Consider the following 109,350-nt stretch of genomic DNA (forward strand, 5'->3'; position numbering starts at 1 on the left):
ACAGGCAGTGGCAAGGTGGGGTGGTGGGTAATGGGTAGATCATCATTTCCACTTAGGTTCATTGGCCAGAGCTTGCTTGGGTGGTAACACCTAGCTGCAAGGGAGGCTGTGAAATGGATCTTGCTAAAATTGAGGAAGATGGAGATATTCCATTTCTAAAAAGGGGAAAAATGGGTATCAGTGTAGGGTCCAGTCCCACTGAGTCAGTGGGTTTTTCTCCTTGTGTGTGGAGACGAGAGATTGTAGAAATAAAGACACAAGACAAAGAGATAAAATAAAAGACAGCTGGGCCTAGGGGACCACTACCATCAAGACACGGAGACTGGCAGTGGCCCCGAATGCCAGGCTGCACTGATATTTATTGGATACCAGACAAAGGGGCAGGGTAAGGAGTGAGAGCCATCTCCAATGATAGGTAAGGTCACATGGGTCACGTGTCCACTGGACAGAGGGCCCTTCCCTGCCTGGCAGCCGAGGAGGCAGAGAGAAAGATAGGAGAGAGAGGGAGACAGCTTACACTATTATTTCTGCATATCACAGACTTTTAGTACTTTCACTAATTTGCTACTGCTATCTAAAAGGCAGAGCCAGGTGTACAGGATGGAACATGAAAGCAGACTAGGAGTGTGGCCGCTGAAGCACAGCATCACAGGGAGACGGTTAGGCCTCCGGATAACTGCAGGCGGGCCTGACCTCCACAAGAGGTGAAGGAGTGGAGTCTTCTCTGAACTCCTCCAGGGAAAGGGAGACTCCCTTTCCCAGTCTGCTAAGTAGCGGGTGTTTTTCCTTGACATGACGCTACCACTAGACCACAGTCCGCTTGGCAACGGGCATCTTCCCAGACGCTGGCATTACCGCTAGACCAAGGAGCCCTCTGGTGGCCCTGCCCGGGCATAACAGAGGGCTCGCATTCTTGTCTTCTGGTCACTTCTCACTATGTCCCCTCAGCTCCCGTCTCTGTATGGCCTGGTTTTTCCTAGGTTATAATTGTAGAGCAAGGATTATTACACTATTGGAATGAAGAGTAATTGCTACAAAGTAATGATTAATGATATTCATATATAATCATGTCTATTATCTACATCTAACTATTCTTATTTTATATATTTTATTAGACTGGAACAGCTCGTGCCCTCGATCTCTTGCCTTGACACCTAGGTGGCTTGCCACCCACATATCAGGGGAAAATTATAGTATCCAACATACCACTCTAATCAGAAAAGTTCTATTTGCAGGTGTCTCTGAACACTGCCTCCCTCAAGGTCTTGAGACAGGCCCAGGAGAGCTGGACCCAGATCAATCCCCATCCTGCACCTCACAGTGAGTGGCATACAGAAGCCTTCGATAGACTTGGTGAATACCTCCTACAGGTAAAGGCCCTTCATCCACAGAGGTCCCCACTACCCACATCTGCCGACCCTATCTCACACGAGGCGCCAGCCAGCCAGAGCAAGTTCCTGCTTTCCTACTCATGTCTCACTAATTTCAAAGGGGGCCAGGTCCGATGCCCACGCCCCACCCTCCACCCCCCTGCTCTGCACTCACATAACCTCCTTCAAAAGACCCTTCAGACCTGGTTACCCCAGACAGTGACCCTATCCTTCCAACAACCTCACATACATGAAGGTATGCGGGGCAAACATCACCCAGCCATCAAACACACTCACAGAGCCCTCCTGTCCAGGGCACAGCTGGTGCTCTTGCTGCCTGGCGACCCCCATGCCTCTCCCTTCAGCTCCCACTCATGTTCTTCCCTCAGAGCATCACTCTCCTGAGACAGCTCGGTGACCTCACTGTGAGGGACAGTGCTGCCACTTCACAGGATGAGGGCTGAAGGAGGAAACAGGGTTTTAACAGCTGAGTGAGTAGTCAGCCAGCAAGTTTCTCCACACTTTTCTGAGCAGGACAGCAGGACACAACCAATACCTGGGGCAGAAGTTAGACCATGCCCACAGGGAGGCCACACCCACAGAAGACAGACCACGCCCACAGAGAGGCCACATCCACGGCGAGGCCACGCCCATAGAGACGCCCCTATCTCCATCCCCACCCCCACCCCACCCCAAGTGGGGCTATCAGTCACATCAAGGAGGGGTGCCTGGGTTCCCCCATTCCTGCTAGTGGGAGTACAGCTTAGAACAATGTTTTTGAAGGCAATTCAGTGGTACTTTCAGAAATCAATGTGCCTTCTTTATGATCCACTAATGCCACTTATAGGGGTTTATTCTATGGAAACAAAGAGGGATGTCTATAAAGATTCTGACAAATACAAAAGTAAGAAACCTGGATGAATATCCCTTAAAAAGAAAAATCAGGGATACAGAGATTAAATGCTAAACCTCTGTCCTCAAGTTGCCATCCGGTAGAGAAGACAAAAAGCAAGCCAAGTCCCCCTCCGCAGTGTGAGAATGCAATGGTAGAGGCACACAGAGAGGAGCAGTCCTTAGATGGAAGCCCCAGGCCTGCCGGAGGAGGAGGAGTTAGCTAGGCAGAAAAGGGGACCAGAGGTCCAGCCAAAGTAGCTGCCTGCTCAAAGACGGGCCCTTGAGACGACCACACACAGAAAGGCTCACGGGTCACTGGAAGGATTGGGGCCAGGCTGCAGACAGGAACAGGCAAGTGCTGGGCTTCACAGACCACAGGGGACCAGCAGCCCTGACACATCCTGGAAGAGAGGGTCCACCCAAGGGACTGGGTGACCCCTGGGCTGCCTGAGGTGGGACTGGGAGACAGGCAGTCCAGCAGGAAGACCGTCCAGAATGACCTTTCCTGGTGGAGGTGACTGCGCAATGATGTTTATGAAGGTGGAGACAGACGCTTCCTGAGAAGCTTGGGGAGAGAGAAGCAAGGTCAGAAGCGATGAGCTCCGTCTGCATTGCACACATCGAGTCTCAGTGACCAGTGACCCAAAGAGTGCTTGAGACCATGTCTGAGAATCTGTGGATATGTGTAGGCAGAAAGAGAAGAGGACCTGGAATTCTAGGACTTTCTCACCCCTGGAGGCCACAGGGATGTTAGTGTTTAGCAGGGAGTGAAAGTCCAGGCAGTTACTCTTGGCAGTAAAATTGGGAGATCCAGATCAACAACCAGAAGATATCAGAAGGGCATGCAGAGGTACAGAGACTGGGGCATGAACCAGAAGACTGAGAGACTGGATCAAGGTCATCTGAGGGAGCCCAGAGGGTTTCCCAGTTTGTCCTTGGGCCGGGTAGCATTACTTGGGGTTTCTGTGGGATGCTCTAGAACAATTAAATTAGGCACATTTTGAGGACAGAGGAGACTCCATATCAGGCTGGGTACTGTCCGAATCCAAACCCTTGTCTTCCTTTGGGGCTAAGGATGGCTCCAGGAAGTTGTTCACTGCCTTCTGTGTGATGCTGTTGGTTTTACAACTTGAGTGATCAAGCAGCAGATTCTGGGACAATTTCCCCACAGACCTAAGAATAAGGAGTTGATGCATATCGTTTTAGAGTGAATGAACTCTTCACGCCTGGCTTCGGGATTCTTGCTTTGGCTAGGACCCCAAGGCTAGAAGACATGAGTACTTCCTTAATGTTTGTATTGCCAGGGCCCAGCACAGGCCAGCACCATGGCAGAATTTGATGAATCAGAGACATTATCTTGGAGATGAACATAAACTGGGCCACCAAGAAACCATGTTGAAATAAACAAGAGGAAAAGCATGCAGTTTCTTCTCGTAGGAAATCCAGCAGGGCCTGCAACTACTTCGAACCTCTGAAATGCTTTGGGAGTGTGCAGGAGATGAATCATGCTGATGAATGGATGCTGTGTGGCTGAAAACTGACCACGCTTTTCTGCCATAAAATCACATTCTGATATATTCACCAAGTCAGTGAAAAGCTTTATGGATTGACTCTTTTTAAAACAGATCCTGAGACTCTAATCCATGCTTAGTGTAATAGTTGGAACAAAGACTGTGCTTCACGTTCTAGGTGCTTTTATTTGTATTTTGAAAAAGTGTCCCAGAGTTTTAATGCAAAGTCAGAGATAGCTGGGTAAGGTTTCCTGCCTTTTGTCTTCCACTTGGGGATGGACATGCAGGTCACACTGCAAGCTGGTTGAGGAGGGAGCCCTTTGTACCAATCTAGGGGACGCAACCAGGGTCACTTTGTAGGATGTGGGCAGATGCGAGCAATGACATCCATATGGCTCTGGAATGCAGGGAATTCATTCTGTTCTGCCTCACAGTGCCATCTGCTGAAAGAGCTACTGGAAAGTCAGTTTAGGCATGAAGCTTCCATTGAGAGTCAAGATATTACTGCATCAAAGAGGCAGAAGAGACCAGGCATGGTGGCTCACACCTGTAATCCCAGCACTTTGGGAGGCCGAGGTGAGTGGATCACCTGAGGTCAGGGGTTTGAGATCAGCCTGGACAACATGGTGAAACCCTGTCTCTACTAAAAATACAAAATTAGCCGGGCGTGGTGGTGCATGCCTATAGTCCTAGCTATTTGGGAGGCTGAGGCAGGAGAATCGCTTGAACTTGGAAGGCGGAGGTTGCAGTGGGCCAAGATCGCACCATTGCACCCCAGCCTGGGCAATAAGAATGAAACTCCATCTCAAAAAATGAAAGAGAAGAAAAGGCAGAAGAGGCCTCTTTGAGCAGGGGAAGAGTAAAGGGTAAAAAGAAGGGATGCCTTTAGATGAGAATCAGGTGATGATGAGGCATAACTACTCTGCCATTTCCTTATTTCAATCAAATATCAGTTCTTCTCCTGCCTCATCCGAAAATATATTAGAATGCATTGCAAATGCAACAGCCTGCTGGTTCAAATGTTACAGTGATGCTTTCCTATTACCCAACAGAATTATCTTAGAGAATGTTTTCTTAGGACATATGTATCAGTAACAAATGTTCAATCATAAAAGAGCCTGCCCTCATTTTTTTCTTCAACAGGGTCTCGCTCTGCTATGCCCTGGGGTGCAGCGGCATAATCACAGTTCACCACACACTCGACCTTCCAGTCTCAAGTAATCCTCCCACCTCGGCCTCCCCAGTCTCCAACTCCTGGGCTCAAACAATCTGCCCCTCTCGGCCTTCCAAAGTGCTAGGATTACAGGCGTGAGCCACTGCACCCAGTCAAGGAGTACATTTTACTGGGTCCACAACATACTTCCGTTTTGCTCCTGATGGCTCAGTTATTAGATGGGTTCTTAGAAGCCGTGATTTGAGGAAGATTTAACCCCCTACCCATTCCTATTTTCTCTCTCATTTTCTGTCCGAAAACACTCAGCTCCTTAGAGGCTCCCATGACCCCCTGGTTGTGTGAAAAGGCAGGCTATCAGGCCAGGATCTGTGGAGTCTTTTCTCTTTCTCTCTCTCTCTCCTTTTGTTTTCTTTCTCTCTTTCTTCTTTTCCTTTTCCTCCCTCCCTTCCTTCTTTTTGTGTAGATGAGGTCTCTCTGTCACCCAGGCTGGAGTGCAGTAGCACAATCATAGCCCACTGCAGCCTCAACCTCCTGGGCTCAAGTGAGTCTCCCACCTTGGCCAGTTAATTTTTTCATTTTTTGGAGAGACAGGGTTTCACCAGTTGCCTAGGCTAGTCTCAAACTCCTGGCCTCAAACAATCCTCCAGCCTCAGCCTCTCAATGTGTTGGGATTACAGGTGTGAGCCACTGTGTCTGGTAGGAGAGGGCTTTTGTTTTTTCCAATCTTGCTGCTGTGTAAAAGCCTTTCCAGCTGAAGGCTCAGATAATTTTTTTTTTTTTTTTTTTTTTTTTGTCTATACCCGACTCAACTAAGAGCTCAAAGTCCTAGCGAATCCAGTTCAAGTCTCAGCTGGAAACTCAGGCTCCACATGCAACCGCAAGCTTTCCCACCCTTTTCTCCTGCTTTTGCCTGAAGATCGTGCCAATCAAGAACTGTGGAGCAACAGATGATTAAGATAAAGAAGCAGCACCTCTCACACTTCAGTGTGGACATGAATCACCTGGGGATCTTGTTTAAGCGCAGATTCTGATTCAGTGGGTCTGGGGTGGGGTGTTGCTAACAAGTGCCAGGTGTTGCAGATTTTGGGCCTTACACCACACTCTGAGCCAGAGGCATTGACGAAATGATCTCACTGTCATCAACCCGGTCCAGAAGCCAAGTCTACGGCTACTTGAAATTCTGTAGCCTTCCAGCCTTTCCTTTAAAAGGTGTCTTCCCACTCCAAAGCCCCAAGCTTGCTGGGTGGACCCCACCCCCACCTTCATTGCCTATAATGCTGTTCATTTCTCCACATAGTCCTTTGTCCCTCCATTTCTTAAAATGTGTCAGTTGGAGTTTCTCCCTCAGGATATTACTGAGCCTCTTCTAAACACAAAACAATGTTGCCCACTGTAGTGGGCAACTTGCAGTCAGCACTGAGCCTGTGACTTTTCCCAAGTCCAAAGATTTGCATTCAGTTTAGGAAATTTCCCTTGAAAGAATGTCAGCACCTCTGTCCACAGTCTGCTCGCCAAGTGTGTGTCTCTTGGCATTTTTTCTTTGCTTGCTTATTTACTGCACACGTGCCTTGTTTTGGAACTCTGTTTACACATCCAGTCCTCTGGTCAGCCTAGCATTTCTCTAAAGGGCAGTAATTATAACTCAGTGCCTTTGTAATAGTTCTCCCTGGCACTAAGTCCCGGCATGCAACAGGGTAAAACTTAGCAAAACTAAAGGAAAATCAGATTTCTATGGAAGTAATTTGTATTAAAGGCTTTAGAGGTGTGTACTTTGTGGCCTAGTAGTTCTAATTTTAGAAGTCAATTTAAAACATCAAATAAAAGCAAATTTTAAAAACACAGTATGATATAAAAGCCAAACATTGGAAACATCTTAAATACCCAACAATAATGAAATGATTATAAATTATGCCTATATTCATATAAGCACCTTTTACAAAACATCTTCTCTAAGAACATTTAATAAAACTGTTCTGGCCAAGTGTAGTGACTCACATCTGGGAGGGAGAATTGCTTGAGGCCAGGAGTTTGAGACAAGCCTGGACAACATAGAGAGACCCCCATCTTTACAAAAACAAAAATAAAAATAAAATTAGTCTGTGTGGTGGCACAAAGCTGTGGTCCCAGCTACTCGAGGCTGAGGTGGAAGGGTTGCTTGAGCCAAGGAGTTTGAGTATGCAGTGAGCTGTGATTGTGGCATTGCACACTCCAGCATGGGTGACATAGCAAGATCCTGTTTTTAAAGGGAAACAAAGTTCATTATATAGCATAAGGCGAAAGGAGCAAGTTGTAAAACTAGATAAACAGCATAGTTACAATTTTGTAAAATATACAAATATATGTGCAGAAAAATAAGTGAAAATAAAATACACCAAAGGTTAATACAGTGGATTGCTGAGTAGCATGACTACAGGTAATTTTTACAGGTTTTTTCACTTTGCATTCTGCAGGTTTCTTTTGCAATGAAAGTACGGTGAGATTTATAATTATATAGCTTATAAATTACAACAATTAATAGTATACTTTACAATGATTTTTTAAAAACTGTCTTGTCTTCTGAACTTCATCACAAATTCCTCAAGGGCAAGGACTGTTTCTTTGGTGTCAGCAAGCCCCTGTTTCAGAGGCCTCTTGATTGGTAAGTATTCATTGATGCCACTAGTAATTGATTCTTTGTCTTAACAGGTTCTCTTTTTCCAGCTGCCTTAGAAAAAGTCTCCTTTCGGATCAGGCAGGTCTACAGGTGCTTCTGATCCTCTCCCTAGAGATAGGCTATCTGATAAAGCCCTCTAAGCCTTTATTTTTATTTTTTATTTTTTGAGACGGAGTCTCGCTCTGTCTCCCAGGCTGGAGTGCAGTGACGCGATCTCGGCTCACTACAGCCTCCGCCTCCCGAGTTCAAGCGATTCTCCTGTCTCAGCCTCCCCAGTAGCTGGGATTACAGGCACCCACCACCACACCCGGCTAATTTTGTATTTTTAGTAGAGATGGGGTTTCACAGTATTGGCCAGGCTGCTCTAAGCCTATTTGATAAAACCCTTCTCCCAGGCCATCAACAACTTGACAATTAGTAGTGACAGGTGATGCCTTCTGGGATCAGGTCTCTAGCGGTTCTCTTAGCATCCTTCTCTTGAATATCACCCAAAACAACGGCAAAAATCAGCCCCTATCCTAGGTTGCTCCGTGGAGGCCATCAAAACGAGACGCCCTGGCTGGCTGCGACGCTCCTTTCCCCAGGCTCTGGGATTGTGGAGAAGATAGCGCGCACCCACCGGCGATCCGCTGCGGAGCTGCAGCGTGGGGGCGTGGCGTGGCGTGGCCGGTCCTCCGAAGCGCGGGGCGGGGATATGGGCGGGTCCTCCGGGGCTCGGGGGCGGGGCGGGGCGCGGGCGCGGGCGCGGGGAGGTGGGGCGGCGCGCGCCGGCGTCCCCCGCGCTCCTCCCGCGCGCGGCCCCTGGAGTCCCTGAGGCGCGCGGCCAGCCCAGCTCGGGCCCGCAGCACCGGTAGCAGCCCGGCGGCCAAGCGAGCGCGGGCCGGGCCGGGGCTGGGGCCGGGGCCTGGGGGCGCCGCCCCCGGGAGTCTTTCTGCGGCCCCTGAGGAGCGAGGGCGACGGCGAGGCTGACCGGGGCCGAAACCATGAACCGGAGTTTTCACAAGTCTCAGACCCTGCGATTCTACGACTGCAGCGCGGTGGAAGTCAAGAGCAAGGTGAGCCCCCCGCCCGCCCCGGCGGCCCTGCGCCCAGTCTCCTGGCTAATGAATGGGGCGCCCCGCGGAGGGGGACTGGGGCGGCGTGGAGGCGACAGGCGCCGGCGACAACTTTCGAGTTCGGGCGCCGCGGGACGCGCACTGGGGACCCCGGCCGTCCTTCCCGCCCCCCGCGCGGACACAAAGCCCGGCAGCCGCGGCGCTCAGAGGGCCGAGGGCCATCGGACAGTCCGTGCAGACTCTGGACCCGCTCCGCGGGAGCTGCTCTTTTGTTCCACGAGCGAGAGGCGATCGGGGCGCGCCACACACTGGAGGGGAGGGCGGCCTTTCCGGGGCGAATTGAGGGCCAGGGGCTGCTCGGATTCGGGGCCGTGGAGGGGCTCTGGGGGCCCGGACCGTGGGATGGCCCTGGCCAAGGCGCCTTCCAGGCTGCAAAGGAGGCTTGTTACCGGCCAGGAGGAGACTTGCTGCCGGCTCCGAGCCGGGCGTCCCCCGCCCGCTGGGTACCGAACATCCAGGCACCAGGCGCGCTCCCCGGCGCAGACCCAGAGCACGCACCGGGCTCTCCCCCTGCCCAGACCCAGACCACGCCTCCCCGGGCGCGTCCCCGGGCCAGACACCCCACCCCGCCCCCACCCCAGACTCCCCAACCTCCGGACGTGCCCCCGCCCCAGACCCAGCCCACTCCCCCGGGCGCGCCCCCGGCTCAGACCCAGACCCCTCCCGAGCGCGCCCCCGGATCAGACCCAGACCCAGACCACCCCCACGGGCGTGCCCGGCCCCTCCCGCTGCCTGCGCCCGGGCGGAGCGTGCCTGAACTTGCGGGTCGCGGTGCGCGTCTGGGTAATTGGCTGATAGGATCTGGCGCTTCTGCCCTTTGCGGGGGCGGTTCCTTCGCCACACATGCTGTTTGTGAGGGTCTCCTTGGTGGACCCCGCGGACTGAGGAGGAGCTGCAGTGGTTCGGGGTCCTGCGGGAGGGGGTCTCTCGAGTGTTTCGCTGGCTACTCTCTGGGAGTTGAGCGGCCCTTTCGCCCTTTCTTCGCACCCCACTTTTCAGAGTTGTAGGAAAGGCTCCTAACGGCGGAGTGGGAGCCCGCACCCCCAACTCTGTGCCTATCTTGGGCGCAGGGTGGGTGTTCCCTCCCCGGTCTCTGGGGAAGCAAGTCTAACAGCCTTCTCTCCCTGTGCTGCTCTGACGTTTGGTGTAGGATTTCCAGGGTGTCTGCAGAGGATTGAGGGGGTTGTCCCAGCAACAGCGTGGCCGCCTCTCCAGCCTGCTACAGTGATTTGCAGGATCCTTCTCTACTTAGGGGTACACGGTCTTTTAACGAATCCCTCATTTATCATAAGATCCTGTCCTTACCGTTGCCCCATGACCTCGGCCCCATATCCATCTTCTCTGGAGCACAGGAGTGCCCCCAACTCCCCCAAATCAAGTGTGCCAGCTGTGGGTTAGGTGAAGGGAAGAGCCCACAAGCAGGGGTGGGAGGTTTCTTTAGCTCAGTGGGAACACGGCTGTCTGGAGCTGCACTATCTAGTACAGTAGCCAATAAGCACGTGTGGTATGTTATCTTATTTAACTTTTTATTTTGAGGTTATTGTACATTCACAAGTAACTGTGAGAGAGGTCTATATTCTCAGCCTCTCAGCCTTTGCTCAGCCTCCCTGATGGTGACATCTCGTGTGACTGGCACACTGTCCTATCCTAGACCTTATCGGGTGTCAGCAGCGTTACACACTCGTGTATGCCTAGGTCTGTGCGGTTGTGTGACCACCAACTCAATCAATGTGCAGAACAGTTTCTCCCTTTCATCCTAGGATCTTTCCTACTGCCCTTCACAGCAGCTGTTTAACTGGGGAGGACTGATTGGTTAACATGAACGTTAAAGATTCAGTTCTGTGCTCATTGGCCCTCTGCAGAGGGTGGCTGCCTCCTCACACACACAGTTCCAGAGAATCAGAGGCCTCAACAAGGCCCAGGGTAGGTCTGGAGGACAGGCCCTCACCAGGCCTCATCCTGCCGTCCTGGGCTGCTGGCACTAGAGAGGCTGCCTCTGCCTTCCCTGGGATGTCAGCCTGCCTGTCTCTGCTGGCTGCACTTGGCAAAGAAGGGGTGCTGCCTCACACCCCAAGCATGGATTCCAGTTCAGATGCAGCAGATGCTTGTCTGGAGGTGAGTGGCAGAGCTAGAGTTTTGGTTGAACTTGGAAGGGCCACACTGACCTGGGCCTTACTGGACTTGCTGTTGTGCTCTCCCCACCATGATGGGGCTGAACTTACTGCTTGTCCAGAGGGTCCCTGTGGCTCTTCCTTCTGTGCACAGCCTCCCACTTACCCACTTTATGGTTAATGTTTGTTACTATGGCATCTATCTCTATAGGGAGACGCTGTTGTCAAAATACAGCAAAGCCTTGTGACAGCCTAAATGTAGCACCATAACACCGTGGTTTGGTTTGTGGGGAAAATGGCGTCTGGGGAGCTAAGTCCAGCCTCAGTTCTGCCACCTACTGCATTTGTGAGCTTTTGGGCAAGTCATTTACCTTTTCCAAGCATCAGTTATATCATCTGTAAAATGGGCATGATACCTTTTCTGCTTACTTCTCAAGATGAAATGCATTGAATACAAGAGCACTTTGAGTTAAATACTGCAGGTCAGAATTCTTTGGCATTTTAAGATACTGGGTTGGAAAACTGCCTTAGGTTCTCTCAGAATTTTTGCCATTAACCATTTGCCACAGATGGTCAGTCCCCAGTGCTTAGGGACAGGATCCTGGTGTGTGTGTGCAAGGGGGCATATGGTCTTGATTTTGACTTGGTGGCTCTTCCCCATTCTGCAGCCCCTTATACTTCTCCAAATATTTTTTACCTTAATTCTAGAGATTCATCTGTTCCTCACCACACCAGCAGCAGTATGTACTTGCGATTGCCTAGTTCTGTTTGTGGGATCACCTTTTTTCCCACTTAGCTTTGACTTTTGCCTCTCCTTCCACAGGAGCTGCAGTGGGGAGGGAGGAACTATGCAGATGTTTAGGGTGTTTCAGGTGGGGGAAAGCAAGAGTCCTTGGCCACCTTAGAATGTAGCAGAAAAGCCAGTGCTGGGATTGGAAGCGTTTTACAGGGGGCAGCAAACGGAGATGAATTTTCATATGAGGAGAAGACAGCAAGCACCACGGTGCCACTATGAACTTAGCAACGCCTTTAACTATATTAGTATTTCGTCCATTCCCATGTTGTCTGCATAAGCTTGAAAAATCCAGAGAAACACAGCTTCTCCCCTCCCAGCAGTGTGCTCAGCCTAGAGCCCTGAGTTCCTTCGGACTCGAGCATAGATGGCCCACTGCTCATGGCCTCGGCCCATGCTTGCTTTGGCCTGTGTATCCCTAGTTTGTGGCTTCCCCTACCTGAAATGCTTTCTCTGAGAGTCTGCCCTATCCTGAGGACCTTCGTAGACAGCTCCCTCTTCTACCCTGAGGACCTTCGTAGACAGCTCCCTCTTCTACCCTGAGGACCTTCGTAGACAGCTCCCTCTTCTACAAAGTCATTCTGGATGCCTGTGCCAGACCAAGCTTTCTCTGTCCGACCCCTTATTGGTGTTTCTGGTCATCTTATTGGCACTTGTCATGATGCTGGTACCACAGTTATGTTCGGCACAGATTGTCTGTCGTGTTGATCTGAGGGAGACGGTTTTCATCCCATTTGTGCTTCCTTATTAAACGATGTTGGGGCTTTTCTGGATTCTAAGCAAACACAGTGCCATCGTGTCATCGTAGGAAATTTAGAAACCACAGCCAAGCACAAAGGAGGACAAACACCATTGGTAGCTCTCCTGTCCAAAGGTGAGCCACTGTTAAATGTTGCCTCTGGCCTTCTGGTCTTTTGTGTGCATGTATGATGCACGCAATTTGGTGTTACAGAATTTGGGTCAAATAGGCATGTGTTGGTGTAGCCAGCTTCCGCCTCCAACTTATCATGTAGTGCAAATGTTTTTCATGTCATTAATATTTTTAGAAAACAAACAAATGACTACATTGTATTCCTGCTCCTGTCTAAACCATGACTAACCAGTATCTTAAGTTAATCCCAAGTTTTTCCATAGTAAACAGTGCTGTAAATAGTATCTTTAAGTCTTTAAAGATTATATATAGAATATACACATATAAGATATGTAAAGGTTATTGATTATATTAAACCACTGCAAAATTCTTACTGATCTTTAGAACAAATTCCTAGAAGTGACATTACTTGGGAAAGGTATGTACTTTTAAAGGCTTTGAGTACGTATTTCTACTTTTCTTCGGGAAAGTTTATTTTACCGATTTATAGATGCCGTTTCATATCTGTTCATTCATCTGTCCCTCCCCATCCCTTTCTTCTTTCCTCCTCCTAGCACTGGACATTTTCTCATTCTTTCCCAATTAGATAAGTGAAATGGTATCCCATTGTTTTAATTTGTATCTCTTATTAGTGAGTTAACAATTTCATATTTATTGGCTATTTGTATATTTATTTTTAACTGCCTGGTTTTGTCCTGAATCCTTTTTCTCTGTTAGTTTTCTTGGGAGTTAATAAATATGGGAGCTTCTTGTTCACAGTGTTTCCAATCCGTGCAGATGGTGCTGAGGGTGACTGGCTCTGGGAGTTGCTGTGACCTCGCCCCCAGGCATTAAACTTGGGCCCTCCAGGATGACAAGGGTATGAGGAGCCTGCTGGTGGGCTGGCCGATGCACTGGCTGGCCAGGTTCTGCTGGGGACAGCCAGGCGGGCAGTGTTTTATGTTAGTATATCTCCTCTGGTCCCCAAGATCTTATTGCTGGCTGAGGCCGTTGGCTACCATGGTGCTGCAGGAACTTGCCCTTCCAGCTGTGTGATGTGCGACAGCCGGTGGGATGGAGCTGAGGCCAGGCCTCCCCATTGGGTGGCTGACACTTGCCTCCTGTGGGCCAGTTGAGAACTGCCTGGACATGGTTTGACTCACCTGTGTGTGTCAGCTACGCCCTTTTAAGACTTTAGTTTTGTTGTATTTGTGCATGTCTGTGCTTAAACAGGTTCGGTGACTTGATTTGGGAAGTCACATCTTGGGGAGACTTACCAGCGACCCAAGTGCGGAGTCAGCCTGGGGGACACTGATGGCGTCACTGCCCCCGGGGAGGCTGCCCATTTCTTGTAGGTCTGTGGCCTGTGAGAAGCAGAATTCTCTGATGGCCTTCCAGGGGGCACCCCAGCTAGCCCGGGAGTAGAGCCCTTTCCTAGGACCCATGGCATTTCAGATAGAAGGCCCTAATTTTAGGGAAGTGAAGCAATATCAGGGAATGGGAGATGCAGCCATTCAAGGCCTTAGAAGCTCTGGCGTTTGTGAATCATGTCCAGAACTAGTACAAAGAGGAGAGGCATCCTGATCCTTTCCTATAAAGGGGTCTCCATGACCTTTAGAAGCAGCAAGAAGGGAGCCTGGCATAACAGCAGCAGAACCTCTCAGGTGGTTAGACTTGTTCACCTGGTTGCTTACATGTCAAATCCACTTCCTCTGGGCAAATTTCTACTGCACCATGACCCTGGGGAACCATGGGAGGCACATGGTCCTGTGTAGCCCCCAGCCTCTTCCCAGCACGCACCTGCAGCCCTGCTCTGAGGCCCCCAGGCCAGACGTTGCCTGCTGTGCAGAGGTTGTGTTCCGAAGTAGTAGTATTAACATTTACTTAATGCCCCTACAATATATGCGTATATATGTGCCAGGGACTGTTCTAAATACATTGCAATTGCAGATAGTTCACTAATGCCCATCACCATCCTGTAACGTGGGTTCCTTTGTCACACCTATTATACAAATGAAGAGGAAACTGACTCACAGGGCGCTTCACTGACCTGCCCAAGGTCATAAAGCTCATAAGAGGGGTCGGAACCCAGACAGTCTAGCTCCAAAGTCTAGAATGGGAACCACAGTTGTCCATGGCTGCTGGAAGAGGGCTCATGCCCCTCTCAGAATCCAACAAGCTGTGAAATCCAAAGTAGGACACGGGTACACACATTCCCAGCTCACCATGCATAGGATGAGAGACCCCCTCAGCTACCTGAATCTGGAGCTTGCAAGAAACAGCTGGGAGGGTTAGTCTTGTGTTTTGTGGGAAGAAGTCTTATTTTTCTTGCATCACTGTAGAAGGTTCTTGCTGCATGGCCTCAAGGGAAGTCCTCTCTATTCAGTAGCTGTTCTTTCAAAGTCTGATCTCATCCATGCATTTGTTTACTCATTTACTGAGCAACTATTGTGTGTCAGGCATAGGGCTTGTGCTGGGGTAAAACTTACAACATCCCTGCCTTAAAAACACCAGTGAAGGTTCAGTCAGGTAAGTGGGCAGATTTGGGTGGAGTGTCCTTTGTCTTGATAATCAAATATCACCGAATCCACAGCTTCACATCTCCTTGAAATCAGAGGTTTCCGGTGCAGCCCAGTCATCCCAGCACCCAGCTCTGACAGTCTCTGCATCGGCCACAGCGATGCCTGTGTGAGGTGGTTTCAGATTCTAGGTCTCCGTAGCTCCCAAAAGCAGGTGGGGTCCAGTCCCCACTTGTCCTTATTTGGGGTTCTTTAATCCTCCCCACGTGTTTTTGGAGGCCAGTTCAGAACCCTAGCCACATTTCTCAGTGGCGTGCTGTGTAAGGAAGAGGGGAGCATTGGAGGTGGGAAGAGCAGTGCTTTGTTTGTGGTAGGGACACAATCAGTGTTCCTTGGGTCCAATTCAGATGAAAAATAAGTGGGTTTTCCTGACAGCTACTGGTTCAGAAATGGTCTGTTAAGCAAATTTAGAAAATAACTACTTTTTGAGGAAAGGGACAACTACTTGTACTTTTGAGTTGGTGCTGGAGCAAGTTAGGACTTTTGGGGACTATTGAGAAGGGATGATTAAATTTTGCAGTGTAATAAGGACATGAGATTTGGGGGGACAGGGAGAATGTTATAGCTTGGATATTTGACCATCCAGACCTCATGTTGAAATTAGGTCCCCAATGTTGGAGGTACAGCCTAAATGGAAATATCTGGGTCATGGTGGTGGATCCCTCATGAATGGCTTGGTGCCATCCTCGTGGTAATGAGTGAGTTCTTGCTCTGTGAGTTCTAGCAAGAGCTGGTTGTTAACAAGAGCCTGGCTCCTCCCCCGTGGCCTCCTCTCTTGCCACATGATCTCTGCACAGGCCGGCTCTTCTTCCACCTTCCACTGTGAGTAGAAGCAGCCAGACGCCCTCCCCAGAAGCAGATACTGGCACCATGCTGCTTGTACAGTCTGCAGAACTGTGAGCCAGATAAGCTTTTCTTTAGCAGTTAAAATATATTGACACATTGATTTGCCAGTTGGCTTATTGCCGGGGCATCCCTGAGAGGCGTTGGTGGCCTTGCCCTCTCCATCGCTGTGAAGGTAAGTGCCGCTAGTGCTGTAGGTGGGGGGAGAGGGTGAGGTACTTTGGAAATTAAGAGCCCCCATAGCTATTTCTGTTGCTGTTGGCACCTCCTGAGTTTCTCAGTGCTCAGAGATAGACCAGGAACCTGCTTGTTGCTCCGCAGCTCCTGGGGTGCTTGTGCCCTTTCCTTGTAGACCAAACTTGTCCAATCCATGGCCTGTGGGCCACATGTGGACCAGGATGGCTTTGCATAATGTGGCCCAACACAAATTCATAAACTTTCCTAAAACTTTATGAGTTTTTTTTTAAGCTCATCACCTGTCATTGGTGCATTTTATGTGTGGCCCAAGATGATTCTTCTGTTTCCAGTGTGGCCCCGGGTACCCCTGTTGTAGACCATCAGCCCTACACACTTCCGCTTGCAGAGCTGCCTGGGCACACTCAGGTGCTCCAAGGACCAGCCCACTGGGAATGGGGTGGCTGGACCAGGGCGCTTCTGGTACAGCTGTGTCATCAGGTACCTTTGACCCCCTCTTCTCCCTGCTGCTCCCATGTTCCTGGGGTCTGAGGACGTGCTCTTCTGCACCCTGGCCCCTGCCTAACCTCTCCCTTATTCTCCCTTCACATCAGTCACCCATCCCATGCTTCATAGACAGCGGCAGAGGAGTCTAAGAGGGTACGGCTCCACTCCCCAGCCCCAACCAAAGCAGATCTGCTTTGTTTTGAGGTACATTTACTTGGGGGGGAAAGAAGGCTTTCGCTGCTTAAAAAGTTTGAAAACCACCATAGTGCAGGATGCTTTCAGCCTGGGCACTGAGGCCCTCCCATATGGCCCATGTGAAACTACTAGTTTGTCTGTCATCTCCCACCTCCCCCTGCCCCTCCCCCCCATTCTGTGACCTCCCAGCAAACTGATCCTGTCCTACTTTTGCCAGTGGAAGTTCAACATTGCCTCCCTGCCTCAGGGCTCAAATCACTGCCTGTTCAGGAAGCTGTCGCAGACCCCCTTAGCCCAACGACAGTGTCTGCTGGGTTCGGTGAGCGTATTACAGTGAAGTACTCTCATCTTAAGTGTACGGCTTGGTGGTCCAGATGCGGAACATTCCAGCATCCAGGAAGGTTCCTTCATGCCCTCTTCTAGTGAGTACCTACCCCCGAGGTAACCACTATTAGGTCTCTATGACCAGACCAGTTTTTTATCATTAAGTTGAGCACTGTCTGTCTTCTGTAGTTCAGTGTCATATCTGCACGATCCATCCGTGTTTATGTATCAGTAGACCTTATTTTTGATGGAGATTTAGTATTCCATTGTGTGAATGAGCTTAGGTGTGTCCTGCTGATGAGGTGGGGGCTGTTCCCAGCAGATGTTCTAACCCATGTCCTCTAGTGGCCACATGCACATGCTTCTCTTGAGCACATAACATGATTGCTGTTTTGACTACTCACACGGACACTCGTGCTAATGATCTTTAGCCACTTAGGATGATGGCTTTATTTATGAGATGGGTCTTGTTCTGTTGCCCAAGCTGGAGTGCAGTGAAGCAATCATGGCTCACGGCAGCCTCGACCACCTGGGCTTCAGTGATCCTCCTGTCTCAGCCTCCTGAGTAGCTGGGACTACAGGTGCACACCACCGTGCCCCACTAATACTGGCTTTCAGTGATGCAAGTCTGCCCTATGGGGGTGATCTCGGTCATTGATCTTACCTATGACTCAGCATTGGGGTTGTCCCTGGTTCTGGTGTACACGGAGACTGTGACCCCTGTGTGGATTTGGGGTGAGGCAATTGTAGGTCCTGGAGGCCTTGAACCACAACTTATTAGCTATTTGTTGATTAATCAAAATCAGAAAAGATCCTTTATCTTACAGAATTTAAGGTCCCCACTGCTGATGTGTGAAGGGCTTTCACAGCCCTTCTTCTAATTCTGTAGTTTGATTGGCTGCTCTTATGCATTTCCTGGCTTTTCTTGAGTTCACACCAGCTGCCCAATCTCTGGGGCCCCTCTGGTGGGCAGGATGTTGTGGGAGAAGCTGGGACCTGCGATGAGAACAGGCCTGGCACTGTGTCAGAGGTCCCAGGACATCTCTGTGCTGGGGCTCTTTGTGTACAATGAAAGTTGGACAATCTTTCTTAGAAAACGTGCCTGAGCTTCACGTGTGGAATGAAGACCTCACAGCAGCTTCACTCGTGGTGAGCTGTGGACACCCGCAGGGCCAAGAGCTTCCACTCCACCTTCAGCCTGGGAGGTGTACCTGGTTTGCCTGGCAGGCAGCTCATCCCTTCTGCACTCACAGGAGGGTGTTCGTGAAGCCTTTGTGTCTCGAGGGCCGTCAGAGCACTGTGGGAATTTCTCTGCTCCTCCTAAAAGCCTGCCTGCTGAGTGGGTGCATTTGTTTTCTGTCTTATCACATCAGTACGCTTGTCAAAAGCTAGATTATAAATCAGTCAATTCTGTGGTGTCAGATCTCTCTTTTTGCCTTGGCCTTGGCTGCTGAGACAGGATGGACCGTATGCCTATGCGTGAGCCCTCAAGAAGCCTCTTTCTGGGGACCTGAGCTCAGGTGTGAGGCCCCTGAGGTTCCTGGTTAAGGCGTGAAAGAGGAGTTTGGGGCTGTTACAGCTGTCGTTTTTAGGTGGTCACCTGTTCCAGAGGATTTGGAAACAAAAGCAGTGTTAGCACCTGTGTCCCATGGCTCAGGGGCCTCCATGACTGGCTTTCCACCCACAGTCCTGACCTCATGCCTTGTTGGTGTCTGCAATAATATGGGGTGTTTCTTGGGACAAAATAAACTTCTCTGCCTTCAAAGTGGTCCCTCATGAGGGGGAGGAAGTGGCACTGACCCCCGTGGCCTGCAGTCACCTTGGGCCCATCAGCACCTATACTGGTGCAGGGATGAGAAGGAGTGCAGGCCCAGCTGTGGGGGCAGGCCTCCTGGGCCCTGTGTGAGACCCGCCTGTTCTAGTCACCGGGCTGTGCGGTGGTGCATGAGTGATTGGTGCTGAATGTTAAATCCTGTACCTCCTCAGGTGGCTTTGTTTTGTTTACGAACTTTGCATGAATGTTCTCCTTTGTCAGAGGTGGGATAGTTTGCCTGGAAGGTGACACTGTGTGTCTGCATGGACAGGAGCAGCAGACATCAGAGAGATGCAATTGAGATAAATGGTATGTTGACTAAGCCCCACTCCACTCCTCAGGATATGAGCAGCTGGGGTCCCTGCATGCATGGAGGTCTGTCCCTTGAGGGTCTCACTGTTCCCTGTGTGCATGGAGGTCTGTCCCTTGAGGGTCTCACTGTTGAGGAGGCCCCACTTCCCTACTCTGGAGATGAGCAGCCCCAGGTCCCTGTGTGCATGGAGGTCTGTCCCTCAGGAGGGTTTCAGCCCCAGGTCCCTGTGTGCATGGAGGTCTGTCCCTCAGGAGGGTTTACCTGTGAGCCAACACTCACCTGTCCTGCACGGCGAGCTGGTAGCAGTTCCCCAGGGATGTGGCCCTACACCACTCAGGGATGAGCTGCTTCCTAAATGTCCTCATGCATCCTAGACCCTCTCCTCAGCAGCCTGAGCCTCTGATCCTGCCCATGAATGCTGGTGTGGGTGTGTTTGACGCTGTGTCAGGTCTGTCTGGTGGAGACGGGGCAGGTGCAGTGATATAGTTTGGCTGTGTCCTCACCCAAATCTCATCTTGAATTGTACTCTCATAATTCCCACATGTTATGGGAGGGACCTGGTGGGAGATCATTTGAATCATGGGGGTGGTTCCCCCACACTGTACTCATGGTAGTGAATGAGCCTCAGGAGATCTGATGGTTTTATCAGGGGTTTCCACTTTCACATCTTCCTTATTTTCTCTTGCGGTCGCCATGTAAGAAGTGTCTTTCACCTCCCGCCGTGATTCTGAGGCCTCCCTAGCCATGTGGAACTGTAAGTCCAATTAAACCTCTTTTTCTTCCCAGTCTTGGGTATGTCTTTATCAGCCTTGTGAAAATGGACTAATACAGTAAATTGGTACCAACATAGTGGGGTGTTGAAAGATACCTGAAAAGATACCTGAAACTGTGGAAGCGACATTGGAACTGGGTAACAGGCAGAGACTGGAACAGTTTGGAGGGCTCAGAAGAAGACAGGAAAATGTGGGGAAGTTTGGAACTTCCTAGAGACTTGTTGAATGGCTTTGACCAAAGCCTATTAATGATGTACACAATAAGGTCCAGGCTGAGGTGGTCTCCGATGGAGATGAGGAACTTGTTGGAAACTGGAACAAAGGGTTAGGGTTAGGGTTTCGCAAAGAGACTGTGGCATTCTGCCCCCTGCGCTAGAGATTTGCGGAACTTTGAACTTGAGAGGGATGATTTAAGGAATCTGGTGGAAGAAATTTCTAAGCAGCAAAGCATTCAAGAGGTGACTTGGGTGACATTAAAGGCAGTAATTTTTTTTTTTTTTTTTTTGGACGAAGTCTCGCTCTCGTCCCCCAGGCTGGAGTGCAGTGGCGTGATCTTCGTTCACTACAACCTCCGCCTCCCGGGTTCAAGCGATTCTCCTGCCTCAACCTCCCGAGAAGCTGGGATTACAGGTGCCCACCACCACCACGCCCGGCTAATTTTTGTATTTTTAGTAGAGACGGGGTTTCACCATGTTGGCCAGGCTGGTCTTGAACTCCTGACCTCAGGTGATCTGGCCGCCTTGGCCTCCCAAAGTGCTGGGATTACAGGCATGAGCCACCGCGCCTGGCCAGGCATTCAGTTTTATAAGGGAAGCACAGCGTTAAAGTTTGGAAAATTTGCAGCTTGACAATGTTATAGAAAAGAAAACCCAATTTCTGAGGAAAAATTCTTGCCAGCTGCAGAAATTTGCGTAAGCAAGGAGGAGCCAAATGTTAATCCCCAAGACACTGGGAAAATGTCTCCAGGGCATGTCAGGGACCTTCATGGCAGCGCCTCCCATCATAGGCCCAGAGGCCTAAGGAAAATGGTGGTGTTGGCCGGGCCCAGGGTCTCTGAGCTGTGTGCAGCCTAGGGACTTGGTGCCCTGCGTCCCAGCTGCTCCAGCCATGGCTGAAAGGCGCCAATGGAGAGCTTGGGCCATGGCTTCAGACGGTGCAAACCCCAAGCCTTGGCAGTTTCCATGTGGTGTTGAGCCTGAGGGTGCAAAGAAGTCAAGAACTGGGGTTTGGGAACCTCTGCCTAGATTTCAGACGTGCGGAAATGCCTGAATGTCCAGTCAGAAGTCTGCTGCAGGGGCTGGCTGCTCATGGAGAACCTCTGCTAGGGCAGTGCTGAAGAGAAATGTGGGGTTGGAGCCCCCACACAGAGTTCCTACTGGGGCACTGCCTAGTGGAGCTGTGAGAAGACCCAAAGTCCTCCAGACCCCAGAAAGGTGGATCCACTGACAGCTTGCACTGTTCGCCTGGAAAAGCTACAGACACTCAATGCCAGCCCGTGAAAGCAGCTGGGAGGGAGGCTGTACCCTGCAAAGCCACAGGGACACGGAGCTGCCCAAGGCTATGGGAACCCACCTGTTACATCAGTGTGACTGGATGTGAGACCTGGAGTCAAAGGAGATCACTTTTAGAGCTTTAAAATTTGACTGCCCGGCTGGATTTCGGACTTGCATGGGCCCTGTAACCCCTTTGTTTTGGCCAGTTTCTCCCATTTGGAATGGCTGTATTTACCCAATACCTGTACCCCATTGTATCGAGGAAGTGACTAGCTTGCTTTTGATTTTAGAGGCTAATAAGTGGAAGGGACTTGCCTTGTCTCAGGTGAGACTTTGGACTGTGGACTTCTGGGTTAACGCTGAAATGAGTTCAGACTCTGGGGGACTGTTGGGAAGGCATGGTTGGTTTTGAAATGTGAGGACATGAGATTTGGAGGGGCCGGGGAAGAATGATATGGCTTGGCTCTGTGTCCCCACCCAAATCTTATCCTAAATTGTACTCCCATAATTTCCATGTATTGTGGGAGGGACCTGGTGGGACATAATTTGAATCATGGGGGCGGTTTCCCCCACACTGCTCTCGTGAATGAGTCTCACAAGATCTGATGGTTTTATCAGGGGTTTCTGCTTTTGCATCTTCCTATTTCTCTTGCCACCACCATGTGGGAAGTGCCTTTCAACTCCCGCCATGATTCTGAGGCCTCCCCAGCCATGTGGAACTGTGAGTCCAATTAAGCCTCTTTTTCTTCCCAGTCTTGGGTATCAGCAGCATGAAAACAAACCACTCATGCAGGGAGCACAGGCCCAGGACTGCAGCCCTGGCCACCTCATCTACTTCCGTCAGCAGCCCTGCAGTAGGCTTTCTGCAGTGGAGGTCAGAGTACTGGTGACCCATCCCCACCCACCCTGGTCCCTGGTGTGGACATCACCTAGCAGAGGCCTGTTGAATTGTGTGGCTTGCGGGGGGGGCAGAACCTACCACTGTTTATCTCCACCCAGAGCTGCAGGCTCTGGTCACACTCAGCACAGCTTTTCACTCATGGAATTATTAAAAGATTATTTCATTTTTAAAAAATGCCCTGAAAAACAGCCACCTGCCAGCAGTGAAGGGACAGGCCTAGGAGAGCAGTGGCTTCTACTCAGAGATGAGGGCTTGTGGTTCAGCTGCAGGAAGGCTGAATCTGCCAGCAGCTCAGGCCCATAGTGTGAGCCCAAAACAGGCTTACTATTCTGCACTATTATAATTCCATACATGCAAGAGGTCTCCCTTTACTGTGCTTGCAACTTTGGGTTTTTGAGAAGGGCTCAGCAGCCATCCCTCTGGATGGCTGTGAGATGCTGAACCCATCTCTAGGCCTGGGGGAGAACAAACAGCTTGGTGAGCAAGTAGAGTGCGTGAATTGCTCCCATTGGCTGGGGTCTTATTCTCTCACCAGGGCCTGTGTTGAGCACAGAACATGTATTCATATTAGATTCACACCACTACTCTGGGATGAATGTTTTTATCCATTTTACAAAGGGGGGAACAGGATCAGAGAAGTTAAATAAATTATCCAAAGTTACACAGCCAATACAGGTGAGGATTGGAACCCAGGAGTGTCCACTCAGAGCCTAGCTCTTTGCAGCTTTGCTATGTTATCTGTCTGTATTTGTACAACTCCAGTGACCCAGTCTGCATCCCCTCAGCCCCTGCCAGTGGGCAGCACAGCTCGGATGCAGAACTGCCTAATTCCTCCATGTATCATGAGCTAAAATGGGAATGGGACCCCACTTTCTTCCACAGGCTGGAGTTCCAGGCATCTGCCTAAGTGAATTTATCTTTCAGGAAAGTCTTGTGAAGGCAGGGACAGATGAGCAGCCTGTGCTCGTGCCTCACACACTTGGGCCAAGGCCAACCCCCTAGCACCCCTCCCCTGGCCCCACCTCTCAGCACTAGAGCCTCCTGAGCCCTCACTTGTTTCTGGAGTAGCCCTGGCCCGTTCATCCTGCTCCCTTGCTGATGGGCCATCCTTGTCCATTCCCTCCGTGAGGGGCATCCCCTCCCACCTGGGGTGTTCCTTCCCACCAAGGGCACCCCTTGTACCTGACCTTCCATTTGGAATTCTCTCTCCCATCATTGTAGCCCTTTAGGTCTTTTCAAAATTGCCTTCTTGAATTCAGCCTCAGCTCCTTCATTTACTAGCCTTGTGACTATGCGCAGGTTATTAAACCCCTCTAGGTTTCAGTCTCCTCATTTGTAAAGTGGGAACAATAACACCTCCCTAGAGTTGCCATCAGGATTAAAGAGAGCATGCACACAAAGCTTGGCATAGACTCTGTCTTCTCTCCTGTACGATAAATCCCTTCTGGACAGAGACCACGTTCATAGACCTCCGTGTCCTCCACTCCTACCCCTCCCCAACTTCTACATTTAGCAGGGCTGGGTGCGTCGGTGCAGAACACATGCGTGAACCAGAGTGGCAGGCCCTCTGCAGGGACTGTCTCTGCTCATAGGGGACCACAGGGTACAGTGGGTTTAGCTATCATCCTGGGCAGTCTGACACGATGCTCGTCTGGGCAGTTCTGCGAGTGCCAACGGCTGGGCCATCATCACTCTGGATCTTGGGTGGACAGCACCTGGGCAGGCGCCAGGCTCCACCTCATCTGACTCATAGGGGTGTGGCCCGATTGTAAACGGTCCCAACGTGTCAGCCCAGGAAGTCATTCCGCAGCAAACAATGCCGAGTCCCACGCTCTCACAGGTTCCTCATTACGATATCTACCTGTATTTCTTTTAAGACCCGTTGCACTCTCTTTTCCTACATGGAGTTCTTTCTGTGTTTCTTAGTTTCCTACAAGACACAGATGTGCACATGTGCTCCCTGGCCTGAGGGTCCGAGTTGGCTCATGTTTGCCATGCACACGTGCGAGCTCCTTTACAGCTGGAATGTGCCTGGGCTTGGATGGTAGGCCAGCATCGCCATCCCCTCCCAACAGACCCTGCTCTAGGCCAGGGGCTCTGACAGTCTAAGCGAGTCTCAGCCCCTGCCAGTGAGTGGTTTAGAGCTGCGCGTGTGACCCCACCCTGACAGTGAGACTTGAGGGTCTTCTTCCTCTGACGTGGTGATACTGTGACCCTGTGACCCACCTGGATGCGTGGGGGAATGTGGGAGACACCTGAAGGCCCCCAGCACGTCCTGGAGCCAACTCCCGTGTCAGCGTTTCTCTGGAGCATCTCAGACACACACAAGGTCCTGCTTGCCTGGCCGCCCACACTGCCCTCCTTGTTCCTGGGGCTGTCCAGGCTACTTTGGTTGTGCCATGGGATGAAATGCTCTCTGTCCTCACGCTTCACCCAGTTATTTCCACTCCTTGTACACGCGGTTTAAATTAGGGCCTGTGTTTTACAGTTTTTGTTTGCATATCTCAGAGTTTGCAATTACGTATTTGCATGTGTGATTATTGTCTAACTTCCGGCTCGAGCAAACCATCAGCCACATGAAGATAGGTCAGTTGTGCAACCTTTAATATGCACGTGAGCCCTGACTCTCGTGAGCGTGCAGATTTGGACTCCGGGTCTGGTGTAGAGCATCTCCAGCTGGCTCCAGGGAATGCTTCTGGTTCAAGGAGCGTCCTGGAGGAGCAGGAGATCGAACTTTCTGAAATGACCTTGCCTGGGCCCAGCCCAGAGGTGCTGATTCCTTGGCCCGAGGGGGCTCCTGGCTCAGACAGGACTCCCAGCCCAGGGGCCTTGCCCATCTGCGCTGTGTTGTGCCAAAGTAATTTCTGACCTAATTGGGACCTCACTGCAGATTTGGCGTTGTGTTCTTATGTGTGTGTTTTTAAATTTACTATATTGTAAAGGCTTCCTTGAGCCCTTAAACCCTTTTAAAATATCACTTCTGGCCAGGCATGGTGGCTCACACCTGTAATTCCAGCACTTTGGGAGGCCGAGGTGGGAAGATCACGAGGTCAGCAGTTTGAGGTCAGGAGTTCAAGACCAGCCTGGCCAACATGGTGAAATCACATCTCTGCTAAAAATACAAAAATTAGCCAGGTATGGTGGCGTGCGCCTGTAGTCCCAGCTACTCGGGAGGCTGAGGCAGGAGAATTGCTTGAACCCGGGAGGTGGAGGTTATGGTGAACAGAGATCACGCCACTGCCCTCTAGCCTGGGCGACAGAGTGAGACTCTCTTCAAATAAAATAAAAATAAACCCACTTCTGTTAGCTTCATCGTATCTCGACCTGGAAATGTGCTTTCATGTGTTGGATGCACTTACTATTTCCATTTGTCACAATTGTAAGTATTTTGATGAGCATTTTCTGTGGGAATCTCTTGTCTCTGTTTCTGATCACCTGCAGTTGTTCACTCTTCTCACCTGTAGGCCTGGAGTGGGGACCTTAGATGCCAGGCAGGCCCCGGGGGGTGTGAGGCAGGTCCTTGGCGGAGAGGGGCCTTAGATGGGAGATGCAGTCTGTGAGCAGGGGTTGGGGCCTCAGTGGGCAGGGCCTTAGGTGGGAGGCGCAGTCTGTGGATGGGGGCGGGGCTTCAGGGCTGCATCTTAGGAGGCGCAGTCTGTGGGCTTGGGGCCAAGACCCTGTGGTGTCCGGGACCTTAGATAGAGACAGTCTGCATGCCCGGGGGCAGGCCTGGGCAGGGGCGGGCCTTGTTGGGGTGGGGACCCCTTGCTGACAGTGTGAGCTGTAGGGGCACTTGGTGCCTGAGACTCACCCAGCAACGCTGGTTGAGGAGGCTGGGGGTCAATGTAGACGGGCCTGGGGTGGCCTTGTGCATGTGGCCTGTGTTTCCCAGGACTGTGTGTCCGGGAGCTCCCATCCCCTGGCCTCCCCTCTGCTCACCTCCCCTCCCCTCTGCTCACCTCCACTCACCTCCCCACGGCACCTTCCGCAGTTTTCACTTGGGGTCTCACTGCTCGCTGCCGTCTCCCCCGTGGGATGCCGCTTCCTGAGCACCAGGTAGGGCCCTTTTCCTGCTGTGCTCAGAGGCCTTGAAACCGCTCCTCGATGAACAAAGGTGGGGCCTGCCTCATGCCGGTCACCTGTCATTTAGTAAATGTTTTTAGTATCTACTGTATACTAAGCTCTCTTGGGGATAAAATGGAGACTACATTTTTCTTTTACTGTACAGCCCAGCACAGGAAAATATGGGTTCAATGAGTAAGTTTCTACCTGGCTTAAAGAAGTGAGTTCAAATAGAGACGTGGCCACTCAAGAGGACACTTCTGTGAACCTCCTGGCCTTTCTGAAGCCCTGGTGGCCTGGTGGTTCCCGGGGTTGCCCTCTCGTGAATGGGGTTTCTCAGACATTCTTCTCTTTCTAGGGTCTGTTCTGCTGAAGGGAAGGATGTGGGATGGGGAGTGGGTGGGGAGTCCTCAGACTCTCAGGAGAATCCCCCTGCCTGCAACAGACGCAGCGCCTGCCATGCAGTCACCGGTGTGGAACACCACCGGTGTGTGTCACCTGCCTGCAACAGACGCAGCGCCTGCCATGCAGTCACCGGTGTGGAACACCACCGGTGTGTGTCACCTGCCTGCAACAGACGCAGCGCCTGCCATGCAGTCATCGGTGTGGAACACCACCTAGTGTGTGTGTCACCTGCCTGCAACAGACGCAGCGCCTGCCATGCAGTCATCGGTGTGGAACACCACCGGTGTGTCTGACCCGGTGGCTCCCACCCAAGTCTGACCAGAAGAAGGGGGGAGCCGGTCAGAGCAATTCAGTGCTTTCTTCTTGAGTCATTTGGAAGCAAAGCCTTTTGCAAGAAAACACAGCCTTGCTTCTTGTCACCGTGTGCAAGTATTCTTTGAAACATTGCCTCTCTGTTTTTGTTGTTTGAAAACATCTTCACCTGCGTGCTGACATTTGGCTCCAGATGGGGAAGATTATGGCAAATGCAGTGTCCGCAGGACCAGACTGGTGGGACTCATTGCTCTATCAGGGGCATGGAACACATTTCATGACTTTGTGCTCAAACCTTGTCTTGTCTTTCTGTTTTGTGACATTGTCAGCCAATGTCAATTTAATACAATTCTAGAGTTTCATTTTAAAACTGGTCAAACCAGGCCACACCTGTCATCCCAGTAATTTGGGAGGCTGAGGCAGGAGGATCACTGCACCCTAGGAATTTGAGACCAGCCCTAGCTACAGGGTGAGACTCTGTCTCTACGAATATTTATTTATTTATCTATTTTAATTAGCTGGGTGTGGTGGTTGTGAGCTTACAGTTTTAGCTACTGGAGAGGCTGAGGTGGGAGGATTGCTGGGGCCTGGGAGGTTGAGACTGCAGGGAGCCACCGCTGCACTGCAGCCTGGGCAACAGAATAAGACCCTGCCTCAAAAAAGCAAATAAGCAAAAAAACTGGTCAACAGGTTTAATTCATTAATTCAGTAGATTCAAGTGCCTGCTGTGACTGTAGTCAGTGGTAAGCTGCAGCAGTTTCCTGCCACTTGTAACATGGCAATTAAAAATTTTAAATTTGTGGCTGCTTAGGATCTAGGAGGTGACCTGTTCCTCAGCAAATTTTGACTGGTAAATTAATGCCTGGGTCTTCAGCCTAGTTCTTTCCTAGCCAGTGTGACAAGAGTCTGTCACGTCTTTGGGGGCACATTATAATCATGAGACATAATCTTTCTCCGGTTCAGGGGCAGCTGTGAATCAGGGGTACTGCCCCAGTAGAACTATGAACATCCAGCAAAAGACTGTTTTCAAAATATACCAATTAAGTGAAAAAAGCATGAAGTAGACCAGTGTGGGTACTGTGCTACCATTGTTTAGAAAACAGGGAAGATAGAGACAATTCACATTTATTTGCCTTCACATGCATAAGATATCTCTGGAAGGGCACATTAAGAGCTGAAATCTCACGCCTGTAATCCCAGCCCTTTGGGAGGCCAAGGCGGGTGGATTACCTGAGGTCAGGAGTTCGAGACCAGCCTGACCAACATGGAGAAACCCCCATCTCTACTAAAAATGCAAAATTAGCTGGGCATGGTGTTGCATGCCTGTAATCCCAGCTACTCAGGAGGCTGAGCCAGAATTGCCTGAACCCAGGAGGCAGAGGTTGTGGTGAGCCAAGATCGTGCTATTGCACTCCAGCCTGGGCAACAAAGAGAGAAACTCCATCTCAAAAAAAAAAAAAATGCTGAAGTCATTGGTTACTTGTGGGGAGGGGGCTGGGTAGCTGGAGATTTCACTAAATAGCTTAATGTTGAGCTATGTGGTTATATAGCCCTATTCAAATCATAAAGAAAAATATAACAGTGTATGATCCTGATTTTTTAAAAACATACGTGTTAAAGAAGCCTGGAAGAATGTCTTCCTACACATTAGAGTGGTTTTCTTTCTGGTGGGGTGATGTGCACAGTTAGACGTCCTTGTGTGGGGCCCTTGTGAGCGGCCCAGAGATGACTAGGTATGCTCTGATCTTCTTGTCCTCTGGCAGCACCTTGGGTGTCACACTAGACCTGGACTTCCCTCTTTGTATGTCTTGTACATGTGGGAGGGGGCATCTACATTGAAACTTGCTGGTTTCCCCAGGATGGCTACTCTCCCCAGCTTCTCCGACTACTTCAGGCAACACTACCTTGATTTGGGTGCAAAAAAGAAGAAGAATGCTTCTAAAAAACACAAGAGTATTTTGAGGAAATGACAAAGGACAATAGAAACGCAGTGTCAGAAACATTTGCCCTTCAAGTTTAATTTTGCTTTTTTGTGAAAACCAGCCTGAAGGAGGGGGAGGTTAGCTGGGAGGGAACTGAGTCGGGCACTGTGGCAGAGAGTGAGCAGGGTAACTGTGAATGGGGCATTCAGTTGTCTGCTTCTATAAAGGGGACACTACATCTCCCAAGTGGCTTAAAGATTAAAAATAATATATGTGCATCTCATGCCCCAAGCAGCTATGAGAACTTCAACATGGCATGGGCCTTTGCATGAGTGATGGAAATGGCCAAGAGCTTCCCTCCCCTTGGTTTGTTGAAGAACAGCACATGGGTCCAGCCCCTAAGGGTCCTCCCTAGTATGAAAGGACTAGGTGAGAAGAAGACACTGTTAAAATTCTCCTCTTCATTATTTTGGACCTTTTGTAAAGGAAAAGCAGACATGAGTCCAACATGCAGGTGATGGCTGCTTCATGCGTAGACTGAGAAACGGTGCGGCGGTTCCTTGGGGATGGCTCTGAGCCAGAGCTGCACCTTGATCAGCAAAAGCGTGACATCCTAAAGTTTTTAAGTCAATAGTAGCTGACTTGAGTTTAACATGAAACCAGCAGGGGACTATGTGTTCAGTGGTAAGAAGAATGCATACACAGTTGGAGCACTGGGCCAGAGTCAGGAAATAAGAGTCTCGTTTCCAGCTGGAATCAAGTTTATCTGTGGCTTTTGGGCAAGCCTCTCACCCTCTCTGAGCCGTCAGTGCAGGGGCTTGCATGGTCACTTTCTTTTTTTTGGAGGCGGAGTCGTGCTCTGTCGCCCAGGCTGCAGTGCAGTGGCGCGATCTCGGCTCACTGCAAGTTCCACCTCCTGGGTTCACGCCATTCTCCTGCCTCAGCCTCCCAAGTAGCTGGGACTACAGGCGCCTGCCATCACCCCCGGCTTATTTTTTGTGTTTTTAGTAGAGAGGGGGTTTCATCATGTTAGCCAGGACGGTCTTGATCTCCTGACCTCGTGATCCGCCTGCCGCGGCCTCCCAAAGTGCTGGGATTACAGTCGTGAGCCATGGCGCCCAGCCTTGTATGGTCACTTTCAATTGGGAAGCTTATGATTTAATTCAGGGCGTGAAGACAGATATCCAGCTTTGAAGTACACACGAACATGAGCACTTTTTGTGCCGTCAGTGAGAGAAACTCACATGATCAGGAGGTTTGTCCAGAACATACTGAATCAGGACCCAGGCAATCCGGCAGGCCAAAAGGATTTTGGATTTTTGTTTTAGACAGAAAAAGAGTTTTATACCTTCTACAGTCATTCATGCTCTGATTTGTTAAACGTATGGTAAGTTTTGATAGACCTCTTAGGTATCAAGAAAAGTTTATGTTTGTAATATCTTTTAACCTGGAAGGTAAGACATAATCGTGTTAATGGTGATGAGTTATCCTTCAGTATAGAAGTTGAATGATGAGAATAGACGTATATTGCCAGAGCCCTGTGACTTCAGAAATATCATTCATGTACAGTTTTGGTTTCTGAATTAGAGAAGAAGGACTGAGGACTTTTGTAGTTTGGGGTCAGGGTGGAGACAGGCATGTGAGGGAAGGCAAGTTCTACCCTGTTCAGAGTGCCTGCCCTCTGTCCTCCTTACCCAGCCAACACTGTTGGGTCCATTTTAACTGGAAAAGCCAGCCCTGCCAGCTGGGTTGGACCAAACCTCATATCCTGTGCCGCCTCTGTAAGGCCCAGCAGTGATGAGGCACGAGCCTTCCCTGAGTTCTTAACTCTTCGTTTTCTAGATGGGTGGTGTGCTTACAGCAGATGCTGGTCCCTTGGAACATCCTGTTTGCCTGCAGCAAAAGCAGAGTCTCCATTGAGTGCCTGCTGGTGCCATCCTCAAGGTTTTCATGTTTCTGAACATGGCTTCTAGTTAGCCTTCAATTGCTGGGTCATACGGTAACTCAACATTTTAAAGAAATGCCCGACTGTTTACAAAATCATTTGAACCATTTTACATTCCTACCAAAAATGTGTGAGGGTTCAGATTCCTACACGTTCTTATCAGCATATTATCTTTTTTATTACAATCAGCCTGGTGATCCAAAGTAGTAACTCCTATGCTTTTGATTTGCATTTCCCTAGTGACTAAGGAGGTTGAGCATCTTTTCCTGTGTTTTTTGGTCATCTGTGTATCTTTTTTGGAGAATGTCTATTCAAATTATTTGACTATTTTTTAATGGGGTTGTCTTTTATTGTAGAGTTTTAAGAGTTTTCTTTTAATATGCCTTATCAGAGGCACAAGTCCCTTATCAGAGATCTGATTTGCAAATACTTTGTCATTCTGTAGATTACCTTTTCACTTTCTTCATGATGTTCTTTGAAGCACAAATATTTTTAAGTTTAATGAAGTCCATTTTATCTATTTTTTCTTTTGTTATTTATGCTTTTGGCATCATATTTAAGAAATTATTGCCTAACTCCAGTAATGAAAATTTCTGTGTATTTGTCTAATAGTTTTATAATTTTAGCTCACATTTAGTCTGTAATCCAATTTAGTTACTTTTTAGATATGGCATGAGGTAGGAGTCCAGCTTTATTATTTTGCATGTGGATATGCAGTTGTCCCAGCACCATTTGTTGAAAAGACTATATTTTCCTCATTGAATTGTCTTAACATTCTTGTTAAAAATTAATTGATTACCAGGTGCAGTAGCCTATGCCTGTAATCCCAGCACTTTGGGAGGCTGAGGCAGGTGGATCGCTTGAGTCCAGGAGTTCAAGACTAGCCTGGGCAATATGTGAAACACTGTGTCTACAAAAAAATACAAAAATTAGCCAGATGTGGTGGCGTGCGCCTGTAGTCCCAGCTACTCGGGAGGCTAAGGTGAGAGGATTGCTTGAGCCCAGGAGATGGACATTTTAGTGAGCCAAGATCATGCCACTGCACTCTAGCCTAGGTGACAGAGCAAAAAAAAATGAATAAATACATAAATTGATGACAAAGGTAAGGTTTTTTTCTGTACTCCCAATTCTATTCCCCTGGTCATTTGTATGTCTATATGTTAGTTCTATGTGTAACTTTTGAAATTGGGAAGTGTGAGTTCTTCAATTCTGTTTTTCATTTTCAAGATTCTTCCGGATATAGTGAGACCTTTGAATTTAGGATCAGCTTGCTGATTACTACAGAAAATGCAGCTAAGATTCTGATAGGGTTGTACTGAATCTGTAGATCGATTTGGGGAGTATTGCTGTCTTAACAATATTAAGTCTTCCAGCTGGGTGCCATGGCTCATGCCTATAGTCCCGACTCTTTGGGAGGCCAAGAAAGGAGGATCTCTTAAGCCTAGGAGTTTGAGACCAGCCTGGGTAACATAGGAATTACCCCATCTCTACAAAATTTAAAAAAAAAAAAAAATTAGCCAGGTGTGGTGGTGCATGCCTGTAGTTCCAGCTACTTGGCAGGCTGATGCAGGAAGATCACTTAAGCCCAGGAGGTTGAGGCTGCAGTGAGCTGTGATTGCACCACAGTACTCTAGCCTGGGTGACAGAGCAAGACTTCATTTAAAAAAAAAGAAAAAAGAAAAAATTAAGTCTTCTAATCCATGAGCATGAAATGTCTTTTCCATTAATTTAGATCTTCTTTATTTTTTCAACAATATTCTATAGTTTTCAATGTATAAATCTTTCACTTATTTTGTTTATTCCTATTTTATCCTTTGTAATGCTATTGTTAATGGAATTTTCTTAATTTTTAGATTGTTCATCACTACTGTTTAGAAATACAGTTTATTTTTGTGTGTGGGTATTGTATACTAAAACCATGCTGAACTCATTTATTAACTCTAATAAGGTTTTTTTTTATGGATTCCTTAGGATTTTCTATATACAAATGCATATCATCTGTGAATAGAGAGATTTTAACTTCTTTCATTCCAATCTAATGTCTTTTATTTTCTTGGCTGTCCTGGGTCGAAACTATAGTACAGTGTTAAATAGATGATGTGAAAGTAGACATTCTTGTTTTGTTGTTGATCTCAGGGGAAATCATTGTCTTTTAACCATTAAGTATGATGTTGGCTGTGAGTTTTCATGGATATTCTCTGTGTAGGATGAAGAATCTCTTTCTATTCCTAGTTTGTTGAGTGTTTTTAATCATAAAAGGGTGTTAGATTTTGTCAAATGCTCTTTTTGTATCTATTGACATGATCATATGGCTTTTGTCCTTTTAATATAGTTTATTACAATGACTGATTTTGGAATGTTAAACCAACCTTGCATTCATGTGATAATCTCACAGGTCATGGTGTGTGGTCCTTTTTATATGTTGCTAGATATGGTTTGCTAGTATTCTCTTGAGGATTTTTCTATCTCTATTCATGACAGATATTGGACTGTAGTTTTCTTTTCCTGTGATGTCTTTTTCTGGTTTTGATATCAGGTGAAAGCTGACCTCATAGCATAACTTGGCAAGTGTTCCCTCTTATTTTTTGGAAGAATTTGTGAAGGTTTGATTTTGATTTTGTGGACACTTTGTATAATTCGCCAGTGAAACCATCTGGGTCTGGACTTTTCTTAGTACAGATTCAGATAATTCAGTCAAACAAGAGATGATTTAATATCTTGTTACAAATTTATTCAGATTTTCTGCTTCTTTTTGACTCAGTTTTGGTAGTTTGTGTATTTTTCTAGGAATCAGTCCATTTCATCAAGGTTATCTGATTTGTTGGCATGCAGTTACTCATAGTATTCCTCTATGATCCCTTTTTACAATAAAATTTTATTTTCGAAAAGTTTTAGGAAGCTGAGACAGGCAGATCACTGAAGGTCAGGAGTTCAAGACTAGCCTGGACAACATGGTGAAATCCCATCTCTAATAAAAGTACAAAAATTAGCTGGACATGGTGGTGCACACCTGTAATCCCAGCTATTTGGGAGGTTGAGACAGGAGAATCACTGGAACCCAGGAGGTGGAGGTTGCAATGAGCCAAGATTATACCACTACACTCCAGCCTGGGGACAAGAGCAAGACTTCATCTCAAACAAACAAACAAAAAGACCCTATTTTCTGGGGAGAAATTCAAGCCTCCTGCAGAAATTTGCATAAGCAACAAGGAGCTGAATATTATCACCAAGACAATGGGGAAAATGTTTCCAGGGCATGTCAGAAGTCTTCACGGCAGCCCCCTCTCATCACAGGCCTGGAGGCCTAGGAGAGAAAAGTGGTTTCCTAGGCCAGGTCCAGGGCCACCCTGCTGTGTGCAGCCTTGGCACTTGGTGCCCTGTGTCTCAGCCACTCCAGCCGTGGCTAAAGGGGGCCAATGTACAGCTCAGGTGGTTGCTTCAGATGGTGCAGTACCCAAGCCTTGGCAGCTTCCATGTGGTGTTGGGCCTGCGGGTGTGCAGAAATCAATAATTGAGGTTTGGGAGCCTCCGCCTAGATTTCAGGGGATGTGTGAAAAGGCTTGGATGTTCAGGCACAAGTCTGCTACAGGGGCAGAGGCCTCATGGAGAACCTCTGCTACAGCAGTGCGGAAGGGAAATATGGGGTCACAGCCCCCATATAGAATCCCCACAGGGGCACTGCCTAGTGGAGCTGTGATAAGACGGCCACTAACCTCCAGACCCCAGAATGGTAGATTCACCAACAGCTTGCACTGTGTGCCTGGAAAAACCACAGACATTCAATGCCAGCCCATAAAAGCAACCAGGAGGGGAGCTGTACCCGGCAGAGCTGCCCAAGGCCATGGGAGCCTACCTCTTACATCAGTGTGACCTGAATGTGAGACATGGAGTCAAAGGAGATCATTTTGGAACTTTGAGTGTAGTGACTGCCCTGTCATATTTCAGACTTGCATGGAGCCTGTAGCCCTTTTGTTTTGGCCAATTTCTCCCATTTGGAATGGGTGTATTTACCCAATTCCTATACCTCCATTGTATCTAGGATGTAATTAATTTGCTTTTGATTTTACAGGCTCATAGGCAGAAGGGACTTGGCTTGTCTCAGATGAGAATTTGGGCTTGGACTTTTGAGTTAATGCTGGAATGAGTTGACTTTGGGGGACTGTTGGAAGGGTATGATTGTGTTTAGAAATGTGAGGACGTGAGATTTTGGAGGGACCAGGGTAGAATGATATGGTTTGGCTGTGTCCCCACCCAAATCTCATCTTGAATTGTAGTTCCTGTAATCCCCATGTGTCATGGGAGGGATCTGGTGGGAGGTAATTGAATCGTGGGAGCAGTTACCTCCATGCTGTTCTTGTGTTAGTGAGTGAATTCTCATGAGATTTGATGGTTTTGTAAGGGGCTCTCCCCTGCTTTACTCTGCACTTCTCCTTGCTACCACCATTTGAAGAAGGATGTGTTTGCTTCCCCTTCCGCCATGATTGTAAGTTTCCTGAGGCCTCCCAGCCCTGCAGAACTGTGAGTCAATTAAACCTCTTTCCTTTTATAAATTACCCAGTCTCAGGTATGTCCTTATAGCAGCATGAGAACGGACTAATACAACTCCTTAGGTGCCTTTTAACTGTGATAATTTCTCAGACTTTTCTTGTTTTTGGTGATCTTGATAGTTTTGAGGAGTACTCTTCAGACATTTTGTAGAACGTGCCTCAATTGAGATTTGTCTGTTATGTTTCTCATTATTATACTGGGATTATGGGTTTTGGGGAAGAAGACAACAGTGGTAAAGTGGTATCTTGATTACATCGTATCAAGATACATGCTAGCAACATTACTTATTACTATGGATGTTGATCTTGGTTACCTTGCTGAGAGTGTTTGCCAGGTTTCTCCACTGTAGAGTTACTCTTTCTTCCCCCTTTTTATACTGTAGGTTTTGGAATGAACACATTCTATGTGCCTTACACTTAAGAAGTGGGAAGTTATGCTCTACATCCTTGAGGGTGTTGTATCTACATAAATTGTTTGGTATTCTTCTGTATGGTAGACCAGTCTACTCTCCCCCATTTATTTGCTCAGTCATTTACCTCATTGTGGAGTCATGGATTTTATTTATACTTTGAATTATAATCTAATACTACTTGCTCAAATTGTTCCAGCTTTGGTCTTTGGGAGCTTTTTCTGTTGGTTTCTATTTCCCTTTGACATACCCCGATGATTATGGGTTTTGTTTTGTTTTTTGGCACTTCTTTTCTTTCCAGTATTATAAAATACCAAAGGCACTTCATGTATATTTCCTGTACCAGCCCTTCAATCAGTCACTTCTCCAAGGAGTCTTGGTTCCTTGCATGCTAGGTGTGATCATTGCTACTAGAATGCTTATAATCCTTCTTGATTCCTTAAGGCCCATGGTAATGTCCCCTTCACCATTACTGATTTTAGTAGTTTGAATTGTCTCTCATTATTTTCTTGGTTAGTCTACCTAAAGATTTGTCAATATTAATATTTTCAAATAACCAACTTTTCATTTTGTCACTTTGTCTGTTTTTTGAGTCTTCCATTTATTTCCACCCTAATTGCTATTATTTTCTACTTTCTGCTTGCTTTAGATTAAGTTTGCATTTCCTTTTTCATTTCTAATGGTGAAAGTTTACATTATTGAATTGAAATCTTTCTTTTTTAAATATAGGTGTTTACAGCTGTACTTTTCATTTTCAGCACTGCCTTAGCTGCATCCCATAAATTTTGGTATGGTGTATTTTCATTTTCATTAATCTCTACATATTTTCTAATTTCCCCTGTGATTTCTTTTTAATTCCATAGGTTATTTAGGGGTATGTTTAATTAGCACTTATTAGTGAATTTCTCACATTTTCTTCTTTTATTGATTTCTAATTTCATTTTATTGTGGTTGAAAGACATACTTTGTATGATTTCAGTCCTTTTAAACTTATTGAGACTTGTTTTAGGGCCTAAATATGGTCTGTCCTACAGAATGTTTCGTGTGTACTTGAAGAATATATATTGTGCAGTTGTTGGGTACAGTATTATACAGATGTCTGCCAGGTCTAGTTGGTTCCATAGTGTTGTTTAAGTCTTCTATTTCTTGTTGATCTTCTGCCTAGTTCTATTCATGATTGAAAATGGGATTTAAAGTCTCCAACATTTATTGTTGAACTGTTTATTTATTGTCAAACTATTTCTCTTTTTAAGTTAGTTTTTGCTTCATTTATTTTGGAGCTCTGTTGTCACATGTATATATGTTTATAATTGTTATGTCTTCCTGATAGATTACCCTTGTATTATAAAATATCTTTGTCTCTAATAATTATTGCATTAAAGTCTATTTTGTCTGCTGTTTATATAGCCACTTCAGCTGTCTTTTAGGTACTGTTTGCATGGTATATTTATTTCCATCCCCTTTCTTTCAACCTATTTGTTTCCCTGAATGTGAAGCATGTCTCCTCATATAATTGGAGAATGGTTGTTGTTTCTATTTGTGTTTTGTGTTTTAATCCATTTTGCCAATCACTGCCTTTTTTATTAGAATGTTTAATTCATTTACATTTAATTACTGATATGGTAGGATTTGTGCCTGTCATTTTGCTGTTTATTTTCTGTCTCATTTTGCTCTCCATTGCTTTCTTTTCTGTTAAATAAATATTTTTATGTGCCATTTTATTTATTTGTTGTTTCTTTTACTCTGTTTTCTTAGTGATTGCTTTTCAAATAACATTTAATTTCAGTTAACATCTTAATTTAAAACAATCTAGCTCAGATTAATACCAACTTAATTTCAATTATATACAAAAACTTTGCTCCAATATAGCTCTATTCCCATCACTCTTATTTGTGGTATTATCATCATGCAAATTACATTTTCATATAACATCATCAAAACATTTTTATAGTCATTGTTTTCTGCAGTTGTCCTTTTAAATCGAAGAATGAGTTACAAGCAAACAACAATACATTTATACTATCATTTTTATATACCTAGGTAGTTACTTTTAACAGGGCTCTTTATTTCTTCTTGTAGATTCAAGTTATGTGTAATGTTCTTTCATTTCAGCCTGAAAAAGGAGGCCCATTATTATTTCTTATAAGGCAGATTTACTAATAACAGATTATCTCAGTGTTAATTTGTTTATTATTAATTTGGGAATATCTCATTTTTCCTTTACTTTTTTTTTTTTCTTCTTCATTTTTGGAAGGATAGCTTAGCTGGATATGGAATTATCCCCACTGCCTTCCCCAAACTTGAAGTGTGTCATTCCACAGCATTTTGGTCTCCATGGGACTTTCTTTTGTTTGTTTTTTGTTTTTTTTAACAAGAAGCCAGCTGTTAATCTTACTGGTGATCTCTTGTATAAGATGAATGGTTTTCCTCTTGCTGCTTTCAGGATTCTCTCTCTTTTTTTGGTAGTTTGAGTATGATATGTCTAGGTATGGACCTCTTTAACAAACTACAAGTAGGATACACTTAAACTTTAAAAAATATATAGATTAATTTTTCATCAAATGAAAAATTTAATGGAAAATTTTGGCTATGATTTCTCCAAATAGCCTTTCTGCCTTTTTTTTTCCTCTTTCTCTCCTCTGGGACCTCTGGATTTGTTTGATGGTATCCCACAGACCTCTAAAGCTCTGTTCATTTGTCCTTACTCTTTTTTTTTTCTGCTCCTCTGATTGGATAATCTCAATGCACCTATCATCAAGTTTGCTGATTCTTTCTTTTGCCATCTCTAATCTGCTGTTGAGTGCCTTTAGTGGATTTTGTATTTCAGTTTTGTAATTTTAAACTCTAGCATTTCTACTTGGTTCTACGTTTATCATTGTTATCTCTTCATTGGTATTCTCTATTTAGTGAGATATCTTTTTTTTTTTTTTTAAACATAGCCTCGCTCTGTCGCTGAGTCTGGAGTACAGTGGCCGGATGTCGGCTCACTGCAAGCTTCGCCTCCCGGGTTCACGCCATTCTCCCGCCTCAGCCTCCTGAGTAGCTAGGACTACAGGTGCCCACCACCCACCCAGCTAATTTTTTGTTTTTATATTTTTAGTAGAGAGGAGGTTTCACCACGTTGGCCAGGCTGGTCATGAACTCCTGACCCCTCGTGATCCACCGCCTCGGCCTCCCAAAGTGCTGGGATTACAGGCCTGAGCCACCGCCCCTGTCCGGTATCATTCTTACACATTCCTTTAGTTCGTTAGAAATGGTTTCCTTTAATTCTTTGAACATGTTTATGATAGTTGATTTGAAATCTTTGCCTAGGAAGTACAACATCTGGGCCCCCTCATGGACGGTTTCTACTGACTGCTTTATTTTCCTCTGCATGGGCTTTTTATTTCTGTTTCTTTGTATCTCTTAGTTTTGCTCAAAACTGAACTTTAAAAAAAATTTTTACTTATTTATTTTTTGAGACGGAGTCTCGCTCTGCCGCCCAGGCTGGAGTGCAGTGGCGCGATCTCGACTCACTGCAAACTCTGCCTCCCGGATTCAAGCCATTCTCCTGCCTCAGCCTCCCGAGTAGCTGGGACTACAGGCGCTGCCACCACGGGGTAATTTTTTTGTGTTTTTAGTGGAGACGGGGTTTCACTGTGTTAGCCAGGATAGTCTTAATCTCCTGACCTCGTCATCTGCCCGCCGGGGCCTCCCAAAGTGCTGGGATTACCGGTGTGAGCCACCGCGCCCAGCCAAAACCGAATCTTTTAAAGAATAGGACCCTTCCTTCTCAAGGGTTTTGTTGTTGTTGCTGTTGGATTTTTTAGTGACTTTCTTGGATTAATTCTATGAAGTCTGTATTCTTTGTCATGTGTGACTTTCAGTCTTTGCTTTGTGGTCAGCTAATGATTACACAGAGATTTCCTTAAATGCCTTGAACCTGTAAGTCTTCCATCCTTTTAGAGCGACTCTGTATGTGTGGGGACACAGCTTCAACACTCTGGCAGTCCAGGTCTGCCTTAGCCTTCACTTTCTGATTGCACAGAACCCCAGTCAGATGTAAAAGATCACAGCTGCCTCAGGTTTTTCATGGCCGTGCAGAAAGCCCTGCCCCTGTGTAGCTGTCTACATCTCTGCAATACATCAGAGCTTTTAAAAGCTTTCTTTGAACATCTCACTCCCCAGGATTTCTTTTTTTCATTTTCAAAAATTGTAAAATACACATAAAATTCATCATCTTAACCATTTTTATGTGTACAGTTCAGTAGTATTAAGTCCAGTAAGTCCTCACTTATCATCAATAGGTTCTTGAAAACTGTGACTTTAAGCAAAACCACTGGTAATAAAACCAGTTTACCATTGGCTGATTGATACAAACAAGAGTTAAGTTCCTACAACGTATTTCTTGATCACAAAAACATTACCAAACTTCTAAATAAAGACCCTAAATATTTCTTATATTAAATATTTGAAATAAATGTGAGCTATACATTTAAGATTGATAGAAACAAGATATATATATATCTTGATATATACAAGATATATATATACACACACACATATATATGTGTATATATTTTTTTTTTTTAGATGGAGTCTCGCTCTGTCACCCAGGCTGGAGTGCAGTGGCATGATCTCGGCTCAGTGCAACCTCCACCTCCTGGATTAAAGTGATTCTCCTGCCTCAATCTCCTGAATAGCTGAAATTACAGGCTCCCACCACCACACCTGGCTAATTTTTGTAGTAGGGACAGGGTTTCACCATGTTGGTCAGGCTGGTCTCAATCTCCTGACCTCATGATCCACCCGCCTCAGCCTCCCAAAGTGCTGGGATTACAGGCTTGAGCCACCGCGCCCAGCCAAAACAAGATAATTGCTTACCCAATTTTTGGTGAATCAGTGACTGACAGCAGTTGTAGTGGTGGTGGATTAAATCAAGGAATAACTGTTTTCAAAGTGAAAATTGTAATGAGCACCTCCCACCACCATGCAGTTCAAAAACAATAACAAATATGGCAGCATTTTCATACTGCATCATTTATTGCAGTCATATATTGCCACATATTTGTGTGATTACAAATTTTTATTCTACAATAATTTGTATTTATTCATTTACTCATTTTCGAACCTGTTTATTCCAGTTCATGATTCTGAGTGACTAGAGCCTGTCCCAGCAGCTCAGGGAACGAGACAGGAACCAGCCGTGGACAGGACACCATTCCATCACAGGTTACACTCACATACACGCCCACGAGGACTCAGACAATTTAGACTCATCAGTTAACCTAATGTGCACATCTTTGGGATGGGAGAGGAAACTGGAGTAACTGGAAAATATGTAAATGCGAGAAGAACATGCAAACTCCACAGAGATAGTGGCCCTGGCTGGGAATCGATTTTTTTTTCTTATCAGTATTATAGTGAAATAACATTGAATGAAACATTATTTGAGGACCTGCTGTATATTCATATTGTTATGCAGCCATCACCCATTTCCAGAACTCTTTTCATCTTGCGAAACTGAAACTCTGCATTCAAACTCCTCATTCCTCCTCCCCCAAGCCCCTGGCACCCACCATACTACTTTCTGTCTCTGTGATAAAATTTTGAGTACTCTGCTTACCTCATATAAGTGGAATCATACAGTATTTGTCTTTCTGTGACCAGCTTATTTCACTCAGCATAATGTCCTCAAGGTTTGTTCATGTTGTAGCATGTCAGAATTTCCTTCCTTTTGAAGATGGAATAATATTCCCTTGTATGTATATATCACATTTTGCCTATTCATCCATCGATGGACACTTAGGTGTTTACATTCTAGCTATTGTGAATGATGCTGCTGTGGACACGGATATACAAATATCTCTTCCAGATTCTGCCTTCAGTTATTTTAGTTATATACCCAGAGGTAGAATGCTGGACCATATGGTAATTCTGTTTGTAATATTTTTAAGGAACTGCCATATTGTTTTTCACAGCAGCTGCACTGTTTTACGTTATCACCAGTAGTGCACAAGGATTCCAGTTTCTCCACATCTTTGTCAACACTTACTACTTTGCTTTTTCGATAGTAGCCATCCTAATGGGTATGCATCCCAGCATTGTGTTTTAAATGTGTTTGTCCAATTCTTGTTTGTCCCGGTGGTAACCATTCCTCAGGCCTTTTTTTTTTTTTTTTTTTTTGAGACAGTCTCCGTCTGTCGCCAGGCTGGAGTGCAGTGGTGTGATCTGGGCTCACTGCAAGCTCCGCCTCCCGGGTTCACGCCATTCTGCCTCAGCCTACCGAGCAGCTGGGACTACAGGCGCCGCCACCACGCCCGGCTACTTTTTTTGTATTTTTAGTAGAGATGGGGTTTCACCGTGTTAGCCAGGATGATCTCGATCTCCTGATCTCGTGATCCGCCCGCCTCAGCCTCCCAAAGTTGCTGGGATTATAGGCGTGAGCCACCGTGCTCGGCCCAGGCACTTTCATGGTGATCTCTATCCCATAGTGCAGCAATCTTCAAGTATCACATATCCTCTAAAAGAATTTTAAGAACAAGTGTAAAGGAGATAATGTATTTTTAAATTGGCATCTAATTTTTCTCATAAAAAATATAAATAGCTGCAGAGGGTCTAAAATACAGATGGCTTTTCAAAAAAAAAAAAAAAAAAAAAAAAAACTGCTACCGGGTCCCTTTCACAAAGGACCTTACTAATTGACTAAGACATTCAATCAACTGGTTTGAACCAAATGTGAATAGTTTCATTTGTCTGTTTGTAGATAATATTTTAACAGAGGCCTACAATGTATTGACTCAAAGGAATGACTAATAACGTGTGTTTGGGGATGGGGGGTGGTGAGGTTTTGCCAGCCATATCACATAAGCAGCTGCTTTGAAAATATCCCCACTTTCCGTGGTTTTAGGCAAGTTACTCATTGTAAGGTCATTAAAGCAAATGCTTTGTGAGATGTAAAATTGGCAGGGAGTATGCAATAATTATTTGTTTATAATTAGTCGTTCCCTTTGTAGATAACCTATTTTGGTCCTACTAACAAAATAAATTTGGCCCATGAAAAAAAATTTTTTTAAACTTTGATCATATTAGCTTTAAATGTTAAACAGCTGATGCTGATTGTTTTCAACAAATGCCCTGGGGACAAGGCTTTTCCCACTGAGCTTGACCCTAGGAGTGGGACTTTTCCTGGGGCTGCAAGACAGGTCTGACGATGACAGTCCCAAGTGTGGGCTTTGGGGAACTTCCAGACTGGTTCTGCTGCCTCCCAGGCTGTGAGGCTGCTGGATTTCACAGTTGAGGAGAGGGGGATAGGAAGTGAAAGCACCACAAAGCTTGCTGCTCTTACTGAGATTCAGCTGCTTTTCTAGAATAAACACTCCTTGCATTGTTGCAAGCCATTGATTAATTTCTATGGTTCTCTAAAAATTGGTTTTGACAGTTTTTCCCAGTATTCTCGCTTTATTGGAGGAGCAGAGTTTTGCAGGTCCTACTCTTTCATTCTGGAAGTTCTTGGAGATGAACTTAAAACAGCACTTTCCTGTCATGCTTCCCAGGCTCTTAGCTGTCTTGGGTTTCCATCATCTTTTTGTCTCCTTGTTTATTGACCAAGAGCTGTATGGAACATTACTTTTATTACAACTGGCTCACAGGTATTATTCATTCAAAAAACGCTTCTCAGCGCTCTATCCCTTCTTCTGGAAGAAAAAGGGTCAAAATTATGATAAGAAGTTATAGTTGGGGGAATAGGTAGATATGATTAATAGAGAGAGATTGATATGATATAGGTGATTAGATGGACATTTCTTACTTTCTATTTATAGTTTAATCATGTTATCATTGAATACATTTTAAAGAAAATAAAAATTATTTGCATTTAGAAGCTTTTGATACACTTTGTATATCAAAAAAAATATAAATAGCTGCAGGGTCTTAATCTGTCATCTAGGCTGGAGTGCAATGGTGCAGTCTCAGTTCACTGCAGCCTCCATATCCCAGGTTCAAACGATCCTCCTGCCTCTGCCTCCCAAGTAATTGGGACTACAGGCATGTGCCACCATGCCTGGCTAATTTTTGTATTTTTTTGTAGAGACATGGTTTCCCCATGTTGCCCAGGCTGGTATCGAACTCCTAGACTCAAGCAATCCGCCCACCTTGGCCTCCCAAAGTCCTGGGATTACAGATTTGAGCCACCACACCTAGCCAGAAGTTGATACACTTTTGCTTATTGATCTTGGTATTTTGTATTTGAGATCATTTTTAATAATTTTAAAAGATGAAATCTCCCCCCCACCCGCATTTTTTACTATCCTATTGTAGGAATAATAGTTGAGATCAACTACAAAATAGAATAATCATTATCTAAATAATGCATGAGGGTTCATTTTGCTAGAAGCATTGAAGAATAAGAATTTGCACACCTGTGAATTTCCCAACAACAAATAATCTTATTCTTTAAAAAAAAAAAAAACATGGGATTCATAGGCTTACATATATTTCTTGCCATATACCTGGAATTAACCATTTTGCCTCAGAACCCTGGGTCCTTTTAGGGGGAAATGATACAGCTCGTGGTGTCAGGTACTGGTGAGGGAAAGGTGGTGTTTGTTTGTTTGTTTTCTTTTTTCGAGATGGCGTCTCACTGTTGCCCAAGCTGGAGTGCAGTGGTGCAATCTTGGCTCACTGCAACCTCTGCCTCCTATGTTCAAGCAATTCTCCTGGAGCACCCTCCCAAGTAGCTGGGACTACAAGCGTGTGCCACCACACCTGCCTAAGTTTTTCTGTATTTTTAGTAGAGGCAGAGTTTCACTATGTTGGCCAGACTGGTCTCAGACTCCTGACCTTAAGCAATCCACTGGCCTTGGCCTCCCAAAGTGCTGGGATTACAGGCATGAGCCACCGCATCTGGCCAACGTGGACTTTTTGATGTGGTTATCTATTAACTTGCTACTAACCTAGGCCACGCACAGCAATGCAATCTTTTCTTAGGAAATTTGAATTTTTTTTTTCTTGACAGAAACAAGGTCTTGCTATGTTGCCCAGGCTGACCTAGAACTCCTGGGCTCCTGCCTCAGCCTCCAAGTAGCTGGGACTCAGGTATATACCACCATGCCTGGCTTGAGTATTGATCTTTCATTGAAATTGGTCGCTGGTTTGGAGTGAGGAGGTGAACTCCCAGAATAGGATAGCTCCCTCTGAGGCATTTTATGTGCAGGATAGTAGGTGAATGAACAAAGTCCAGCAGATGTTGAAGCAGTCGCCCTGTTGTAAGCCCTGCTATATGAACAAACACCCACATGAAAAACAATGAAAATATTAGGGAGTGCCAAGTTTCTTGCTAACCTTTAATGGTGGTTTAGGCATTTTCATAGTGATCCCTGAACTCTAATGTAATGGTCTTCAAATGTCACATGACGCCTAGAAGAATTTTGGAAAACTACCAGTATAAAGGGGGATGATATATTTTTAAGTTAGCACTTGATTTTTTTTGAGTAAATATAAATAGTTGCAAAGGATATAATTTACAGCATGCCGTAAATATTCCATTTAAAAATAAAGCTTTTGGTGCATGATCTTCTAAATACAACCAATGAAATCTAAATGCTGTAGTGATTTGATCCTACTCTCATGCATTTTATGGAATGATTTGGTTCTACTATCATGCATTTTAGAATAGGATAAACAGGCTCTTATTTTTGCCACTTTTCTGACTCTGAAGAGCTCTTTTCTAATCCTAAATTTTACATTGTTTTTATCTTTGTTCTTCCCATTACTCCCTCAAGAGATTTTGTCCTAATATTTTATTCTAATAACTTATGCTTCATTACCCTGTAACTCTTCTCTGCAACAAAAATATGTATATAAATTGAAGTTCAAACATTTTTCTCTTGTGGCCCTGAGGCTCTATTTGTTAAAAATATTTTTAGGTTGTTTACTAGTATAGAGTTCTAGTTTGCAAGATGAAAAGCAATCTAGAGAGCGGGTGCATAGCAGTGTCAATGTACACTCCTGACCTGTACACTTAAAAATAGTTAAGATGGTAAATCCACAATTATAAATGAAATAAATTTTTATAGTAAAAAATGTCTAGATTGAGTTATTACAAGTATTATCAAATGGTGATTGGAACATAGTTGTGTAGTTTGATAAATAATCACTAGCCATCCAAAGTAAACATTTGAAAAATCTTTCATTTACTGTTAAGTATTTATTGCCAAATGGGGTAGGCTGGCACCAATTGTTTTGCTGTTTTTGTTGTTGGGTGTCAACATTGTGAAGCTTCATTCGCACACTCAGGTGGATGGGAGTGAAGGCCCCTAAGCACAGTTCAGCTCTTTGAACTGTCAACAGGTTGTGTGACAAAAATAATAGAGTGGTCTGTCAAAATTATTTTGATAATTAGCTGACAGTTCAATTAGGACAACTTTATATTTTGTTGAAAGCAAGTAACTGGAAACTACCTGACTGGCAAGGTTTATTGCCTGGTCATTAGAGCCATTCACTGTTTCAGTTTCTGGTAAGTATACTAAAAGGACTTTACCAAGAAGTATATGACAATGAATTACACCTGCTAATTCCTTCATTTAGAGGATGCTTGTTTGATATGATGGGGAAGTAAAAATATTTAGTACTCAATACCGATACGATTTTTAAATAAAATGCTTTTATCGTGTCACATTTCACATCTCTTTTTGTCAAAACTTTGGAGCTCATTCAACATATGAAGCATGTTTACCATATAACTGGGCTGGCAAAGTCAGCCTCATCATTAAACACAAATCAGCCTTTTCTCTCAGGAAACAGTGTGAATTTTTTTTTTTTTTTCATTTCAAATTAACATGCTAAGACATATTTTGAGAAAAGTATTGAAAGTATTGAGAAATTGAGATGTGTTTTAGGGTTAGTTGCTAAATAAAGTTAAGATTGAAACATTGTAGAACTAGCATTTAGCCCAGGGAGGCCTGGTGTTCCTGAGGTGAAAGCGAGCTGTGTCCCTTTGCGGGGATACTGAAGTGAGAATTACATGTAAAAGTCAAAAACACTCTTACTAGTTGTATTAGACATGATTAAATTATCCTATGTGTTTAGTTTATAGTGATAAAAACAAATTGCTTTGGAAGTTGGTATATGTATTAGTCCATTGTCACATTGCTGTAAAGAAATACTGGAGACTGGATAGTTTATAAAGACAACAGGTTTAATTGGCTCATGGTTCCACAGGCTGTACAGGAAGCATGGCAGCATCTGCTTCTGAGGAGGCCTCAGGAAACTTTAAATCATAGCAGAAGGGGAAGGAGTCTTACATGGCAGGACAGGACCAAAAGAGAGTGGGGAGGTGCCCTACAGTTTTAAATGAACAGATCTCACGAGACCTCACTCATTATCACGAGAATAGCACTGAGGGGATGGTGCTAAACCATTCATGAGAACTCTGCGCCCATGATCCAACAATCACCTCCTACCGGGCCCCTCCTCCAACACTGGGGATTTCAACTTGACATGAGATTTGGATGGGGACACAGATCCAAAGCATATCATTCTGCCCCTGGCCACTCCCAAATCCCATGTGCTTCTCACATTTCAACATACATTCATGCCTTCCCCACAGTCCCCCAGAGTCTTAACTCATTCCAGCATTATCTCAAAAGTTCAGAGTTTCATCTGAGACAAGGCTAGTCCCTTCCACCTATAAGCCTGTAAAATAAAAAACAAGTTAGTTACTTCCAAGATATGATGGGGGCACGGGCCTTGGGTAAATGCTTCTGTCCCAAAATGGAGAAATTAGCCAAAAGGCAGGGGCTACAGGCCCCATGCAAGTCCAAAACCCAGTAGGGCAGTCATTAAATCTTAAAGCTCCAAATAACTTCCTTTGATTCCATGCCCCACATCCAGGGCACACTGGTTTGTGGGATGGGCTCCCAAGGCCTTGGGCAGCTCTGCCCCTGTAGCTCTGCAGGGTTCAGCCCCCTTGGCTGCACTCAAGGTCTGGTGTTGAGGGCCTGTGGCTTTTTCAGGCACATGGTGCAGACTGTCAGTGGATCTAGCATTCTGGGGTCTGGAGGATGTGGTCCTCTTCTCACAGTTCCACTGCACAGTGCCCCAGTGGGGACTCTGTAGCAGGGCTCCAACCCCACATTTCCTCTTTGCGCTGCCCTCGTAGGGGTTCTCCATGAGGGCTCTGTCCCTGCAGCAGACTTCTGCCTGGGCATGCAGGTGTTTCCATACATTCTCTGAAATGTAGGCGGAGGCTTCTAAGCCTCAAATCTTGCATTTTGTACACCCACAGGCTTAACGCCATGTGGAAACTGCCAAGGTTTATGGCTTGTGCCCCCTGAAGCAGTGTCCCTATGTACCTGGGCCCCTTTGAGCCACAGGCCAGGATGCAGGGAGCAATGTCCCAAGGCTGCGCAGGGTAGTGGGGCCCTGGGTCAGCCAAGAAAGCCATTCAGCCCTCCTAGGCCTCTGGGCCTGTTTTGGGAGGGGCTGCCATCATGGTCTCTGAAATGCCTTTGAGGTTATCTCCCCATAGTTTTAGCTATCAGCATTTGCCTTCCTTTTAGTTATGGAAATTTCTGCAGCCTGCTTGAATTCCTGCCCTGAAAATGGACTTTTCTTTTCTACCACATGGCCAGGCTGCAAGTTTTCTGAACTCTTATGCTCTGCTTCCCTTTTAAACACAAATTCCAGCTTTAGGTTATTCCTTGGCTCATGCATATGAGCATAGGTTGTTAGAAACAGTCAGGCCACATCTTGAATGCTTTCCCATTTAGAAATTTCTTACACCAGATACACACTCTCAACTTCAGAGTTCCACAGATCCCTTAGAGCAGGGGCACAAAATGCAGCCAGGATCTTTGCTAAAGCATAGCAAAAATGACTGTATTAGTATTAGTCCGTGTTCTCTTAAAGGGACAGAACAAATAGGAGATATATATATAAAAATACATTTTTATGTAAAATATTATATTTTATATAATCATATAAAACTATATTAAATATATAAATTATATTAAATATATAAAAATTGTATAGAATTTGTATTTTATATAAGATGTATTTTTATTTGTATAAATATATATACAAAGTCATATATAGGAGAGAGTATATATATAGAGAGAGAGAGAGGCAGGAGAGTTTATAATAAAGTATTAACTTTCTTGATCACAAGGTCCAACAATGGGCCATCTGCAAGCTGAGGAGCAAGGAGAGCCAGTCCAAGTCCCAAAACTGAGGAACTTGGAGTGTGATGTTGTAGAGCAGGAAGCATCCAGCACGGGAGAAAGATGTAGGCTGGGAGGCTAAGCCCATTTCTCCTTTTCAGGTTTTCCTTCCGGTTTTTTTTTTTTTTGAGACAGTCTCACTCTGTTGCCCAGGCTGGAGTGCAGTGGCACCATCTCAGCTCACTGCAGCCTGCACCTCCTGGGTTCACTCCATTCTCCTGCCTCAGCCTCCCAAGCAGCTGGGACTATAGGTGCCCACCACCACACCTGGTTAATTTTTTTGGATTTTTAGTAGAGACGGGGTTTCACAGTGTTAGCCAGGATGGTCTCGATCTCCTGACCTCATGATCTGCCCGCTTCGACCTCCCAAAGTGCTGGGATTACAGGTGTGAGCCACCACGCCCAGCCCTTTCTTCCTGCTTTATATTTGCTGGAAGCTGATTGGATTGTGTCCACCAGATTAAGGATGGATCTGCCTTCCCCAGCCCACTGGCTCAAATGTTAATCTCTTTTGGCAGTACCCACAAAGGCACACCCAGGATTAATACTTTCTATCCCTGAATCCAATCAAGTTGACACTCAGTATTAACCATCACAGTGACCTTTACTCTAGTTCCCGGTAAGTTCCTCATTTCCATCTGAGACCTCCTCAGCCTGGACTTCATTGTCCATATCACTATCAGCATTTTGGTCACAACCATTCCACAATCTCTAGGGAGTTCCAGATTTTCCCTCATCTTCCCGTCTTCTTCTGAGCCCTCCACACCCAATTCCAAAGTTGCTTCCACATACTCAGGTATCTTTATAGCAATGCCCGACTCCTTGCTACCAATTTTCTGTATTAGTCCTTCTTGCATTGCTATAAAAACATGCTTGAGACTGGATAATTTATACAGAAAAGAGACTTAATTGACTCATGGTTCCACAGGCTGCACAGGAAGCATAGTGGGAAGCTGCTCCTGGGAAGGCCTCAGGGAGCTTTTACTCATGGCAGAAGGCAAGATGGGAGTAGGCTTCCTACATGGCAGGAGCAGGACTAAAAGAGGGGGAAGGTGCTACACACTTTCAAAACAACCGGATCTCGTGATCACTCACTCACTCACTCACCATCAAGAGAACGGCACTGGGAGATGGTGCTTGACCGTTCATAAGAGCTCCATCCTCATGATCCAGTCACCTCCCACCAGGCCCCTCCTCCAACACTGGGGATTACAATTCAACATGAGATCTGGGTGGGGACACAGATGCAAACCATGTGAGTATATATGAGCTCTATGAGATGGGAAAGACAAGGATTGATGTTCGTGAAATAAATGCTTTGTGATTTTATTGGAAACTGGATCTAACAGATGCTGCATAAAACTTACGTTGTAGACTTTACATGTGTGTGTCACAGTTTTGGAGCCCCTGTGTGTGAAAGAATCTGCATTGCCTACGTGCTGTGCCAGCGGCATCCTTGGGTGAACGCTGAGCAGAAATGTAACGTGTCCCTTTGAATAATGGGGAGGGATTTCAAGGGTTTGCTCTGCTGTGCACTTCTGACACTTGCAGGAGATAGAGGGGAGCCCTTTCCTCTGCCCCTTCCAGAGTGCAGCTGTGTTCAGAGCATGTACCTGTCCAGACACCAAGTTCTGGGGTCACACTTCTTCCCTTACTGAGTACATAGATAGTGGGTTAGAGGGGTTTTGAGTAGTCATTGGAAGTGGCTTCTCCCAAACTATTATTATTGCTATTATTTTTGAGACCAAGTCTCACTCTTTTGCCCAGGCTGAAGTGCAGTGGCGTGATCTTGGCTCACTGCAACCTCCGTCTCCCAGGTTCAAGTGATTCTCCTGCCTCGGACTCCTGAGACGTTGGGATTACAGGTGTATGCCACCACACCTGGCTCATCTTTTTGTATTTTTAGTAGAGATGGGTTTTCACCATGTTGGCCAGGCTGGTCATGGACTCCTGACCTCAAGTAATCCGCCCTACTTGGCCTCCCAAACTGCTGGGATTACAGGCGTGAGCCACCGTGCCTGCCCCGAGCCAGTATTTTGAACTATCCCATTGTGGTGAGCCCTGGGGATTTTTGTTTTTTTAATTGCCGAGGGCAGTGCACAATGGGTGAGAGGTTTGTTTTGCCTTTGGTAACCTGGGGAAAGTGCTTTTTGAAAGGGAGGTAGAAAAGGAGATTTGTTCTCGAGCAATTCAGTTTCACAAAGAATCTGTGGAGGTTAAGGTCTAGTGGCTGATTCTCATACAACCAGTGGTTCTCTGTGTATGGTCCCCAGATCAATAGCATCAACTCTTTCAGGAGCTTGTTAAAAATGCAGATTCTTGGGCTGTACCTGAGCACAGTCAAATCCAGAATTCTGGGGGGCCTCCAGGTGATCCTGGTGCAAGCACATATGAGTTTAGATGATTTTCCCTGACTCATTCATATAGTGTCTAGATGATATAATGACTAGCTTTCCATAAACATTAGACACTTTATTTTTGTATATTTTGGAACCAATGTAATTAGTTTTCAACTGTATTGAAGAACACAGAATATGTACCTCCTGATGAATAAAGGTTCCTAATTGCCAAGTGAGGAATGACAGGAGCCAGAACCCTTGGGCATGACCCTAACCTCATGTCCCCCTGGGATCCTCTCTTGGAGGGTATCCTGGAGCTCTGTGGGCAGCTCATGGGCTTCTGGGCCAGGGTTAGGGTCTGCTGGAAAAGAGGTTAGTCCCTAGACATTTCCCAAACCTGGACCACCTAATGACAGCTCGGAGGGGGGTGTGCATGCCGCCTTTGGGAAAGAGACCAGACCATCATCCTGTCTCCCTTGGACTTGTCTGATTTTAACCAGGTTCCTTTATTCTTGCAATTTTACATCTGCTTCTGATCCTTTTGAAATGTAACCATTTTGTCTTACTAAAATACAAATCTAATGAAGACACTTCCTAGCTTAAAATTAAGACCCGTACGGTCTTAATGGTCTTTTGCCTTTGGAAAAAGTTCCGAGGTTTCATCTGGCCTTGCGTCCTCTCCTGCCTCTGAGTTTCCGAAGGCCTGCCTGGAGCTGTGCAGATGCCCCCTCACAACCTCAGATGAGGCAAGGGACCTTGCTGAGGAAGGATTCTCCTTTCATGCCACCTAAAAAATTTACATTAATTTTGACGTTGCTTTTTCCTACAACATGAGCTATGCAGCCTGTCCTATCCTGTCCTCAGGATATTCATCTGTGTTCATGACTGAGCTGCCCCTCGGTCGGTGTGGACGAGAGGGCCGTCCTGGGTCAGTGTGGATGAGAGAGCTGCTGCCTGAGTCATTACTGCTTTTAATTTTTTAGGGTCCCTCTTCCTGTGTTATAATTTCTTATTTAGTCACTGCGAGCTCTGTGAGAACTGAGCTGTTTGTCACTATCTCCCCAGGACCTTGTGGAGAATTAATAAATGCTTGTCCTTTTTTTTTTTTTTTTAATACAACATTTTAAATTCGTCAGCCTCTGCAGAAAACGGTATGAGATATCTCAGAACTGAAAATGGAGTTACCATTGGATCCCGCAGTCTTACTATTGTTTCTACCCAAAGGAAAGTAAATCGTATTGAAAGAATACCTGCATTTGTATCTTCATTCCAGCACGATTCCTAATAGCAAAGATGAAATCACTTAAGTGTCTATCAGTGGATGATTGATTAAAGAAAATGTGGAATATAAATGCTTGTTTGTTAAGTACACTAACCACACCCTGTTTCTGGATATTTCTCTGGTGTTTATTAATGCCCCCCCCCCCCCGCCCCAACCCCTGTCTCTTGCATTGCAGTTTGGGGCGGAATTCCGAAGGTTCTCTCTGGACCGTCACAAGCCTGGGAAGTTTGAAGATTTCTACAAGCTGGTTGTGCACACCCACCATATCTCCAACAGTGATGTAACTATTGGCTACGCAGATGTGCACGGAGACCTGCTGCCCATCAACAATGACGACAACTTCTGCAAGGCGGTTTCCAGTGCAAACCCCCTGCTCAGGGTCTTCATCCAGAAACGAGGTACTGAAGTGGTTGAGTGGCTGCCTGGTCTTGTTGAACAATCATTTTTAAAATATAGTTTTCAGTTTTTTCTGTCATTACATTTGGTTCTGTTTTCTAACCTGTAGTAGGAGAGTAAAGAAATTAAAATGTGTTTGATCAACATTAATTTAATATACTTAAAATACTCACATTGTGTTTTCTACCTTAAATGGTATTGACTTCTGACTTTTAAATACTGAAGACAGAATAATATTGATACTTCCAGTCGTTTAACTAGAAGTGAAATAACTTGGTGATAAGGAGGCTTGAGTCAGTGGCCTCAGAATGAAACTTGGGGTTACTGGCGCGTGCTTTCCATCATCTCGTTGGGAGTAGGGAATATGTTAGCTTTAGATGATAACTTTGGTTAACTTTAGCTCTGAGGCCCAGTTTCACCAGAACTAATAATATCATTTTATGTTAAAATAAATGACTAACATAGGTTAATGGTTGAAAGGGAAGGGGTGCCCTGCTGCTGTGGGACCTCATACTGCTCACGTCCCTGAACTGCATTTAGATTTGTTTTCCATCTCCAAACTTCAGAGAACCTTGTTGTTTCAAGATAATATGCTGAAAGAAAGAAGCACCTGCAGGTGAGGCTTGATATTGGGAAAATGGCATTTTTATAACTGACTCTCCTTCTTTGGGCGGCCCCGCAGTGCACGTGGTGAACACTGACCGCCTCAAGGAGCCAAGCAGCCAGTGGTGACACTTGCAAAGTGAGGTTGCCGTGTGCCCTGTCTGCCCTCGTGGATCTGCTGGCAGAGTCTCTGGGACAGCTAGGAGAGGTTTCCCGGAGGAAAGCCTGAGCTGAGACTACAGGAAGCAGCAGCAGGGTGCTGGGCGAGTTCTCAGACGAGGCCCTCCGCCTCCTTCACCCCAGTGTCCTGCTTTGCAAAACGAGGGTACTCACATCGTAGCCCCCATCCAGTTTCTGTAAGGGTGATGCTGAGCAGCGTGCCGCCAGCTCCTCGCCCCTGCTCTGTAAATACTAGCGATGGCTGTTATTCCCATCTGTGGTGGTGAAGGGAACGGCAGGAGACTCGTTGACCTCACTTCAGACAGATTCTCTGGCACAAGATCAGAACACTCTGCATCTGCCGTTCTCGCTGGGCCTGGGTATCCTGCTGATGGTGCTGAGAAGTCAACACAGCTGTCACTTCCTCACAGTGGCCTGGGGGACGGGCTGAGCTTCAGCTTCCACATCAGTCCCTCAGGGTTGCTGGGGGACAAGGACCCTCACTGTCTCTGCAGGGTTCTGCACAGCCTCCAGCACGCCACACCTCGGTCCTCTGTATACTGCCCTCTTGCAGTGGCCACCTGCTGCTTTGCTGGTCCTGGAATGGAGGCCTGTGCGCCCTGCCCCCGACCTGGAACTCTCCACTCCTTCACATTGCCTGGGTATCTGTATCTGTTCACAGGCCGCCTTCTCAGGAAGGCCTGGTCTCAGCTGCTTGATCTGATGAGCCCGTGTTCCCCTCTGCACGTTGTCCTCTGTCCTCTTACTCAGCTTCCTCTGTGCTCTGTCCCTTGCTCCCAGAGCTCGTTTGCCGTCTGTCTCCACCCGACCAGGAGCGTTGCGGGGCGTGTGTTCCTGGCTGTACCCCTGCCATCCGAGGTCACAGCATTTGCTCACATGGTGTGGGTTGAGCAATGGTGTGAAGAAGGTGTGGTGTAAACTGCAGATGTGCGCACAGGCTTTATTGCCCGTTGTGCAGGAAACAAGTCTTTTGGCCCTGTTGACTGTGGAGCTGGGGTGAAGGCCGGCAGAAGGCACCGTGCCCTTTGGCAATTGGCCCCAGGAGTCTTGGCACCCTCTACTCGGGATGCACCAAAGCTGAGGTGGGACCAGAAAGTGGGCTTGTGTGTTGCCAGTGGGAATGTGCTAACCTCCAGCAGCGGCTTGGACAGCTCCGCCTCTTTCCAGCTTGCTGGCTGGGCCTGTGTTCAGTCTTCGTCATTTCTTTTTCCTTCTTCCTCTGCCCTCTGAGTAGTAGCCCAGTTTAACTGGCTGGCTTAGGATTTCTACGTCTCGTGGTTGTAACGTGAGCATGTCGCCAGCAGCCCCTGCCTTTCTCTGTCACGTTACAGCGTGGAGCTAGGGAGACCCGAACTCAGACCCCACCTTCTCCCTGGCTTTGTGACACAGACACGCGCCTTGTCCTGCAGAGCTCTAATGTCCTCACCTGTAGCACGGGTGGCAGTGCCTGCCTCTGGGGTTGTTGTCAGGGCTTAATAGCGAAATCTGCTGATGACAAGCCCTTGGCTGGTCCTGCGTATACATCACTGGCCCCTCGGTCCTGTCCTTGGGAAAATCAGAGCTGCCTCTCACTGTCCTCAGTGGATTTGACTGTAAAGATGACGACATTCCAGGTGGCGGTTAGGGGCAGTTGTATCCTGTGCACAGTCAGGCACCCTCCCTGCATAGTAATCTGTGCGGATGTTTAGTAATCTGTGTGTTTGGGGCAGAGCTGAGACCCCCTGAGAGGCAACACTCAATCCCACAGCCTTTTTACTGCAGCAGGGGTGTTGAGGGGTCAGTCACGGTCATGCTATTTTCATGATTCTACTGCAGCCATACCCACTCTGTCATTTACTTAATAACTTTCTATACACGGACATATTTTATTTAAATATATTTTAAGAGAGAATTTATGATCACAGAGGAAAAGTCAGCATTCTCCTAATACATGTCGAAATAGACCCCAATTATGCTTAAAAAAATTAATCTGTTTCTCAGCTGAGTGCAGTGGCTCACGCCTGTGATCCCAGCACTTTGGGAGGCCGAGGCAGGTGGATCACTTGAGGTCAGAAGTTCGAGACAAGCCTGGCCAGCATGGTGAAACCCTATCTCTACTAAAAAATATAAAAATTAGCCAGATGTAGTGGCACGTGCCTGTAGTCCCAGCTGCTCGCTGGATTGAGGCAGGAGAATTGCTTGAACCCAGGAGGTGGAGGTTGCAGTGAGCCAAGATTGCACCACTGCCCTCCAGCCTGGGTGACAGAGCGAAACTCCATCTCAAAAAAAAGGAAAAATTAATCTGTCGCTTAAAATAATCTCTTCCTCCAAACCATACAAAGACACAGTGATAAACTACAGAATAGCATTCCTTTATGAATGTAGATGTAAAAACCCTTCAGCAAAATACTAGCACATGGAAAAATGCACCCACACAAAAAGTACACAAATGTTCATAGCAACATTATTCACAATATCCATAAGGCGGGAACAACCCACGCGTCCATCAGCTGATGAATGGATAAACAAAATGCGTGCATGCGCGTGTGTGTCTAGTCAACAAAGTGTGCATGCGCGTGTGTGTCTAGTCAACGAAGTGTGTGCGTGCGCGTGTCTAGTCAACGAAGTGTGTGCGTGCACGTGTCTAGTCAAGTGTGTGCATGCGCGTTTGTCTAGTCAACAGTGCGTGCATGTGCGTGTGCGTCTAGTAGAAAAAGTGCGTGCATGTGCGTGTGTCTAGTCAACAAAGTGTGTGCACGCATGTGTGTCTAGTCAACAGTGTGCATGTGCGTGTCTAGTCAACAAAGTGCATGCGCGCGTGTGTTTAGTCAACAGTGTGTGCATGCGTGTGTGTGTCTAGTCATGCAGTGGAATATTATTGAGCCGTAAAAAAATGATGCACTGACACATGCTACAGATGGATGAACCTCAGAAACCTTATGTTTAAAAGTGAGAGAAGCCAGACATAGAAGTTCCCATATTGTATGATGACTTTTGAAGTTGATTCTCATTATTCAAGGATTGTGTATTGATGAGAATGTTGTGACCAGAGGCTCACAGGAACCTAAGCCTGTATTCCCCCGGAAGCAATGGTTCCGTGCTCAGTAATTCAGTGACCATGTCGATTTTAGAGAACAAACTACCACACGTGACGAGAATCCTCTGTAATGTGAAAAGTCCAGAATGGGCAAATCCATGACTCATGGTTGCCAGGGGCTGAGAGGTAGGGAGAATTGGGAGGGAGGGGGTTTCTTTCTGGGGTGATAGAAATGTTCTAGAATTAGAGATTTGTGTAAATACCAACAACCACTGAATTCTACACTTTAAATGGGTGAAGTTTATGTGAATTATATTGGAATAAAGCTGTTAAAAATAGAAGGGACTGTCCACCTTACCAGGGCTGATGAGCAGACCCCTGGATCTGAGCCATGGCCCTGGATGAGGTTTTAGGGGTTTATCTCCAGCCTTTATTTCCAAAATTCAGCCATCCTCCATATGTGAATACTTTGACTTTTTAATAAACATATTTGTTCAAAACTTAAAAAAAAAAATCCTCTCTTCCCCTGATAATAGGAAACTTCCTGTGCTTCTCTGAGAGGGCTCCAAGCCTGACGAATGCCCCAGGTGGGCACAGGAGTGTGGCATCCTCAGCTGCCTCCCTGTCCTCACTGGGAATGCACACAGCACAGCCCAGTGGGATTAGCTGGGCCTGTCACTTTGTTACCAACAGAAATGACAGATATTTTCATATCCTATGGTAGTTACATTCCGATATCCTAAATATCATTTACAGTAATCATTATTTTAAAACAATGGTCCATATTGTTCTTTAATGCATGAATAAGAAAAGTAACGTGCCACACATTTGCTTTACTTTTGTGATAATTGTCTTCAAAATAATTTCCTCTATAATCCCCTGTGCTTTATTCTATGCCTTTAAGAACGTTATTTTGAGAAAGGGGTTCCCAAGCATCATCAGACTGCTAAAGGGCTCTTGGCTTATACCAGGGTCAGAGCCCCGCTTGCAGAGAGGCTGCAGTTGGGGCTCAGACAACAGGCCGGAATGACTTCGCTTTCATTCTCCTGGGATGATCAGGACGTTCTCTCGATGACTACATGGCATTTGGGGGCAAAAGGACACAGCCTTAGGCCTCAGTGCCTTTCTTCTTTATTTGCTATGCTTCTGCTGCATCTGGCCAGGGACTGTGAAAAGCTGTGGGCTTTTCTTTTGGACAAATAACAGCTGTCTTTGCCCTTCTCTGTATCGCTGTGCCCATTTAAGTAAGAACAACAGCAGTTACCAGAATGGATTGGCCACGATGAGAGGGTCTGGACTTGAGTCTGCATATTTAGGTTGCAAACACAGTGTGTTAAGTGTTAAGGACGCACTTCTCTGTTTTTCTGCTCCCCAAGGGTGCAGGAATGTTTTGGGAAGCTGGCCCTTGCCAGAGAATGCACAGCCAAGTTGATACTTGGAGCATCTCTTTCTATTTTTAGCAGGATAAACAGGAAGTGCAAACAGTAACTTTTCCCTGCTTATCCATCAAATAAACTCTGCAAATGCTAGCATAGGCGGTAGTGTGGTTACTTACCTCCAGGCACAGCCCAGGACTTGGTAGGGTGTGTCAGTAGTCCTCCTCCGGAATGTGAAGACTTAATTACACTGAAAGATGGTCAGCACAGAGCACTCCGGACTCCTTACTTTTAAAGCTAACATCAGTGTTGCACATTTGCATATACCTGTTAACTGTTCTTGGCATTCTGGGCATTCTTTTGGGTTCCTAGAATGAGGAGAACGCAGTTGTAAACTGTTTGATTTATCAGAAGTTGCACGACGGGGTGAATTTTGCTATGATCGCACTTAAGTGAGTTACTAGAAAAAGGAAGGGGTGTTCTTCAAAGTAAAACATGGAATGATTAAGAATCTCGTTATGGACACTGGCAGAATTTTCAAGTATCGAGCATAGAAATCCTGCTTATAATTGTTTATCTTGGATTCTTAGGTAACTAGCTAGAGGTATGTTTGGTTTTTAAATTGAGGGTTCACTGCTCATCAGGAAGCCCTCAGTTAAGCCGCCAGAATTCAATTTCTGCATTCCACGCCCCATTGTCGTCTCTTTCCTCAGACGCCGCCTAGGGGCTTAGGCTGTGCCTTGGGGGCAGGGAAGAGGTATGTTTTTGCTGAATTAGCCTCACTGTGTCCCTGCGCTTATGGGAACAGACAGAATGTGGGCTTTGCCCTCTGGGGTAGGAGGTTTTCCGTAAGACACGTTTGCTGCTTTATTTGCCACAGATTCCTGTAAGTTTGTGTGTTTGGAGGATTTTCTTTTTTTTTTTTTTAATGAAAGAAAAAAGTCTCCCACTCCACCGTGGGAACGTGGAGAAGATGAAATTCCTGCAGCTGCGTTCACGCTGGAGTAGGAGTGTGTTGAGGGAGGAGAAAATGTGCTGATGTAGCTCATCAAAAAGAAACAGAGCCAGAGGCCCCCCCTCCAGAAGAATCCAGGGTTGTCCTCCAGGGCGCCCACGTGAAGCCGAGCTCTGCAGGCGCGGTTGGGAGCAGCCACAGCCGCCCTGCTGTCTGCCTTGAGCCAATGGGAACGGAGAGGGAAACAGATGACTAACTCATATTCTCCAGTAGTCCCAGCAAAACACCTTGTATGTAAACGGTGAGAGTTTATACTGATTGAATTGGAGTCTGTGATTTTCTTTCTTTTCTTAACATTTAAACCCATAGCGTATTTATAATTTGGATTATCTTTAAAGACCTAATATATCATACCTGTCATTAAATTCTTCATAAAACTTTGTTGTTTTTTAAAAAGCTCTTCTGTTTAAAACATATTTGTAAAGCAAGATTCAGATGACACAGAGGCAATCCCACCGCCCTGAGGCAATGACTTTTGCATTTTGGCAAATGTCATTTCAGGCAAAATCATTCCAGGCCTCTCGCTATAGATGCGGTTAGTTGGACATAGTTTTACATAAACAGGGTCATGATATACATGGCATAGCAATTATTTTAACCTACCACCATGTTTTTTGTCTTTTTGTAGATGTATGTAGACATACATCAATGATGGACATACCAGTTACATGACTCTCACAAAGTATAACCAAGTCCTTGTTAATTGTTATTTAAATTGTTACAATTTTATTATAAACTGTTGTATATTTTAAAATACTTGTCAGGTTCTGTTTTTAAGGAAAACTAGTAGAAATGTTCTTGCTGGGTTAAAAGGTGTGAGTATTTTGAACTAAAATATATATATTGCCAGGGGACCACTCTTTTGTAGGGCTCTAGAGTAACATTTGAATTGGTTGTTACTTTAAAAAAAATTTACTTTTTTTTTTTTCTTGAGACAGAGTCTTGCTCTATCGCCCAGGCTGGAGCGTACTGGTGCCATCTCGGCTCACTGACATGGCTGCCTCCCAGGTTCAAGCCATTCTCCTGCCTCAGACTCCTGAGGAGCTGGGGTTACAGGCGCGCTCCACCACGCCCGGCTGATTTTTTTGTGTTTTTAGTAGAGACAGGGTTTCACCATTTTGGCCAGGCTGGAACTCCTGACCTCTGGTGATCCGTCCACCATGACCTCCCAAAGTGCTGAGATGACAGGTGTGAGCCATTGCACCTGGCCAGAAAAAATATATATGTGTATATAAATATCTTTGAAGACTCTTACTGTGTGGAACAGGAACTCCTGATCTTTGAATTGTTCCTCTGGAGTGCTGCAGTGAAGGCGGCGGAGGTCCGGGCTGAGGTCCGGGCTGAGGTGCGGGCGGAGGTGCCCGGGAAGGTCCGGGCTGAGGTGCCGGGGGAAGGTCCGGGCCTGAGGTGCCGGGGAAGGTCCAGGCTTAGGTGCCGGGGGAGGCTGCTTTGCTGCCAGAATAGCACTGAGGGGCCAGATGGATGGCTGCCCGCCCTGGGAACGGGGATTCCCCACTCCTCCAAGCACCTGGCACTTTGTATTCACGGACGCTCCTCTCAGCCTGGCCTTGGTGGACGAGGAGCTACAGGTCTGCAGAGTTCAAGTTTAGCAAAAAGGATGCTGCCTGTCAGCAGATTGTACCTGTCACTTGGCCAGAGTGTTGTGTGGTAAAAATGGCCATGTCATGGCTTCTGTCACGTCAGAGTGGCTTGTGTGATGATTGACACATTTGTGTGGGCACAGTTTGATGGAAATGAGGCTGTACGTGGAGGCACAGGTTGGGGCTTTCTTTTCATACTAGGCCAGTGATCATCTCGAGCCCAAGTGATTCGTGGTCTAGGGTGGGACTCGCTGGCAGAGCTGGTTTCCTGCCCCCTCCTCCTCCTGCCGGAGACCCAACAGCGGTGCTGCTGTTCTCTAGCAGTCGGCCAGGAGGGTCACCTCTAGTCACATCTCTGCTGCAGCACAGTGAGCCCCTGGTCTCCTCAGGCTGACACCTCACACATGGTTTCTCTCTTCCCATGGGTATCATTACCCCCCAGTTATGTCCATCTCTCTTCTAGTTAACATCTTTTATTTCCTAAAATTCACCTCTGTTACCGTTTTCACTTCAGGAACCCTTAGAAATAATCTCCCACGTGGCCTATGTCCTCCTGCACCAGTATTTTGGAGCCAGGATTATGAAGTACGCGAAGTCCAGAGCTCACCCCTACCCCACAGAACTAAGATCTCAGGGGTGAATGTCCATGGCTCATGCACATTGATGTTTGTGAACATTTAGAATGTTCTCAGAAACGTTATGTTTTACTGCTAACCAAGGATTTTTAAAATTATCATGTGACTCTCACAATAAACCAAGTTGTGTAAGTTTCCTCCTTTTACACATGATGACACTGAGGCTTCAAGAAAGGTCAAACATTGTGAATATAATTCTCAGCTAAAGTTTGAAATTTAGTTCACTTATCCATGAGCTCGGGCCCATTTGGCACCTTTATTTATGTGGAGGATGCAGAGGTGGTGACAGGCACGCATCTCACACTAGTGCATTCGCATTTTGCTTGCTAGTGCTCAGAACCAAGGGTTGATTCAGTGGCACTGTCACGTTAAGGCCCTGTTGTCTTTTGGTGGCCAGGAGAATCCCTATTCAGTAATGCCTTAATGAAAAGTAGCTCTCGTAGAAATGATATTCCTGTATTAGTTTGGAGTCCAGAGACATAAAAATTTCCACTGTGAACTTTTTTCTTTTCCAGAAACGTAAGCAAGATTTGGATTTCCTCTTGCACAGCAGTTTCTTTTCCTGTTTTTGCACCGTATCTCGTACTTTCCATCCCCTCCTGTTGGAAAATGATTCAGCCTGTAGGTCACCATGTGCAGCACATCCCACCTGTACTCAGGCTCCCAGAAATCCCGACTGTTTTTGTAGCACTTGACCCACACAGGCAGAGTTGGGGGTGAGAGGTGCTGTTGGAGTTGGAGCTGTTTACTCCTCATGGTGGTTTGTGGGGCAGGGATGCTGAGCGTTCCCGCCTTCCTACCAGCACTTCCTGCCAGCACTCCTCAGCAGTTCCACTCGGAGCCACGGGCTGGGGTGGAGGAAAGTGTCAACACCAAGACATTAACCAGTACCATAGACGAATGATATATATCATTTTTTTATATAACGTAAAATGTACTATTTTAACAATCTTTAGGTATAAGTTTAGAGGCATTAAGTACGCCATCATCTGTTTCCAGAATGTGGTTTTTTTTTTGTTTGTTTGAGACGGAGTCTCGCTCTGTTGCCCAGGCTGGAGTGCAGCGGCCGGATCTCAGCTCACTGCAAGCTCCGCCTCCTGGGTTTATGCCATTCTCCTGCCTCAGCCTCCCGAGTAGCTGGGACTACAGGCGCCCACCACCTCGCCCGGCTAGTTTTTTGTATTTTTTTTTTTAGTAGAGACAAGGTTTCACCGTGTTAGCCAGGTCTCGATCTCCTGACCTCGTGATCCGCCTGTCTCGGCCTCCCAAAGTGCTGGGATTACAGGCTTGAGCCACCACGCCCGGCCAGAATGTTTTAATCTTCCCAAACTGAAACTCTGTACCCATTAAAGTGTTTTGTATTTTTGTTGCAATTGAAGTCAAACTCCAAAAAACAGCTCTGTACCTATAAGTATAAATTTCTACACAATGTCCTTGGGGCATGTTTATAACTGATATCTCTATGGTCTTACTAGAAATTTCAAATCAAAGGGTGAGGAATTATACTTTTTCAAAAAGCATGAAAGAATTTTCCCTTGCTGATGGAGTCGTTGAGTCTCTGGGGAGCTCCTGGACCCTTCCCCAGGCCACGTGTGAGGCCGACCCTCCTTCCCTGGCTGCTCCTCCTAGCACCTGTGCACTGACCACACCCCAGGCCAGAGGCTCCTAGGACCTGGAGTGGGGAGGAAGTCGGGATCAGGAGCGAGCCTTCTGTGATGCTGGCATCCGTGCTGAGGAGTGGCTGTGCCTCTTGGGCTTCAGGTGGGTCTCCGAGTTAAATTGCCCTAGGAAAGAGTACAGCTCAGAGGCCTTAGCCACCATCTGCGTGCGGCCTCTCTGAACTAGGAATTAAGTTCTGTCTCGCGATGTCAGTCCTCTGTGGTGTGTTGACATGTTGGCGGCAGGGACCAGGAGAACGTGGACACGTTGGTGCTTCATCCACCAGAAGTTGCTGCAGAGCAGCTCCCGGCGGACACCTCTCCGCCATCCACACAGGAGTGAGGGGAGGACTGACGGCCCAGCTCCCACGGCCAGCGAGCCCACGGTGTGGGGACTGTGAGGAGGAGATAATGAGCAGTGGAGATTTGGGATTGGTTGACCAGGTGTGCTTTTCTTTCACTCTTATCCTTCTTCCCTCCTTGTCTTTGGTGTTCTGGACCACTGTGAGGCTCCGAAAGTACAGTGTACCCTTCAATGTGTCATGACAGCCCCACACAGGTCCCTGGGGCTGCCTTGGCAATTGTGGGACTTCAGGCTCCCAGCACAGCATCTGCTCTCCCCCGTCACCTGGGCTCACACTGGGCAGTGGCTTCAGTTGGGGTTGGCATTCAGTCGAGGCCTCTCCAAAGGACTCCAAAACAGATCTGCTCCCAAGTGGCAGCTAAACAGCCCCCTGGAGCTGGAGCTGAGGCCAAATGGCCCTTCTGCCTGCACTGCGCCCCACCTCAGGGTCAGACTCAGAGACCACCAAAGGAGAGCGTTCATTGATGCTCTTGCTCCTCAGGAATGAACCAAGGGGCCACCGTCATATCATGTCTCATAGAGAATGCGCAGTCTCGGTCTTTTGACCCCAGCACCTTCTAGGGTTTTTAGTGACTCCTTAATGATCAAATGGAAACTCTTCTGTGGTTAACGCTGACCTTCTTGTACATTGAAAACATGAAAATACACGTTTTTGATGTTCAGAATCATCAAGGTGAAGTTAGATACCTTTGACCAGTTTTAGATTTGGCTTTGGAGGCTGGTTTGTCAGCACTAGGAAATAAATCCCTATCTTGGAACAAGTCTTGTCTAACCTAAACAGTTCTCCCAACAAGTGATTCTTTCTGGCTACCCTCATTATCACATGTATACATCTAAGCACATTTAGTTAATAAATATTGAGTCTCCTGCTATGTCAAAATCATAGGAATTTGAAATTGAAGTAATTTTAAAGGTCATCCAATCGAGCTTTCTTCTTTACAGGTGAGGAACCAAAAACCCAGCTGGGCCAAGTCCAAGGCTCCCACTTAGGTGGCTGACAAATATATTAAAATAGTGGCATAGGCCCTTGTAGACTTGGTTTTCTTACAGACCAAAACCTAAATGATTTAAACATTTTTCAAGAAAATTTCTTGTTATCACATAAAAGAACCAGTAGCAATTCATATGTCTGAGCTGCCTGCGATCCATCATCTGTGGCAGAAAATTTATGTCTCTTCATCTCATTGTCCAGGGACACACATGGGGGCTCCTGGTGGTGAGCTGTGGTCGGCACTCGAGTGTTTTGAGTGATGACTCCATCCCAATCTGAGCGGCGTTTTCCTCTAGGTTGGTAAAGCCCAAAGAACCATACAAAGAGGAGGAAAGAAAGAAAGATGAGAATTTTACAAAGGCATCGCCTCCTGTAGCTCTGCCAGGCCTGGGCTGTGGCCACGCATCTGGGCAGCTCCAGCTGCTCTGACGTTTTCTTCTGCAGGTCCTAAGGAGGTGGCCAGTTTGAGGTTAACAGGTGCTCAGCTCTGGATCCTCTAGAGTTACCTGGAATATGCTGATGAAACCCTTAAATAAGCCTTCACTGACCTTCCTGCCTATTGCCAGGCACTTCTGAAATTAAAATTACTTCTGTTTTACCCTTTGTTACTGTTAAGATACTCATCCCCCCGGTGTTATGGAGCCAGTGAATTCTCACACCCTGGACTGCCACAGTTGCTTTCCTGTTAGATGAGAGGCATATAATGGGGCCTCCAGAATGTCTGACCCCTGGTGGGCCGTTCCCAGGGCTGTAGGTGGAGGGAGATGCAGAAACCCTGCACATTTCATGGAGAATTTGAGTGAATAGGTTCGGGGTCTGTTGTTTCAGGCCGGGATTTAATGAGCTCATGGATGGTGGTTTTGTTTATCGCCTGGAGACCAAGAAAGAGTCCCAAGGGCTGCAGGGCCTCACAGAGGAGTTCTTCAGAGGTGTCCTCTCCATAGGCCTCCTAAGCCCACCTTCTACCAATGGCTGCCCACCTGCCCTCCACTCCTGAAATCCATGGTCTCTAATACCTCCTCTCAGAGGTAGGAGTGGCTGCCGTTTTTATACAGGCCAAAACTGAATCCTGGAGAGGCTGTGTGACTTTTCAGAGCCACATGGCCATCAGGTGACAGACCAGGATCCGTGTCTGGGCCTGCTTCCATGCCTCCTCCTCACAGCTGGACTTACAGGTGGAGAAGCAGCTGTGTGCTCAGGCGGTCACGGGTAGAATCATGGGCCTGTGCACATCAGGCCCGTTATACACATCAGAGGCCTAAAGGGACACCTCCTTGGACTGCAGAGCGCCCACTGGGAACAGACTTTGGACGAGGGGCAGTGTACACAGTAGCCCTCTCAGGCCTGCCAGAGTTTGCCCATCCGAGGAGGCTCTGCCCTCAGGACCCTCCCTGGCCTCCTGTGGGTTCATTCCCCTGAGCCTGGATTGTTGCCAGTGCACTGGATGGCTTCTTAGAAATGGTGGAAGGTGGTGTGGGTCGTTTCTTTTTTAAATTCCAGGCTCTTGAAGATATTAAGCACAAAACGTAGGGCAGAATATGGTGTGTGTGATACATGACCCTCACAGTGCAAGGAGAGAATAAGAATCTGTGCTCACTTTTGCTTGTAAGTTGCACGAATAGACTCTGGAATAATCTGAACCTATTGAAAGTCATATCCTTGGGATGGGGAGTGACTAATGGGTTTGGGGTTTTTTTTGGGGGGGGTGAGGAAATGTTCCAGAATTAGGCAGTGGTGGTGGTTGCACAACCCTGAATATACTAAAAAAACATTGAATTGTACACTTTAAGAGAATAAGCTCTTTGGTAGATAAATCATATCCTACATGATGTCTCAAACCAGCTGTTTAAAAATTCTTCTGACAACAGTATTTCACTTGCCTTTGAGCCTCTATCTAGGTGTTTAAAAACTGATCGAGTTCTGCTTGGTGCTTGACCTTCTTTCTGGAAGGAGAGGTCTGGTCTCATGTGGGAGATGAAAGAACAGCCCCAGCGACGGATGGGGGACTCCCAGGGGACGCGCTTGAAGCTGTTTTTGTCCAGAGGGTCTGTGCGCCAGTCTGTGTGGGGCTAGGGTGACCTGCCTGGCCTGGTGGGCCCCTGACGTGGTGTCAGTGGGTAAGAGAAGACATCTGGAGTTAGCAGTCCTCGTGGTAGACTCAGAGGGAAAAGGGTGCTTTGCCCATTGGTATTTCATGCTGGTCCCTTGAGGAGTCCCAGGAGCAGCGCCTAGTACCCTCTGCTGGAAAGGCTTACCGTTGTGTTTGTTGGACTCAGCTTATCATCCAGAGATACAGTCCCACAGCTGGGGTGGGGCAGTGGCCCTTTGTTGAGTTAGGAAGGGACCAGTGACCAGCCCAATGAGGACCATGTTGACATGCCCCAGGCCTCTTTGTTGGGCTTCTGTGATCTCCTTTGAAAAGAAAGAAGAAAACAGTTGGTTTGATGTGTTGGCAAAATTTGGCCTTGAATGCTGGCCATGGGAATTGCTGAAGGAGGTCTGCTCTAAATATGGGCTTTTCTGCCAACGGTTATTTTTGGTTGTTTCAATTACAGTTGCAGTGTTGTATAAATACAGGGTGAATCACAACCAGGCCATGAAGCCAGATCTGGGGTGGAAGTGACACGTGGGCAGCCCCTAGAACTGGGTTCTCTGCCCCAGAGCGTGTCAGGCAGCCCGGGCCGGGCAACGCCTGCCTTGCTGCCCCTGATGGGATGAGTGCTATTCTTCCCATGTCCACACTCACATCCGACGTCACTCTTGTGTTCAGATGCCCCAGCAAGTCCACACCTCCCTCACGAACTTGGGGAAACGGTAGGGATTACCTGACTTCCCCGCAAGCCCATCTCATGGGCTGGTCTCTCCCACGTGCCTGTCACTTGCTCCACCCCGGCCATCCCAGGTCAGGGCAACTGGCTGAGAGCTGCCCATCTTCTGAGATGTAGACCCCTGAGAAGCCGTGTGAACTGTGCCCTGCGTCTGTGTAGGAAATTAGGGGCCCATGTTTCCTTTCTTTTTCCTTCATCATAAAAACTCAACAGCAATAGGTGGGGAAACGGAGAGACCCTTCCTCTGGCGAACTGGGCATCCGAGGAGGGCTGGGATGGTTGTGCTGGCACAGTTGGGTTCAGGCGCCTGTACTGGGAGGGTCCTGCCAGGTTTTGGGCCATCAGAACTTGGGGCAGGGCAACTTCTGCTGCCCTGGATGGGAACTGCAGGTGGAAGGCACCGTGAGGAGGTGCCTAGGCCCTCGGAACTGCATCTGTGCCCTCGAGAAAGTATTCTTGTTGGAAGAGACACCAGCACTGGAATCCAAGTCTCTGTTCCCCAGGACACCCATGTAGGTTCCGTCTTTGATTCTAAGCTGAGTCCCTAACACAGGCAGTGAGATCAGGCCACCTCCAGGGCCTTAGGGAGAGGCCAGGGTGGGGCCAGCCATGGGACCCAAGAAGGGTCACATGATTAAACAAAGTTGTATCTAATTAAACTGTAGCAGAGACTGAGGAGGGATAGAAGTACTGTAAAATGAGAGGGATATTACTGGGTCCAAGGCATCTCACTTCTAATATTGAGCACAGTCACGCACCACGTAACATTTCAGTCAGTGGTGAAGCACGTATGCAGCAGCAGTCCCATACGGTTTTATTTTTTCTGCACCTTATGTATGTTTAGAAGTATTTAGATACACAGATACTCACGGTTGTGTCACGGTTGCCTCATGTATTCAGCACAGTAACACGCCGTATGGGTGTGCTGTGGGAGAGCCCAGCCTGGGCGGCCTGACACGTGGAGAGCAGTGGGCTTCTCCACATGGCCTGGGCATCCAGTGAGCTGCACCCTGCAGGGTGTGTGACTGCGCTCGAGGATGTCTGCATGACGACCAGTCGCCTAATGATACGTTTCTCAGAGCTTATGTAGCAATCTCTCAGAACCGGGCCTGACCCTGCAAAGCATCTTACAGGTCAGCAGTGGTCATCCCTGGGCCGGGGTGGAGCCCACAAGGGAAGACGGGTGCCGCTCCCGCAGTACGTGCTATGGGTACAGCACAGGGGAGCCAGGAGGTGGATGGGGGGCCTGTACACACCAAGAGGGAAGGGGCGAGGGTCTCCTTTGTTCCTCGTGACCCTCCCACAATGCCTGAATTGCGGTGATTCACAACTAAATCTAACTGGAGCAGCCCAGCCACACCGAGGGCTGCTTTGAGGATGCTGCGTGTCCCCCTTGCTGAAGCTCGTGGTGGTTATGCATGTCCATGGTGAGTAGAACCCTTCTCACACACACGCCTCATGGCTAGCCTGAGGGACACAGCTGTGTCTGAAGCAAAATGTGAGAAACAGTTAAGCCCAGTGTTCCAAGTACATTTCTCACCAGGAGGGAGTCAGCTGTGGCTGTGCAGAACCTGACAGCACCCACCCGTGTGCACCATCCCCTCAGCCGGGCAGAGCAGGACATGGACCTTCCAGGGCCAGAGAACAGGTTGGAGCAGACAGCCCCACTGGTGTCAGGCCATCAGAGTAACCCTTAGCGGATTCTTCCTTGATTTCTTAAGGTGGTTCTGAAGACAGAAAAGATGAGAAGATACTGGTTAGCAGGCAGATTTCAGGGGCTGAGGGTAAAATTTTATGTTACTTTTAAAACTGGAGGAATAGCAGCTACAGACAAAATGTTGATTAGCACTTTGCATATCACATGTGATTGTAGCCCTCAGTTATCACCTCGAGAGCAGCAGCTATGAGTGCACGTGTGCACTTGGGTGTGTGCATAGGAATGTGTGTGCACATGTAAGGGTGCATGCGTGTTGAGGTGTATGCACATGTGTGAGGGTGTATGCATGTGTGTGTGAGAGTGCAAGCATGCGTGAGGGTGTATGTGTGTGGGGTATGCATGTATAAGGGTACATGCGTGTGTGAGGGTGCATGCGTGTATGTGTGTGTGAGGGTGTGTGTGTGAGCATGTGAGGCTGTATGCGTGTGTGAGGGTGTAGGCGTGTGTGAGGGTGTATGCATGTGTGAGGGTGTGTGCATGTGTGAGGGTGTGTGTGTGTGAGGGTGTATGCATGTGTGAGGGTGTGTGCATGTGTGAGGGTATATGTGTGTGTGAGGGTGTATGCATGTGTGAGGGTGTGTGAGCATGTGAGGGTGTATGCGTGAGGGTGCACGCGTTTGAGGGTGTATGCATGTGTGAGGGTGTGTGCATTGTGAGGGTGTGTGGGCGTGTGTGTGAGGGTGTATGTGCATGTGAGGGTGCATGCGTGTGTGAGGGTGTATGCGTGTGTGAGCATGTGGATGCATGCGTGTGTGAGGGTGTATGCGTGTGTGTGAGGGTATATGCGTGTGAGGGTGTATGCGTGTGTGAGGGTATATGCGTGTGTGAGGGTGTATGTGCATGTGAGGGTGCGTGTGTGTGACAGTGTTTGTGTGTGAGGGTGTGCAAACATGTGAGGGTGTAAGCGTGTGAGGGTGTATGCTGCGTGTTGGTACATGTGTGTGCGAGGGTGTGTGCATGACGGTGCATGCATGTGTGAGGGTGTATGCGTCTGTGAGGGTGCATGCATGTGTGTGTGTGGGAGCATGTGCGTGTCCCTTGTGTTCCAGGGCTGCTGGTCATGTGCCTAGAATAATTTCATCAGGTCGTGTGACATTCAGGTAGTGCTGGCTCCAAATTTAACTAGATAGGAAAGACAACAAAAGTTAATTTCATTAATATTACTTTTTTTTTTTTTTTTTTTCCGAGATGGAGTCTCGCTCTGTCGCCCAGGCTGGAGTGCAGTAGCCAGATCTTAGCTCACTGCAAGCTCCGCCTCCCGGGTTTACGCCATTCTCCTGCCTCAGCCTCCCGAGTAGCTGGGACTACAGGCGCCCGCCACCTCGCCCGGCTAGTTTTTTGTACTTTTTTTTTTTGGTAGAGACGGGGTTTCACCGTGTTAGCCAGGATGGTTTCGATCTCCTGACCTCGTGATCCGCCTGTCTTGGCCTCCCAAAGTGCTGGGATTACAGGCTTGAGCCACCGTGCCCGGCCAATTTCATTAATATTACTTTTTAAATTATTTGTTAATACATTAAAAATTAGGCGAGTGTGGTGGTGCATGCCTGTAGTCCCAGCTACTCAGAAGGCTGAGGCAGGAGGATGGCTTGAGCCCAGGAGTTCACATCTAGCCTGAGCAACAGAGCAAGACTTCGCCTCTTAAAAAAACACTAAATCACCTTCTGAGGGTATGTGAGAGACTCTGTGAGTGCGCCACCTGTATGCCCGAGGGAATGACCCACTTCCCAGCAGCGCACATCACACTTACCAGATTCTGCTCTCCCAGGTCAGTGTGCGGTGTTGTGCTGGAAAATACCCAGGCTGAGAACCTGGAGAGTACAAGACGTTTCGGTTGGTTGGAGACTGCATGATTTTCTAACAACGTCTCAGAGCAGTTACCCTTGAGTGGCTGGACTACAGCCCAAGGCAAACCCTGGAGGATAAAGGGGTTGCCTAGCACATCCGCAGGCTAAGGCACCGTCTGAGCTCCACCCATCTCAGCGCTTTCTGGTTCCCGCTGGGAGCCTCTCGCCAAAGGCAATCTGAGGCTCATCTGGGGATGAGCCTGGCAGAGTCATCTGGTTTTATCTTTTCAGCTTTGATGTTCCCACCAGTGTCTTTCGCCTCTTTCCGCTGCTCCAGCAGACAGGTTGTCGTCTCATTAGATCTTGGTGTCTCCTTAGCTGTTCAGTGGCAGTCGGGGCACGGCCGCTGCCACTTAGACGTGTCTCCATGTGGAAGGAGGCCTCGTGTCCACAGCAATGCAGGACGGGGAGGCAAAGTGGTGTGGTCAGCAGGCTGAGTGGACACTTGGGAGCAGGAACTGGTGGAGGCTCAGGCCTGAAGACGGTGGCTCTCAGAGCTGCCAAGGTGACAGAACTTTCCTGAAACTGTGGATTCAGAGGGACCAAAAGACTGATCTTTTTTTACTGATAGTCCGTTCCGGACTTGAGTCGTTCTAACTGTGCTGCCTTAATTTCTCCTGGTTTATTTTCATCTTAGTTTCTATCTGATGAAGGTGCTGTCAGTTAATGAAGCACCTTTGGCAAACCACCGAGGGCACCTAGAGGCAAGGGCCCGCGCGATACAGTGTCCTGCAGCTGTGGCGATTCATTGGCTCTTCTTGTCACTCTTCCTTCTGTCTTGCCATGGGCTGAAAATACAGGCAGACGTGGGATAAGCAGACATGCTCCGAGTGCTGCTCCAACTCTGCAAGGCCGTGAGGTGCTGCACAGAAACCAGGGCAGAACGGTCTGGGATGACGGAAAACTCCGTGTTTGTAAGAAAAATGGAAGCAATCCAGAGTTGTCAGAAGAAAAAGGAACAAAAGTGTCCGGCCGCTCTGTGAAGAAATGCATCACCAGTCAGTTCACTGTGGTGCGTGACACCGTCCCTGTGTCTGCAGTACAGGCTTCCCCGGCCATGGCTCTCCGGGCGCTGTCCCTGCTGTGGTCCAGACCAGCCGGTGCAGCCGTTGGTTGCCCCCTGGTGGCAACCTGTCCCCCAACCCTCACCCTGGGAAATGGGTAAAAGGTGACCCTGTTAAAAAACAGAATATACGAAGGCACCCAGGATAGAGCAAGGAGCGAGCTGGTCACTCCCCTTAGATTGTATGGGAAAGGTACAAACTTTCAGATTGTAATTCATTAATGTCGATTTTAGTCCAATTTGGTAAAGGAGAGTAGATTAAAAGCAGAGAAAAGGTTAGGCTCTCTCACAAATCTCTTTCTTTCTTAAAAGGCATTCAAGGATGCAGCAACTAGGAGGGCAAGTCTGTGGGACTAGCAGTTAGGTTCCCACAAAGCTGGAAGGAGCCACCTTATTTTTTAGCTGTATTGAGACCGAATTCAGCGTCCAGCCATTTAAGTTGTCCAATCCGATGTTTTTTGGTGTGTTCACAGAGTTGTGCAGCCAGTGCCATAGTCAGTTTTAGAACATTTTCATCACCGCAAAAAGAAGTGTCTAAGCCTGTTAAGCAGTCTCTCCCCATTCCCCCAACCCCCAGCCCCTGGAGCCTCTAACCTGCTTTCTGTCTCTCTGGATTTCCCTGTTCTGGAAATGTCACATGAAAGGAATCATACGGTGCATGGTCTGGGTGCCTGGCTTCTGTCACTCAGCATGAGGGTGCTTCAGTGGCACGTCCGTGGGGTCATCCGTGGTGTGGCTCATCCGTGTCATGGCCTGTTTCAGCGCCTTGCTCCTGCTGTGGGTTTCAGCGCCTTGCTCCTGCTGTGGCTGAGATCCCACTGTATGCACAGGTCACACTGTGTTCATCGTTTATCAGTTGATGGACATTGGGGTTGTTCCCACCTTTTGGCCGCTGTGAATGATGCTCACATGCGAGTTTCTGTGAGACCACGTGGATTCACTGCAGCCCGGCTGTTCCTCAGAGGCTTCAACAGAGAGTTGCCGTATGACCATCAGTGGCTAAAAGGGATAAGAGCGGACACCCTCATCTTGTCCTGACCTTAGGGGGAGGCACCCAGTGTTCAGCATGGAATGTGACCTTAGCTGTGGGTTTTCACAAATGCCCCTCATCTGGTCGAAGCCCTAGTGTTTCCTTCTCACATCAGAGGCAAATGCATGGGGGTGGGTTCTCAATTTCCTCTGGTTTGGACAATAAAAAGGACCAAGAAAAACAGAGTTCTTTGACCGCTAACGTGTGTAAAAAGAAAGTTTGTAAAAGCAAGAGTTAAAATGCTTCTCACAGTGTGGTCATCACGGCACACAGGACACTGGAATTACAGTGTGGGGTTGTCCATGTGGTTTCCTTGCATGTCATGTGCTCTCAGCTCAGACAGGGGCATCCAATTGACTTCTGACTTGGGGAATTTAAACTTTACACCACAGCTTTATTTAGATGACTTGTTTATTGTATTTTCCATTTGTTTTTATTTAAAAGTTGTATAAAAATTGTTAGGGCTGGTTTTGATATAGAAAAATCATTATGACTGGTTTTGCTAAGTCCATACACCTTTGTGGTCTGGGGAGCGGTGAGTGCTGAAGCCAAAGGAATGTCTGCAGAAACAAACAAGGGGGTTCTCTCAGCTTCAGAGACTGATGAAGCAGGATGAAGTGGGCTCCTGGGCAGAGAGTACTTGGAGAGGGAACGGATGGCTGCACAGTGCTCAAGCTGGGGCTGTGTGTACCACCGGCAGGATCACGTGCTGAGCCATGGGGGACTCAGCTGGGGCCATTAGAAGCTCTTGGGCCTGCTCCACCCGTTCTGACTGGCGCTGCCCTCAGGAAACCATCTCTGCCTGAAACCCATTAGGGCCGGGGAGAGTTGTCTGGCTGGAAAGGAAGAAGACAGATGCTGGTGGTTTTTTTGTCTTTTGGTTGTTGTTTTAGAGACACTGAGAAGATCAGCGTAATTTTCCACTCTGCCCGTGTGTGGCTTTGCTCTTCTCCATGCCCATCTGTGGCTTGTTTTGCAGAAATCTTCTCTCTGGCTTTTTCTCTCTCACCCTTTCACATTGCAAGGCCCCCCACTTCTTCACTAATTTTCCTGCAGATGACAGAGCCCTGCAACCAGGAACCTGACTCTTCAGCTCAAATCTTGGTTCGAAAGGGGGACTTCTCTGTGTCCCCACTGTCGGCATGCTATGGTAGTGAATGGACGGCCCCCCCAGCTGGCCCCTCGTGAGACCCCGGCCATCTCATTCCACTGGGAGCCACGTCAGGAGGAAGGAGGGCTGGGAGGGGCGTCTGGCTGCGTGGTGTGGGGCCTGCAGTGTTGTGACCCACACAGCTTCAGCCAAACGTCTAGCCCTGTACCTAGAACTGAGAAATAAAACTATAATATCAGATTTAAAAGTTCTCCGGGAACATTTGTCCTGCCCAAAATAGTAAGTTGTCATTTTTAGAAGAATAAAACAGCTTTGATAAGCCCCGTGGATGCACCTGACACAAGAGAATTGATGGTGCAGATGGATTTGGGCTCAAGGTGGTTTCCAACACCCAGGTGACGTCTAGGTGATTGGAAAGGGTGTCTGTTGGATTTGCACCTTTTTTCCCTGTGGAAGTTATTTTTATGTAGTTTTGTATGTGTTCTCAGAACAAATTGGCCAAAAACATTACCTTAAAGTGTGACTTGATTTTCAGTGTACATTTTCAGATGTTATAGGAAATGCGTTCGCAGTTGAGGGGTCAAAGCAGGGGAAGATGGCTTCCTTGGCAATAACAAGCAAAGGGAAACGTGTTTATTTTTGTATCTGTAAAAGCTGGCTGCTCTTTAAGTGTAGTTCCAGCATCTAAAGTGGACACAGAACCTGTTCTTCGGGGCCTGTCACACCCTCACTGTCTGTGTGAGAGTTTATGCCTCCTTGTGGATACTGGGGGCAGGAGCTGCCTTCATACACGCAGGCATCAGCTGCCACCCTTCAGGGAGGGCTGAGGGCCAGTGGGCAAGTGGCTGCTGTTCCTCTGAGCATCTCATCAAAGGCTGGCCAGTTGGTCACAGGCATTTTGGGAGTGGGAGACAGACGGTCAAGGTCAAAAACAGGTCGCAGTTGTAGAAGTGGGAGGGGCCCAGAGCACTGTGGGTGAGCAGCTGGGGAGCTTGGGGCCCTACCCAGCTGTGTTGCCTCCGTGCTTTCTGCCTCAGTTTCTCGCATAACAAAAGCAGGTGGCAAGATGAGGAGTCGAACATGAGGCGTGCCAGAGCTCTGAACTCTGCAAAGGGCTTCTCCGCTGGAAATGTGTTGTGCGCTGCAGCCCTGGGTCTGACTGAAATGCAGGTTCTATCGGCGGGGCCAGGCTGCTTCCCTCCCAGGGACAGGTCTGCCGGGCAGCCTTGGGCAGTGAATTTCTGAGGTGCTTCATCCAGCTGCCTGTCCCCACACATGCTCTGTGCAGGGGAGAGGACACCAGGAAAGGGGAGCCGACGCCCATCAGGAAGACCAGGAGCTGGAAGCAGCTCCCAGCCAGGAAGGAGGGGAAGGGCCAGGTTCCAGGTTGGCAGCAGAGAGCAGCTCTGCCCTGAGCAGGAGGCAGGGGCACAGTCGCTGGTGAGGGAGACTGGGGGAGGAGACCCTCCTCGTTGGGAGAGGGGAGGGAGGTCTGATCTGCCGAGGTTAGGGGAAGGGCATGCCTGCCGGGCTTTGGAAGCAGAGATGTAGGGCTGCTCCCTCCCTTTGAGACCTGTCTGTCACCAGCTGGCCGCAGCGCTGTGTGGAGATGAGGCCTTCGTCGGGGCTCACAGTGGCATGTCACCATGTCCCTGGTGGCCTGGGTGTTTAATGCACCCAAGCACACTGGGTCCCCCGGCGCCCAGAGCGTGATGCCTGCCTTGGTGTGTGTGGCATCAGGACCACAGCTTCCACAGACATCCCAGCTGGGGACATCAGCTGACTTGGCTGAGGGACCAGGGGACAGACACCACATCTCCTATCCCCCAGGGGCGTGTGACCTGGGGTCACTGGCGTGCTTGGCGGGCACACCGGTCTACGTCAGGGTACACAGGGCTTGTCGGTGGGTATCATTGCCACACAGACTGAGCCTTCAGGGTGGCGCCCCTTCCTGTCTCACCCCTGCAAGGCTGCTTCTCCAGTCGCAGCCCATGTTCTAATGTCAAGATCGCGTATGAGATTCAGGCCTTCGAACAGCCTCACTGCAGGAGCCGCCTTCCAACCCGCTGGAAAGGTGCATGTGAGGCCAGGGTTCTTACCCTCAGCACTGCTGACGTTCTGGGCTGGACATTTCTTTGCTGTGGGGTATCTGCACATGGAGAGCTGTCGGTGCCCCTGGCCTCTGCCATCTAGATACCAGGAGCGTCCCCCCTACTTGTGCTAACTAGAATGTCTCCAGACATCACCACGTGTCTTCTGGGGGCAGAACCATGGGGCTAAGTTGTGACTGTCCCCTGTGGTGGACTCTGTTGTGATGAGGAGGGGCTGGGCCTGCAGGTGGATGTCTGCCCCCCGACAAAGCTTGTATGAGGGGGACCCAAGAGCATGTGGTGCCTGTGCCAAGCTCACTGGCGGGAACGGGGGATCAGGCTCACTTCCTCAGAGTGGCGAGCAGCCCTGCCATTCGCGGTGCCATACAGACAGTTCAGCTTGAGAATGTGGGTCAGGCTCGCTTCCTCAGAGAGTGGCGAGCAGCCCTGCCATTCGCGGCATGTGGTGCCTGTGCCAAGCTCACTGGCGGGAACAGGGGGTCAGGCTCACTTCCTCAGGGAGTGGCGAGCAGCCCTGCCGTCCGCGGTGCCACAGAGACAGTTCAGCTTGAGAATGTGGTTGCCGTTCCGAAAACACCCAGAGGCCACCGTGTGCCCAGCCCGAGAAAACAAGGACCCCTGACACTGTCTGGGTTGGTCCTGGGAGGGCCCCCGTGATGCCTGGGGGGTGCACACCATGGAGCGGAGCCTCCTCCATGTAGCCTGGGAGCTTCAGTGAGGCCACAGCCCCAGGAAGAGCACAGGACTGCATTCCCAGGTACGCCCCTCCCAGCTACGTGTCCTCACCTGCCGGCCCCAGCTGTGGCTGCCCACGCCCCGCCTGGCTCTCCTGCCGGGAGCTTCCCAAGCAGAGGCCTCGGGTAGCAGGCACTCCTTGCCCTCTCTGCCACCTGGGCTGCTGAGGGGGTATCACCAGGAGTCAGCTCAGGACCTGGACACCCAGGCCCAGGTGAGCAGCTGACGCACCAGTGGCCGTTCCCTTCCCAGGCCCTGGTTCACCCAGCCAGGCCTCGGTGCCACTTTTCCACAGGACATTCAGCTTCCCCTTTCCTCTCCTCTCTGCAGACCACTGAACTTTCGTTCCGAGGCACAATGGGGCGTTCCCATCAGGCTCTGCCTCCCTAGACAGAGGCGAGACCAGCTGCAGCGTAGCTCCCAGCAGCCGGGTGCCCCTCTGAGATGGGCCAGGCAGCACGCTCCCGGCGCCTTCGTGTGGCTTCAGTCCTTTGACCATTGCATTCCTAACCAAAATATAAACTTCAGGATCATTCTGGATTTTGCCTTACCCAAACTTTTGCTTTTGATAGTAATAGTGTCTTGGCAGAGTTCTTGCTCTTGGACTTCGTATGGTGATGGCGACCACCATGCATGGAACCCATGGCATGGGCATCCGCCACTGTGCTTGTTACCAGAGGAGGAGGTGAAGTCGCTGCCTGGAAGGCCCAGGCAGCGGCCAGGGGTGGCAGCGAGACCACACCGTTGAGAAACCAGTGCTCCTAACAGCTTGCCTGCACCTCCCCTTTTGGCTCTACAAGTCTTTGCATGGAGCAGCTGATGTAACGTGGGCCCAGGGCAGCAGGGGACCCTAAAGCAAGCCTCCTGAGCGGGGGGGCAGTGGCATGTCACGGGGGACTCCCCTGTCCTGTTGGCCTTCTCTGGTAGATTTGGGGACCAATGGCCAGCTGGAGGCAGGACTCGCCCTGGCGAGGGAGCGGGCGTGGGTGGAAGGGCATGTCGCTGCAGTCTGGGGCATGTGAGCCCGGCTTCCAGGGATGAGCTCATCCTCCCTGGACCCTGAAGAAGTCTGAGGCTTCTTCACCGACGCTCACCTGAGTGATTTCAGCGCCAGGGGTTTACCAAGGAAAAATGGTCCCCTCCAGTTTGAAAACAAAAAAAAATGACTGCAGCCAGCCCTCAGGCCCTTCCCGTGAAGGCACCGTGGTCCACACCATGTGGGCTTGGCTGTGGGCACTGGGCTGGCTTCTGGTGCTCACCAGCCGATGCGTCGGGAAGTCTGGGGGGCAGGGAGTTCCCGTTGGTGTTTTATGACAGGCTCCTCCTCTTCATGGCCTCAGAAAAAATGTATGAAACAGGAAAGTGTCAGTGGTGGTTAGTGCTCTCTCTGGGCTCTGGCGTGGTGTTCTCTGTCTCCCTGCAGGATGCCACCTGCCCAGTGAGTTCTTCTGCCTACCTCCTGCTCCTCCTTCCTCACTCCCTCCCCAGAAGAGGAGCCACTGGCTTGAAACCTTCATGCTGTTTTGGGTGGACCTGCTCCTACACATGTTAGGAAGTGATGGGGCAGGGCAAAGAGAGGGGACCTTGCCATGCTGTCGGCATGTGTCCATCTGCCCAGATTTGTGGACGTCTGTTTTCTGCCTCGTGTGTTCTATAAAGACGCTTGTGCCATGTGAAGGTGGCACTCCTTCAAACTCTGTGAGCTCCACCCTCCTATCCTGGCAGGAACCATCTGGGGTGAGAGCCGGCATTGCTAGGGAGACTGGGGGTTAGGACATGGTTTTGCCAAAGTGCTGTGGTCGGAGGCATTCCTAAAGCAACAATGACCAAAAAGCCAGGTTGGACACTGGAAATGGGCTTGAGGGAGGATGGCTGCAAGCTGGGATTCTCCAGGGATGCTCCTCTTTATGGGTTCTCAGCATTTAGGCACCGAAGGCTGAAGGATTCTCACTTTCTTAAGAGGAGACACTGTTGCAAGGGCAGGTGCAGCCAGGAGCAGGCGTCGGCGGTGAAGGAGTGGGGCTCCCCTGAGCCCAGCAACAGCAGACACTGAGCTCGGAGGAGTCTGGCTGGAAGGCCCAGGTTTACCAAGCCTGGACCCAGAGGCATCTCCTTGAGGAGTCAGACCCGTTCTCTTCCTAGAGTGCAGGGCTGACCCTACCGGGAGCGGGTGGTTGAGATTTTTATAGAGATCACGGCAGTTTTTCCAGTGATATCTCCACTGGGACAGACACGCGGATGCAATCCAGGTCTCCCGTCTCCCGTGTGCCGGGTTGGTCTTAGGAGCAAACCACAGCTGTATCTGGAAGAATCAAGCACAGAAAAAGTTTCGTGTCTAAGGCAATATGTGACCTTGCTGGACCACGACTATCCCACGCCTGTGTGTGTGTGTGTGCGCACGCGCACGTGCTTCCCATTTGGACTGTGATTATCTTGTGCATGTATGTGTGTGTGAGCTTCCCATTTGGACTGCGATTTTTCGTGTGTGTGTGCGTGCACACTTCCCATTTGGACTATGATTTATCCTATGTGTGTGTTTGTGTGTGTATGTGCTTCCCATTTGGGCATTGATTTATCTCGTGCATGTGTGTGCTTCCCATTTGGACTGTAATTTATCCTGTGCGTGTGCGTGTGTGTGCGTTTGCATGCATATGTGTGTATGCTTCCCATTTGGGCTATTTATCGTGTGTGTGCATGTGTGTGTGCTTACCATTTATACTGCAGTTCATCCCATGCACGTGTGTGTGTGCGCGTTCATGTCCATGATGCATGTATGTGTGCTTCCCAGCTGGACTGTGACTTATCCCGTGTGCGTGTGTGTCCTGTTTGTTCTCTAAGGATCGTGAAGGGCTGTTTACATAGACCATGTTTTGCCTGTGGCCGCCGCGGCACCAGGGAGGAGCATTTTTCCCCTTTAGTGAGCTGTTCGCCCTGTTAGGAGCTCAGCCTTCTCCACAGCAGGAGGGGAGAGGCTTTCTTCAAGGCTGACTTGTACTTTTATTCTTTCCCATATTTCCCTTCCAGTCCCCCACAGAAATGTTTGCCTGCACCCCCTCCCATAGCAAGCTGCAACCCTTCTCCCCACCCTGGCCAACACTGACTGTCGCCTGCCTTTCTCTTGAGGTTGAGACCTGAGTGGATGAGACTCAGGACCAGCTGCTGTGTGGTGGCTCCAGGGCCTTTGTTCTGTTTTTCATGTTGAAGGGAGTAGGAAGTATACATTGTAAGTTGGCACTTACTTGGGCATTAGGTCTGGAGTTGAAATAAAGAGGTACTGGTTTTGAAATATAGGTATGTATTCTGAGTGTAAAGTAAATGTAGGATGCGTCCATCAGTCTTTTCATAGTGGGTTGAGTTATTTCAGGTAGAGACACAAGGAAAAACTTGATTAAAAGCACGTGTGCATACTTTAAACGCGATCAAGTTACCTGCTCCAGTTCCTACTTTATAATGTTATTCCTTCCTCTTTAATGTGCTTCTCTATACCACTGATACTTCTCAGGAAAAAATGTGAATTTCTGTTTCAAGATGTATCAGTTGCCCCCCACCCCCGCCTTTCTCTCTTCATCCTGGCTCTAGGAGCTCTCTCCTCCTCCACCACCTCTGGGTCACTTCCCACAGGCCCTCCGGGTACAGCCAGCCTCTTCTCCCTTTTGGAAGTCACCTCCTCCAGGAAGCCCCTCAGAACTTGCCACGCTGTTACCAGCACGACATCCCAGCAGGTACTCACCTCCAGTGTGACTGGAGCTGGTGGACATTTGGAGTTTTGGGATTTAGAGGTACCACCTGCGGAGTCTCAGAGAAACAAGCCTGAGAGTGTCTCTCAGAAAACACTAACATAAAACACAGCAGTGGTGCATCTGGGAAGTGACCACCCTAGATGCTCAGCGGCAGGTCTGTGTGGCTGTTCACTGTGGTGTTTTTTGTGATGGTGATCATTTGGCAAAAGCCCAAACACCTAACGTCCCTGCAGTGGTGGGATGAGGATGTGCCCTGGCAGAGAGCGTGACTCAGATACAGTCAGCAAGAGAACAGTTATAAAACAGTGTGCGTAGTGCACGGAATTGACCACGCCACCCCAGGTTCTCATGTCGAAGTCCTAGCCCTCAGTGTGACTGTATCTGGAGACAGGGTCTTTAGGGGGTGATGAAGGTTACATAAGATCGTAAGGATGAAGCCCTGACCAATCAGATTGTGTCATAAGCAGAGGAGGAGGCACCAGAGATCTTGGTCTCCCTGCCACGTGGGGATACAGGAAGAAGGCAGCTGTCTGTCAGCCGGGAAGAGAGCCCTCCCCAGAAACTGACAAGCCGGACCTTGATATGGGACTTTGCAGCCTCCAGAAGTGTGAGAAATAAATGTGCATAGTTTAAGCTGTGCCATCTGTGGTATTTTGTTATGGCAGCTGGAGCTAAGACACACATTATGTTCACACTTCTGCAATAAAACGATTATTAAAGTGTTACGTGTTTCCTATCTAGAATGTGTTAGCTGCACTAAGTAGTCTGGGGAAGTGTGTACTAGACTGTTAGGAAGAAGGATTATGGGGCATTTTCTTTCTGCTTTGTTTAATCCATTTTCTCCAGTCTGTTTAGTCTTCTGATCCCAGCATGTGGGAGAAAGCCTGGCCTGTGTTGGGTGCTGTCCCTGAGCATTGGTTAGGAATGAACGGACAAATGCATGAGAGATCATGTTTTTTTACAACGGACATTTTTTTACTTGGGCAAAGGGGTCTGGATTTTGGGAAGTTGTCCTCCTGCATCACCCAGTGCTGGAGTCAGAGCACCTGGGTCCTGCTGTTACCCCTGAGTGTGAACTACATGTGGGCTGCATCCGTCAGTCTTTTCTCAGTGCACTGAGTTCTTCCAAGTGGACACAGTGGAAACCGTGATTAAAAGCACTTGTGGGCAGGCGCGGTGGTTCATGCCTGTAATCCCAGCACTTTGGGAGGCTGAGGTGAGAGGATTGATTGCTTGAGCCCAGGAGTTGTCTGTCACCTGCTGTCACCTAGCAGCCTCCAGCCTCAGTTCCCCTCTCTGTCAAAGGAAGTTGTCATTGGCCTCAAGGTCTGGGAATACCAAGGAGGAAATAGGTGGGAAGGTTTTATGGAGCCTCTGGGACTTTCCTGAGGAGGTGGGAGTCCAGCCCCCATGTCAGCGGACACAGGATCTGGAAAGAACAGGCTTGGCTATGAACTTGCTGCAGCACAAAAGGTGAGGGCCGTAGGCCCTGCCTTGGGGTTTTATAGGAGCCCTGTGGGAGTGAGGGTGGTACATCCCATTTTACACGTGGTAACACTGGGCTCAGAACTGGTCCGGGCAGTGGATGGTGGCTCTGGGATTGGGCAGAGCTTCCCTAACTCTACAGACTGACTGCCTTTCCCTGTATCCTGAAGCCACAAAGCCAAGGAAATTCGGGCATTCGTGACCTGTCGTGACCTGGAAACTGCCCCAGGACTCACAAGGCAGCGGCTTCTGTGAGGCAGTAGCCACATGCTTCGAAGGAGGCTTAGCACACTTGCTGGGGAGCAGTTCCGGGGCCATCTCCAGCTGTGGAACCATTTCCTCGTGGCAGAGAAAAGTGTGTCTGAGTTTGCTTTATTTTTACTTTGAGGGGTTTTTAGGAAAAAGCCATTGTTTGAAGAAATTAATTTAACAGAAAAAAATCAACATCAGTGTTTACTTCTTCCCCTTCCCAGGTGATGTCTCCCCAGGGTTTGCCCCTTTTTTTAGACGAAGTCTCGCTCTGTCACCCAGATTGGAGTGCAGTGGCACAGTCGCGGCTCACCGCAACCTCTGCCTCCTGGGTTCAAGTGATTCTCCTCCCTCAGCCTCCCAAGTAGCTGGGATTACAGGCGCGCGTCACCACGCCTGGCTAATTTTTGCATTTTTAGTAGAGATGAGGTCTCACCATGTTGGCCAAGCTGCTCTCAAACTTCTGACCTCAAATGATCCACTCACTTCGGCCTCCCAAAGTGCTGGGATTATAGGTGTGAGCCACTGCGCACGGCCGCATTTGCCCCTTTCCAAGCAGGTTGGGTTGGTGTCCGGCCATGACCCCTGCCCTGGTAGTTGAGTCGTTGTCTTTATCCTCCATGACAAACTTTTTCTGTCACCCCAAGCAACATGCTTCCTAGTGTGCATCACACGCTCACGATGTTGGAACCTAGTGGCTGAACATCATGGTTCTTAATTTCTTAAATAAGGACTTTCTACACTGGGTAGTTGGTTGGTTCTTTTTTTTTTTTTGAGACGGAGTCTCCCTCTGTCGCCCAGGCTGGAGTGCGGTGGCACGATCTCGGCTCCGCCTCCCGGGTTCATGGCATTCTCCTGCCTCAGCCTCCCCAGCAGCTGGGACTACAGGTGTCCACCACCACGCCCGGCTAATGTTTTGTATTTTTAGTAGAGACGGGGTTTCACCGTGTTAGCCAGGATGGTCTCGATCGCCTGACTTTGTGATCCGCCCACCTCGGCCTCCGGTTTGTTCATTTTTATATCCTGCTGGTTCCAGACAACTTCTAATAATGCCTGATATTCAGGGCTCACTTCTCCAAAGCCGATGGAAATGTTCTCATAAGCCTGGCCCCAAGCATATGGTGACATTTCTGTTTCTGTGTTTTTGTGCTTGTTTCTGCCAGAGCAACAGATAATGTGATTTGCTACTTTATTAGAATGGCACAGGGATGTGACTTTGAGTTAGGCAATGATTTCTTAAATATAACAACAAAAGCGCAAGCAAAAAAGAAAAATTAGATAAATTGAACTTCATCAAATTAAAACCTGTTGTATGTCAATGGACACTATTGAGAAAACAGAACCCCCTCACAAAATGGACGAAAGCATTTGTAAGTTCTGTTTCTCATAAGAGACTCTTACTCGGAATATGTAAAGAATACTTGTGTCAATAGAAAAGACAACCCAGCCGGGCATAGTGGTGCATGCCTGTAATCCCAGCACTTCGGGAGAACGAGGCAGGCAGATCACTTGAGGTCAGGTTGGCAAAACCATCTCTGCTAAAGATGCAAAAATTAGCCAGGCATGGTGGTGGGCACCTGTAATCCCAGCTACTTGGGAGGTTGAGGCACTCAGCCTCAGAAATGGCCTGAGCCTGGGAGGCAGAGGTTGCAGTGAGCTGAAATCACCTCACTGCATTCCAGCTTGGGCAACAGACTGAGACTCTGTCTCAAAAAAACAAAAGACATACAACCCAACCCAACTGAAAATGGGCAAAGGATCTGAAGAGATATCTCTCCAAAAAGGTATACAAGTGGCCAATAAGCACAGGAATAGATGCTCAACATCCCGGTCATCAGGGAAATGCAAACCCAGACCACAATGAGACACCACTTCACACCCACTGTAATGGCTGATAATGACAGACAGAAACAAGTATTGTCAAGAATGTGAAGAAATCATAACCCTCAGAACTGCTGGTGGGAATAGAAAATGTTTCAACCACTGTAGAAAACAGTCTGGCAGTTCCTCAAAAAGTTCAACATAGAGTTACCATATGACCCAGCAATTCCACCCCCAGGTGTATATCTGGCAGAAAGGAAAACATATGTCCACACAAAAACTTGGTTCTGCTTCTCTGGAAAGCCCAGACTAAACATCCAAACCAAAAGAGCAACACACTATCATTCTTCCCCCTTTATCAAATGTACACTTGATACAACATTTGTTAAATGTACATAAATGTTCACAACAACATTATTCACAATCGCTCAAAACTAGAAACAACCCAAACTAAATTAATGGATGAATAAATGTGGTGTCTCAACACAGTGGAACACGGACCTCCTTATACAGTGTGGATGAACATTTAACTCATGATGCTACGTGAAAGCAAGCCAGACACAGGCCACGTGTTGTAAGATTCCATTTATATGAAGTGTCCAGGGCAGGAAAATCCATAGAGACAGAAAGTAATTAATGGTTGTCGGACTGAGGAGAGGAAGGCATTGGGAGGTACGGACTTTTTTTTTAGGGTGATAGAAGTGTTCTGTAATTACTGGTGATGGTTCCACTATGTTGTGAATATGCTAAAGCTACTGAGTTGTACACTTTAAAATGGTTAAAATGGTTAATTTTATGTTATGTAAATTGTCTCTGAAAATTTTTAAGCAAAACGCACAGGGAATGAGCATGGGCCAGTAATGTCAGCCACCAGGTCCTGTTGCTGGACTGCTATGGCGCCCCCTGCTGACTCCACGGGAGTTGGGGAAGGGATGGGGCCTGGGTGCTCCTGTGTCTCTTGCTTTCTGTTCCAGAGACTTCCCAGGGGGGTGGAAACCCCTACCCAGAGTGACCTCTCAAAAGGCAGCGCGGCCTGACCAGGGACGCCGCAGGAGGAGGACCTGGAGGGAGGGCAGTGGGCATGGCAGAGTCTGCCTTCCTGAGGTGACCCCAGCTTGTTGGACAAGACATAGCAAATGCTGACTACAGTAACCTAGGAGTGAGTTACGGCTTCAGGGATTTTTCAATTATTATTTTTACTTCCAGTTTTTCTCTAGTGAGTACAGATTACTTGGGGTGGTTTGTTTTTTTTTTTTCCCCCCCCTAGATGGAGTCTCACTCTGTCGCCCAGGCTGGAGTGCAGTGGTGTGATCTCGGCTCACTGCAAGCTCCGCCTCCTAGGTTCACACAATTCTCCTGCCTCAGTCTCCCGAGTAGCTGGAATTTAGGCATGAGCCACTGCGCACGGCTGTGTTTGCCCCTTTCCAAGCAGGTTGAGTTGGTGTCCCGCCACCACACCCGGCTAATTCTTTGTATTTTTAGTAGAGATGGGGTTTCACCGTGTTAGCCAGGATGGTCTTAATCTTCTGACCTCATGATTCGCCCGCCTCGGCCTCCCAAAGCGCTGCGACTACAGGCGTGAGCCACCGCGCCCGGCCTTCGGGTGGTATTTTTAATAGAGAGAAATAATAGAGAACCAGGACCAACAGGAGATGTTTCTTAAATACTTCCAATGAAAATTTAAACTCAAGTCTGCTCATTCCTTTCCCATCTCTCCTCCTGGGTCAGGGCCGGGAATGGCCTCCTCTCCTTGCCCGCAGCCTTTTGCTGGGGGAAGGATGTTGGCAGAACATTCCAGAGGCAAGTGCAGAGATTGGACCTGGCTACACTTGAGACCACTGAGTCCAGAAACAGGACCCTAAAGTAAGATAAGAATTATGCACCATAGGGTTCCTTTTCCCCCATATTTGTGGAAATAAAACGTTGCTTAAAGTTCCAGAAAACACTTCTTAGATGGAAACTAGGACTTTGTGTGTGTGGTGTTTTCGTTGGTTGACACTGTCCCTTACTGCAAGGGTGCAGGGCCCACCTGGGCAGCACTGTGTGTGTTGCTCAGGCCCTGGCCTCTGGCACATGCCCTGCAGGCTGCCTGTTGCAGTACATACGGGTCCTGGGGCAGGCACCGTCACCTCCCTCATCAGAACATGCTGGTCGCCTCCAACCATGGTGTGTCCTTGGTGACTGAGAGCCGACAGTCCTGGTCTTGGTGGAAAATAGGTTTGCTCTCGCAGATGGAGGTAGACGGTGTTCTTGAGCTGTTCGGTGCTGGGGATCATGGCCAGGTGAGTCCGGAAGAATCCCCTGAGAATGCTGCAGACCCGGCCTGTGGAGATGCCCCAAGGAGGCAGGTCTTGGCGTTTGAAGACAGAGTTTTGTGGAAAAGATAAAACTGCTGACGAGTTCTGAGACTAGTACACAACACGCTTTGTTTTCACCTAATGTGGCACACTTTTAAAATGTTGACATTTATGTTGTCTTTAAAAATGAAATATTGTTCCGGCATGTGTTTTGACCCAGTGGTGTCGTTCTTCTGCGGTATTTTTTGTATGTGTCTACACGCTGTTTAATTATGGGGAGGGAATTTGGTCTTAACTACCCTTGGACAAGCTGGGACTGGACAAGGCCCTAACAGGCCGTGCTGATCTGGCAGCTGAAGCCTCCGGCGTGGCGCGTCCTGATGGCGTCATTGAGAGACTGGGACGTGCTCTCCTCTCTGGCTTCCTCCCTCCTTCCTTCCTTTCTTTATTGATTTCTTACCATTTAAGCTGGCAGCTGCTTTGCCCGTGAGCAGGCAAGGCCATGGCGTTTGGCCTGGGCAATTCACCAGGTGACCATGGTCCTCACAGTTGCTCGTCTCCTGAAATCAAGCGTGGCAGATGCGTGAGCTCTGACTGCTCCTCTCCATGGTGACTTAAAACCAAGTCATTGATCCTGAGAGGGAAAGAAAGAGGTTGTATCTCTCACTTTAGGTGACGAAAAGTTGAATCAGAAGCAGTGAAGCGAGTGGTTTGAGAACGAGGAACAGCGGGAGCCAGGAGACTCCGGAAGAGCAGGAATTGGGGTGGGTGTGGCTGTGAAGTGGACCACACGCTCTGGCGCCCGAGGGCACCATCTCCCGTCCAGGCCTGATGTATCAGATTCTAAAGAACAGGCAGAGGAACCGCTGAGGAGGGGTGTGTCCTGGTGGAGCGCCTTGAGGCAGAGGGTTCCCGCCGTCCTTCTGCAGCCCTGTGCTGCCAAGGGAGGCAAAGCAGTGCTGCTGGGCCTAAATTTTGGCATCTGTCTGGTGCTTCCCTTGTTGAGCACTCGCAGGAATCAAGTGCAACATCGAGCACGGGCCTGGTGCGTTCTCCAAATGCCCATGAGTTGTTACCTCGGCAGCTGCCACCGTGAAGACGACCGGGCACCCCATGCGTCTGGCCAGGCTAGCAGGGAGGCGTGGGCAGAGGGTGTGTCTCGGGACCACGGTTACCTCCTCCCGGGCGCAGGCCCTCAGGCACGCACAGCCACCTTCCGCGACCGACCTGAGCGTGAAGGTGACGCCTTCCTGTTTCTCTCCCTTCCCCAGAGTGCAGTTGGACAGGCTCCGTCCAGGAGAAGGACCCTGGAAGCCTTTGGAAGAGGCATCTTCACCAGTTTCCACCCTTCCCTGCCGGAGAGTCAGGATAGTTTTAATTCAGGTCAAACCCTTATGTGACAGAAGGGGTTGTTTGTAAGAAAATATTTATTAGAAAATCTTTAGTTTGAAAACTTGGAACCATGAGAGCTTCATAAGACCAGATTCCAATTCCCCCTCTTGTTACAGATCCTTCAAAATAGAAATGGAAGAAGAAAATATAATTTAATTTGACAGCTGGGTGCGGTGATTCACGTCTGTAATCCTAGCTACTCAGGAGGTTGAAGCATGAGAATTGCTTGAAACCGGGAGGTGGAGGCTGCAGTGAGCCGAGATGGTGCCACTGCACTGCAGCCTGGGTGACAGAGTCTCCAAAAAAAAATTCACACACACACACACACACACACACACACACACAATGTAACTTGAAAACAGGATATGGGGAGAGAGGGTGGTTAGACAGTTGCCTAAAAAATGTGACTCCTTGAATTGTTTACTTTGTGGAAAATACCAGATTTAACATATTGCTTGAAAAAGAAGCAGTGACAATTTTTTTCTTGTAAAAAGGTATTTTAGAAATCAAAGTTGGAATTTTAGAAATGGGGTATTCTTTAAAACAAATTTTATTTCTAAGAAAGTCTGGAATTTTTCACTAATGAAGCCCATACACAATGGTTCATACTGAAAGAGATGGAGAAACGGATTGTTGTGTGAAATTCAGTCACCTCGTCCCCATGCCAGGGGGAGTGGTCAGCTGCAGTGAGCAGCTGCATGCGGGCAGTTCCTTCCTGCACCTCCCACTGCAGGCAGGCAGGTTGTGTGTTCTCACCCCAGCCACAGCTCACTGGAAGCAGGCAGGGTGGTTGGAACCAAACGCGCCCTGGGCCCTTGGATGCTGGGAAGGGGGTTCGGGTGCAGACCACGGCCGGCCCATCTCGTCAAGAGTTCACGAAGAACCAGAGTCGCACGCACTTGCTGGCCCTCCTCCAAGAAGGGTGTCGGCCTGTTTCCTCCACTGAGCCGCTTGCTTTTTTTTGCCCCCTGCCTATGAACGTGTTCATCTTTCAGCTTACACAGCCATTTGACAGTGACAGACGTTACTTAGCTCATCAACCTCCTGTTACTCAGAGTTAGTTTATGAACCCATGGCATTGACCTCACCTGAGTGCCCTCGAGCTGCACCCCAGGCCCAAGGGTTCAGAACCTGCCTTTGCACAGGGTGGTCTGTGTGCCTGCTCCTGAGAGGTGCTGCACCATGAGGGGACCCATTCCCTGCTGCTCAAAAATCCCCTGCACGTTCATCATGGGCCGTGTTCCTGTGGTTGTCCTCATCTCCCTACGTGGCTCAGAGCATCAGAGACACTGGGGGAGGAAGTGAGGACAGGCCTGGGCACATCTCATGGCCCCAGCTCCACCCTCTGCAGTGCCTCCTTCCAGGACCCCAAGTCTGTCTGGAAACATGGTGAAGTGTTGCTGCTGCCTTGCCTGTCATGGGGGTTACACACAAGACCTTCCCCATCCAGGCCATTCCAGGGCCCTGAACCCCTGAGCCTGTGTCCCCAGGAGTACCTGCTCCAAGCTTGCTGCCCTGAGTGAGCTGCTGCATGAAGAGCCGTGCCCTGTCCTCAGCACTGCCCATGTGTTATCCTGCACACACATCCACATGCAACATGATGCTCTCAGGCAGGAACCACAACAGAGGACCCACAGCGGGGGTGTGGCCCATGAGGCCCAGTGGGTGTCACTTGTAATTGTTAACCTTCCCTGTTTTGATTGACCAGTGTCTTGCACTGAGAAGTGGTAGTTATTCCATATGGTGACACCCTGGGCCCTGCACCTTTCGATACGCTGAAACTCCCTTGGAGCACAGGGCCAAGGCCAGAGGGGTCAGCTTGGGATGTTAGGGTCTGGCCAGCACGACCAAGATCTAAGTGGGCTCCAGCCTGTTGGGTCCTCAAGTGTTTGCGGTTGTGGGGCCCCAAAAGAAAGAAGGGGCTGTAGTGTGGAGAAGGGCCCCTATAGGGACTTCTGTGAGAATGGTGGGGTGAGGACCAGACCTTCCTGGTCTGCAGGGAGGGCCAGTGCACTCCCCTGAAGTTCCCTGGGAAGGTGGAAATGTGGAGTGAGTACCCTGTGGGCTGTCTCGTGCTCTGAGGATGTCAGGACCCAGGACAGGATGAAAGAGGCACACGCCTCCCCTGCTCGTCTGACGTTCTCTACGGAGGACATTTACCAGAAAATTGAAAATACTATTCTAAAAAAGCTGCCCCAGAGCCGTTGTGTTTCATATGGGGCTACTAGATCTGACTATTGAGGAGGCTGTAATCGATCACTTTCAATGAACTTGTTGACGCCTTTAGATTCTAAGGGAAGTGGAAACTTTCCACTGAAATAAGGTGTCCTGATGCCCCCCTGACCGAGGGTCACGCCAGCAGTGTCTGCCATGGCACACATGCCCCAGACTGAGTTGCCTGCTTGGCAGAATCCACTGGGGCCTTCCAGCACCCAGGTGGGGCTGCCAGGAGAGACACTCACAGCCCTGCGTCTGGGCCTTTGTTCTGCTTGGGGTGCGGTGGAGAGGAGGAACACACTAATGATTGGGGTGGTGTGCTGTGTCAGTGTCGACCTGACCATGCCACTGACATGCCTGCCCTCCTCTCAGAAGGAAAAATACAAGGGAACAGTCACATTTGTTTACAGGTCCAGATGGTGACAAAGTGGTAGTTTTGTTAGGAAATAAGTGGAAATATTTTCTGTTTGTTTGAGATGGAGTTTTGCTCTTGTTGCCCAGGCTGGAGTGCAATGGCACAATCTCAGCTCACTGCAACCCCCACCTTCCAGATTCAAGCAATTGTCTTGCCTCAGTCTCCCTACTAGCTGGGATTACAGGCGGATGCCATGATGCCCAGCTAATTTTTGTATTTTTAGTAGAGACGGGGTTTCACCATGTTGGTCAGGCTGGTTTCGAACTCCTGACCTCAGGTGATCCGCCCACCTTGGCCTCCCAAAGTGCTGGAATTACAGGTGCGAGCCACCGCACCCAGTGGAAATGATAAATTATGTTTTCTGGCAACTTCCTGGAGGTTAACAATTCAACACCACGTTTTTTAAAAACAAACCTTTACTAAGTTTTAGACACAAAGACGTATCTGTTGCGGGAAGTCAGGGACCCCAAATGGAGGGACCAGCTGGAGCCGTGGCAGAGGAACATAAATTGTGACGATTTCATGGACATTTATCAGTTCCCAAATAATACTTTCATAATTCCTTATGGCTATCTTTACTTTAATCTCTTAATCCTGTTATCTTTGAAAACTGAGGATATACGTCACCTCAGGACCACTGTGATAATTGTGTTAACTGTACACATTGATTGTAAAAGTCTGTTTGAACAATATGAAATCAGTGCATCTTGAAGAACAGAGTAACAGCAATTTTTAGGGAACGGGAAGACAACCATAAGGTCTGACTGCCTGCGGGATCAGGCAAAAACAGCCATATTTTTCTTCTTGCAGAAAGCCTGTGAATGGACGTGTAAGTAGGGAAGATATCGCTAAATTCTTTTCCTAGCAAGGAATATTAATATCAATACCCTGGGAAAGGAATGTGTTCCTGGGGGGAGGTCTATAAACGGCTGCTCTGGTAATGTCTGTCTTGTGCAGTTGAGATAAGGACTGAGATATGCCCTGGTCTCCTGCAGAACCCTCAGACTTACTAGGCTGGGGAAAAACTCCGCCCTGGTAAATCTGTGGTTAGACCAGTTCTCTGCTCTCAAACCGTTTTCTGTTGTAAGATGTTTATCAAGATAGTATGTGCACCGCTGAACATAGACCCTTATCAATAGTTCTGCCTTTGCCCTTTGCCTTGTTTTTGTTGGACCCTTATCAGTAGTTCTGCTTTTTCCCTTTGTCCTGTTCCCTCAGAAGCATGTGATCTTTGTTAGACCCTTATTGGTAGTTCTGCTTTTTGCCTTTTGAAGCATGTGATCTCTGTACCTACTCCCTGTTTTACACCCCCTCCCCTTTTGAAACCCTTAAAAAAAACTTGCTGGTTGAGGCTCAGGTGGGCATCACAGGCCTACCGATATGTGATGTCATCCTCGGTGGCTCAGCTGTAAAATTCCTCTCTTTGTACTCTTTATTTCTCAGCCGGCCGACACTTATGGCAAATAGAAAGAACTTATGTGAAAATATTGGGGGTGGGTTCCCCCGATACATATCTTCAAAAGGTTTAATTTGAGGTTGGCTAGGATTATATTTTACATTATTGTTAGGTGGGTAAACAAGGCTCCCCCCTGCTCAAGTCCTTGAAGGCCCAGGACCCAACAGCTTCATCCTCTTACGTGACATTCAGATGTGATGTGAAAAGCAGTGTGGACCCGGTGGAAACACCCAACCATGAAAGTTAAAAGGTGGAGCCCTTTAGACACATGGAGAGCACATCACAGAGGCAACGCCCCTCAAGGTTTGGAGGGTTTGGAGTGCAGGGAAGGGATTTGCAGTAGTTGGGACTTGGCCGGGAGGAGGGACTGTTAGGATGGCCCCTGAGTGTTTTGAGGGAGGAGAGTCCCCCTCAGGACTGTGGGGTCCATGGAGAAAAGACCAAAGGCGAGGTCCTCACTCCCTGCTTAGTCTCTCTAGCACCAGAGCCAGGGGCTGTTGGGCACCCATTCTAGCCTTGAGGAGGTGAGGCTCCAGGCTCCGTGTGTGGGATGCAGCAGGTGGGGCAGTTATTGTCCAAACGTGTTCCATCCTTTTAGGCTGCCTCTTTCTGATCTTCATACAGACAGAGCAGACGTTTGTTGGGGCTTTTTGGTCTATGACTGTTGGTGCATCCAGGTTGCTGATGCCTTCAGCTCCAAGTCTGAGATGATGAGGCTAAAAGAAAACCCAAGGAGCTGCTGCCATGTTGCTTCTCGGGTCCTGAGGCCCCAGCTAGTGTGACATCTCTCCTGCATCATCTTATGTTTTGTATGTAACATCCAGGGTTTTTGTTGAACTTAGCAGGAGGGATGGGAAGGACTACATGACTTCCGGGAAGCAGAGGTCCACACACTTGCTTTTATTGGTGCAGGGAACCCTGGTCTACCTGTGATTTATAAGCCCCTTACGAGAAGGGGGCTGGCCCGTTGTGCCCTTCTCTGTATCCCACAGTTCTGGGCTTGAGCCTTAATCCAGTCAGATGCTGTCGCCTGGCCCTTGTGACGCAGACAGGTTTGTGGTTTTGGTGGAAGGGAATGCACCATGTGGAACAGGGGTGGGGCTCCCGGGATGGGTGGCTGTGAACTGGGACTTGAAGACAAGTGGCTCCCGGAGGGAGGTGAAATTGAATCTGAAACTCTGAGTCAGTGGTAGAGAGAAAGAGGATGCTTGGAACAGGAGGTGTCACCTCTCCCAGGCCAGGCCTCACTGTACTCTGCCCGTGTGTGGGACAGCCAGCCAGGCTGTTTCACACATGGACACGCACCATTTCTTACTCCCCTACCCTCAGCATCACAGTCACGCCTCACCTGCCCTGCACAAAACCTCAGTCTCTTCTCCTGGGCCCTGCTGCTCACGGCCCTGAGCACAGGGCCTGTCCCCGGGGAGGAGCATGTGGATGGCCACATGCACGACAGCGTTCTTGCAGGCATGAGTTTGCCAGAAGGGCTGCCCTCTTGAAAATGCGTAGATTTGTCATCCAAGGAGACCCCTTGGCAAGAGCCCGTATCATGGAAAACAGGCAGAGCACTGTGCCTCGGATGCTGCCACACCCCTCCATCTGTGGCCCGTGGATCCACATTCCCTCCCACTTAGCATGAGCACACCATGAGGCAGATGCCTTTTCAGGGTTAGCTTTTAGTCCAGGGAGAGCCCACTCTGTCCCAGGCCCTTGGTTAATCCAAACCTGCGGCAGTAGCCAGACCAGCCGAACTCTAAAGGCACAGTCTCTCCTCATCACGGGAAGAGCCTGTGCCCCTCACCCTCCGGCGTCTTCTCTTCAACTCTGTGTTGTTGATCCGCACCCCCCTGGGCAGCGTAACTGCCACCTCCCCAGATGCCCCCGCACTGTTCCCATCGTATCCTGTGCACATCCAGTCTCACGGTGCTCTCCGTGTGGCTGTATGGAAAATTCAGTCTGTATCTCTTGCTCCCACTTGCTTCATGGCTACTTTAGGGCAGGGACTTTATCCACTCATCTGTATCCCTGAAGTCACCCAGTAAGCATTTGCAGAGTCTGTGAGGTGCAGAGAGGCCGGGTGCTGGCCAGGAACTGAGATCCTGTTTCTATAAAACAAGCACAGACAACCATATCCATGTGTATGTGTGAGTGTGCAGGAAAGGTGGTCACAGCTGGAAAGGAGTATTACAAGTGTAATTTTATTTTTCTATTTTTGTGGGTACATATTAGGTATATATATTTATGGGTTACATGAGATTTTGATACAGGCATACAATGCCTAACAATCACATCAGGGTAAACAGGGTTTACAGGTGTAGTTTTTAAAAGTCATCTTATTTCTAAAGCCCTTTCAGACCTTACTGTGTCAGTGGGTAATAAATGATGCTGATAAGGGATGATGGATGGCTTCCGTCACTGAGCAGCTGTGTGGAGTGCTGGCCGGGATGCAGCTCCCAGGAAGACAGTCCTCATGCCGAGGCATCCCAGCTCCAGGGTACACTAACCCTGCTGCCTGTAGCATGTTCCAGAGCCTGTGCTAGGGCCTTCTCGTTGTCTAGGCAGCCATGGGCTCTGCTGGGTTGAGAGATGTGATGCCTGAGCGTTGGCCTCCCTTCCAGGCTGCCTGAATGTTGCCTCCATGGTGAAAGTAATTTGTCTTCGAGTCCTTTCCAGAACTGTCAACCAGCATTCCCCATCTCCAAAGCAGGTCATAATGGGCCCTGCCTGCGCACTGAAATGCAGAAGCCAGACTGACGCCTGGAGTCTGGAGGTCTCTGCTCTGAGGAGCGCCTGTTTATGGCATTGCTTCTGCCTGGGCTCCCAGTCCTCCTGGCTTTCACTGGCAAAGCAAAGATGTGAGCCTCCCCAGCCCAGAGAGCAGGCTGCTGTGGATGCCCCCAACTCCACAGGACCAAGCCTCGCAGAGCAAGCCCTTCCCTCTGCTCCCCAACACACCTGTTTTACAGACCCTTGTGTGTCAAAAACAAAAGAGGCTTCCTATAAAAATTAAAAGATTTTTTTTCTGACTCAAGGAAAATGCCTTATTCAGAGTTTCCAAATGCCACCAGTGTCTTCACTTAAAATTTTTACTTTAAGCTCCTTACAACGTTTCTGCTTGATTAATTTAGTGGACTTTTATTTTGCAGTAGCCTGACTTTAGGGTAAAGTTTCCACACTGCCACAAATGTGTCATGCCACAGGCTGGCAGGTGTGGCCAGGCGGGTCCCACAGCGTCCCTGAGGAAGGGAGCCGTGCAGCCTTCAGGCTTCATCTCCCTACAGATACCAGTGACAGTGTGTGGGGCCTCACAGCAGGGAAGCAGCCATCCTCTGCTCCCACTCCTTCGTCCACTCGTCTCCCCTCATCAGCTGCTAACCCAAAATGCAGGGAAATGCTCACACGCCCGACTGAGCGACACCTTCAGGGGCCTTGAATGCTGACTAGCAGACACTGTGGTGGGGCTTGCACATAGAAAGGAAAGAAGCAGCAGGAAAGGTCTCTCTTAGTTGTAATTAACCTTAGAAAAAAAGAAACGAGCCTCCATCTTACAGTTTAGAGAAGGAACTATGGGAGAATGGGCAAAGCTTAAGAAGTCCCCAGTCCAGCCTGCTGCCTCCCAGAAGGCTGAGGCACTCGCCAGTCCGCCAGGCCCCAAACCCTCCTCTGCCATTGATCCTCTCCGCTGCAGGTGCCTGCTAGCACCTTTTAGTCGGTAAGTCCTTTGGTTTGGTGCCTGTGGAGCAGTAAGGAGAGCGCTAGAGAGTTAATTTTAGGGGCCGGCACTTGAGCCTGCCTGATTTCCACCCAGCCTGCAGGTCTGGGACGCTCCTGTGCACCTGGGTGCTTCGGCGTCACGCAGATGGAGCAGCAGTGCCAGGTGACGGCCGAGGGCCCAGGCGGGGCTCGGTGTTGTCCCTCTAACTGTCCCCTCTCCCGCAGAGGAGGCCGAGCGTGGCAGCCTCGGCGCGGGCTCGCTGTGCAGGCGGAGGCGGGCGCTGGGCGCGCTGCGTGACGAAGGACCCCGGCGGCGCGCACACCTGGACATCGGCCTCCCGCGCGACTTCCGCCCCGTGTCGTCCATCATCGATGTGGACCTGGTCCCCGAGACGCACCGGCGAGTGCGGCTGCACCGGCACGGCTGCGAGAAGCCGCTGGGCTTCTACATCCGCGACGGCGCCAGCGTGCGCGTGACCCCGCACGGGCTGGAGAAGGTGCCCGGCATCTTCATCTCGCGCATGGTCCCCGGCGGCCTGGCGGAGAGCACCGGGCTGCTGGCTGTGAACGACGAGGTCCTGGAAGTGAACGGCATCGAGGTGGCCGGGAAGACGCTGGACCAGGTCACGGACATGATGATCGCCAACAGCCACAACCTCATCGTCACCGTCAAGCCCGCCAACCAGCGCAACAACGTGGTGCGCGGCGGCCGCGCGCTGGGCAGCTCGGGACCACCCTCGGACGGCACCGCGGGCCTCGTGGGTCCCCCCGCCCCGCGCGTCCTGCAGAACTTCCACCCCGACGAGGCGGAGAGCGACGAGGACAACGACGTGGTCATCGAGGGCACGCTGGAGCCCGCACGCCCCCCCCAGGCCCCGGGCGCCCCCGCAGGCAGCCTCTCCCGGGTCAACGGCGTGGGCCTGGCGCAGCGGCTGCAGCGGGACCTGGCCCTGGACGGCGGCCTCCAGCGGCTGCTCAGCTCCCTGCGGGCGGACCCACGTCACAGCCTGGCCCTGCCACCGGGCGGCGTGGAGGAGCACGGGCCCGCGGTCACGCTCTAGACTGAGGCCCCCAAATCCTAGCTCCAGTTCCCGGGTAAGGACAGGGACAGGACCTGCAGACTGCATCCCCTCCTTTTGTGTGGTTTTTGTGACCACAAAAACAACTCAGCTCTTTGTTTCAACTTCTGGATATAGAAACACAAATATTGCCTATTTTTATAGAATTTCGCCACGGAACTTCAAATGAATGCCTGAAGACAACACTCTCTACCAGGCCTGAGTGCAGCTCTTAGCGCCTTTGCCAAGTGATAGAAAAGATCTGACCAAGTGCAAACAAATGCTTTAAAAAATTTTCACGAATACTTTGTTTTTAAAATGAAGCTTTAAAATTACTTTTTAAAAATAGTCAAATTCATGTTTTTAACTTGGCCCATGCAAAGTATGTCTCAACATTCTTGCTGTGCTTTCTGCTGACTTGCAGGCGAGGCCGGCTGTGCTGATGTATGTGACAGGCTGGTTTTTAAGAACGAATGCAGCCGGGCGAGGTGGCTGACGCCTGCAATCCCAGCACTTTGGGAGGCCGAGGCGGGCGGATCACAAGTTCAGGAGGTCGAGACCAGCATGGCCAACATGGTGAAACCCCGTCTCCACTAAAAATACAAAAAAATTAGCCGGGCGAGGTGGCGGGCGCCTGTAGTCCCAGCTACTCGGGAGGCTGAGGCAGGAGAATCGCTTGAACCCGGGAGGCGGAGCTTGCAGTGAGCCGAGATTGCGCCACTGCACTCCAGCCTGGGCGACAGAGCAAGACTCCGTCTTGGGGGGGAAAAAAAAAACGAAAAAGAAATACACCCAAACCTGTCACAGGTACAACCATGGAGATGAATTCCAGATTTTCACACTGCTCATGATCATAATTCGGCTGGGACAGGAGAGCTCCCACCAGCACATTTCTGGCATCTGCAGCTGTGGAATTGTTCCGGGGCTGTTTTTTGTTTTGAGACAAAGTCTTGCTCTGTCATCCAGGCTGGAGTGATGGCAGCTCACTGCAACCTCTGCCTCCTGGGTTCAAGCGATTCTGCCCCAGCCTCCCAAGGAGCTGGGACTACAGGCACGTGCCACCATACCCGGCTCATTTTTGTATTTTTAGTAGAGATCGGGTTTCACCACGTTGGTTAGGCTGGTCTTGAACTCCTGACTTCAGGTGATCCGTCCCTCAGCCTCCCAAAATGCTAGGATTATAGGGGCATGAGCCACTGCACCGGACCAGGGACTATTTTTGTGACCCACAGAGATGGCCCATTCAGCCTGGAGGGGGAATCCAGGGTGGGAAGCTGCAGCTCTGCTGGACTGGGCTCAGCAGTCCCATTTGGGATCTAAGCCCTTTCCCCGTGGGTTGACAGACTCTGAGGGCAATTTCTGAAATGTTTTCAGCAGAAATGAGGGATAAGCATCGCACACGTCCAGCAAGGGCTTTGAGAAATCAGTCATTTGCATGTGAGTTCTCATCTTTGCTTTTTGAAACAGACGTTTCTTTTTGTAAGTCACAATACATGCTAATCTTCATTTCTAGAATGGTCCCTGGCAATTCTCATTTTCAACTATAAGAAGTCATGTGGAACTTAGTGGTTTTTAACAAATACTAAATTCATCCTCACTTTATGTTGAGCTTCCAGCAACATTTATATATTTAGTAATTTTAAAAATTCCTATTTGATAGAATTAAATTTTATATAATGTGTTTTGCTTGAATACAATGTTGGGAATAAAATGTTACATTTATACTTTGAGAACTTTGACCAAATCTTTCGTACAGATACAGGTAAAAAAATATTTTTCTAGGTTGTCGCAGCCGCGCACCTCCTGCTGCTTCTCCTTGTGGTCCAGCACCACCTGCTGGTCAGTGGCGGAACTGTCCTGACTTCGTGAACATGGGACTGCTAAGAGGGAAAACTGCATCTCAGCATTTTCATTTTTTCTGAATATTAAGTGAAAAGTAAGTTCTATTTGTAAGAAATAGCTTTTGCTGAGGAGCTGTGAATTCCTGCACCTGTGTTTGATGTTACTTGTATGCAATGGATTGCTGGTCCTTTGTTCCTAAGCACAGAGAAGACCAAAGATGCTTCCCCGTGACCTCTCCTGTGAGGATCCGCATCTCCCCAGACTTGCTGTCTGATGAAGGGCATGTCGTTCGGTGCCCCAGCAGTCAGAAGCGGTTTCTGTGGAACTAAAACTAATACTGTTACTCTCACAAAGGAAATGTTCTTTTACTAAGTTATTGCTGATTCTTGAATGTCTGTTATATAACTGGGTCTGCTATCAAGAAGGAAGGTTATATTTCTTATCACTTTAAGTTGTTAAGCAAATGTATTTTTTTAAGAAATGAGATGTGTGCTAGTCATAATTTTAGGAATTACTGCTTGGGACAGCTGCTTGAGTGTATTTTTCTACACAGGTCTGTACTTCTGCCACTTTTTCCTTTTAAAAAAAACAAAACTATGTCATATTATGTATTAAAGTTTTCTTGGTTTTATATATCAGATAATAAAAACTTTTTTGACTTTTGAGTAAACAAAACTTATGAATATTTTTGCTGTGTACTACGTGGAAGAGAACACCAGAGATAAAGTAATCCCTCAAAAAGAGAATGACAGATTTCTCATGTGCCTATCATGGGCCATCTTTTTTCACTGAATCTGCACACATTCTGAGGAAAGTAGATGAGAAAATGGACCTAAGCTCAGATAGACAGATGACAGTCCAGAACCCTCTTTCAAAGTCTTTTTGAAAAAGCTTTTCTGAATAATTTATACAGCACACAGCCCTTCCCAAGTATGCCCTGGTTGGCACCGTTTTCATTCACACTATCGTTCTGGCAGCCACCAAGATTCAAATTACAATTACAAATTCAACTACTCAGCAAATTACAGATGTGATCACACTGAGCACCAGCACCCCACTAGGAGCTTCACAAGTACTCGCCGCCTGCTGAGTCCACACAGCAGCTTGGGACTGTGGGCAGCTGGACAGTGGACCCCCCCAGTCTGAGGAGGCAGGGTCAAGTGCCAACACTGGGTACACTCTCCAAAACTAAGGTCCGGTTTCAGAAACACATGGCACAGGATGAGATACGAGGCTTAAGTGTGAGCAGAGGTCACATGTACACCTGGCTGCCAGCCAGGTGTGGCCTCAGGCCTGGGTTTCCCTGACCTGATAATCCAGATCATAAACCCCAGAGCATGCAGTGATACTGTGAATTTATTCACAATTCTGTGAGGGTATGTAATATTTGATGGTTTCACATAAAATGATCGCGAGTGGGAGTTTTGTGGCAAGGTGCAAAGGTATCTAGAAAATGCCATGATTGTTATGAAATCCATTTTAGCGAAAATCTAAATTTTCCAACAGAAGGACATGTAAGTTACCTGCACCTCTCTGGAATGTTTTTAAAGGATGCAAGTATGAACCAAGTGTGATAGGGTCAACTTTTGATCCTTGCATTTTAAGAGTTGGCACCAGTATGAAGTTTTTTATGGCAGCACTAAAACTCACATGGTCTGAATAGTTTATTAAAATGCTGGAAGGCTGTACTAATGACCACCCAAATGCACTAAGATACTTACTGTGTACCATCCCTACTGAAAGGATGAACCTACTTAGCTGATGTCCAGCTTGCCCTTTTCTGGAAAGGTAAGCTGCTCAGCGTGAGCTCAAGGACCTCCTGTTTCAAACAGACTGGAGGGTGAACCCTCGACCCCTCGAACAGCTTGTTTAAAGAGTACCTGCTGGCCAGGCACAGTGGCGCATGCCTGTATTCCCAGCACTTTGGGAGGCCAAGGCGGGCAGATTGCCTGAAGTCAGGAGTTCAAGACCAGCCTGGCCAAGATGGCGAAACGCCAGCTCTACTAAAAATACAAAAAACTAGCTGGGTGCGGTAGTGTGCACCTGCACTCCCAGCTACTCTGAAGACTGGGACTGGAGAATCACTTGAACCTGGGAGGCTGAGGTTGCAGTTAGCCAAGATCACACCACTGCACTCCAGCCTGGGCAGCAGAGCGAGCTCCGTCTCAAAAAAAAAAAACAAAACAAAACAAATAGAGTACCTGGATTACCCCACAGGCTCTGACTTAAGGGACTTGGGTGGGGTTTGAGAATTTTTTTTTTTTTTTTGAGACGGAGTCTCGCTCTGTGGCCCAGGCTGGAGTGCAGTGGCGCAATCTTGGCTCACTGCAACCTCCGCCTCCCGGGTTCACGCCATTCTCCTGCCTCAGCCTCCCAAGTAGCTGGGACTACAGACGCCCGCCACCACGCCCGGCTAACTTTTTTGTATTTTAGTAGAGACTGTGTTCCACTGTGTTAGCCAGGATGGTCTCAATCTCCTGAACTTGTGATCCGCCTGCCTCGGCCTCCCAAAGTGCTGCGATTACAGGCATGAGCCACCAAGCCCAACCGAGAATTTTCATTTCTAACAAGTTCCCAGTAGATGCTGATGCTGCTGGTGCAGGAATCACATTTGAGAACCACTGGCTAATCCCCAAAGCTTATAGGACTTGCCTATAAACTTGGACTTGATGACCAAGACCCTATCCAACAAGCACACAGGATTTCCCTCTAGGATGTTATGTGCTAGTATCAATATTGTAATTTCACATCAGGTAACCTGTAAAAGTATTTCCTAAGTGCACAAATGCTATTTTTTGAATTATCTCCCACCACCACCATTCTGGTGCCACATCTATACACCTAGTCTTCTTAACGTTCTCCTTTCTGCCTTGAACATCTCCTATTTATTCCTGAAGACACTCCAAATCAATATACAAATTCTTTTTTCCCTCTTACTTTCCCTCAATTATCTTGTGTTTTATTCTCCTTTATCCTCATAGGGGAAAAAAAAGCAACTTGAGGGTATTGAGAATGTTTTCAATACTGAGCCATATTCCCAAGGAGAGACATAAACTCTAACAGTAATAAGAAGCAAACAACGTGATTCATCATTGGTCTTGCAACCCAGAAAATGAGTTCCATTTTCCAAATTTGCTTTCACAGTGAGCTTTGAAGATAAACACATTATTTCTTGAGTCCCCTTGCTCTCAAGAAAAAGTGCCAGGCAAGCGCTCTTTTACAAGAATTGGGCTTCCAGTAGACTGTCATGTGAGCTATTAAGCAACATGGCCGTGATGACAGAGGAGTCTGTCTTACCTCTTCAGAGCCAAATTACACACCCTATGTGAAACCCACCTGAGGCCACACTGCAGAGACCCAAATGTACAGATGAGAGGATCAGAGTGTGGAACCTCCTTTCTCGTAAGACTGCAGCGTAAGAAGGGCACAGTGCCAAACACACCTCATACGAGGGGACGGCAGATGTATGACAGGATCACAATCCAAAATCGACTTCCACAAAGCCAGACCACTGGGAGCACCACACACGAATGAAGAGAATATCCAAAATCAACTTCCAATTAATTAGACTCCAAAGACCAGCACACACCGATGAGAGAATCAGAGATGGAAAACCACCTCCACAGAACTGGGCCACAGAGACTACCAGTCATAAAAAGAGAAGTGCACAGAACCAGACTGCAGAGGGCACCACACACGTGGATGACAGGATCTGAGCCCCAAATCTACGTTCAGTAACTGGGCTGCATATCCAGAACCAGGCCGCAGAGGGCACCACACAGGCTAGTAAGAGTACCTGAGTCCCAAATCTCCTTCCGCGTAATGGGTGGTAACAGGCAACAGGGAAAAACACTGAAACCCCGACGTCATGTCCTCCACGTGCCACGACGGTTTTGCATTTGTTTCCCATGCCAGCATAAGCTCTTTGTTCAAAGGCCATCGTGTTCTCTCTGATGTTCAGTTACTAACGATCCTACTTAGTGTGGATGAGTAAACCAATGTTTCCTTGGAGCTCATGCTTCAGAAACAGGCAACAAACAAAAGGTAACACATAATTCATTTATCAATAAATGACAAGAAAAACAGAGCCAGAAAGAGGATACTGTGAATTTTTATCATTTACCATTACTTTTCATATGAGAAAATGAAGGCACACTAATATTTCTAATATCACACAAATACTTCTCAGAGCCATAATTCACACCTGTATGTTCTGGCTTCAGTGTTTTTCTCACCCCATCTATCAGTTTTCAGAAATGCAGGCTGGGTGTGGTGGTTCACGCCTGTAATCCTATCACTTTGGGAGGCCAAGGTGGATCTCTTGAGCTCAGGGGTTCAAGACCAACCTGGGCAACACAGACCTTGTCTCTACACACACACAAAAAAAAGTTTTTGTAATTAGCCAAGTACACATTCTCTTCGCCTAAAATTTAAAAAGTAGTCCCAGCTACTCAGGTGGCTGAGGTGGGAAGATCACTTGATCCTAAGAGGTCAAGGCTGCAGTGAGCTATGACTGCACCACTGCACTCCAGCCTGGGCGACAGAGTGAGAATCTGTCTCAAAAAAAATAAATAAATAAAAATGCAATGTTTATCCACAGAGTCTGGGTAAGGAAAGACACCATCCACCACCTTTGATTTATTCTGGGATGCACCTTCACTGTCTATTCTAGCCAGCAATAGGACTCTGTCATCCAGTGTAAGTGACTTCACTCTTCGGTCAAAAACTGGAATTAGGCCAGGTGCGGTGGCTCACATCTGTAATCCCAGCACTTTGGGAGGCCGAGGCAGATGGATCACCTGAGGTTGGAAGTTCGAGACCAGCCTGACCAACATGGAGAAACCCTGTCTCTACTAAAAATACAAAACTAGCCAGGCACGGTGGCACATGCCTGTAATCCCAGCACTTTGGGAGGCCAAGGCGGGCAGATCACAAGATCTGGAGATTGAGACCATCCTGGCTAACACAGTGAAACCCCATCTCTACTACAAATACAAAAAATTAGCCGGGCCTGGTGGCATGCGCCTGAAGTCCCAGCTACTTGGGAGGCTGAGGCAGGAGAATGGCGTGAACCTGGGAGGCGGAGCTTGCAGTGAGCCGAGATCACGCCACTGCACTCCAGCCTGGGCGACAGAGCCAGACTCCGTCTCAAAAAACAAACACACAAACAAAAATTTGGAATTAAAAGTCTTATATGTAAAGGGTCACTCAAGTTGCTGTTGAAAATATTGAAGGGAATATTCCCTGCTAAGCGCCACTGACCCATAGAAAGACAATCAGTGAGAAACAGGCAATCCTTTCTCTGAGCATCCTGTGTCTTCACTTTCTTGGAATCATGATTTTTGTATGTGAAAGTATTTTGGACAAAGAATGTCTTAGATGAATGCTACTACAGTAGTAATCTAAGCAGAAATCTTATAGTCATCCTTACTAGCAACCATTTTTTTATTTGTATAAATCTGTGGGGTACAAGTATAGTTTTGGATACCCTATTCAGCATGCACACACTAACAACAGCTGATGATCTTTAAAAAAAAAAAAAAAACCGGCCGTGCATAATTGGATATATGCATACAACGTGTGCCAGTCAAGTCAGGGCTTTTGGAGTATCGTCACCCAAATGACATACACTGTACCCCTTAAGTTCTCATCACCCACCTACCTCCTGCCCTCTCACCCTTCCAAGTCTCCACTCTACATCCCATGTGCACACATTTTTTAGCTACCACTGTGAGTGAGAACACATGATAATTTGTCTTTTGGGGTCTGACATGTTTAAGATACCGGCCTCTAATCTATCCATGTTGTCACTAAAGACATTATTTTATTCTTTGTTATGACTGGATAGTATTCCACTGTGTGTGTGTGTATACATATATATATATACACACACACACATTTTCTTTATCCAGTCATCCACTGATGGACACTCAAGCTAGTTTCTGTATCTTTGCTATTGTGAATAGTACTGTGATAAACATATGAGTGCATGTATCTTTTTGATATGTGGATTTCTTTTCCTTTAGGTAGATACACAGTAGGAAGATTGCGGGATCAAATGGTAGTTCTATCTTTAATTCTTTGAGAAATCTCCAGTTTTCCATAGAGGTTGTACCAATTTACATTCCCACAGTGTATAAGAGTTTCCTTTTCTCTGCATCCTCGCCAACATCTGTTTTTGGACTTTTTAAATAACAGCCCTTCTGACTAGGGTAGGATGAGATATCTTGTTGTGGTTTTAATTTGCATTTCTCTGATGCTTAGTGATGTTGAGCATTTTTACATATACCTGTTGGCCATATGTATGTCTTCTTTTGAAAAATGTCTATTCATGTCCTTTGCCCACTTTTTAATAAGATTATCATGAAAATTATGCATGGACTTTTTTTTTTCTTTTTTAGCTCATCAGCTATTATTAGTGTATTTTATGTGTGGCCCAAGACAATTCTTCCACTGTGGTCCACAGAAGCCAAAAAAGTTGAACACTGTAGCATGAGTGTTTCGCACACTTAGAAACGTGCATCACCTGCACCCTTTTGTCCGGACAATTTCTGGACAATTCATACAAATCATGTGACTTACAATGAACCCCTGATTTTCTTCCAGGGTTCTGTAGCCTCCTGTGTGTCTATGGGACCAATTCCCCAAACCACACACAGGACTCAGGCTCAGGCAAGCATCCTGACAGACAACACCTCACACATCATCGCAGCTCACTGCGGAGGAGTCAGGAGCATCCCGCATGACTGCCCTAGGAGAGGAAGTTCACAACTCACACAGGCTTCCTGCAGCCTTTGCCTTGTGCCTTTCCCTCTTGGGGACACTGTAGCCATGAGTAGATGACTTCTGAGGCCTGTGAGTTCTTTCTGAAACTCACTGAACCTGAGGGTGGTCTTGGGGATGATCTTTCTCTTTCTCACATACAGACACACATGTGTACACACACATTTACCTCTCTATTGATTCTTCCTTTCCTTATTTGTAAGAAACCTGCTCCCATTATCCTTAATATACTTACATGCTGATCAGTCCCCTGAATGTAACCACCAACCTTCCATCACCAGCACCACCCTCTTCTTCACACAGGTGCCCTCCCCCATCTCCAGGCCCGATGCCCCTTCACAGCTACCTCTCAACCTCCCAGCCCCACTCGCACTGACAGGGGCCATTCTCACCTTCCCCAGGGGAACTTTCCTCACCACCCTGTTTGGCTCCACAGCCGACTCCAAGCACTACCTGTCAGTCCTTCCCCTGCCAGCTGGAGCCCTCTTCGCTCTGCCTCAATTTAGGGCTGAGAAGGAAGGAAGAGGATGAGAGGAGAAAGAGGAAGGCTTCTGAAGCTTCTGCACCTGTACTGCTGCACTGTCTTACCACATTTATTTACCAGAATTATTTCAAGAACCTTTAAACTTATCAGACTCTGATCCCAGATCCTGAACTTAACCCTGAAGTCCAATACTGTGCCCCTAAACTCTTCAATGCTCCTCAAACAGCTGTGCCTCTCAAACGTCTACATCTCAAAGGTATCTTGTGCTGTCGCTCCACCTGAAAGGGACCTCTGCACTTCCCCCACAGCTTCCCTTCACACTTGGGGTCAGCTGTGCTGCCTCCCTCTGTGAAGCCTTCTCTGCTCCTCCCGGAACATCTGCCTTCCCCTTCTCCTGCGTGTTGATGGAGCACAGGGTCATGGCCTTAGAGCTGGGAGCTCTTTGAGGAGTAACTCCATTTCATTCATGTTTTCTCCCCAGCACTGGGGAGGATCTGATGGACACACGGAGACCAAGCCACTGATGGTATCACGAAAGAGGAAGGAGAAATGATGGCTCACCATCCCATCTCTGCAGGCATAATGGCGGTCACTGGTCAGCCATGGGACCAAGGTAATCAGAGAGCTCTATTCAAACTTGCTACGTGTGGTGTGAAGACTTTTTTCTTCAACAATGATTAAATATGATTCCACATACAGGAAAAATACTTGCTTGCTGTCTCCTGGCCCGTTGCCTGCCCCAATGCAGTCTCCTCACCTCAGGGTGCCAGGGCCAGCGCAGCATCACTTCCATGAGCCACTCCTGTGGAGTACACACCTCACTTTCTGCTTAGCAGATGCAAGCAGTAGGAAAGAAAAAGCAGACTTCAAGAGCATCGGTGTGAGGCCAGGGCGAGGAGTTGTCCCTGCCCTGCACACTTTTTGTTAATTCCTTGCACTTATGTTTCAAAAGTAACAAAAACATTAATTGCCTAGAACTTTGCTGTTGGAGTGATCAACAACCAATCTGATGACCCACTTTTTTTGCTTCTTGAACTTCAAGCTTTGATACTTGCACAATCTGGCAACACCTAATTTCAACAATGACAGCAACAGCTTTATATACAATAAATTAATGGATAAATGACGTTAATCACCTTTTCCAACTGGTAGCACTGTTAAATGGGACATTACTTATATTTTTAGAGGACTAAACGCACATTCAGTTTAGAAAATTTTTAAAATATAAAAAAAGCACAAAGAACAAAATCACTCCTAGTCTCACCACCCACATAAATACTTCATAGTTGGGTCCTCCTGGTACCCCATGCATTCCAAATATTAATTAAAAGCAAATCAGTACTCACTTCTGGATGTAAGCACTCTAGAAATATATTTTGGGCTCTTAGTTGACCTGTTTACCGAGATTGCTGGGCACAATCATTCTTTTGCGCACACACACACAGTCCTGTTTACCTATGATTTGAAAATGCCGTATGACCAGAATATGTGGAACAATAAATCACTTCGGAGGTCTGTGTTTGAATGCACCTTAACAGATTGCACAGTTTGATACTGTCTGCTGACTACACCCAGGGAGCATTAATTTCTCACCATGAATGAGGCTGGTTCTTAGTTGAAAACAGAAATGACTAGAGTGTTCCAATGGAAGGGAGAGGGCTGCAAGGTCTGAGTGACAAGCAAGAGTGGATATGAAATTTAATATCCAAAAGAAAAGCACAGAATAAAAAGTCCCAAACACAAGGCAACAAGCCTTTCCAGGTAAGATGGGACCTGTGCTGATGGGACCTCAGAAGGGACTAGAGAACACGACTGACACTGCGCCTGGAGACAAACGGAGTTGGTGGAGCGGGAGCGGAAGTCTCAGCTCTCACCTGGCACCTCAGCAGAGGCACAGCAGCCATCATGGGGTCCCGGCACCCCTGAGCTAGGAGGGGCTGTCTCTTCTCCTGTCCTCTGTCCTGGGGGCCCAGAGGCCTTGAGCTGGGGGAGGGAGAGGTTCGCGCTGCCATGGCTTGGATGGGCTGAGAGATGTAACCGTGGGGTGAGTCTGAAATAATGTACATGTGAACACAGGCGTAGCTGAAGGCCGCCTGTTCCAGAACCGCTGGCGTCCTCTTACCCGAAATTCAGTCCCCACCCTTTCTGACCTTTCAGCAGCAGTTCCCCATTCCGGGGCCACCGTGCGCTTCTGCAATCACACCTGCAGCAGCTTTCAAACTGGAGCTTGTAATTCATTTGGGCTTCAAGGCTGCAATCACTTTGAAATGATCTCATTTTTTAACTCTCCTTACCTTGGACTTTAATTTTCTACCCTTCCCAGATTGAAGAACATTGTTGGAGAATGTGAAAGTCAAATACGAGTTGAATCACTGCCTGGTTTCTGTCACCTGTGGAAATCACAGCCACGTTTCACCCCCGGGGTGAGGGCAGCGCCAGCGCAGCTCAGCTTCTCCCATCTGGGCTCGCTGGGGAGTTCTGTGGGGAGCACCGCTTCTCCTCAGAAGCATCCCCTTTCCTTTCTCAGGAGACTTGTTATCACACGGTTATACATTTTATAGCATTTTCGTCTCCGTCCTGAGGTAGCAGATGCTAGGAACGGAGTCCAGATCCCAGCCTAATCCGCCTCTCCCAGCAAGGGCCCCGCGTCCTACGCCCTCTGAGGCCACAGGTGCTTACCCTGAGGAGACGCAGCCTGATCTGCCTCCGGTACAGGACTCGGAAGGACGCAAGGCAGGTGAGCCTCCAAACTGGGGCTTAGCCTCGGAGGGGTCCTGGCTTTGCCCAGAAAGGTTTCTTCCCCGCTGCTTCTGGGCGGCAGCTTCTCGTCCCACTGAAGCTCAGGAGCAACCACAGTGACCCCAAAGGCAGAGGGCCCAGGACAGCAGCTGGGGACAGACAGGGCTGCACTCACATTTATAGCCACTATTATATGCAAATTAAGTGACAGATTAGGCAGAGATTTCTAGAATAAGGGTGTCGCCGTGGAAAGCGGGCGGCAACTTCCGGGTGTTGCCATGGCAATGGTAAACTGACAGGGCACGCGCGGGCGGGTCTTATGGAAGCTGCTTCCTCCTCTCCCGCCTCTACCTCCGAAGCGGAATCAAAAGATGAGCCCCCCCGAGCGCCAAACATGCAAAATACATGGTCTTAGAAACAATATTCTGTGGAAACACCAAAAGCATCACACATTTCTCACTGAAACTCGCCTTGTTGAAAGAAGCCTCACCCGCCGTCCGGCCACAGCGCAGTCCCGGCCGCTCCGCTCCCTCGGCCGCCTCGTACCAGGAAGGCGGAGAGACGGGTTCGGAGGC

The 109,350-nt window shown here is 48.1% G+C and overlaps 1 protein-coding gene across 1 annotated transcript; it reads left to right on the forward strand.

Annotated features, from left to right (window-relative positions):
- Positions 1-8,379: 8,379 nt before the first annotated feature.
- On the forward strand, positions 8,380-99,444 carry PARD6G (par-6 family cell polarity regulator gamma). Its single transcript, XM_008013688.3, has 3 exons — positions 8,380-8,657; positions 52,985-53,207; positions 96,095-99,444. The coding sequence occupies exons 1-3, from the start codon at positions 8,586-8,588 to the stop codon at positions 96,928-96,930; spliced, it is 1,131 nt and encodes a 376-aa protein (XP_008011879.3). The 5' UTR covers positions 8,380-8,585; the 3' UTR covers positions 96,931-99,444.
- The last annotated feature ends 9,906 nt before the right edge of the window (positions 99,445-109,350 follow it).

This window comes from Chlorocebus sabaeus, chromosome 18 (assembly GCF_047675955.1).
Source record: "Chlorocebus sabaeus isolate Y175 chromosome 18, mChlSab1.0.hap1, whole genome shotgun sequence".
Lineage (NCBI taxonomy): Eukaryota > Metazoa > Chordata > Mammalia > Primates > Cercopithecidae > Chlorocebus > Chlorocebus sabaeus.

Coding starts and splice junctions, on each gene's coding strand:
- PARD6G (XM_008013688.3), top strand. CDS start 8,586: ATGAACCGGAGTTTTCACAAGTCTCAGACCCTGCGATTCTACGACTGC. Junction 8,658..52,984: donor CGGTGGAAGTCAAGAGCAAG/GTGAGCCCCCCG, acceptor CTTGCATTGCAG/TTTGGGGCGGAATTCCGAAG. Junction 53,208..96,094: donor GGTCTTCATCCAGAAACGAG/GTACTGAAGTGG, acceptor CCTCTCCCGCAG/AGGAGGCCGAGCGTGGCAGC.